Below are 144,179 nucleotides of genomic sequence, written 5' to 3' on the forward strand. Positions count from 1 at the left end.
ATTTAAATCAAATTGAATTACAAAACTGCAGATAATTCAGTCAGTCCCATATTAACTCATCCCTGTTTGGAATGTGCCAATTGGCAAGAACAGTCACCTCAAGGTGCTTTATACTTAAGGTTCCTTAAGATCCTACATTTTTTGAGAAAACCCCAACAATCCAATAACACACTATGAGCAAGCATATTTCAACAATCACAAGGACGAATTCCCTTTCAGCAGGAAAGCAGAACCAGCAGAACCAGCAGAACCAACAGAGCCAGTAGAACCAGCAGAGCCAGCTCAGGGAGGTGCAGCCATCTGCTGCAACCGATTGGCAAGAAAAACCACGAGTAACAATAGATGTTCATGTTTTTATAGATGCTTGCTTGACAGAAACATTAAAATTTTATGTGTTTAAAAAGCAAATGCTTCCATATTGTTTTCTAATTATAAAGAATGTTTATGTTCAATAAAGCTGCAGTTACAGTGCCCTTTTTAATAGGGGACTTGAACAGCATTAAGAGCTTAAAAAAGGAGGAATGTTTTAAGTTTGTTAAAATGTTTCACCTCTCATCCAAATGTTTCTTCAGTTCAGCTATGAACTGAATAGCGAAGCTTTCATAAAACCAATGCTATTATAGTAGAATGCATGTGCCCGTTCCGGGTTTTCTGGTTTAGCTTGCAGTTATTTATATTTTACATTTAAAATGAACCTTTGCTTTCTCGGTATTGTTTCAAACGCATTTTCTCTTGCTGTTGCTTCTCTTATAGCTTACATTATGGATTATAAGTATGTCATTTTCCAACTTTTACGAATGCTTGATTGAAAACGAGGACTGCTGTGAGTTATCAATAAGCAACGTCATTCTTAATTCCACGGTGTCATTGACTTCCGATTTTCTCCTGTTAAATTAAAAGCATAAAAAGCGCATTAACGTATGGAATTGTACTTTTAATTTGTTTTTATTCAAAATAAAGTAACCTAAAACATACCGCTGGCATATACACACCAGTTATTAATTCTTTAAACCTTTAGCGGTAACAGATTAATTATTATATACATTTATTGTGAGGGTAAAATATTTTAACATCCGGTATACGTCTTGTGACTTCCGCATAGCTTGACAGAGGTGGACGTCAGCGCCGTGCTGGTTGTTCCAGACCGTTCAGCTCAGTTGCTGTTTCTGCAAGCCAGGAAACTAGCATATAGCCCATCGTTGCTAGCAGCCGTTAAGTTTCTTTCGAAGAAGAAACTCCAAGTAGCAAACAAAATCTTCGAAGAAGCGTGTCCGCAATAAAATGAGGATGCGGATACATTTTAGTTTTGCGCTTGTTTGTTTGTTAGCCCTATATATCCGTTCATTCTCGGCCTTCTATCTTCCGGGTTTAGCCCCAGTGAGTTTTTGTGATGAAGAACCCAAAGCTGGTGAAGACTGCCAGGTATGGTTGATTCCTACGACTCAAATTGTTATGTAACGTAGTAAATGTGATGATGAATTGGTATTTAGCGTTTTCTGTATCGGTCTCCTAATCTTACCTACTCATGCTAGTTGGACAGCCCTCTCCTAGGCCTCGGCTATTGCCTGGAACAGGAGCGTAGGCAAATATTCTGGCGCATTGTTAATTGTTTTTATTGGCACTGACTGCTAGTGCCAACTAAATAAAATTCTTTCTGACTGGAATTACTGTTTTCACCAGTCTAGCATGAGACTTAGCACAATAGGGCTGGTTCAGTTGCTGAATGATAACCTGACGATGTCCAGTTGCGATGAAATAAAAGCCGTTATACACCTGAATTACAGGAAGTACCTGAACGTTTGACCCTCTTAGTCAGAGGGGGCTGGTGGCTCTGTTATGCATTTACAGGCATTTTACAAGCGCAATTTCGGGCAACTAGTGTGTTAGAAGGAAGGGTGAGTGTAAATCAGTACATACATGCACGGTTTGAACGCCTTCAACTTGTAGTTTTGTTGGAATAACAGTGCCACTATCCATAGGGATTACAGGGCTTCGGGTATTACTGAATGGAAAAACTTTATAGAAGATTGATGTCCTCCAGTAGAGTCCAGATTCTTTTACAATCAATAATAAGTGGCTTTTAACCTGTTCTGACACCCAGTATTGGTCCAACACATTACATTAAGATAGTTTTTTTTTCCACAAATGCTTTGTCATGTACCACAAATTGGTACATATTTATTAAAAACTATGCATGTATTAACTGCCTAACTATTCAGCACTCATAACAAGGACTTTGGTTGTTTTTTGCTCACAAATTGGCTTGTAAGGCAGCTTTGTTAAATTTAAATAAAGAAAAGGAATTAAAGATAAAGAAGGGTGGCTATGGATTCCCCAGCTCCTCTACTCTGCATATCAGAGTATCCTTGGTCTAGAAACTGGACTCTGAGTTCTCCCCGATGCATCAGTTGGTGTGTGTGGCATAGGCATAGATTAAGTGCGTATGGTGCATGTGTATGATTGGATGAATGAGACTTGTTATAGAAAGCGCTTTGAGTGCTCAAATTCAGTAGAAAGGTGCTATAGAATTACCAATCCACAAGTGTTTCTTTCTTTTTTTAACAGACAGATATTCAGCTGTTTGTCAATCGCCTAGACTCAGTGGAATCAGTTCTGCCTTATGAGTATGACGTGTAAGTAGCATTTAATGTTTTTTTCTCTTAATTGCATTTGACTGGCCTTTTTTGTCTCATTGTGATCCTTTCTATGTGTGTGACAATCTGAAACTTCGTTAAAGGTTTGACTTTTGCAAAGATGCCAAAGAATTAAGGCCTTCTGAGAACCTTGGACAGGTACTGTTTGGTGAACGAATTGAGTCTTCACCATACAAGGTGGGTGTTATCAGGAACAGTGTGAATTAACTCTTGTTTGTTTACTATATCTTGTTGATGTAACATGACTCTGATCTTCTTTATTTCTCCCCAGTTTAAATTTAAAAAAGATGTTCCATGCGAGCGGGTGTGCCTTCCAAAAACCTACAAGCAAGGAAACAAGGATGATATAGCTAAACTGGACTTTCTTAAAATGGGAATGCAGCTGAACTATCAGCACCACTGGTTAGTAGTAGTACCACGCTTTCTTTTTTGTGTATGCTTTGTGTTTTGCGGTACTTGTTTGTACAATGGATGAAAATGTTAATAAAATGTATGCATCAAGGTTGAAGTTAACCCCATTTTCTTTCTTTCTTTTTTTTTAACAGGATCATTGACAACATGCCAGTTACTTGGTGCTATGATGTGGAAGATGGTCAGAAGTACTGCAATCCAGGTTTCCCCATTGGCTGCCTTGTTGCAGGAGATGGCAGGGCTAAGGATGCATGTGTGATCAATGTGAGTTTCTGGCTTTAAATGATTGTGATGTGGATACAGAACATATCACTGGACAAAAAGAAGAAGGAATTTAAATTATGGTTATAATTCAGTAAAGGAATGTAAGCAAAGGTGTGACCGAGTGCTAAAAACGAACAATTATGATGTAACGCACACAACACCCAGTCTATCTTGCTTTCTGTCAATCAGCCACTTCATTAATTTGAGCTTCACTCAGACTTACTGGCAACATGAATGGGTGGTAAGGTGCTCATTTTGACAGCAAGTGTTGATTTAGTTTTAGTCACAGACTTTTGACTAAAAACTTATTTCGTTTTCATCATTCTTTTAGTTTGAGTCTAGTTTTAGTTGGTTAAATATCATAAGATTATAGTAGACTAAGTCAAATGAATCAATTTTAGATTAAATTATAAAGTTTAAAATTTTGTGTTTTTACTGGTGAGTTGCACCACATGGTTTACAAAATGTCTTGTTTTCCTTGACATTGAATGCAACATGTGTCCATATGTCTACTCTTCTCCTAAGTGTTGCCATTTTGTTGCATTTTCATGAGAAACATTGAGCAGTTGTAGCAGTTGAGCAGTTACTACTACTATTTTGTTTTTGTGTCAATACATTTCAACATAGTTTTTGTCCTTGTGCATTAGTTTTTATTTAGTTATTGTTTTTTTTAATCAGGAAACAAAAAAAAAAGCAGTTGACAAACTATGATAAAAAAAACAAAACAAGATTGGACAGTACATTGGGACTCAGTGGTGTGTAAAGATGCTGTTCTGGTTGACTGACTATTTGAGTAAGAAAATACTTTTTTTCACTCAGCACTTATCAGAGAAGTTGTCATGACCTTTATACACCTCCTTCCACAAAAGAAGACTAACCAGCTCTGTTTGATTAGCAGGACTTGTAACAGAGAGAAAGAATGACATCCTATGAGTATTAGGTCAGGTATTATTATTTGGCACCAGTTTACATGTCAAAGTATCCTTAGGCAAGATACTGAACCCTAAGTTGCTTGCGTCCATTGGAGTGTGTATGTGTGTAAATTAGTGCTGTCAGCGTTAATCTCGTTAAAATGACATTAATGCGGCAAATCTCCGTTAGCGAGTTACCGCGGATCACTCCGTGCGTTCTTCTTTGTAATTGTTAATTAAAAAAATTACATTTATATTTAACATTAATAAAAAAATAATAATTTTTGATTCATTTGCAGTTATGATCATAATCATATTTATAATCCTATTTATTTCAGTCTGAGTTCAACAAGAAGAACACATTTTACGTCTTCAATCATGTGGACATCAAGATCAAGTACCACAGCGGCGATCAAGAGGGATGGACAGGAGCTCGACTGGTTGCTGCAACTCTGGAGCCAAAGAGGTAATGCTGCGTTTGTAGTAGATGTGATAGCACGGAATTTTGAGCTAGTCTACCTTGATGTTGCAGCTGAATGACAACAAAACCAACCACACTGTCATGAATGCCATTCAGTATTAATCTGACATGACGCTATTTTGTGTTTTGTACACAACAGTATCAAACATGCAGATGCGGACCCCCTAAGTTGTGATGGAGGCAACCCAATGGAGGTCCCTGCAGACTTTAATGCTGATGTGTCAATTATTTACAGCTACTCTGTGAAATTTGAGGTAGGCCTTCTAACTTTAATACTGATTACATGTAACTAATATATACAGTTTTCTTTGCAACTATGAGTGAAAAAAAGAAAACTAAAATTGTTTGTGATTAAATTTTCCCCCAACAGCAAGACAATACTATCAAATGGGCATCTAGGTGGGACTACATCCTGGTCTCCATGCCTCACACCAACATCCAGTGGTTTAGGTCTGAAGATGTGTTTTACATTGTTTACCCAAAAATATTTCTCTCAAACTCTCCTGCTTGTGATGCCTGTTTGCTAACGTGGAGTATATCTTGTTGTTTTTCCAGCATCATGAACTCCTTGGTCATTGTGCTGTTCCTGTCTGGAATGGTTGCCATGATCATGCTGAGAACTCTGCACAAGGACATTGCCAGATACAACCAGGTGGACCAGGTAAAGACACTAAAGTCTCTGTTTTATTGGAGCAGCATATATGTGAGCTGCAGTTGTTAGTATTAACCTCAAAGAGACCAGATGTTATTTTAATAGGTAATTTAACTATAATCAGTTCTTGTTTTAAAGTAAAAAGTAAACTATATTAAGTGAGAATGAAACTGTAGCAATATCAATGAAAACTTTGTCTTTCTAAGGCAACATCCTGCTCTAAGGAGCAGCTTTGTTTCTGTCTTGCTGTCTGTGCGCTGTTGTGTATATTCTACTCCACTATTTTATTGGCATTTATAAGGTTACTTAATGGTTGTGGTTCTAGTGCCTTAGTTCATAATGAAATATTTACATTTTATCTGAAACATTTAAGTGACGAGCATTAGACTCTGAAATCTTATGGCTAGTAGTAACACGGTGCCTACAAATCATCTTCATCAAAGTTATATGGCTAATAATTAATTCTGAAATGTAAGATACCACTCAGTCTAATAAGATAAATCCAGAATTATAAATATTTTGTTACATTTCACAGGGAGACTTGATAAAGGTTCCATCGACCAAGGAAAAATCTACTCTATATGTAAGCTTGTCGAGATCCGTTTCAAACAAAACATTTAGGGTGCTGGGTGTGTGTAATTGCAGAAACATTCGACCAAAATATAAAATGTGGTGTGGGAACTGTACGTTAAAACTTCTATAAAATGCAGGTTTAAAGAAATAGGCAAATAATTTAGAATTTACTGCGTTTTTTTTTTCTACACCTCATTTTAAAGCTTTTGGTAAAAACCTTCTTAATCTTTACCTCTTTCACTTTTTTTTTAAAATTTTTTTTTTTTTAGTATTTAGTAGTTGGTAAACCTTAAGCTTTTTATCGTTTAAGTTTGTTTAAATGAAGTATCAAATACCTAATTAATTGTATATCTGCTTATTGACCTTCCCAGGAGGATGCACAGGAGGAATCTGGTTGGAAGCAGGTGCACGGGGATGTTTTCCGTCCCCCTAGGAAAGGGATGTTGCTGTCTGTTTTCCTTGGACAGGGAACGCAGATCTTCATCATGACTTTCATTACTCTCTGTAAGGACTATTTTACATTTCCCCCTAAATATCCTTAACAAAGACCCCATCAACATATATTTACCTTTAAGCATCCATCAATAATAATCATAACAAAGACTCTGTCAAGCCAAAGTTGGATTGTAGAGTCTAAAGTAATGGGGCAGCTGATAGAAGTGAAGTTTTCTGATACTTTTGCATTTCAATTACAATCGTGATGCTATGTCTGGATGACTCCACTGATGAATGTTTGTTTACTGTAGTCCTCGCCTGTCTGGGTTTCCTGTCACCGGCCAACAGAGGGGCTCTCATGACTTGTGCAGTGGTACTCTGGGTTCTCCTGGGTACACCTGCTGGTTATGTGTCAGCACGTCTTTACAAAAGTAAGAGTCTGGTGATGACTTTCAATCGTTAGAGTCCATATATACAGGATAAAAAAACTCTGTGATTCTTACCATGAAATTCTCATTCTTTTTTTTTTCTTTTTTTTCTTTTTTTTTTTTTTTTTCAGCTTTCGGAGGTGAAAAGTGGAAGACAAACGTATTGCTAACTGCACTCTTGTGCCCAGGGTATGTTTACTCTTATTTGTTTATCTGCTACTCATTAGTCTCAGTTGCACTTCAGCTCTGTCCTTGAGTGTTGCGGTTACTCTCCTTTTATTTACCTTGTGAACTGCTATTATTCCTCTCATGTGTATCTTTGTCCACCTCTCCTCCCTAGAATTGTATTTGCAGACTTCTTCTTGATGAATCTGATCCTATGGGGGGAGGGCTCCTCAGCTGCAATCCCCTTTGGTACTCTGGTTGCCATTTTGGCCCTGTGGTTTGGAATCTCTGTACCCCTCACCTTTGTTGGTGCCTACTTTGGATTCAAGAAACCAGTGAGTTAACCTGCTTAATTATTCTTTTGCCTCAGTTAAAACTGATTGTTAACTAAATGTGTCGATTTGCTTCTGTGCAGGCAATTGAGCAACCAGTGCGAACAAACCAAATCCCCCGTCAAATACCTGAGCAGTCCTTCTTCACCAAACCCATCCCTGGTATAGTGATGGGTGGCATTCTCCCCTTTGGCTGCATCTTCATTCAGCTTTTCTTCATTCTCAACAGCATTTGGTACAAAAACAGGAATTCTCTCTCCAGATTTTGCTTTTGTGCCACAATTTTCCATATATCCATTAATATGTTGTTTGTTTCAGGTCTCATCAGATGTACTACATGTTTGGATTCCTGTTCCTGGTTTTCATCATTCTGCTCATCACCTGCTCTGAGGCAACAATTCTGCTGTGCTACTTCCACCTTTGTGCTGAGGTTCCTGAATTTTGTGTATCCCCCAGGTTCTGATTTTAGTTGACGTGTCAATTACTGAATTCTAACAAGTCATTCTTTGTCCTATGTGTTAAGGACTACCACTGGTGGTGGCGATCCTTCCTGACCAGCGGCTTTACAGCAGTCTATCTGTTTATCTATGCTGTACACTACTTCTTCTCAAAGCTGCAAATAATTGGAATGGCCAGTACTATACTCTACTTTGGATACACGATGATTATGGTCCTGATCTTCTTCCTCTTCACAGGTGAGGTCTTTACTTTTTGAAAATGAGCTCTTTTAGGAGCTACTGTTAGTATCTAGTTACCTTGGCATATAAATGATTTTAAAATAAAGGGCTAGCATAATGCTCCAATACTGTGGCCACTGAAGGGGAAAACAGTTGTGTTTACAATGTTTAACTGAGACTTGAAAAATGAACACAATGTCTTTACTTGGTTCATTAGATTCCTCTATGTCAGTGGCTTATTTTGGGTGCCTAGTTAATTAAGGCACTTGCACCCTGTTAAAATGCTTTAGCTTAACTTGCAGAAATACAGACCTTTGTCATATTCAAATTGTAAGGAAAAACTACTACTGGCTGTAAAAGGCTGATAGGATATTGTTGTCATCTTCCCGGGTGGGACAGTGTGGACACATGAATTTGTGAAGAGGATAACTCAGCAAGACGACATGGGATTTTATAATTCTATGGGTGCATCGACAAAAAATCTTGGACGAATTTAAGTCTCAGTAACCTCAATACAAAATCTTATCACACTGCAGCTTGTAGTCAGGACTTAATTACAGAGAGTTTAGAGACTGCTGCACATATGTTAATTGCACTGAACATCCTTTTTCTTAAAAAAAAAAAAAAGCTTATCTGATCTTTATTTCTGACGAATAAAAAAAGCTCTGAGAGCTTATCGCACATCTTTGGTGAGAAGAGGTGTGTCGTTTATACATGCGAAGTTCAATGTTTGTTCTCTGGGTCGGAGATTACAGTTTGCTGTAAAAGGAGGATTCAACATCCTGTTCATATAATATTTATTACAGGCAGCTGTTCCCTCTACTGTGCAACTTTTGTTTACTTGTCATATATTGAGTGTCGGCTTCTTTCCTTATATCGTTACTGGCTGTAGAGAAGCACTGTGTCAAATCCTGTTAAATAACAGTTATTTGCAATGGCCCAATCAGAATAATTTTATTTTTAGTCTCTCTGAAGTGTAATGAAAATCAGAGACTTTAGGAGGAGTCCCTCTTGGTCAGATCTAGTTTTGCAGATTTATTTGGGTCAGTTTTTCTCTCTATGGTTTTCCAGTTTGACAAGATGGAGCCGACTTTTCTCAGGGAGTTTCTTTTATTTTTGTTCTTTTGTTATGCAGATCAAAACCACATTCATACATTGTCATGGATTGTGATACATTTGTCCACACTCACTGACCTTCTTTGTTAATATAGTTTTCTCTACTCTGGGCTTGTCTAGTTCTATTTAGGGTTTACACAGTTTATGTACCGAACCCATGATCACACCGCTATGATAAATAGAACATTTTTAAGACTTCACATAAAGATTGACGTATGTTGATATAGTAGTAACTCTCTTTGATGTCATCAAATTTTCTTGCGCTTTAACTGAAATCAAAGTAAGAGTGTGTGTAGAAAGAGGAACATATTAAATACTAGATAACCAGGAAATACACGCCTAGTCTATTGGCTGCCTAAAGATATCCGGCTCGCCACGTGTCGAGTGATGACATACTTTTCTGGTGTTATACTGTCAGTCGGTCAGATAAAAGTTAGACTGCAGCTTTGCTTGTCACTGCAACACTGTTTGACAATGTTTTAAGGCAGAGCTGTAAGTCCCAAGGGGATAAGATGTCAAGATTATCACCAAGAAGTAATCCAAGGATTCAAGGGGAAAAAAAGTTTCCCTCCTTGCTTCCAGTTTTGATCCAAATAATGCTAATCCCTACTATATCCCCTTTTAAAACTTTTTATTTTCTTGTCTGGCTTTCACCTCATCCCAACTTTGATCTCTGCTTAATTCGGGATTGGACTGCGTGGCCCTCATTGAGTAGTCAGATAGGACTTTTATACCCAGTTGATGTGGGATTTTTACCAGTCTGCCTTATCAGCATTTCAGAGCTCATGCAAATATGCTCTTTCGTTGACAAAATTAAGCACTGATGCTGGTTTTGCATTGGAAATTGCAGACCCAATACTGAAAATCTCTTATTTTCTACCTTTTAGTGGATGAAATTTGTTGGACAGTGACACCAACTGGCTGTCTTGTATGCATTTTTGCATCTGTGCTCTAAAATATTGTTGTCTTTCACTGACTTTGTGTTTTATTCATGATGAATGATGCAAGAATTGTAGTTATAGAGGCGGGTAACTATTTATTATTTATTATATTTAAGTTACTATTACAATTGCATCATTGTCTACAGATGACCTCTGTATAACACTTTGTTCATTCTAACCCATCTTTTATTCTCAGGTACAATTGGCTTCTTCGCCTGCTTCTGGTTTGTAAATAAGATCTACAGCGTGGTCAAAGTGGACTGACTGTATGGCTGAAGAACTCTGTGAAAGGACTAACTCCTAGATGCGACAGCACTGGCCTCCCTGATGCTGGTTTTGTGACAAAGGCCTGAGGTCTGATTTGACCTGAACTGAAAAACCATCACTTATCATAGAAAACCCCCCCGATGAGCAGAGCCCGTCCTCTTTTTGTGCTTTAAACCTCTGTTGCTATTTTCTTTTTAAAAATATATATAATTTCGCATTTACTGTTGACTTGTAATAATTTGAATGGCGCCTTGAAAATCAGCCTGGGTTCCAATGATCTAGCTGTCATAGTGAGCAATGTGTGTGTGGGAATGTTTTTACTTTAATTTTCTAAGGAAGGTAAAATGTTATGTATTTTGCTGTTCTATTCCCTTACGGCTAAAATTCTTTCTTTTTTTCTTTACCTGTACTTTAATGATTTAAAAAAATGTGTGTACATATACTGTATAGAGAGTGAGGGAGAGAATGCAACTTAAAGATTGTCACCATTATGGAACCTTCGTTGGGAGTTATATTTTTCTTTTCTTTCTTTTCTCTGGTTTGTTTTAAAAGTAAAAATATCAGCCTGTATTGTAGTTTAGAAATTATATAAAACACTCACAGTGCTATGATACATGTCCATTTTCTTGAAGTTTGAGTTTGTATAAATCAGAGGGTACTCTTGGTTACGACGCACATCTGTATCATAGAGCTATGTGCTGCAGTGTGTTGCATATTAGGCACCCGATTTGTTTCTCAACAGTAGACATGGTCACCTAGTTAATCATAAAGTAGTCCATGAATTTACTGGTCAGGTGCATTATGCACTTTCGAGATGTACCTCTTTAGATTTTAATAGGTGGTTTGCTGAACTGTTAACTATATAAAAACACTGCTGCTTTTTGCTTCAAGCAGTGTGGCACCATCACCCAAGGTGATAACATTTTACAAATAAACGCAGTGAATTCCAAACCAAGGTCACGCTTTTGTCTTTTAGCCTTTAGAACACATAAAACAATTCCTACCACAAACAGTGTTTCTTACTATTTGTGTATTGATATAAGTCTAGTAATATTTATTGTTCAGCTGATTAGTTTTTCTTGGCTGGAGCAAAATCAAAAGGCAAAATAATGTGCTTGGGGGAAACGCTGTAAAAGAGATAATTATTGATGCAGTGCAATGTGCTACTCTTAGCCCTGCCCTAGCTCCTCAGTCACAGATAGTGATTGAATATGTTATATATATATATATATTTAAAAAAATCAAATCATAAATTTCTTATTTTAAAACAAAATGTTGTGCAAAACATATAACCTCAAATTGTGAAGCAACATGTACTTAAGTAAGGGTTTAAAAATTGAACACTTCTAAAGTCCAACAAGGTTTGTAGATTTAGTCTTAAATTCTGTTATTAACCCACTCAAAAGTCAGCAGATTATAAAGAGATCCAGGAAGGAATGCAAATAGCTCAATATGCTTTTTAAGATCCTTCTCAAAGCTAAAGCCAGCCTGATACTCAAGCATTTTTTGGTATGCTTTATGTAAAGTCATGCTTTTGTACGCATTACATATAATGTACTTTTATTGAACAACAGACAATGTTTGATGTTAAATAATGAAAACCAAAATATTACAAAAGCACAATAGAAATCACAAAAATATGCACTTTTCAAAGGCTATTAAACATTTTATCTTATATTTTAGTATACTTAAACACACAGTCCTTTACAGAGCCTCTAACAAACTCGTTACCCAAGTTTGATTGTCAACTTTTAATACTGTAGTTTGAATTTCCTCAGTAACCTGTTAAATAGTTCAAGGTGAAGTACATTACAGATCTCAGAAACTACGACAGTCTAGTGATAAGAATACACCAGGAGCACATTGTGCCAAATCTTTTTTTTTTTTTCACTTTCTGAGAAGGTACCTAGAAACTTGGCACTAGACACTTAAATAAATGCACATAATATGGTGATGGACCGTAGCAAACTTCTAACTTAATGAATTACCTTTCTCTGAGAGGAGTCGTGGCAAGCATCCGTGGCTTTAGGCACACAGTTTCTTTTCGTTTAGAAATACTTTATCATGAGGTATCATCACAAGTCTACAAGTGCTCAAGAAATATGTTAAAGATCTTGCAACATGCATGTTTTTATCACACAAAAATACTCGCCCCCTTCCCCACGCCAACATTTGAAAGGCATCAAACACCGAGTCCAAATATAAAGTGGTATGAAATAAAAGGAAAATTTCCACATCAGTTACGCTGTAGATAAAAGAAACAAAGGACTAAGACAAACGTGAATGTGTGGCCATCCCATGAGAGAAAGGGAATCACCAACACTTGTAAGCTCTCACTGACAGGCACAATAAATCACTTTTCTAATTGTTTTTTCAAAAGGCGCTTTGAGACTAAGAGCAGTTACTGTGATAGGGACTTTAACACATGTTCTCCCACCCGAGGTTCAAGGTGGGATCTATTCCTTACTCCTTTTCCTACAAGCAATACCCTGAGTTGGAAAATTACAAGCAAAATTTGCTTGCAGACAAGGTCCGCCATCCTACACCTCCAGCAGGACACAAAAAGTTTAAAGGAGACAATTGTGCGGATACAGCAGATTTACATGCCATCAGAGACATCTGATAATTAGAGTGGTCCGAACATAAGAGCAACTTCCTATTTTACACGTGCAGATTGAGAATAATTTGAATTTAGACTGATTTAAATGCCCATTTTAAATAACAGTAGTGAGTTCACTCTCGCATGCATTATTATGTTTGCAAGAATGATGGATAGCACAAACTTTAACAGCTGCACACAGTCTTTATGTGGCACATGTGGTAACGCTTAAAAATGCATTTACATATGAAACACAATAACTCTTTCCTACAATTTGTTCTTTTACACGTTAACACAATAACTACTGTGCCTAGGTTTTTCCCAGTAGCAATAACTTAACAGAGATTTTAACAAAGTGGTAAAATATCATATGTTGGTGATAAATGTTTGTAATTCCAGTGACCTGCTGAGAACTATGAACATGCTGCATGACAGCGTCCTAAAGTAAGAGCAACTATGGTCTGTCTGATGCATGGCAGTTTATGTGCTTTGTTTGCTGTTGACTGTAAGTTCCTTCTCAGAGCTGATACTGGTAGAGGTGGTCTCCTTACGACTGTCTCTCGACTTCCTCTCAAAAGTGGGAGAGGACGATGTTGTGCACTCTTCCCATGTCCGCAGGGGGACGATTCGAGCAGCCAAGCTGGGCAGGTGAGGGTGAGCGGTGGAGCGTCCCTCAGTCGTAGTGAAGCAGCTTTCCACAGCAGAGCTCTGGTTGGGACGGCCCTGCTTGCAGAACAACCCACAGAGTAAAGCCAGAAATTCTTTTCTTACACTACGGTGCATGTAGCCATAAATATAAGGATGTAGGCAGCACTGTAAAAAGAAGAGTACAAGGGCAAGGGAGGATAACCATGAGGGTATAGCTGCTCTGGTGCACATAGATATAGTATTCAGAATGGTGTAAGGACCCATGCTGAAGATGTATGAAGCCATGATCACAAAAACCACACGGGCTGCCTTGCAGTGGTAGTGAAAACGCCTGTGTCTAACTCGAACTGGGTATCTTCTGGCTGAGTAAGGTCCCTCAGGTGAACTGGGCTGCTGGGGCTGGCATCGCTGCTGTGGGCTGCTAGGTGCCTGGAAGTCCTGCGGGCAGGGCTGAGAGTAGGACTGTGTCTGTATGGGGTGTACAAGAGCGTTCTGCCTCCGGGCTGCCCTGAAAACCATCCAGTAACATCCGAGCATGATGAGCACAGGAAGCCAGAAAGAAAAGGTAGACACCACAGCAGAGTAGGACAGACTAGAAGACCACACCACTGAGCAGATATTGTGATGTTGGTCAAAGTCTATGGTCCCCCAGCCATAGAGAGGAGGTGTGCTCTGCAGGAAACTGAGCACCCAGGTGCAGATGATCAGGTTGGTGCCCAAGTGAGGGGTCATGCGAGTGGGATAAGAAAGAGGGTGAATAATTGCCAGGTAGCGATCCACAGACACAACTATAATGGTGTTAACCCCTGCAAATGCAAATAAGTGCATGAGCACCACCAGGGCCTGGCACAGCCGAGCATCCAGAGGCCACACACTTGGCATGGTAGCTGCAATAGCAAAGGGCATGACTAATATAGTCTGAAGTAGGTCTGCCAGGAGGAGGTTGAGGACAAAGCGGTTGGCCACATGAAGGAGCTGAGGCTTCCTTTGGAACACCAGCAGAACAATCACATTCCCAAACAAAGACACGCAGACAATCAGAGATATGAGCACCATCTTCACCACACTGTTAACAATGGAGGACCAGACCGGGTCCTGATTGGAGCTGGTGAAACCAAGCTGCCCAGGAACATCAGTGACATTTGTGCCCACATTAGGCTGCTGAGAACTTGACATTGTTCATGTGACGCCCAGCAGAGTGTTAACATAAAGTCAGGTTAGTCCCATCCTAAACAGGAGAGAAAAGCAGCTGTGGGGTGCTTTGCTTTTTAGGGAGTGAGAACAATAAGCTGCTGTAGCTGGTAGTCTTAGTCAGTGATTTTCAGGTGCACACTGTCCTGAAATACATTTCATCTAACGTGACATATCATCCATAACATGTGAAAATAGTCCAGAAGACTCATCCACGAGTAGCTGGAAATGGTCAGCACTGATTTGCTTTTCATCATGATCAGTGATTAATCCCTCAACATTTCACCCATCGAACAGGCCATATTCCTCTTGCAGCGCACATCTGCAGAATGAAAAACAGAAGGGAAAAAAAGAGATAAATGCCACCGTTCAAACCCTTTGCATCGACGGCGAATTGTCCGGGTAGTGGCAAATATCGCGTTCTGCTAATCTGGAATTGATGTCTAATAACGTGAAATGATCAGTGATGCGATATTTTGCTCGAGGATGCTCACTCCCCTGCGATCGGTCTTCATCGCTTTGCTCCCATTTCAGCCTGAGCTCCAGTCAATGGCAGCGAGCTTTCACGGCTCAGCTAACATACGCTGCGTGTCTTCACCCAGCGGGGGTCTCTCATCCAGACGAGCATATCTTTCCGTTGCTGCTCTTTTCGGATTTCATGGCAGATCAAACATTTATTATGTTATCAGCTTTGATTCTTCCTCAACAGTCTTAGGCTACTTACGGTCGAGTCCTGTCTCCGAGGTGTCAGAAAATACAAGGACACCTGCACAGAAATCTCCCCCCCGCTGGAGCCTGTCACCGACCCCCTCCCATCCGTTTTCCCTCTTTTGTTATGAGGGTGCAAATGCGTTTCACCATTCCCGTGCAACAGTTTTTAATACATGGTAGAATCGCAAATATTATCCTCATTAAAACAAAACAAAACAAGTCTTCAGGATGTAAATGCACCCCCTCCGAAATGAAGAAAATCAAATAAAAATAAAAAACAAGAATAACTCGTGTATTTGTTGTTTTGTTCTGTTGCAAAAACTGGTTAATGAAAAATATGAATGGTGTAGTTACACGTTATCAAGGTCTCAGTCAGTCCTTCAGATCTCCTAGGTAACAAGTGATTCAATCAGATGGCTGCTTGTGTGAGCTTCACATGATAGGATAGCCTATCCGAGGAGATAACAAAATAGGACCTCCACTGCGGGCATTCCTCCAGAGCACCGGCCTTTGGATTTGGAATTATACTTTTCAAGGGTGTCCATATTTTAACACTCTAGCTTTGGCCTGTGGTGAAATACACACTGGGTAGGCTACACACTGTAATTCAGATTCATATTTTGTACCGTCTTTTGGTAATTACAGTGCTGAGTATGGTAAGCACTAGCTTACTTGTTATGCTTTTTGATTATATTACATTCTGCCCCATGACAGCTGTAATAGTCTCTAGCTTCCTGCAACCCTGAATTGGACAAGTGGAAGAAAATGGATGTCTGGCTGGCTGGATACATTGCAGTAAACTGAAGCATTGGCTGGCCAAGTCTGCATGGATAAGCAGACGTGAGACACATTAGTTTTAATTCAGAGCTCCTTTATTTCCTTTGTCTCATTTTAAATGCAGATCACTTGGAGGTTATTGTGGTCCTTTCATTCATATAATTCCATCTTCATCTTCAGATAGCTTGACTTTTATGCAGATTTCTCCCTGTACCAACTCAGATCAGCTCTCCCACCCATCTTACTTTATGGTTTATACAGTGTGAACTTTAAGACAGTTAAAAACAAAACAAAAACACATGTTTACTGGTTTATCTCATCTGCTGAAGCAGTTAAAAGAAGAAAAAAAGTCTAGAAATTAGTAAAATAGTCTGGTCTTCTAATGCCAAATTTCTATTCCAGATCTTTTTTCTATTAATATTTATACAATAAAAAATTAAACAATAAACATTTTAAAGATTACTTGGTATAATGTATTTGAAAGATAAAATATTAATAGAACTATGTTTATAACTCATTCATGTTTTGCTAATCAATCTCTGACCAGATGAAGCCGAACATGACATGACTAAGTAAAACTCAGCTCCACTGAAAAGACATGGGCTACTTAGCCTTAATGGAACTTCTGATGGTTCTTTTAACACAACAAAGCTTTCACATATGGTGTTAATAATTATGTGGGATAACCCAGTTCTGATCAAATTATCCACAACCTATGAGATGAAGTCTCTTTATATGACTGTTTGAATGATATGCACGTTTGTTTAAGCCGTCATTTTTATCTTTGGAAACACAAAAATTGCTTCTACATTTCAGCCTTTGTAAAGGGGTAAAAAAAAGACTTCATTAAGATGCACAGAAAACAAAAGCACTACTCCATTGTGCAATCCAATTAGTCTGTAGCTTACATGGCCCACTAATCAACACTCGTAATTAGCCATTTTATTTCAAGTCTTTGCTCTATCCTAGCTATCAAAAAGCCCTTTGATGTGACTCTCGAGCACCCTGTGTTTTAGATTTAGATTGCAAATGAAATGCTGGTGACCGCAAAGGGGTGGGGAGATGTTTCGGTGTTCTTCTGTTGAATGGACTATGGTTCAAAGGGAGACCCACAGGCCCTCTGCCTCGTGGGATTATTAGATGTGCAATACAGCCTGAATGCTCACACTGGCCTCAAGTAGTGATGTCTGCGTCTCTGTCATTCTGCTTCCCTCTCATTCACTGTCACTCACTAACACCTACAGTAAAACCCAACAAAACTGGAAAGAAAAAAAGAAAGAAAGCAAGACACAGAATAGGCAATACGAAGCAGCCTTAAAACCGCACTAAAACTTTGTTGGCATGGCAGAATATGTACATTTAATTAAATCACAAATTTATAAGCAGCATTGTATAAAGGATTGCAGAATCAAGTAATACATCACCTAATACACTAATACATGCATCAATTAACTGATAAATCAAGACACTAATTGCAGGCCTAACACAGTGGGTTATTAAAAAAAATCCAATATAACATTCTTTTTAAAATGCACCTTGCAAATTTTTTAATTAGCCTAATTTTATACTTGCCCAGTAGGAGGCAGAAAAAGAACAATACAAGCTGATAGACAGCCCTTAAAAAGGTGTTTTGTATTAAATGTGCAGTTTTTTTTTTATTGTATTGGTAAGAGTGTGCTGCAAGCTAGCTAAAGCTTTTTTATCTTGCATTACTGCTATTTAGCTACCTGCCCTGGATTGTTATCAGTACAGCTAACCAAGGAACCACTTGTTATCAGCAAGTATCAGCAAGTATCACGATACAGTGTAAGCAAGGATTGTCCAGTTGCCCAAAATTTGCTGCCGGAGAATCATGTTTTCCTCTGTAGCCTGGCAGATACTCTTTCTTTCGTTCTCCTTTTCTTAACTGTTCACTCACTGCATGCCTGGAAGCTGCTCAGCTTCACAAAACAGTGAAACAGTCAGGTATTTTTTTCTCTCAGAAATTGCCTAAAGAAAGAGTTAAAATTCCAAAACTGTCCAGAAACACAGGAAGCGCAGAATAATGCTTTATATATGAAAGTGTGGGTAATTGTTCTGGCAGTCTGAATATTTTCATTTTATTGTTTTGGTAGCATAAGACCTACAAAAGAGGGAATATTTGCACAGCCTTAGCATATTTTCTTATGAAGCTTTTATAGCTTTTTATAGCTCATGTGCTTACAGACTATATGCAAATATGTATAGGCTATATATACAAGAATACACTGAATTTGCTTTTCCCTGTAGACTATTTATTGAACGTTGTGATGCAATGAAAATGTGTCTGTTGTTGTATTTTAACCCAGCAGGGAATAAATGCTCAGTATGACAGTGCTACATTTTCATTTTTAATATCATAGTTTAGATTTTCTTTGATTAATTCTTACTTCATTTTCAACATATTTAATTTACAATAGTTTATAAAAAAAACCCTAACTAGTAGCACGATTGTAGAATACTCAGATAAATTACAAGTACCTCAAAGTGGTAATGCAGGACCAAGTAAAAGGACACTCCATGTCCACAAAAAGGAACGATATTTAAAAAAATGCAAGGTTTTACATATTTCTTTTCTGCTGGCAGCCATTTGCTTTTACTTCTGGTTAGAAAAGTTTAAAAGTCTAACTCATATCTTATTCTAGTAAAACTGAAAGCTTTGCTTGCCTTTCCCCTCAGGCCCCACACACGTGTGTCAAGCAGACAAGATGAGCTTATGGTGAAGCAGAGGTAAGTCGAAGGAGTGTTGCGAGAGTCTTGCGCTCTGGAATTTTCTTGTCTGTATTTATTATTAATCCGTGCACATAAAAAATGTATACAGTGTAAACTCAGTTTTGATATTTGATATTAAAGAGGTTACGAAGAAAACTGGTGTCAGAGCGCCTTTCTTGCTTTTTCGGATTCAAATAATTTCATTTTAGCATCTTAATCATAGTAATCTTGACATAATTCTGTCTAGTTTGTGAGAGCAACAACTAACAATTCATACTTGTAACTTATAAAGTCACAATTGATCAGTAAATTCTCACCTGAGAGGAAACCCTGAGGAAAATTATGGCTAAACATCATTACACCTAATAACTGTACTAAATAAGGATCCACAAAAAAGATGTTATCTCATTAGAAAGGCTCAGAAATAATTATAGCCTCTTATTAACAGCCTAAAGGATGAATACAGGTGTGGCTGAATGTAGGAGCTTAATTAAAATACTCTTTAGGAATGGAAGCTGTATTTGACTTGTCTGAAACTAAGAAACTTATATAAACTTATATAATGTAAAGTGTCTTGTGAGTATGCATGGAGAATGTGGCTATGGTGTTTGTCCAGCACATAAACTAAACCACATGAAGACAAATGCATATAGAATAAAAAGGACGGTTGCAGTGGGGAAACTGAAAAGAAAAATGTCTGTAAACAAATAGATGACAAACATATTGAGATCGACCATCACACCACTGCTCTCTAAAGGGACCTTTTCATTTTGTTGCACAATATCAGTTGTCTCTGAAGCCCAAACAGTTTAGAAGTAATTACTAGTGTTTTCCCCAGAAGGTGATTACTTTGCCACACTTGGCAGCCATTGTCACCGGCCACGCACCACACTCATCAACCCTACAAAGGGGAGAAGTGCTCGATTGATGATGAGCCCTCTGTGGCTAGGGGAGAATTTAAAAGTACTTGTATGAGGCTCTTTCAGGAGATTAACTTGCAATAAGGGCTACCTGCCATGGACACATTCCCTGTATTCATGGTGCTGGCACAAAGACTTTTTAAGAGGGGCACAGCTGCATGAAAGCAACTGGTGAATGGGGATAATAGTCACAAAAGACAACAAACCTCAAGTGTAAAGAAATAAAGTGTTTTTTAAGATTGGAGGCTTCTATTCAATGCGCCACCATTCCTTCTTTTGACCACTGAGGATCCGGCCACTCCATTACCCAAAGCCTCAATCTAATTATTTTAGGACAAGACATGTTATGGTGGAAAGTGGCAAAGAGAGAGCACTCCGGACCAAAGTGCACTTTAATTCAATCACTCTATTTGACAGATTCCTCCTTCAAATGGACGTCACACACCAGTTGACTGGCACAATTGGGAGGCTCCTGGCAATGTCCTGGGCCCTTTTTGGCTCTGGCCAATAACATAGAAATCTAACGCACTTGTGGACTAGTAAATGTAAAAGTAGATAGGTGTATATATCCTATTTACAAAAAGCAAACAAAACAGCAACAGCAAAAAACCCAAACCAAACAACTGTTCAGTGGTATGTAATTATTTATTTCTGTAAATTGTAGAAATCTTCAAAAGCAGATTAGACCGCAGCCACAGGGGCCCAGATCTGATTCCATTCATTAAGTGAGAGAGTGGAAGAGAGAGAGACTGCATGTGTCCTTGCTTACTTAAATGTGAAAATTGCTCATGCCATTATTTCAGATAAGAAAGTGGGAACTGAATAGATTTGCTTTAATATAACAGACATGGGATACCACATACAGAGAGACGGAGGGGGGGCCGGACTTCTTTGCTTTTGCTCACACAGTGGAAAGGCCCTGACAGGTGTGCTTTTGTATGCGCATGTCTATGTGAGGGTGAGGCAGATTGTGTGCGTGTGTGTTTGTGTGTGCGCACACGCACATGTGTCTGCACGTGCTTTGCCGATGTGAATAAACAGACATGAGGTGTGTGTGTGTGTGTGTCTGTGTTAAGCCTTTCCACGTTGCACTGCCACTCCCTGTTGAAGAGAGGGGCCTTCTCACTTCATCTTGGTCTGGTCTTACAGCAGGCCAGAATTCAGTGCTGACCTCCAAGGCTCAGAATAACTGCTCCTGCAGTGGAGAAAAAGAAGTAAAGAGTGAACATGTGTGCTGTGAAAACCCGCTGTAGCTGATGGCGAAAATAATATTATTAAAGGAAGCACATTGGCTAATTAGAACTATTACTTTGGCGATCGCTTGTCCGGATTTGTTCCAAATTGTGCAAGGAAAGTCATCAAACCTGGCTTGGTCCTCGGCTGTTTGGTAAGAAAAAATTTCCTTTTTACTTTCATGTTTGGGATCGCTTAGGATTTTATGTCATTGTTTTTTTTTTTTTTTTGACTGAGCAAACTGTAATAGAATTATAAGATAGATGTTTTTAAAATGTTGCGATGCCAGGTCTGGCAATTAAAAGCTTGCCCGCCACTCTGACCCTCGCCCATATGCCAGCTCTTGCCTCCTTAAAACTTAGGTGTGAAAAATGGTCAGCTCCTCAACTTTGAGGTCAGTGACATGGCCAGTGAGGTGAATGACACTTAAAGGTCAGAGGTCATCTCAGCTAATTTAGCGATCAAGGATCAGCGATCAGAGAGCATTCCCAAAGTCAAATCTGGATAGCACTTTTGTTGTAGGTAATTGTTGGGAATGTTGGGCAAAAGCAATGTTTATTTTTTGTAACATATTTTGATAATAAATTAAATTAAAGAAAAAAAGTTTCTGCCTAAATCTAGTTCTTACTGCTGTTGGAAATTGACAAAGTTTTATATTTGACCACTAGATGTCAGGATTTGACTAGTTACAGTGCACTTACCCCCCCAACTCCCCTCCACCGGCACCTGAGGGGGAAACTTGTGAGTAGCCTACACATGGTGTGACAGCTTCCCCAGGAAGCTCGGGTGACATTTGCCTCACTTAATGACACAAGCTAATTAATCATTAGCTGTCCCAGAGGTATTGCTGTTAGAGAGGCTTTGTCGTGCCTCTCCCCAGTAGGGGGTCCCAGCCTCAACATGTTATGTATGCATAACTGCCTCATCCCACGCTACAACATCTTAATTCTCACCCGTTTAGCTAGTTTGACTGAACTACACTCGTTCTTTTTCAGCCCTTCATCTCAGCTATAGTATAATCTGCTGAGAGCTAGAACACCTTCATTTCCCCGAGTCGGTTTAATGTAAGATTGGGTTATGGGGCCTCTTTCCCTATGTAGGTTAGGGCTTGGCTCGTGTTCTAATTGTCAGCAGTAGTGAAGAGGAGAGATTTTATTGATGGTTGATTGAGCAGACAAGGGGATGGGGGGGGGGGGTCTAGATTTGCTGCATCAGTGGTTTTAACCACATCTCTTGATCAAGACCCAATGAACACTTTCACGTGTTCACAAATGAAACCAAGATTAGTGCAAGTACTATTGCCCTCGTTTAAATGATTGTCCTCCGTTGTCCTTGTTTTTTCTAAGCAGGTGATGGTAAAATATTTGCTTTATTCTATGTTGCTGTCTGTAGTTAAAAATTAAATAGGGAAGCTCACTCTATACCTCAGTGCAAACTTAAAGCTCACAGAGCCATGTGGGTCATGAGTAATTATCTCTCACGGGGTGAAACTTTGTCTATATAGTCTGTGAGCCCAACAAGAATTTGAGAAAGGCTTTTGTGAAATATGGAGAAAACAAAATCTGCTCCCTGTACCTGTTAGTGCCCCCTTCATCATTACCACCCCCCCTACTGGGTCTCAGGCTGGTTTTGAGTAGTCCAAGCCTGTTCCGTCACGTAATGGGGGCTGCAGGTGATGCACTCAGGCTCCCCCTTCACCCACCAGAGAGGTAGTGCATATGTGCACAAGGCCATTGGGGGCACGCGCTGATGAGGGCCTGGGCTGCAGGAGGGCTTTGAAAAATGCTAGAGGTTTTGGGATGAGACTCAAGGTACCCTTGGGATACCATGATCTTTGACATCTCCTTGCTGACCCTTGTGCTTTGTTCTATGACCTGAGAATGGTGCCTACATGTGAAGAGATACAGGTTAGCTTCTAGCTAATCCAAAAGTTTGGACACGTATTTTAGTGATGAGTCACAAAAAGAGTGCTGCAAATTTTAGCATTTGCATGCAGCATTTGCCTTTGTTTGCCTGCAACTGCTTTATTTACTATACAGATTGTTGACACTTTTTAAAACTTGAAGACGATGCCCTGTATTTAATTTATGCTGGCTTTGAAAAATGTTTGTTCTTTTAGTCCAGCACTTTAACATTTTTTTTAAATACTAATGTCAGTTTATTGATATGCAAAGGAGTATCGCATAGGGTTTTAATGCCCTTGCTCTTCTAGGAGGCATTTAATATCACTTGGTTATTCATAAGATACCTTATTTCCACATTAATCATGGGCAAGATTTCTTTCTGTCGTGAACAGCCATTGTAATTGGGCTGGTATAGAACCTGCACTGGCCCTTTTTACGGTGCTAAAGATATAAAGTAAACTTGAGCTCTGATCCATAATGTGACAAAAGAAGGGTGTCAAAGACACTGATTCCTGAGCTAACTCATTTTACTAGTTAGGTTAGGTACATTTACATGCTATTATTGTCATCACACCATGTCACCTTGATGAGACACTACTTGATTTAATTGTAGCTGTTAAATTTAAAATTTGTTTGTGCATGACATCTAAGCCTTGACCTTGTGGATACACACACCATAGTTTCTACATTCCTAGCAGGAGGCCTTTAGACTTGCCACATGAAGAGATAACAAAAAGTTACTGTTCTCTGGCTATAGAAGTATTTGTGAAACCTTTAAGATGCAAAGATGGATCTGCTTCATGTTTGCCTTCGTCTCTGTCTTGGAAAACACCGGGGCGTGTCCCTCCTGTGGGAATGGCATCTCAAGCCTAAAGTGACTGCACCACCCTTTCCTCCACACCCATCACTGTTCACTGTCAGCATCACACATGCACATACCCACCTGCACTCTCATGCGTGAGTGCGCGTGCACACACACACACACACACACACACACACACACACACACACACACACACACACACACACACACACACACACACACACACACACACACGCGCGCGCGCACAAGGAGCAGCCTGTGCAAATGTACCTGACAGTGGCAGCATTTTTGCCCGGGAACATATTTAACAATGCACACTCGACACCAGTCCCATCTCAGCAGGAGGCCACAGGAAACAGATGAGGACTAGTCAGGTTGATCTGGAAAACTACAGTCTACCTATATTTGCCACGCACTGTGCTCACACTGGCAACCTCTGGGCTTATTAACAATGAATCAACATAATTTTCTGTAGAAAGGAGTCAGGCAGACTTGAAAGAGCCTATACTACGAAGATGAGGGCAGAGTGAAAAAGGGGAGGGAACTCGCTTGTCACTCAGTGTAGTTTTCACCCCTCCCTATTTATAATGGGCTCAGCCCATCTTCCTGCATCTGTAAAGCTTGATGTGCACTGTTACTGTTTTCAAGACAGCAAATTCATCCTGAAACCTATAAAATAACTGTTAATTATTTATTGTGCACCAAAGTGAAACAAACTTTTCTGTTTGTGCCTGTTTGCAGCTGAAGCTTCTTAGCCACAGCTCTTTCATAAGTATCAGGGGTGGGGCTAAGAATTGCATGTGATTCTTTATCTCTAGGAACCCCGCAATTACATCTGGCACAACTCTGCATGAAGTAACGCTTTATAAGCCTTTGTGCATCGCGGCTTTGAAGCGCTCCGGCCTTCTATAAGTTTGCTTTTTGTGCCCCCTCTGTTGTACACCCCACCCCACAATCTCCCCATCCCCCAGCTTGGGACAGAAGACAGAATGTGATGTGTCGTCTCCCTCTCCACACAAAGCAACAGTGCATTGGACACACCTTGGACAGCACAAAGGATGAAAAGCACGACGAGGCTTGGACACGCAAGACTACGCTGCCAAGCCCGATAAAGACGCTTCAAAAGTCGAGCAGCAAAGAGTGGCCTTCTTCTCTTCTGCTCTCTTCTTTTTTTCTTCCCAAGGCCTTGCAACGAGAGAAAAAAAAATAAGCGACCGAAAGCGAGGCTGTCTGAGTAAAAAGATATTTTGTCGGTGTTTTTACCTCCTTCTTACATGAGACCGAGGAATGTGATTTTGGGTAATGTTGTGTCTACAGCAAAGTAGACAGCCCAAATTTGCATGTAAACTCCTAGATTAACATTTGTATGTCTGCTTTTGGTATGAGCATGGGATTAACCAAAAACATTCCGGCTTTGAAGCAGGCGGCCCATAAATAAACTGTGGCCCTATCTCCAATCCCCTTGTCTCATCAGTCATCCGCTCATAGCCTCGTGAAAATGAGGCCTGCCATTCAGACTCAAAATGGACTGGTTACATTTGACCACTTTGCATTTTTTGCACAAAGTTTGGTCACATGTAAATATTTTCTTGTGCCCACCCATAATTTACATTATGGACTGAATTATATTTTTGTACAAAGTCATTTCTGTGTTCAATTTAAGACGAAACAACGGACAGTGCAGCTTTATATTTTTATTCTATATGTTTTTGTCCCCTTGTTAGTACACAAAATTATCGAGACATCACAAAACACGACTTTTCACCGGTAGCTCCCTCCTCCTTCGTCTTGCTTCAATCTCTCTCTCTCTCTCTTTCTCTCCTTCATTGCCTCATTGAAACAGATGGCGTTTTATGCTGGGCACAATCAAGACTATTCAGCGTCAGGCTGGGCAGCCCTCCCCACCTGCGTTCAGCCCAATCACAACCTAATGAACACACTGGGAGCAGTCTGTTCCAAATTACTCCCAGTTGGAGCCAAGGCCACAGGTAACCCCCCCGACAATCACACTTTTCCCCTTCCTTTCCACCTCACCTCCTTTGCAACAGTTACCTTGCCCACCCGCCCGAACTGATATTGGTTCCAGCATTTAGACCCCAACTCTTACCTTTTAATCAAATCAAGATTCATATCTGTGGGCTGTCAGCATTCCAACACAGCTCAGAGGCTACGTATGTCGCAACAAGCATATAAGTTACATGTGGGGAGATGTAGATTGACAGCTAACGTGTTTATATGTTGGGGATGAATTGGTTCTATTTGATATATCTCTGAGAGCTGTTTTTCCAGATGTGTATAGTGATCTTTGCATCTACCATTAGCCTTCTCTCCCACCTGGGCATACAAGTACACGCATACACACTCTGCATATACACATATAAAGAAGCATTCAAAGGCCTTTGTGAATGCTGTGGTGTTAACCACAATAGATCTAGATCAGCATATTTCTATCACTTCAAAGGGCCCAATTTATGCACTTTTTGGTTCAGATCACTTGGTCCATTATTTCAATTCAAGCAGTGTTTGCAGTATTCATAGACTATATATGCTAATGTTTTATTCATGTAATTGGGTTGAACAAAAACAGAGAAAGTTACCATTATTTTTAAAAGGCATCGTATTTTTGTATGAAACAGCTACCTGAATAACTTGTTAATACATGTCAGGGCAAGTGTGGGGCATTGGTAGGCAGCTGACACCAAAAGTGTGCTGAAGCCAAGATCCTCTGACATTCTGATACACATTCCAACATCCCAAGGGACAAAGCAATGAAACCAGGAAGCCTGCCTCGTCATGTCCCATCAGTTGCTATAGGACCTCAGAAACCCCAGGCCAACTACCAGCTGCCATGTGGGTGTCCATCACTGGGCTTGACAGGAGTGCTGCCCTGCTGGCTGCCCTTCTTTACTGTCCCTCTGGTCAATCTACACCTCAATTGGCCCTGCACTGGTGGGTGAAGCCTGCTCCTTCTGCTGCATGTCAAAAAGAGCCAGGATCCACAGAGGAAGTGCAAATATCCTCTAATGGCCTTGATCCAGATGGATGCATTCATGACAATAGGCCCCCGTGCCTGTGGTTTGGGTTTTTTGTCAGTGAGCAACACAGAGGCCACCACAATAACACAGCAAAATTATGCATGCAAGCCAAGTACCATTGACATGTTAAAGAGTACTGGCAGTTGCTATGATAATTAAGTTACCTCATTCCAAGGCAGAGAGCTCTTTTCTCTTAACATGTCTTTAAAGGCATTTTGGGGACATTAGGCAGGTTTTAAGACAATACATACAGAATGAGAAATAATGGATTCAGTAGCTCACCATTTCTCAGCTCATTTGCCTAACACAGGGCTATACATCTCGAAGTGAATGCTGCTTGATGGGATTGCCTACAGAGGTGTGCTTTGTAGGTTTTCCATTCTATCACTCAAGAGACTGACATATTCTATGAAGTCCATATGGACATCTTAAGGATAGGCAGAGTATGAAATATTAAGATGGCTGATCTATTTCATGACAGTGACAAACAACGAATTCTCTTTGTTGGGACCTGTAGACTTGAAGCATTGCTCACAAGTATGATATTACCGTCTGTAATGTCACACTTGCCATGAGTGAAGACTGACCCGTTTAAGCAAGCAATAACATCAATGGGAAACCCTCTGTTCACATTGCTTTTAACAGAGATGTTTGGTTACGTCAAGGGGTGTCTGATCTCCCTCTGCCTCCATAGGGTCTCACTGAGAGTGACCACTTTGTGTACAGCTGGGGTATGTTTGGCTAGTAAAGTAAAACCAGGAAGCCTTTGAAACTTAACCAAAGCCTCTTCAGGAAAAGGTTGGAAGTTCACTCTTATTTGGAGACTGCAAAGCTTTCTCCATGGACACACTGAGCTGGGTCAGGAACATCAGAAGCCAGGTTTCTTCCTACATCAACGCAGCTGCACACTGCAACTTAAAGTCAGTGAAAATATCTGTGCCTAGATGTTACTTGACTGACTTGGACATGTTTCCTTTATTATATTTTAGCCAACACATCAAGAACAGGTCGTCACAATTATTTTTAATGTCTAGTTCAATTAAAGCAGATGTCTCGTGTGTAGGGCTTGCATGTACTGCCACGTTCTTTCTGTTTTTGCTAAATAGTGAAAATTTGACATTGCAGACAGGCGCTGAGTGAAAAGATTTCAAAATGCGACTCTAGCACTTTCAAGGCAGGTCCTCTGTGTTAACAAGATGGTAGTTAATGGTTCTGCTTTTATGGTGGTGGTCGCATGTATAATTAAGCTGCTGTTGTATTTGTCATAAAAATCACCGGGGTGCAGGAAATGTTGCAGGAGCCATTTTTACTTTGAGCAGTGGAAAATTAAAACCGTCAAACCCCACAATGTTGTTTTGACATCATTCCAATGTTTATGGATTTTCCTGTGTGTGGTTGAGGTTTTCGTATTAAAAACACTTAAGTGCCTCACCTTGTGTTTGTTGGGGGAACAAAGGTTGCAATGTTTGCACAATGCAGATTGTCCCTTCTGGGAGGTCTTGCCTCTGGTGCTACTTGTTGAGAAACATGTGGCATGTCTGCCATTAATGAATGTCTCACTGTTACCTGCTTTGTTCCTGAATCATACAGTTCATGTAACAATATTTTTATCCATTATGATGGCATAACTATTTAATACTCCATTGTAGCGGAGGATTTGTGCCACTCACGTGCCATGGGTATAACACCAGGCCAGCTTTTCGAAACGAGAGGAAAATCCCATTGAAACAGGTGTTGCCAAGCCACACTGATGACCTCTTAGCCTACATGTCACCATATCCCCAGAGCAGTTTGGTGTTTGCATACACGTAGAAATGGCATGAACAGTGATCTCTAAGTATTTTTTTTTCTGTAGAAGAAGCAGTTTCTGGAAGCAAACATGCAGACTGTGCAATTTTCTCAAAACAAACACACAGAAAGGGCAAATTTTCTAAGCTGTGCTTCATTTCTTCATTTTGTTGACAAGCGAAACAGTATTAAGAATTAGTTACTTACAAGGATTACTGAAATTTAAGGTGGCAGCTCGTTGGCAGATTTTCATGCACTACAGACGCCTAGATAAGCCTTATGTTTGATTAACCTGCATGGCCCCAGTGATATCTATGGAGATGAGTTTGGGTGTCATGGCCCTGATGTCACCTCCACAGCAAAAGCTCCCTGCCATGCTTATGACTCTGTATCTATGCTAATATGGGGATCAGCAGGGTAGAAAGCTCATCTGACTCGTGCTTTTGCCTTATCTTATCATCCTCCTTGCCCTGCTCCTTTCTGCACTGCTTCGCTTCGTAAAAAAAGTTTAGCCTCTTCTTACTCATCTTTCTTCCTCGATCTCTCACGTTCACATCTTCTTGCCTTTTCCTCTATTTTACATGTCTATTTCTCATCTTTGCTTTGGCCGTGTCAACTTCTGTAATGCTTTATTGAATTATCAACCAGTCATACCTAATGTTATGCACTGGACATGACACTGAATTTCTGACTTACTCAGATCTATGTAGTTTATTTCAGATCAAACAGACTTTGTTAGCTCCTTGGCAAAAGCATAATTGGTATGAGTCATCGAATGAAACAGTCCAATTAAAAGAGCATCTAAAAAAGTTATCTCACGTAGGTTTGTGATCAAGAATGGGTCAGTCCAGACAACAAATCCTGTCTGACTGAACTAACACCCCCGCTTTGCCCCTCTTAGCCTCTTTGTCTCTATCACGCCCTGCCTCCCTGGCATGATTATTTCTTATCATGTATTTATTTGTTTAATCCACCCCTTCCCCCACAACACTTGGCGGCCCCATGCACGAGCTGCCTGTCTGGCAGCAAGGCCCCCACATCCCCCACCTCCTCCTACTTTTCCATATCCACTCCCCATGCCATCTCCACCCAGCCCCAGCCCCAGCCCAGCCACAATGGCTGGATGTTGCTTCCAGAGCCTCAGTGCTTCATTCAGGGGGAAGAGACCCCCACCTCCTCATTTCATCTTTACATCCCTCCCACTTGCATGTGGCCACCACTAGCCAGCCTCTATGCACACTATAAATAATGGATGCATTAACATGCATGAATATCTTTTTAGAAGGGGGGTGGGAGTGCCTTAATTCATTATTAATCCCCTTCAAGGCAAAATGGGCCGCAGCTCCAGTAGAACTAGGCCCCTGCTAAACCCTGCTTTTTGGGACTTCACTTGTCTATGCTGTATTCCTCTTTTTTTCCAGAATTGGTTACTAACTCCACCCACCCATGTCTACATAACCCCCTCTTTTTCAAAGCTCCTCCTTCTGTCCCCTCAATCTCTGCTAAAACACATCTGGATAGTGGGTAATCTTTAATGCTTTTGTGGATTTGGGGGGGGGGGGGTTAAATTGCGATCCTAGGCCGATCATCTCAAAACACAGCCTGGTTAAGTGTCACTTGGTTGACATGGGAAAAGTCAGACATCACTGCTATGCCAGATGGTCTATTTTTTTTTTTCATTTTCAAATATTCCATAGCAGGGAAAGGGGATGTAGGTAGTTCTGGCTTTGAAGTTACCACTCGTGCCATTTGGTTCAAGAGCAGATTTAGCAATGGGAGAACGGAAGTAAGAGCAGGGGGTGTAAGGTGGAGGGGATAGAAGGGAAGAATGGGCTGATTGAAAACACTGGTACAAACCTGGTTAGAGAGCGTTACGTTACATATGTGGGTGGTTGGTGGGGAATTATGTTATTTTAAAACTTGGAACACTACATTAGGTATTTAGGACATTAGATCAAATACATGGGTTAGAGTTTAAGAGCATGTGTTTCAAGGAGATAAATTACCATACAGTGAATTAACAAAGGCATGTTGGGTTGACTGTATGTGTTAGCACGCTCGTGTGGATTTATTAACAAGATAGAAAATGTGCATATTTTTTAGTGTATCGGTGTGATTCATAGTGCACACCCCTCTTCCACCACACACCCCTCTTCCACCACTAGGTCGCACTGCCTGCTTCGCTGCCTCTTTCCTGCCTGCCACAGTCCTCTGACTGATCCAACCAATCGCACACAGACAACAGAACCACATGAGCACGTCATCCTATCGCAAAATACTACACTAAACACATGCATTTATATTTGGGCACAGGCTCAGTGCATTCACACAGTCCTACACATACTGGATATGTGCCCACCTTACTCACCACATTGATACAATGTACATAATCCTGTTTGTTTGAATTGCCATGGCATATAAATATAACAAATCCAAACAACAAAGTCAAACACATCTTCATTATTCCAGTATTTGTAATACATCAATATGTATTTTTTCCAGAATATTGGTACAGTAGCCTATAGAAAAATGGATTAAAATTTAAAAGCACATTCAATTTTTTAGGATTTTATAAAGGAGTTGGAGTGTGCCAGGACTTTTTGTCCGGCCAAAGTTAGAAAAGAGATATGGAGTTAAACATTTTTGACAAGCTGTAGTTGTGACTGAGACAGTAAAACCTCATGCTTAACAAATACTTGCCTGAGGGTTCAGGTTCTGAGCTAGACACCGGTGTAAACATCCAGACAGACTACTTGTTGTTGAATAAAATAAATAATAATTTTGGTTTTGGAAAGTTTCACTCACAGGCTGTTGGATCTGCTGTCGTTTGCTCCTCTTTGCTCCCGTCTCTCAGTCTGGATAGTGGCAGCAGGGGCTGTTTTGTTGACACATACAGGACCTGGTCGCAAGAATTTTCTCAGCTGAATGTTTGGATCTCAGGTTCTCGGCACGAGGATGGGGACAGGTTGTGAGCTTTAGGCACCACGCTGTTACTCTGAACTTCGCTCAACCCCTTGAATTCCTTTTCCTGAGCAGGATATTGAAATACAGTGAAGTATTGGCACGTTGATGCCCGTCTATCACTGGGGCCTACAAGGGGATTGGGGTAAAAGGAGACCCTGTGTAGATCAGAAATGGGCTGCCGGGCCTAAGTTCAAAGGTAAAGAAAAGAGACCTGGGTGTGGAAAGAACGAAGACCAGCTTCTGCCACATCACATTGACTAATCACAGACCAGTATAGGTACTTATATTAAATTGTGCACCCTTATTGTTCTTCTTCCAAGCTGTCTTAAAGTATTGCTGGATTTAAATATTAAATATAGAAATGTGTAACAAAAGTCGTAGTCTGTCAGCTACCTCCTTTTAAGACAAACTAAAAAAGGCAAAACTGTATTTAGCTGTCTGAGCTTTGCTTTTTCAATTGGATGATATTATTTTATCAACAGGTGTCCCACAAATTGGTGCAATACTGTAGCTTTCGCAGTCCTGTATAGCCTGAAACATTTTCTTACCAGCTGCGTTGTATAGCATTTGTGAAAAAGTGATGATGCCGCCTTCATTGCATAATCGTGGCCGTAAATGCGCACAGCGTACCAGGAAATGAACCTTGCCGGCGCATCGCAGGGGGGTAGGATGATGTGGATGTGGCTGGTTATATAAAACTATAGGGCACAGTTGGAATGAGCCAGATGGGATGCTAGTTGTCATTTTAAAGAGTAACGAGCTTGTTGTCGGCTTTGGGACATGTCGCTACTGCATGACCTTGTGAACTTGTCTGCTGCGTGACCTCAAAAAATGGCTCCCCGAGCACCCCTTCACATCCCTGGGTTTATTTGCACAGGCAGTTGCTCAAGCAGGAAGTGACATCAACGGGTCCAAAGTAAAAATATGTCGCAGGACGGGCTGTCTAGGATGTCCAGGACCGGTGTTTGTAAGGGAGGATGCCTCGCACCGGCTCCACAGAGAGTGATGCTCACTGAGGGATGCAGGAGAGCGCCACACAGGCGAGACAGACACCGGAGGCTGAGTGAGTCGCCTGCTGACTGAGTGCTTTATGCCGTCACTTTCATTCATGCAAGTTCAGATATGGTGCCATACTTTGCCCCTGTCTAAAGCCGGTGACGCAGCGCATAACAGGCGATAAGTCTTCACTGTGTGTTGAATTAAGGGATTTTGTCGGTGTCGCTCCTTTGAGAGGAGGATTGAGATGTGTACCGCGATAGAAGAGGAAAAAAAACCTCTGTTATGAATTCAAGTGGAGGAGAGCAGTGAAATCCGTGCGAGGCTTTCGGTGCGCTTTTGCACATTTTGATACACTAAACTGTGCAGATTGTTAAAAAGACATGACTGACAGCGCTAAAAGTAATAAAAACAAACGGCACATATTAAGTTTAACAAGTTGGACGCGTAGCACATAGCTTTTTAAGCGGCTTCTCAACACATAAATGGCGTCTATTTTTATCCGTCCAGCGTGTGTGTATGTCGTCCTCACCAGGGAGGCTCTGACAGACCCTGCCGTGCGTCCAGACTGAAAGTACTGCAGTCACGTGGTGTCTGCTATTATCCAGCCTCGCGTCAGGTACAGCCTACCTACTGTTGTTTCGAAACCGTTTCCGGGATTATATCCCTCCAGTTGAAGATGGGGAAGATATGCTTGGAAGTCGAGAAAAGTAAATTGTAGGGAAAAATTAAAATAACTCATTATTTGTATATTCTCCCTTTCAGTTAGTAACAATTTAAAGCTTTAATATATTAACATTTAATATTCCCAGGGAAAATCCAAATCCATTCAAACAAACAGACTAACAAATAAAAAATGAACACCAGAAAGCTCACATTACTACGCTTCATAACTTAGTTTTGATAAAATTAAATAAAGCTCATAAAGTGCAAGCTTCTTGCGTCATACCTGTACAGATCTCAGCATCTCAGCCTGACAAGCGGTGTTGTGGTCATAGCTTATCTACATGTGCCGATTATTTATTATGTTATGCAGACACAAATTTAAATGTAATAAATGTATTATTATTACTTTTACTGCTCCTGCCAGGTAAAAGTTCATACTGCTAGATGTTATCTACATATTGTACATTTAAAAAAATGTACAATATGCATTATATATATCATTCATGCTTCAGCTGTATTAGTCTTATGATTAAGACACTAAATCAAAAATAGATCTTAACCACACTTGTGCATTTTAAAATAATTTATGAGCTGCACAGTGGTGCTGCTATTTCATACATTGGGCACTTGTGTGCAGTAGCATCTGAGATTACTGGTGTATATAACTCACACTGCTGTTGCCTGCCTGTCTGGAGTGATAGCTTCATTATTCATGGTTGCGTGTAGACAGCAGTGCTTAATCTCTGGCTTGAATGGGGCAGCCTGTTACTCTGGAAATAAATGCCTTTGCGTGGTCAGCCTTATCTGGAACACGTTGAGGAATAGAGAGGCACCAAATAACAGGGAGGACTGCTGTGCTGAGCCTCAGGGTGGCAACAGCAGCTAAAAACCCTACCCTACTGTGGCATTTGGGGGCGATTTGAGGCCAGTGGTAATTAGCCAGGCTGGACCCAGGAGCACGGCCATATATTCTCAGTGGTGAAAAGGTCTGGGCAGGGGGTCTATTGGCGTTCGACAGGTGCAGCGGGAGGAAGGCGTCAGGAGTTTAGGCAATCAAAACCAGAGATGAGGCCAAATGACAGCATCATTTGGCTTCTAGGGTCACAAGCTCTCATCAAGAGCCTCTTCCTTCCATGACACTGAATATTTGTAGATGTGTGTGCATTAGCGCATGCATCTTTGTATGTGTTCAGACTGCATGTGTGTGTGCATGAGATGGTTACTGGTGTGCGACACTGGGGTGGGGAGGTCAGTGGGTCATGTTTTGAGTTGCAGTAATCATCTGTCTCACTTTATCTGGCTCACACTTTCACAAAAAAGATCATTTCTTGTCTAATCACACTTGTGTCCACTAGTATTATACAGCAGTCCCTCAGAAGGTTGGATCGTTTGGCTCTTATAATAGTGGTTTAAAAAAAACAAACAGTTTATGGCTGTTTTGTTATGTTTTGATGCCAAGAGGGTGACTAAGTTGAGGAATAATCTGGAATCTATCTCTACTGTTAGTGGGACACACAACTCATTGTACTGGCTGTTAGAGGGAGGAAAAGCAGTGGTGCTGACCATGCTATGTTTTTTCTTGCTTCCTGGCTGTTCTGCTTGAACTCAATAATCCTGGTTACAGCCATTACAAATCCTGCTGTCTTGACTTGAGACCCCAGACAGGAGACAGGCTCTGCAACTTGGTTTCATTTAGCATTCCTCTGGGCTTTACGGGCAGGTGTTTGACATTACTGGCAGGATATTTATTGGAAACTTTAAAGGCAACTTTTTTGCTTACCTCTCAATTAGGCACAGACACACACGCACACACACACACACACACACACACACACACACACACACACACACACATGTCTGGTTTGCTATCCTCGTGGGGACATCCCATTGACATAATGCTTTCCCTAGCCCCTTACCCTAACCCTAACCATTAAAAATGAATGCCTAACCCTAACCCTTACCCTAAACCTAACCATAACCTAATTGTAACCCTGACAGTAAAACCGCATTTTGAGTGTGAAAATTGCTTTCAACCCCGAGGGGACCTGGATTTTGGTCCCCACGGTGCAGAAAGTCCCCACCAGGATAGTAAAAGTCAGATTTTGGTCCCCACCAGGATAGTACGAACCCGTACACACATACACACACACACACACACACACACACACACACACACACACACATACAATGTGTACTGTAGGTGCAAGCAAATAGACAAGGGCACTGACATGCTTTAACACATAAGGGGATGATCCATATGGAACATTCTGAGATTGACAGTATGGATGATTTGCAGAACGTGTTATCACTTCTTTCTCCAGCTCTGTCGAACACTTTTTGGCTTTTAAAGCACACATCAACACCATGCAATCCACCCATGACCCATGACCATCCCTATCTCTCTACATGCAGCCCCTCTCCCCTTCACCCATTATGTCAGGTCAGTCTATGGAGTGGGGTAGAAATAGAGTTGGTGGGAAGATGGCATGTGTGGCCAATAATTACCGAAGCTTAGCAAGGCCAGTGGCTGTGATGTGCAATTCTCAAATCAAGGTGCAGCCTGAAGTCTCAGCCGGTGCCGCTGCTGCCCTCTGCTACTTGATTGCTGGCAGCTGGTTGAGCCATGTCAAGTGGCAGGCAGGGAAATGTGAAATCCCAGATAAAGCACAGAGCCCTAAAAAGCCATGAAGCTCAAGTAATGAGGAAAGTGATGGGGTTTGGGGTTTGGGCATGCTTAGCAGGCAGGCAGGAGCCAATGCTAACGCTTTCAACCTCTCCCTCTTCTTGGTATGTCTGTATGTGAGAAAAAGAGGAGGGGTGAAGGTGTTTGTATATTTGACTTTCCTAATCCTGGATTTAGGAGGATCCACCAAACTTCAACAATGCAGAACTGGTGGGTAGGTCAGCACAGTTCTAGATATACCCAACCTAAATCCTTCCAGGTCATCCTCAGCCATAAATCATGTGCCTACAGTACATTCTGCCTATGCTTTCATTTTTCCCAGGGCCAGTTTCTTTAAAAATCAAGTTAAAAATCCCCGTAAAGTCCCCCTCTCAAGATCTGCAGAATCATTTCTAATATTAATGGCAACCTGATTTGGAACAATTGTACCAGTTAAACGCATTCCTAGTTTTGTGGAGGCCATTATTCCTGGTTTTTAATCACCCCTTCAGTTTTTATAACCTCTCCAAGCCTTGTGCGGGGCTGAGGGGACCATATGTGGGCACAGAACGGGGGCCTGTATGTATGAAACAGATACAAATCAAATTTCACTCTGAAGTGGAAGATAAAACTGAAATTCTAATTAAACCTACTTTTTTAATATTAAAAATGCTTTCAGTAAGGCTAAAGCACAGAAAACGCAAACAATCCTGCGAATGTGAATGCTGCTGCTTATAGGATCACATTAGCTAAAGCTGCAGAGTTTTAGTATGTATAATTATATGCTTGTAATCATTTGTTTTTCTAATTTTACACATATTTTCCTCTTTTGTCAGCATTGTAAACAAACAAGAGGAATAAATGTGGTATTTGAAAACCATTGAAACCATTCTCTAAGCAACTTCATTTTATGCACTTAAAAGTTTAACAATAAATCCTCATTGTTTCTTCAATGGACTTGATTTACCAAAAAACATTTTGGAGGCAAATTTGGTTTCCGCTTGATTTAATTTGTCAATATTTTCTTATGTGTGTGCACTAATATGTGTGTGCATGTGAGGGGGGAAATATTTATCCCTTTTAAAAGTGCCAACACTTGCATTTATTTGTCTTTTTTTAATTTATGCAGTGTTTCTGACACATTTTTATCTATTAAGATAATTACAGTTACAATTCTTAATAAAATATCGGCAAATTAAATAAATTAGAAACCAAGTGTGTGTCTTGTGTTCTCGAATAATACACAGTATTGAAGTAGTTGTTTTAGGCATATGTTATTTGGAACGTGACGTGCAACACTGCTGCCAGTGTTCACTACAATGAAGTAGCGTGAAACCCAATGCAGTGGCTCACTTTGGGCAATAATAGCTTCACAATGTTTGTTAGTATAGCAGAAATTTAATTTGGGGATTTAGGGTTGTTGACAAAACAAATAGCTGCAAGCGGCCATGGCATAATTGCTGGAATATAGTGAACTCGGTGAGGTCAAGTGCTCATTTTTTCACGTGCTTGTTCATAATGAGCACTTGACAACATACCACATGCATAAATTGTGGTAAAAAGTAAGACTTCCACCACCCGGGTGTATGAACTTTGGACCTTTGGATCCCCAGATGACTTCCTGACTGCCCCACTGGGGAAACATATTTTTTCCACCCACCACCTCAAAAGTTGGGATGTTCTATAAAACTGGGATGTTTTTGGCCATATAAATAAATAATCCAGTCATTTTGCTGATTAAATTAGGTAAAACTGTTGTGGAAAAGTTATTTAAAATATCGAACATCTAGTCACCAAAAATGTCTGTCAGTTTTAGCAGATTTGGATGAGGACTTGTGGCGCAGTGTGTTAACTGATTTCACATATTTCTTTAAAAAATAGAGTCAGATTTTTGAATAGACTGAAGATTGCAGTCTGTCAAACTCACAAATCAGATTTGCAGAATGTATGAGTGAGTTATTTGATTTTTAAAGTGACATTTAAGGTTTTGGATTTAGTTTAATATTGTACTAAGCTGTTTTAATCCATCACTGCCACATGTTATGCATCAGTGGAATTTAGCAAATTGAATTTTGTCAGTATCCATGGAGCCAGTTATGCAATACAAACTTTTAAAGACTGTGGTGCCCTCTTGTGAAGTACAATGCACTTTGGTTAGTAAGCTCAGTGATCCAGGGATTGTTAAATATGTGTTTTGAATTAGAAGTCCATATCTTAAAGCATTAATGATGTATTGTTAATTTTGGGAATTGATTTGTTTTTGACAAAAGAGGCAGAAGCTGAATGAAATGTTGAAATTTCCTAAATATATATAAAATCAAGGTAGAAAAAGAAAATATAAAATAGCTGCAACATTAATCACATTTAATGCAGAAGATGAAGACAAATTAATTAAGCCAATCAATTTTCAGCATCAGACTTTGGTTCAACTTAAACTGACACACACACAAATTATATATGAAAAATCTAATGAAGCCCCGATGCAACAGAGGGCCAGAGAGGGACAAGACCTGAACTGGAATGTGGGACAGAATAGAGCTCGCTGTCTTCCTACTTATATTCATCCCTTCTCCCACCAGTTTCTAGGTCTGCACAGCTGGTGTAATTTGTTACTGAGTTATTGTTCTTTATGATTTCTAAGTTTAGCTTAATCTTTAGTTAATTTAATGCAGCTAGTCTTTAGCCTCTAGGTTTCACAGTATTTGATAAAATGTGTGAAGTCTTGTCTTGCTGATGGTTTAGTTATAGTTCACCGAAACACCTGGCTGCTCAGACACCAAATAGACTCACTCCACTGCAGTAGGTGACACGCTGTCACGCCTGGCTTGATGGCATAATTTACCCAAGTCACAGTCATGCATGCTGTTTAGCCAGGAGGGCATGGAGTGGTTCATAGAGAGTCTTATTGCTTGTTTACCCTGCGCTTCATGGCCCCCCGCCAGCAGCTACAGCAATTATCACCTTGGAGGAATGTAGGACTCTCGTGTTAAATACTCTTTGACCCCCCTGTTGGAAGAGGGCAGGGGGTGGCTGCTCCTCCCAGTGGACATCAGGGGGTGTAGGCTGTTGGTGATATAGTCAGTGGGTGCAGGTTTGAGTACAGTGTGTGTATATGTATTTGTAGCGGTGCAGGAGACACAAGAGATCTCCTTCCTCAAACACATGTGCTTGCAACTCCCAATAGTGTAAACAAGATTTGGGTGGTGTGTTTACAGAGTAAATTAGTTTCTACAGATCTCTATTTCACTTAAAAAACATAGAAGGTGGTCTTGGAGCAGAGGGTTATCCAGGGGCAACTATTAGATTTCACCTTCAAGCTGAAGTCCATTATGTTAAAACAAATACTGCAACTTTTTGTCTCATGACTAGTAAATTAGCCCAACCACAATCACAATTTTACAAGCAACTGTAGTGCACTGTAAAAAGTGGCTTTTAATGCACATCTGTGTAAGAGAAAGTGCGAGGAAAAACTGGATCGCGGAGGGTGTCTAGACATGAGAGTTGTATAATATATGATGCTCTTTGCTCTAGAAGGGAATTCCATTTGAACATATGACATGTTTAGGCACAGGAATGTAGCCAGACACACATACCTTTCTTCCTCTTCCATCTTTCTGTGGCCCATATCAAATGTCTTTATGAGTGCGAAGAAAATACTCAGGAAATAGTATCGCATGTGCTGTAGGGAGTAAAGATACCATGGAAATCAATTGTGTATGGAATCACTATTTTCTGACCATGATTGATGCTTTGAGCTTATGCATTTTTATCTTCACTTTTACAGGCTCTGTATCATGGCTGTCTGCTTAAAGGGATGCTGTCTGCTATCCAGTTATGGCTGAGGTAAGAAAACAACATGTTGTGAGTATGCCTAGTGCTCTCTCTGCTTTAGATGACAGTGCTGACATAGTATCAGCATAGTTTCTTGTGTGATATATTGCTGAAGGTACAGTGTTGGTGTTGTAATTGCTTCAAAGTCAGCACAGTAAGTAAGCATCTTCTTGAAATGTCTCGCTAATTTTGACCTCAGTTACCCCGAGACCAGCAACTGTGCTCTGTCCTGACTAGTCTGCGTTAAGCTGTGCATTGATTAACCCCTCCTTGAAGGCAGCCACCCTTAAAAAGCGGGGGCCTTTACACGTTGTGACAAACCAAAGTATCCCCGCAGTGTCATCAGATCACTTCGCCACTTTCAATTAGCGATCATCTTTTGCCACATACTGGTAGGGCAGAAGTGCTCCGTTGAGCCAGATGAGCAGCTCAGTCCTGTCCCAAAGGTTCAAAGCTCTTATAATTTATTTATGCATGCATGCACAGGCAGACAAAACAAAACACACCCATCCTGTAGCAGGACAAACAGCTGCCAGCTAGAAGAGAGTGTAGCAGAGTTAGGGTGGGTTAAGGTGCAGAAAGCAGAGGCCATTGTAACTACACAAGGCACAATCAGCACATCATCTGCACTTACTTGTCAGGAGTTAAACTTCTTCGTGTTGTCATGGCAACATACTTTACTCTGCCACAGGGGATGTTCTTCTCTATTTCAAATTGGACTGTAACGTTGGAGTTGGTTAAAGGGAAGTACTTCACTGTACTCAGACATAGATTTCTTTGAAGATTAAGACTATGGTGTACTGAACTTGATGAAATGTTTTGATCTTGATTTGTATGGTAATGAATCTGGTGTTATATATGCATGCTTTTTGCTTTGTTTTGTTTTTTATGTGGAGCCTTTAACCTTCAGACATTATTGTGTTGTTTGTCTTAGCCTCATTTCAACAATAATTGCAGCAGTTGCAGGGTCTCTTTTTTTGTCTTATTTGTGCTGGGCCACCCTAACCAGTAGCGTGGTTGTAAGCAAGTTCCTCTCGCTTTGCAGACTTCTGCTTCCCTCAGCACGCTCACTGCTGCAGCACTCATCCACGAGCAACACACTCATTCACACGCGCTTTCGCATGACTACACTAATGCACAAACAGGACTTTGGCCTCGGTTGGCTCACGCACACTCAGTTACTCACTCAGGAATTATCGTCGTAGTAAAACCAGAGAAGAAGAGTGAGAGAGACATCAAGACAGAAAGCGGGACTGAGACCGGGGAAACGGAGGGAGGGAAAGGGACAGTGATTGCTCAAACAGAAGCATTTTATCCCCAAGCGGTTTTTAAATGCTGCCACGTCCGTGACCCCAGTCATGGCACACCATTGTTCCCTCCAGTAGATGTTGTGGCCACAAAATTTTTTTACATGTATTTTTCCACCAACAAGAGTAACATCTGAGAATTGTTATTTGTGCTGCAGGTGTTCATTGTCAGTGTTTTTGTCTTTAAGTGTCTGGTTAAAGGTTGTACTGCTCAGCAGCTTACTCATAGTGTGTTTTGAAGGATGTGACAGACGTGTTCTGGAGTGTGTTGTTCTGCTGTTCTCACATTTTTCTCTCTCTGTCAGTTCCTCACTTACTCTGGCTGTGTGTTTGTGTGTGTGTGTTCCTTCTCTGGTCCGCTGCTTTGGCACAAAAAGAAATACTGGGCCGCCCCATTCTTTGTTCTGCTTCCTGTAGGAAACTAGCAGCAAATTGTGGCTCAATGAGGCGTTGCTGTTTTGTGTGGTCTGATAAAGTGCAAACGAAACCGTCTGGGCTACACTGGCCTGCTGCAGTGCTTTCCATTGTAGATTGGACTATGAATGTAGGTCTGTGTGATGGTTGGTTAGTGTTGAACATTAGGTGATGTAGGGGAGGGGGGGTGCTGGGTCTAGGGCCCATTCACGCAGTTTTAAGATGTCACCCAGTGTTTGGAGCTGCTGTGTTTAATTGTGACGATGGGTCATTAGAACTCTGCTTAAGACTAGAAAGAGTCTGATGACTTCGTTGCTTTCAAGGGTTTCAAAATCCAAATATTGTAGAGTTCTCATATAAAGTCAGCATGACACACTTGTCAAAGTGATCAGAGCAGGGCATATGTGTGTGGGTGTGTTGATGTGAGTGTGGGAAGTATCCCAGTTTTTACTTCAATGCATTCATCCAACACCTGCAGTAAGTACTTAGCTTAGAAATGAAAGGGGTGACTCACAGAATATGAAATAATTTCATGAAGAGTTTGTAGTCCTAGATTTTGAGCAAAGTAAAGCTGGAAGCAAACAAACTACTTCAACATCATCTTAATAGTTTATTTGATCAACCATTTAAACATTTCCAAGGAGTGAAGTACAGAAATATTTTTAAATATAGTGTACCTTTCAAAGAAAGGTTTTGTACATTACAGAAGTGCGCAAGTCTACTTAATGTTTCTGTTATGATACTTATCACAGCAAAGGGTGAATTTCAGTCCACTGGAATAAAGTTAAGTGAAAATTTAATACATTTTTCCAGCAGTTTGAAAATCACACAGTTCATAGGGGTGCCAGATTTTACTTCTCAGGTTTGTTTCATGACTTCATTTAGCATACTTTATTCCAACACCACAAGGATGCTCATGGGACAAAATACGGTTAGGATCCACAGATCAAGTTCTTTGAATCAAGTAAAACAAACACATGTCTTGGGAGACAGACAAAGAAGGAGGGTCTTGGGTGTGCCATGGCCCTTGTCTAAAGTGGTTATGGGGCCCACATGGGCATTCTGCTCTCCAGAGGCTGTTGGGGTAATTATCTGCCAGGGTGCACGTGTGGGAGTGTGTGTCAGATTGAGTGTGTGTTCTGAGCTCATGTGTGCAATGTGCACATGCAGTTGTTTGCAAGCATCCTGGTCTTATGTTTTGGTGCGTCTCCCTTAAATAGGATGAAATGCATCGACCCTACATACCTTTAACGCTTGTGCAATCTATTCACATATAGACCCTTTATGCTCTGCTCATCTTTTCCTTACCCCCAAGAATTCAGAAAGAGGATCTGGAAGTCTCAGAGGACGAGTGTGGCTGGGGTAAGAGGGTGAGGAGCCATCTTTGACATGGGGCATGGGGCCCAACGGCACAAAGCCCCATTCCCTGCTCCTCCATGTGGAAAATGGCAGGAGAGCAAGAGGAGGAGGGGAAGGAGGCAAAAAAAAGTGGAGCAAAGAGGAGGAGGGAGGGACAATTAGTGAGATCTGTTAATCACCAGGGCAACACTCATTTAATTGACATGGGAAATTTGGATTCGTCTAACAAGTCGATGAGCAGTACAACAATGTACCGGTCGTCTGAGATCTGCTGGTGGAAGCCAGAGAGGGGAAGCAACAACTGAGACCTGAGGCCAAAGTCTTTGTTAGAAGTAGCAGTGTTGTTGGGTGGGAAGACTCTCCACAAGGAGATTATTACCCATTATGTGTTTGACCCTTTTAGATTTCTTCCCAGCTGCTCTTAGCTGGGACTAACACAGACCAGAGACACTGCAACACAGCAAAGGTTTTCTGTGTGTCTTTGTATGTTTTTGTCTTTAGCATAAATCTGAGTGTGTAAACAAAAACGTTTTTAATATCACAATAAACCAGGATCATTGTAATAACTTGGAACAGGGAAATCACAAAAGGAGGTGGGCAGAGGGAAAAAAATGAAGTCTTTACAGAGTTTATACAGAAATCAATAAGCTATTCAAGGTCATCAGAAAGAAGCACCACTGTCAAGCAGCTGCTACACTGAAAGCACACTAAGGGCCCTTTCTCAAACCACCCCCCAATCCCTCTCCCCACACACTTCTATTCTGTTTCTACGTGGAGTGTGACATCCCAAACCAATTAGTCTTAAGTAGGAGTGGATAATAAAATCAAATCAACAAATCAGCTTTGATGCTGAGTTGCCAATCATGTGCAGTGATTCATTTGTGTTTGCTATAGAAGCTCTGTAAGTTCTATGCACCTATTTGCAGATTTTGGGGGGTAAAATGTTCAAACAAAGATATCTAATTATGCACACTTCAAGTTTTCTTGTCTAGAAAAAAGTGAGTGTAGTCCTTTGATTTGCAGAGATCTTTGCAAAAATATTAGGCATGTTCTATCCAAGTTAAAAATTTGTTAAAAATGTACTCATATTTTCAAGTAAAACTAAAAAAGCCAGACCTACAGCCCTAGTTTATTTATGCAGTTTAGCCAGAAGCAGTACAAATATCACCGAGTATCAGTGGACCATTTTTCTCCAACCTGAAGCAATATGTACACATATTTTCTGCTGGATTTCTGTGAAATTTGGCAGTTGGGTCTTAATATTTAAAACTTTATTTACCTGCCAAACTTTTATTTAGTCAAAACTGTAATTTTACCATCGTATAATTTACAGTTGCACACCAACAGAAAGGTTTAAGTTTTAGTGTGAAGCTGGCCATTCCTTTTGGAGGTTTTGTACATCTTAAACTTTTTTCATAGTTCTGATAACTTTTGAAGGAAGTTCCACTTTCCCTTTTTTATGCGTCCACACTACAGGAACTGGAGAGTTTGGAAATCTTAGAACCTTGGTTTAGTTGTGTTTTTCTTTTTGGCTCCTGCTGTGGGGTGTGGTGTTCTCTCAGTACAGGAGGAACTTTGCAGTATACAATGGTTGGTTGAACACATCTCTGCAGCACCAGAAACTTCTCTAAGATGAAAAAAGGACTTCTTAAAATTGGGAAAAACAATAGGTTTGTATGCAGCAGCTCTTTAGGTTAGCTTTAAAAATGAAAAAACAAAAAACAAAAACACAAACAAAACTTTAACCAAACATGGTTGGAGTTTGTTGAGCTTATATGGGATGGGTTGAATATCATGTTCTTTTATCAAATCAAAGTAAACTAGAGATATTTTTAATAGCCCTTCTCAATTACTAGGCATCCAAAAGTGCAGAGTACAATACAGTGAAGAAATTGTAGTCGAATATAAAGAAAAAGACAGTAAAGAAAATAGTTTCCAACTGCAGACTGGCTTTTACATCACTTCAGAGTTCCTGTTGGCACTATGAATGACCTTTATGATGACCTGCTAAAGTAACAGGTCATCATAATGAATATGTAATTAATAAATAGCAGTTAATCAATTAATCAACAAAAGCAATTTATCATTTTTTTTATTGATCCATCCACCCACTTATCTTCCACTTATCCAATTTAAAGTCGCAGGGGGTGCTGCAGTGTATCCCAGCTGTCATAGGGCAAGAGGCAAGGCATGCCCCGGACATGTTGAAAATATGCCACAGGGCTAATACAGAGAGACAAATTTTTGCAAACTAAAAACGAAACTCCAGCTTTTTCTCATGAAGCATTTTAATGCCCCCTACAGCAGCTCTCACAAATGAGTTGGAAAGGACTTGGTCTGAGTTCACTCGTTCTACGATAGCGTGATTAAGTGTAGCATCAGGGTGAGGTGGGAAGTCTAAACTCACTAGTGGAAAATGTTAGCAAAAAGCTAAACACTGTTTACACACTTTGACAAAATACATGACATGAAAAGAGGCTGAAGTGAAGTTTATTCAGATTAGAGATTGGGTGTTGAACAGCCTGATTTCACCTGTTTTGTATTAGTTGCAGCCATAAGAAACTCAAGCTGCCACCAGATAGTTTAAAAAATACATAAAGCCAAAATTGAAATAAAATTTTTTTAAGTGTCTGTTGTAAATTCCTGTTGTTTTGTGCTTAAGTGTAATAGATACTGCCTCTCTCCAAAGTAGCTTTCCCAGTCTGGATAGAGCTGACTGACCTTTGCAGTCTGCATTAAACCACTGGTGCACTCATAACACTACACAAAACACAACATCTTAGAGGAATGATTCTCCTGACTTTCTTTTTCCTTCTTGTTTTTTAATTAATAGACCATTTTCAGATATTGTATTTGTTATATTGCTGACTTCAAATAACAACATTTTGTCATTTGGAGTTTATTTATTCAAGATTTTAAAGCAATTAGAAAGACATGTCCTAAATATACTTATTGGACAGGCACTTTATTAAAGTTTTATGAACTAACTGGACACTTACCTCCTTCAGCTAATCTGGGCGAAGTGTAGATAAGTAGCATTTGCTGTTAGTCTAATCAGTTGTGTCTCAATGTCAGAGATTAAAAATGAAATAGTGTCAGAAATGTATGCATCTCACTTACTTTAAAAATGCCCATGAATGCATTGTGCAGCTGGATGTTGTTAAAGGCATGTGATAAACTCCCAGGAAGGACTTACATGAATAGCTGGAAGCAACAAACACATGCCAGCTTCTGTTCAAGTTTTGTCAAAACACAGATTATAGCAGGGGTGGGCAATCTCAGTCGACAAGGGCCGGTGTCCCTGCAGGTTTTAGATCTCACCTTGGGTCAACACACCTGAATCACATGATTAGTTCGTTACCAGGCCTCTGGAGAACTTCAGGACATGTTGAGGAGCTAATTTAGCCATTTAAATCAGCTGTGTTGGTTCGAGGACACATCTAAAACCTGCAGGGACACCGGCCCTCGTGGACTGAGATTGCCCACCCCTGGATTATAGTCACAGATGCTTGGTGTAAACACTTTATCATAAATGTGTATTTTTTGTAAACATTTCAATTTATAATGGATAGGGAATGTTTGTGCAAAGTTAATGAGAAAACACTTGAAAGATGAAAGCTGTTTGGTAGTTTTGGGGAGGTCTGTGTGGACCTTTAGCAATGTGAGAAAAGCCTGATGTTCATACTTGACCTGTTCAGCAGTGAAATGCCTGTTTAACGCATATAAAACAGTTTTTATTAATAAAGACATGGCTCTGAGCCTCTTATAGCCATGGGAATAATTGGGTAGTGGGAGACCATGAGACAGATCCTGAAAGAGGGTGTCCCATGTGCTTGGCAGCACTGTTTTTTTCTCATGTTATTGCTGTTTCTCCAAAACAATTAGTGAACTGAACAACTCACAAAGACACACGAAAGATACGCTCAGTCATCTTGCAAGCGCTGATCCCTCAGTGTGATGGCATGCATTCAGACTTGTTCCATGCTGAAAGTGGGACAGATATGTGAGGAGTCGTGGCCGAGTAAGATTACCACTGTGACTTTTAGAGAAGAAATAATCAGGGTGCACATTCAGACAGAAGACTGACATGTTCAGGTACCGTCAGATTAATGGAAAGAAGTGCATGTCTAAAAGGGGCTTATGCAAGCAGATTCATTGTCCAGGGTGACTTTGTAGGAATGGCAGAGAGTCAAAAGAGACTCAGGATACTTCCAAGTCTTTCAGCCAGAGTGTAATCCTCTTCCTTTATCTCTCTGGCTGATCTGGGCCAAAGCGCTGTGTGTGAGAATGATTCAGTGACTGCCTGCTTTTCTGTAGCTCTGTCACGTTTCCTCTCACGCACTGTTCTCTAATTCTCACTCGTATGTCTGTTATTGTGTCACTCTCTTGCCCAGTGACCAGCACTTTTTCAGTGTTCACCTCATCTACGTTTTGTGTGTGCCACTGATGCTGCTCCCTTTTCATGTTAGAAGATTTTCTCTTACACACGTCAATGCCACCTTGCTCTGCGCACCAGACAGGCAACTTGGATAAATTCCAGGAATCACAGCTGGATGGGTGTGTGTCCATTGTAGATATGTTTGTGGGTTTCTGGGGTGGGGGTGGGGTGGGGGTGGGGGTGTCTGCATCTGGGACATCTGATTGGTGCACTGGCATGGGAGACAGGCCGATTGGCCAGATGTACAGAGACTAACGTGCAGGTTTTGGTGTGCTGTGTAGCTTTGCCACCCAGAGTACTGGCCAATAGCTCTACATATTGGATGAATTACAGATTAGAGCCACTGCACGTAGACATGTGTATGTATGTGTGTGTGTGTGTAAGTTTGTGTCTGCACTGTCTACACAGCTCATCTATGCAAGAGCACTTTTATCCTCTATGAACAAATCTGCACTGTCTCCGCTCACTGAAGTGATCATAAAAAGCATTTTCCTCCCTGAGACTAATCATTAATTATTAATGGCAGATTTGGCTCAGCATCCCCGATCAATGCATTAGCCATCCATTGTTGAGGCTGCTTTGGCATTTATATTTTTGTTTTTACGTTTTCAAACCATCAGAATTTGAGAGTTTATTGAGAATTGCTTATGATAATATAGTAGGCGGTTAGTATATACGTTGTTGTAGAGTTTTGTGGGATCATCATGCTCAAACTCAACTGGGAAAAAGAGGAACATAGTGCAATCAGGCGAGTAAAGATACTCTGAGGCCGTTTTTACTTTTAGTCAGCTTGGAATGTATGCAAGTTAATCTGGTCAGTCTGGCTTGAACCTATATTTTATGGTTGTGGTGGGCAGCAAGTTTGGGCTTTGAGGGAGGGGCCAAAGCCACAGCTGTAAGGCAAAGGTGCTGTGCTGGATTTATAACACAAGACAAAATGAGCACATCATTGCAAAACAGAATCATGCATAATAATCACTTTATCTTGATTAAAATAATATTTGATTAATTACTTTCACCAAATGAATTTTCATTTTATCTCCAGAGCCACCAAAGAAACTTAACATCAGTTTGAATTAGTACCTTTTCACCTGCTATGTGGATGACTACATTGCTGCATAAAGATTAGTGGGAAACAAGTTTGTCTTTAACCTTGACATTGGGACAAAGACTTTTTTGGGTACAAAGAATATGTGGGAACAGCTTTGACAAACTCATCATCACCTTTCATAACCTTAAGAAAAGAAGAAAAATGGAAAAGTAAGAATAGAACACATAGAGGGAGAAAGAAAGGAGATTTGAAGAGTGCTGAAAACAGTAGCTTACTTGTCTCTGTGACAGTCTTGCCTATTAGAGGTCCTAACTCTGTCATTACCCCTGTCAGCGTCACTGTAATTGATGCAAGTGCTGTGCTACAACACTAAGGCTTACCACACATGAGTTATCCGCACATGCATCAAAAAAAATAAACAAAATGCCACCATACACGCACACATACTGCCCATACGGACACGCAGAAACAGAATAACAGACACACATACATATTCACACACAAAAAAACAGTCGCACCATCAGCATGGCTGCACATGCCACGCAGTAGCTGCTTATTGAAAACATGGCAGCACTGTCAACCCCAGATGGCTCTCCTCTACCCACCTGTCAAAAAAATGACAGTAAAATTCACCTGGCTGGTATCTCAATCTTCTTCAGCTTAGCTTAAACCAGCCATCTGGCTCAGCAGCTCTGCTTACCTCCCTCTCTCTCTCTTCACTAACTCTCACTCTCTCTTGGTCTTTTTAAAGCATGTCAGCAGTTACCCAGCACAGCGGTCTTAGTAAGGCTGCTAACGTAGCTAAGTGTCCCTCTGCCTCTTATTCACTTGGTGCTCTGTGTATGTGTGTGTGTATGTGTGTGTGTATGCGTGTGTGTATGCGTGTGTGCTTCACAGATGGCAATGGGAGGGGAGGGAGAATTGGAGGGGGTGATGGAGAGAGCTGTCTGAGGCTCCGGCAGCTCTCAGGCAAGGCGGTCTGTCTGCGGGCATCTGCACTGGCAATCCCCCATGCCTCCCCCATTTTCCCATCCACCGTCACCACGGCCACCTCACCATCCAGTGCCACAATTTGGCACCAACCCACGGTGGAGAGCAGTTGTGAAGGATAATTCCCCTTGACCTCAGATGTGTTACTTCACCACAAAACTTCTCCGTTTGCCCCAGTGGACAATTATTTTGATAAATGATATGGCTGAATAATGCATTATGGTTACATTGGGGGAAGAACATACTGTGGGAAGAGAGAGGCTAAAAGTTGCTTAGGGAGAGAGTGTGTGTGTGCGTGTGTGTGTGTGCACATCTGCATACGTGTATGGATGCATAGATTCGTATGTGCTGTGCTGTATCTGTATTGTAGAGTTTAAATGCAGCAGTTGTAGCAGTGCATCACAATAAAGAATGGTTGACCTTTTCATCCAGAGGTCACATCTGCACACAAGGTAAAAACTCATATAATGCAGAGTGGAGTTGTTCATTTTCATTTTAGCTTTCGAAGAAAGCAACTTTTGGTTCTGACAGGATTTCTGAATACATTAAAATATACTGAAGCCCACTAGCAAACATGCAGCCACAGATACAATATTTCCTGCAGAGATAGCCTTTGAAGAATTCAGTTTTGACTGGCTTAGACACTGCGACAGCACAGAGTAGGGGCTGACACATCTGTTCCTGAGAAATTCATGGAGGTTTGGGCACTGTAGGTGTTGGTATGCACTGATTAGCACAAGGCTGTCTTTACCCAACCACCGGGTTTCCTACTGGGCTTCCATAAACTGTTTACTAAGGAGTCTGTTGCCATGGTTTTCAGCCATGTTCCAATCAGTCTTTTTTGACCACTCAGCTTTATTTATTCCTCTAAAAATCCATGCCTTCTGTATCAACCAACTGTTGTAGCCTTCAAACCAATTGTTCTAAATTATGTATATACCGAATTTCATTTATCTGCAGAATAACAGGCTTGGATGATGATTTGAGCCTGATTGAGCGAGCAATGGAGAGAGAGCCTTTACAAGCTGACACCATTGGCTCAGGGGTGGTTTTGAAACAGAGGCTTTGATGAAAGAAATAGATAACTATGATAATAACCTAACAACAGAATGTCCTTAATGCTTGTGTGTGCTGGATTTCTAGTTAGAAACACATGCTAGCCATATTTTTTGATCTCCCTTGAACAGGAATTTTCAGTCATCTTACTCTAATGGCCCCCCTGGGCAATATGTGATAAAAGTGAGATAATATACCATTTTTAAAAAAACAACTAAAGTAGTATTTTCCCTGGCCCCGGGTGTGCTTTCTCTTTCATTCTTTTAGCCACTCAATCCACCCCCTTTTTGTGACTTTCTTCCTCCTTTCCCTGATTTAATAAGCAACAATACCCAGTAGAAAAAACTCTTTTATAGATCTGTCAAAGCTAAAGTATCATAGCTATAAAGGAGCTCCTGTTACTCATGTCACACTCGAAAAGCTGAGAGATGCTTATTAAGATCAGAGGTTCGTCCTCCTATACGATATAGGCTGCATCTTCAGTGTTTAACATTCTTGTAATCTGTTTATTTAGACTCTTTGCACCTCTCGTGACAGGAAGCCACACCCCTTAATTGGATTACAGCTGATTAAATGTTACACACATGTAGGGTCAACAGACAATATAGCCTAGATGTCTTCCACAAGTAGCAAAGTTACAATTTGAGTTTATTTAAATTAAAACGTTTTAAACAAGCTATGATTATTCAAACCTTCACTCAACTTTTTGCTGTAATAGCCTCTGCCAACGAGGATAAATATGCATATCTCATGTTCTTTCTCCCTTATGAACATAATCATATGAAGTCTGGTGATCAGTTTAGTTTTCTTCTGGTGAACAACAGTCAGTGTGCAGGTTTATGTTATGTTAGACATCACTGTGTTACAGACTCATGTAATTTTGCTCAAAGAATCCAGCAATCACTGCAGCTGGTTTACTGCCATCAAGAAATACTTACAGTAAGAACTTGTTTATAATGCCATAATTTAGTGTTTTTATATTTCTCTTTACATATGGATTGAAAAAAACTCCCCATAAGCAACTCAGTAATTTGTGAGCTTTAGAGGTTGTTAGGCAAGTATGTAGCTCTATCTCCATAGTTGAAGTGCAGACATGAGTGTGACTTGGAATTTAATGGATTAAAAAAAAAAACAACCTTTACATGAATTCACATAATTTCAGTCTTCTTGATCTCCCCCCTGCCTCTCAGTTGCCAGTGTTGGGGTGACACAAGGTGACGTGTTACTGTTTGCAGAGTGTGAAGACAATCACTGGGCAATTAATTGACACCAAAAGGGAATCATTAGTGAAGTGCAAGCTTGAAATTCCGGCTTGGTGTTTGATGGCAGTTCAGAGGAGGAGAACTCAGAAGATAAACAAACTTGGAATTTAAATTGCATCATGTAAATGCAATGCATTAAGACATGATGTTCATTCGTCTCTGAGGAATGTTTATTTTGATGACTGTATTTATCTCCTGGATGAGAGCAGCTGTCAAAGGTTTCTTGTATATGCTGTGCCGCCAGCTGTTGGACTTCTTTGACCTACTGTTTGTGTTGCATTTGGGCCTTCAACATTTGTAAGTTTGAATGTGTGTATAATTAATCCTGTAATGCAGGTCATAATGAAACGCAATTTATGCTTACATTCAACGTTTTCTTTCTACGGATGCATCTGCTCTCACTTGCTCTCTGTTGCTTTCAAATAATGCACAAGTGTCAGTTTTCAGTCTGTCAATTAGTCAGCTAACTCATGTTTACTTCTTCTAATCTTACATCTTGTAGAAATAAAACTGAAAATTCACAGGAAAGATGTTTAACCTTGTAACAGACAGTTGCCACCTGTTAATTGCCAGCGGCATCAACGGATTGCTCTTTGTTCTCCAAAAGACCCATCTAGGGTGTACTCTCAAGGGAATGACAGCAAACCCACCCAGAGCTCAGAGCTGAGACTGAACAACACTAAAAGAGCATTGAAGAGACAGAGGTGTCACACAAAACCAATGCTGAGTGGGTAGTGGACCATAGAGCAGACTACAACAATCTCCCAGGACAAGAACCAGTCAACATCACAAAAAAAGACATTCAATTTCAGTCTCGTGAATGAAGAGCTGGACATGATCAGGAGCTGACTGATTCATGCCCACTGGCTGAAGAACCTAACAAAACTTCATGAGTACCTGGCACCACAAATACAGTGCCATGAAAGAATGTTTGCCCTTTTTTGATTTCTTAGGGTTTTTTTGCACATTTATCAGACTTATATATTTCATATCACCAAACAAATGTTACTATTCAATTTTAATATTAAATAAACATAAGATGATGATTTCATTTATTAAGGGGGAAAACAACTATCCAAACCTACCTGGCCCTGTCTCATTAAATTATGAATCAGCTGTGATTAACCACATTTTTTGGAAAGCTTCATTCAGTTTCACAAGCTACACCCAAGCATGATTATTTCCAGACATGTTGAACCAAGTAATCTCTTAAGAAGCTGTCTAACATCCTCTATTGTTGTTTTGATTGTGTCCCATACGAATGGCTTTGGGAATTTCTGCCATGTTGCTATAAATACCCCAAGCACATTGGTACTGAATTGTAATAGAAAACAATAGAGTTGAGTTGAATCAACTTGAGTTGGTACTAGTGGAAGAGACACTTTGGACATTCTAGCAACCAAGGTGAGTTGACACATGAGTCAATACATTAGCACTGCTCAAAAGAGCATTGGAAATAGCACCAGAGGGTCAAAATACCAGCTACTCTTTGATAGAGCTTTACACCCCAGTGTAACACTAACACTAGAAAGACCAACCTGACCACCACCTTGGTTGTTTACAAGAAAGCCAGTACCCCATACATGGATACTGGAGTGCTGAGCACTGTGGAAGAGTAATAGTGTGCTAATGACATTCATCAGGAAATCAGTGGGACTGTGGACACTGCACAATTGCACAAGTCACCATCATGTGCAGAATATACCAAGAGGATGCATTGTCCCTAGTGCTGCTCTGCATAGGCCTTAACCTCCTAAGCTAGACCACTGCAAAGTGTGGATAGGAATATAGATTCAGGAGTGGAGTAACAATTGGTCACCTCCTGTACATTGGTAACATAAAGCGAGAAGTAGATGCTGGTGGTATATTGACCACCACAATCCAACTCACCAGCATCTATATTGGGATGTAATTTGGACTGGATAAGTGTGACCAAATGGTCGCAAGGAAAGATAATGCAGAATAGCCTATAAAGCCTATAATGCAGTCAAACAAATCTATTCTATCCTGGCAAAGAGAAACTGCCAGTTGCAGTCAATCATGATCACTAACAAGAAGCTATTAGGCCTTGGCCTAATCAAATTAAAAGATACTGTGGAACCCTCAGCACTATTATTAAAAGACTTATTTGAGCGTATGTATACTTTTAATTCTATATGGATTAGAAAAAAATCCAAAATGATTTCAAACTTGTGCATCCAGTTTTTTAAAGTCATTAAAGATGACTGTACAATCATCCTGCCCTGAAAAAAATGATTTCAAAGAAATCATTAAACTGCCCAAAATTGCCATGGCCTTCATGCCCATGATGAGTGTCTGTAAACTTTTGAACACAGTTGTACATATCTGCTCATGTGATTTTCCAAATGTTTTAACACACATGTGTGTATATGTGTAAAAAGGTTTGCACACAAAGCCTTTGAAAGACTCAGGAGAGTTATTTTCTTTTATAAGTCTCTCGATCTTTTTATTCCACAGCTTTTTCTGTATATTGTTCCTGTGTGTAATGACGCGTGTGTGCACTGCCTTACCTATCAGAGCTGAGGATGAGACCCATCAAGGGAAATGTTATAATTAACAATGCTGAGACACCTATCTTTGGCAATATCTCCTCACCTTCCAGCATTTTCAACCCCAAAGAATTTACTCAACAGGGACAGCACATTACACACTTAGGGTTATGTCTGTTCACTGCTACAAGAAATATACTGAACAGTGATCTAGACAGGAGGCGTTTTGGTGCAAATAAGACAGCAGAGGGAGAGGAATGCAATAAGACAGGTTGCAACAAAGGGGAAATACTCAAAGATGGTTTTGACAGAAAAGAAGACATGCACCGTATGTACAAATTGCATTCATCAAAATTTAGCTTGACCAAAACTGTGTTTACATCTCACTGATGTAATGCTGTAATACAAGTGTATTAGTATCAGCTGATCGCGTATCACGAGCAACTGCTAAACTGTTATTGAATAATGCCAATCACATTTGCAATGGTGTGATCTAAAGTCAGTAAAACTGCTGATGATATATTTTGCTTCCAGAGCTTAGTTTCACTGACTAAATTTTGAAGTTGTATGTATATGAAAAAAATCTGACATTTAATGATCACAGTGTTTAAAAGATAATATTATTATAATATGTTCCTATTAATTTAAATATCTATGGGTTTGGTATCATTGGTCAGTCAGTTTGAAATGGCCCGTCTTTAAAATACATTTACCAGTGCTCTGTGAAACTGTAGTGGGACTTTTAAAAAATTGGAAACTGATTAAATAAATAAATAGCTCTCAGTTTTTCAAGAGTACAAATGTATGTAGAATGTTTTTCTTTTCAGCCCATCTTCTAAAAATGCATAGAGTACACCCTTACAATAGCAAACAGATTTAGAAGAAATGCTGCCTCATATTTTTTGTCTGTCGGTTTACAAAGTTTTGTGTGAATGTGTCTAAAAATTTTTAACAACATGAATATAACTGCCTGTATCAAGCAAAGTGCCATTAATAGCTTATATGGTTACCTTTAAGAATTTGAAGGTCGTTGTTAGGGTTTAGCAAAGATCATAGCCCTGGGTGATTCCTGAAGAAGTGAACAGTAAATTGAAATGTGAGACAGGGCTCATTAATGTCATTTTACTTTGTAAATGTGACAAATTTTTTCTGCCAAAATTTTACCCCATAATCAAAGCAGCAAGTACATTTACTTAGTAATCTGAAAATATAATGCAACGATATAGTAAATATAACTTCAAGACATAATTGTCCCACGGCACAATCTCTATAATAGCTGAGCAAATTTCAGTGGAATGAATTTTTTTTAAAAAGCTGCAGAGAAACTTTCCAGTTAAGGCATTTTCAAACACGCACTGCAGCTCTTAATTTTTTTGGACATTACAGAATTCACTCTCCCAATTTGGTGACCTATTTATGTCACTGCTGCTGCCCTGCTTCACACTCTGCAGTTTTATACCCTTCACCACCCTAACATCCACCTAGCTTGAGAGGCTGTTTAGTCAACAGATGCCAAACACTTACTTCATTATGCTGCTGTAATAAATCACATAACTTTCACACGCGTCCTGTTGTGCGCTGCATGTGTGGTAAGAGCAACTTCGGACGATATCCCTACCTGATTCTCCCGACATTGTTCAGAGTTCATGTGTGAAAATAGCTATTGTGAATATGCATTCTTTTAAAGATTCGTGCCAGTCGATCAATTGGCCATCTTGGTTTAAAGTTGCTGAATTGAGTCAAAAACAGCATTTTCTGTTCAGCCACAGTGATCGTGTTGAGCATGTCACATGTAGACATCTTTAGATTGTCTGACATGAACATAAACATATTGAATACTGACCTAAACAGCAGTGCTCAACAGCTTCAATTAGACCAAGGTTGGTGGCAGCAGTTGGGCCCCTGCTTGTAGTGGCTGATGTTCTGTCAGTGTTGGGGGATGCCGGGCTGAATCCTGCTGGGTCTTTTGTCACACCTGCTAACTGAGTGATCCTAGTGACCTTGTCCTTGCTGCCTGGTAACAAGTCAGCAGGAGCTGGTGTTGGTGGCCTCCACTTTAAGTCGTAACTTGGAGTCTGTCTCCATGATGGGTGGGGTATTGTGATGAAAATTATGATGAGATGAGTGGTGGATATATTGGGTATACCATAATTAGGATGCAAGTTCAATAGCAGTTTAGTGTCTTAGCACTGATGCGGTTAATGTTTTTGCATCATTTCCTTGTAAGGCTCAATGATTGAAATTAGTGCCTTTTATGAGTTACTCAATAAAAGCAACCATGTACTGGTGTGTGACTGTATGAAGATGTGGGTGGATATATGGAGAGAGATGGCAGGGAGAACTAAAAGGTTTAATGGACCTTCAGGATTTCTTTTCTTTACTTTTTGCTTTTTTTGGCTTCATATATAAGATGGAAGGACTGAGGGACAGTTAGACAGTTCTGAAATTAGTATGCTGCAAACATATGAGAATAACATTTGACAGATGCTCACAGAGTGACATCATGCCCCATCTTTTGATTTTTCATTAAGTATGCTATAACAGCTGCACTTGTACATTGCACTCATTGGCAACAGTCGAAGCATGCCAAGTCTTCAAAAAAAAAAAAAAATCATCACTCATATTTCAATGCTTGCCTTTGGAATCTTTCAGTGAACATGTGACACTTTTCAGATAAGTGTTTTTGTGTTAACAAAATGGAAATCTTAATTTTGCTAAGTTAATTATAGCCTGTAGCCCGTTGCTAAGCAACCTAATGATAGGAGACAGCAGGGATTCAAGAATCTAACCTTTGGCTGGATCGAGCCAAGAGGTGACATTTGGATTTCCTTCATATCACCTTCCATTGATGCTCTGTGTTCTGACTGTGACTGAAATGCACTTTACCGTTTAAATGTTTTAAAGTGAGTGAAATTTGTTAATATAGTAAAATGGGAAAGTGTTTAAACTTCTCTGAGCAAATTTGAAGCATTCAATCAATGTCAGTCAGTCAGCTTTAACAGCGCTTATGAAAATGACAGTCCCTGTATATGGAAGGTTATGAGTCATTTTGCACTATAATAATGTGCTTTGGCTTTATTATATCTCCTCACACTTTGTTCTTGTGAAATATGTCATGGTTATTCCCATGATGTAGAAATGAAAAGGACTAGTGTGTTTAGTTTTAGAGCCTGAGAGATGTCTGTTATTCTATTATGGCATGCTATTAAATGAAATTCACATGCTGTTCCATATGTTGTAGTAGCCACTGTGGGACATGATTTGCATAGATTGTGTGTTAGATTAAAAACAACAACAACACCCATTTAAAAATCCTTTCTTAATAAGAACTGTATCTACAATGCACAGAATGAGCAAATAGGGATGTTTATTGTAGCTTCATACATATCACATTTAATCAGATTATGTCAGATTAAATAGTATATTGATGATGTGTGATGTAAGCGCATGCACATTTTATAAGACCTGGATGCTGTAGAAATGTCTTTGTGGGTGTCTGATTTTTGTCGAGGGGGAGAATTGTTGGGGTGTTGGAGAAGGTGGGTGTGTGTGGGGGGGATCCATGGCTCAGCGCCAAAATAGTTTTGAAGTATCTGTGAAAAGACTCCTCTTAATCCGTTTTATTTGCTCTGCTACCTCCAAACCATTTGTCCACGCAGAGCTCCAAACCTTCCACTCCACCCAGCCATCTCAGGGATTTAGTGTGGTAGAGCAGAGGTGCAAGAGCCCACAGACAGTTAAAAAAAAAAAAAAAGCCATCTGGCTGGGGGGATGTTGCGATGTGGGGGTGCTGGGAGGTTTGGGGTAGAGGAGTCATGCTGGGCAATCAAAATGACGGACAGCAGTGAGAAGTGTTTTGCGGGCTCCCACATACATGCAAAGTAGCCCGACTTGTGAGCATTCACAGCTCCCTCTGGTCTTCAGGTAAACATTGACCAGCCGAGGTATGCATGGTCTTTCCACACCTCGGTGTGTGTGATTTTGTTTGTGTATGGTAATAATGTGTTTGTTGGCTTCCTTGTGAGAGGAAAGAGTGGACTCTCTTGTGTTTACATCCATGTCATCGGTTTGTGTATTTGTATGTTCTACAAAAACGACTGCTAGATTTATTTCTGTAGTTTTCCTTCTTTTTGGCCAGTAATAGTCTTTGCCAGTAGAAGGTGTCTGACCGCAGAAGGCAGGGTTGGCAGGTGAAATAAACAGCATCCATATTTCATGAAGCATCAAAAACCTCAGATTCGACACAGGCTCCGTTCTAAGGACACTGTGAAAGAGGCGCACAATTGTTCCTCTTCGCTCTGAGCAAATATTATAATCCTATTCTCTTATGCTTTCCATCTTGCCCTCTCTCTCTAATGTTCACCCCAATCGCGGCCCCTTTCCGTGAGTGAAAACCCCTTCGAATGTGTGGAGGCTTCATTTTTCACTCTCCCTTTGGGGCTCTGTTGTCAGAGAGCAGCCCTTAGGAAGTCTTTATTTCTGCCAGGCAGGGCCTCTTGCGTTCCTCCACCCTCTCCCTCCGTTCTCATGGCTGTCCCCCCCACCTGCTGGGATCCTGATCCCAGCCGGGGCAGGGCTTCAGCGGGGGACAATTACTGCTGCTCCCCAGCTTTGATCATCTGACCACATGGAAGCATAACAGCTGACCACATGTTTCAACAGACAAGAAGAAGAAGTAAAGGAAGAAAAGAGGAAGAGTTAGAATAGAGTGAGAAGAAGAAAAGAAACCCCCTTTTCATTTAGGTTGAGACCCAAAGTTCTATTCCACTTTGGAAGCTTCACGGAGACTTAGCCAGAATGGTCAAATCTGTGTTTTAGACGGCTTCCTTTGATGGTGATTATTTATTTGGATCAGGGCAGCCATACTTATTACGGACTATGTCTGGCTACAGCCTCAAATAAAGTTCAGTTTCAATTTGCCACTCACTCTTTTGTGAGTGCCGCTGAGAGAGAAAGAGAGAAGCAATTTGAGGCAGCCCTTGTAAAAAGTGAGTGCTAAGTCTGCTGGTATTGTCAGCCAGATTGTCAGGAGGCCAACTGGGCTGTGCTGTCGTGTTCTGGGCACTGTCTGGCTTTTTCTCAACCTAGGCCTCTGTTTCATTCAAACAGCTTCTCCAGTCAGAAGTTTTTCATGTGGGCCAACAGGGGTTACCGTGGTAAACTGGCCCAATCACAAAGTCACCTCCATATCCAGAACATAATAACACCGGGGAAATATCTGCTCAGATGGTAATGGGAGGTATAAAGGTTAGAGAAATATGTTGTCAGTAAGCCAAAAATGAATTCATCTGCATTCAAAATAACAGTTAATGCAGGCTGTTCTACCAGAAGGTATATAAGTGATGCATGGTAATAGATGCATACATAAATGGGGTAATGTTAGATAGTAGTATGTGCACATAAATAAAAGCAGCTTTGTAACATTTATGGTAATAAGATGATTATTAGTTTTTGCTCTATGTGCATCTACATCCCTCATGTTGTGGGATGTTTTCTTATAACATCCATGCCAAATTGGTTAGATGCAAAGTGACAAGGCTGAGTGAAAGGGGAGGGAGTTTGCTTTGCTCTGGTTGTCAGGGATGGCCTCTTGGAGTGTCCCAATTGTGGAGGAGATCACTTTACCACATTAAGGGTGCCTCAAAAGAACCTCTTCAGCAGCACTTTGGCCCTGCCTGAAAGAACAAGACTTGTTTTGACTAGTCTGCCACCTATCATTGTCACTGCTCTGCAGACCAACAGCTTGCTGCTGCTCTAGCTATGCTGGCGCTGTGGCTCTCTGAGATACGCCCGCACTACTGTTCGTGCGTACACGAGTTCACAAATATAAACGTGGAATATAAATGTGCACACATAAACATATATACATATTTCAACCACCACTTGTGGGAAGCAGCCACGAAAATCCAAGGGAACACTGGAGGGACTGGAAATAGTGTAATTGGCTTTGATCATAGCATTAGTCAAATAAAGCATACAAGTATTAAAAATGCACTGGAGGGTGTGAGAGAGACGGAGAAGAAGCTGCGCTTCTGGGACTCATCTGGAAGTTCATATATTATCATATATGTATATAACCCTCAGGGCTGAGCTGATGTGTCAGCAAAATTACATTTTCAATATAATGTGGCCCAACACTTTCATATAAATGAGTACGAGCAATTTTAATGACTTGAAAATGATCAGAGTTGTGAAAGCTGCTATTTCAAACCGTCTATGAATTCTGCACTTATGCAAGAAAAAAAATCAATAACAGGAAAACCGGGCAACACACACACACACACACACACACACACACAAACACACACACTGATATATCTCTGAAAGTCTTTGTTTATGGCTGCATGAGCGAATCACTTAATTAAAAGCTCGTTCATTAAATTGAAAAGACAACCGGGATTAATGACTTCCTTTAATTAATATAGCATGTCAGAAAAATACAGCTTGTGTGAACTTAATGTATTGCATGTGGTATCATAATTTAATATGCTCTTTTGAATTTTATGAGGGACCAATTTCTTATTTATGCAATTTTATTTTCATTTTATATTCCGATAATAACAAACAGACTCGGAAATCAGTGGTGCCTTTTTGACTGCAAAACACATTTGCTTTACTTCATCTAATTAAAGAGCAAATCGTGGCTAATTATTCATTGTTTGTGTTCAGTGTTATTTAATTGTTTTTAGATAGCTTAAGATGAATTTTATAAGTGGACACAATGGTCTGTTTTTCTGCTTGGTGCATGCTCACATTTCCCCTCTAAAACTAAGGTTAGTGTTTCTCCAGAGACAGGGAGCCGCTTTATGATGTGGCCTTAGCCATTTGTGTATCCTGCCTTACTTCATAATCATTTTTATCCGGCAGTTAAAAATAATTAACAAGTCATGCTCTTTTGTCGTCCACCATTTTAGGTCCTCGCTTTAGCAATGAAAGGCCTTTCTATCAACATGGTCACGTAATAGTGTCAGGATACATTTTAAAGTGCAGTAATTCAGTGGTTTACACGGCCTCATAAAATACAGACATGCCCTGATAATGAGAAGCATGAATGGAAACTTGGAGTTCCCTGTGGCCCCTGTGTGTACTTGAGTGAGTGGGGAGACGTAGCTCAAAGGAAGACAGGAAGCGAGCAAGAAAGAAAGAACAAGCAGGAAAAAAGAGAAAAGACACCAAGAAAAGGTATTTTCAGGCTGCATAGCTGCTTAAATGGATTCCTTCTTCGTAGAGCTAAAAAAAAAACCCAGGATGACTAAACAAATATACTCTTTGGGTAGATGCATGTGTTCCTAAAATGCAGATAATCTGAGAGCAGTATGCAGCTTCAGAGTAGCAGGATTGAGACTGAAGCTTTCCATGGTTCCCTCCCTGCTGAGTGATATCATATGGACAGAGCAGCAAAGGTCACAGACTGCTCAGGCACATAACTCATCTTAACTTCATCTTTCAGCCTGCTCTGACACTCTTTATGGTGTCTTGACCTACTGACAGAAAGACTGTGTGTGCGCCGGTATGTGCGTATATGCACTGTACAAAGCTGAAATGTAACCAAATCTGAGGATGTAAAAACGGAGCAGGAAAACTTGTCTAAGTGTTTGCTTTACACATGTCTACATGTTTTCCTCCTGCATCTTGCTGAATGCATCTTAATCTTACAGTCTCAACATCTTGTTGTTGTGGAATAAATCATGATGTAGCGTGGAGGTGGTGGCAGGGAGCGTTGAGTCAGAGAAGCAGTCTGCTTGACTTCACACTCGCTGGGGATCTGGTAACTCAGCAGGTAGTCTGAGTACAGATTGAAACTAACTCTGCCTTTCTGTGCTCGAGACACCCTGAGAGCTCTATTCAAGAGCATGACTGTTCCTTTCTTGTAGAATAAAGTGCAGGAGTGCTCTCTCTTTTTTTTTTTAACTTTGTACAGATGGGATGGGCTCAGTTTGCTCATCTTACAAGGTACACATTCTGGTAGAGATTTGATGTAAGTAAGATTGTACTGTTTTAATAACCTATTATTTTTAATAACCTGCAAGACTGCAGCGTTATGCTTAATTAATGTGTGCGTTCGAGTGATACTTGTTTGAAGAAATCAAGATGGAGAGCTGAGGTCATAGCTGGTCCAGTGATTTGTTAGTTTCAGATGGCCACTGAGCATTAGTAAGTTAAATCCTGGAATCAGTCTGTGACCTTTCAGTAAGGTTACCACCACAAGGACTGTTTTTCATCTCCCTGGTGTTTTTGTTAGCACTAACAAGATTGACTTATAGCAGATTTGCACTACCGTGCATGTTGTAACCACTGCCTAACTAGCAGTTATTCATCTGCCCAGCAGCATAGTACTGGCATGAATGGGAATGTCTGATTTGTATTAACAGCTCAGCAGTCACATCTGTGTTTTTCAGGCAACAGCTTTGAACATGACTCAGCCAATCAAAACTGTCTGTTTTCTAACATCTTCTATTACCGAGGTAGTGAGTAAATCAGTATTTCTGTATAGCAGGCAGTTGCTGGGTGCAGTGCCAATGCGTGTGTGAATTACACCCATGCATAAAGCTGTCCTTGTGTCCTGCTGGCCAAGAGCTGCAGGGAAACTGGAAATGATCGTAAATTAAGCAGCACTTGGCTGAAGAAATCATACAAAATCTGGGATTGAAAGGAACATTTGGAATTATTACTAGAGACCATAAAAGGAGTTCCCATGAAGCGAAGAAGGCCAACAAAAGCGGGGTACAGGATATACAGTAGAGCAGTGCTAGACTACATAACAGACTGGTGGAAGAGACAGAGGAAAGGTCAGATTTGCGATATGTCTCTTCTAGTAACAGTAGTGGTCATAAACTGTTGTTCCAGCTGATGCCTGCCACTAGAGATGAATTATTCACTCACTTGTCAAATCAATAACGACCGGGTCTTTAGTGGCCTACTCTCCCCATGCCCTACTTATCGGTTTTGGGGGGAGAGGACACATCATTTGGAAAAAAAAGCTTGTGTAGAAAAGATTTTTTTAGTGGTTGGAATTCATTGAAGTGGACATATGGCCCCTCACCGAGGGAAATTGGCTGTCAATTGTTGCCATTTTAAGGATTGTTTCTGGAAAATTGCGACTTTGAATGAAGAAGCACGAGTTACTAAAAAGTAAAGAAAAAAAAATCACCAAAGCTGGATTGAAATGAGCACACACGATTAATATGGCAGTTTTGTTGAAATGGAATGTAGCAAATGGAGGTGGAGAGAAGGAGAGGAGGGGGGTTGCAGGATATGAAGTGAGTGGGTGGGTGGGGGGTTCTGGCAGGATCAGGGGATGTTGCCATGGCTTTAAGGGCATGGGCATGTTTGGATGGCACAGCCCACCCCCTGCACCTCTGCCTCTGTTCATGTGTCACTCACTGTCTTCCAGGCTGTAATTTTCCATCTACTGTAACAGTCTGGGCACATCGCCACCCAGGGAACTTTTAAAATAAATAAAGAATTCATTAAATAATTAGTATCCCCACAACAATCTCTTTTGTTCTGTCAATCTGAGTGCTCAAAAGTCACCCTGAGAGATGTAGAGAGAAAGAGGGTGAGCCAGCGAGAAAGAGAGGGGGAGCAAGAAATTAGTGGAAAAATCAATTTAAAAAAATTAAAAGCATTGAATTTTTTGAAATGCTTTTTACTTATCCGCCATTGATTACATCTAATTGGACCTCATTTCCTGAAAAACTAGTGTGTGTGCTTGCACGCAGATGCGCGTACTTGCATGTACGTGTGTGCATGTGTGTGTTTGTGACACTTCCTAATGGTTGGGTGCACAGATGATAACCACTTGGCTTAGAGACAGACAGATATGAAAGGCTGTCACTCTGAGCAGAGACAGCTATAATGGCCCCATGAATGTCTGTGTGTGCATCTGCATATAAGTGAATGTGCATGTGTGTGTGATCATGAAAGGGTGATGATAGGGGCCCACACTTGGGGCCCAGCCATGCTTCCCAATCAAAAACTATCTGCTTGCTGGGTGCGCGTGCATTTGTGTGCTTGCTGTGTAGTGATTGCATAGGGTGAGACGGAGCAGAACTACCTCTTTGTCCCCTCCAAGATTTGACATTGTTGTCCCCCTTCCTTAGCCCAGCCCCTCCTGCCTCCTTGTTGTATGTGAGGTTAGCCGCCTGGAACATCATTGTATTTATGAACAGCTTGCAAAAGGACAAGACAAAATGTGAACCAGTTATTGACAAAAGACATAAACTCTTGAAGTAACTTAATCACAAAGACCCCTTCAAGGTGAGTCATAACGGATAGATTTTTATTTATTTCATGAACATAATGTCGACTGCAAATAAAGTCTGGCTACTAGCGAGATTTCAAACCAATAAAAGATAACTTAAAAACTTATGAAGGATGGTTTGGAGACAAACGGAGAAGTCAGTATTTGAAGCCTATAAAACGACCTACAAACGGCATTGAAAACTGAGTTTAGAGCTGATTTCAAACACTAACAAGAATTTCAGTAGCTTTTACTTTCAGTAAATGACAAATGAGGTATCTTTAAAATTACTGTGTTGCAACATTACAGAGATGCATTCTATTTCACAGCACAAAATAGAATGTACACACCTCTGCCTTACTGTGTGTTTTTAAGTGCCTTTTTCTGAAAAATTGATTTAAATTTGAAGGTTGTTTCATTAAAATGAAATAAGAAGTCTCCTAAAACACTAAAAGAACTTTTATAAAGTACGGCAGGCAAATTGTGCTCTGTGCGCATTGATATGACTTTTACAGACTGTAGTTTTAAGTGCTGGTTACACTGAAGGGATTGTTAAACATCACATTAAACTGTTTTTTCCCCTATTTATGTAAAGTTTTGGAATGTCACCTTTCTTCACTTCTTGGGCAACCAGAGGCACTTGTCGCTTCTGTCACTCCCATCTTTTTCTTTTCTCTAAGGGACTACATCGAGTCGACATTTCGTTTTTTCTGAAATTAATGGGGAATTAATGATTCCGTTATTCCCCCGCTGTGCGAGGAAGGGGGGGCTGGGATTCTTTTTTTAATCGCCCAACCTCTAGAAACTGATTGGAGCAGAAAAAATACGCCCAGTCCCCTTCTGCCAGGCCTCACAATGGAGGCGCTGATTTTTTTTGATAGGGTTCTGTGCTGTCAGGGGGCCAGCTGGAATTAGAAGTGGATTAATAATTTTAAACAAGGCTAAACCGCTTGGACTGTCTGCTCTTTCCAATGCTTAGCCAATGGTCCGTCTGCTCCCTGACCACATCAAAACAATCTAAAAACACTATATCTTCCTAATGAAGAGGGGTGGGTTTAGTTTATGGGCTTGAGAGAACATGAAAACATGCTTATTTAGACAGATTTCATGAGGTTCTAAGTCTTAGAACAAGCTGGGATTATTGTGAACGCTCTGACATCACCAGAACAACATCCTTAAAAGAGAAGCATTGCTCTAACATTATGAGTAAAGTCAGAATTCAGTAGCCTTAACTCTTCTGTTAACCAGTTTATCTGCTGCTTTTCTTCTTTTTGATTAAGCAAATAAGTTTTCTTTGTATTGAGAGTTTATAATAAATGTGTGATGAAACTACTTAAACTCTGCAAGTTATCTCCTAATACCATATGAAAAAAAAGTTGCTGCTAGGAGTTGAGATCCAGTGGCCAGAAAGCTTAGACCACCAGAATGGTGACCTCGGTCCGAGGAAAGATTAGGTTTAGCACCTGTGGGAGTTTTAAATGGTGAGACGCAAGGATTTGGGGGGTATTTGGAATGATCTCAAAGCAGACGTATTACCAGCTGATTTTGGGTATAGCAAAGCCTGACAAATCAGACCCTGCTGGTGACATCTCTGAACCATGTCTCAGTAATCCCCATGTAATTTATGTGTGTGCTCGAGTATAAGTTTGTGTGTCTGTGCATCTGTTTGAGGGACCAACAGGAAAGGTTTGGCTTTGGTCATGTATGTGGGACTGGGTTTATCTTCTGGTGGCATGATTGGGCAGAAAGGGCACTCAGTAATGATATTTTTCCTCCAACTGGTACTCCCCTCTCAAAGGAAGCTGAGAAAAAGGTATTCTAAGAGGCCCAGACAGGAGAAGCCAGACTGTGGTGCACTGCACAAGTCGATTCCTTTTTACGGTTTTGGATCTAAATTAATTTACACTGCTTAATTTGAATAGGACAAATGCGCCTACGGAAAGATAAAGCACAGAGCAAAACAGGAATAAACTGGGCAAACTGAATATAGCATAAATCCATACTTTTTTCTTTTTAATTCAGTCATTATAAAAATGTTCTGTGAATGTAGCAGGAACATTAGCCCCCTTCTGAGCTATTATCTTGGCTGTCTGGTGTTGCAATTTTACACTCCACTGATTCTGACAAGCAGTACAGAGTCTGCTTGCCCCAGATTTCACCTTATTTAGGTAATACAGGAAAAAAATCGTTCCCAAGACAAGGTAAATTAAACTGGGTATTGGACTGGCACACTGTTGCCAGTTTCAATTTTTAAAAAAAATCTAAACAAAACACCATATAAAGTTTACTGTATATGCTTGAAACAAAATTAACCTTAACGCAGATTTTACTCTATTTCATCAAACTGCACATTTTGCATCAAACTCTTACCTAAAAATGCCACTTATATATTCATACGTCAGCTTTCCTAAAAAAAAATGTTTGAAGTTGAAAAAAAAAAGAAGTTTGCTCTCTAATTTGTTCAGATTCTTTTCTGTTAAGATTTTATTTTTTTAAACCTCTTTTCAAGGTGTGAACTTGGTCGTTGAAGTCTGAGTTAGTTCGCAGTGTCACGTCTTATAATATCATCTTTTACAACAGCTTCCATCAGCCTTATTTCCAGTGTATGCACGGCTGCGCTGTAAGTGTAACTGACAGACAGGAGAGGTTCTTACATTATTTATGCTTCGGAAGAATGAAAACAAAACGCCTGCGTAGTAAGGTTTGGCAGTATTAAACTTCTTGCCGACCTGCGGCGCAGCTTGAGTTACAGCCCCACACCCTTTTGTTTTATTCAGAGGAGAAATCTATCTAAATTACGTTAACTTTATTTTATTTATTTAAAAAAAACCCAAAAGAAATAATCGCGTAAACAATGAATTACCGACGAAAAACACCACAAAGTACACTAATGGATTTAAAAAGTCTCGATTCGATTCTTGAAATGTTGTTGTTGTTGTTTCTTCTTTTTAAATCGCGCCATTTTAACCCTTTAACGACGAAATTTGTCTATTATTTAAGTTTCAGTAGCGATTAATTAAAATGGAAAGAATTTTCTTGAAGTGTTCCCCTCTTCTGACATTGACCCCGTTTTAAATGAACTCGGTTTCCCTGACTTCATCGCTCCCAAATCTCTCAAGAACAAGACAAGTGGGTCGTTAATAATTTGACGTGCGTACATTTTCTTTTTCTGTTATTTGGAGTTGCTCAATGGGGGAAGAGGAAGGTCACTGCAGCTGGAAAACACGGGCCTTGTAGTTTCTTTTGTTTTAAATGCGCTCAGTCCGACCGTTTAAGTAAGCAGAGAAACATATGATTTAAAATTATAATCAACTCATAATAATATTGATCATATTATTATTGTTGTTATTATTATTAATAGTGATATTGATAATAATAACAGTAGTAGTAATCGGATAATGGACAAATTGCTGTTGTTTATGCTGTTGTTTGTATCATTAATAGAAATGAATCTAATAATATTATATTAATCCTGGCACAGTTGGCTTATTACTCTAATTAAAATATGTTGCATTGTAAGGCCTGTTAAATATATTTAGCTTCATGCATATTTATATACCTATGTTTTTGCAAGTTGGGCAGATGATAAAAATAACAAAATTGGGAAGAAATTGTTTATTTAGTAAAACAAAGAAAGGAACAACTTAAAAAAGTACTGTTATTGTTGGAGCAACAAGTCAAAATTTCCACTTGTTTAGGGCCTGTGCAGAAGAACTGTGGAGAAAAGTTTGAAATTTCACTAAGCCTGCTAAGCCTCACTCTCTCCATTAGGAGACAAATGTCACAGAGATGGAGAGTTCATTTCAAAGATACTAATAAAATAGGTATTTACCGTTGTTATATTTGAGTATCTTGCAAGCTCTCAAGGTTTTATAGCAGATAATGCAAAATATAGTTGACCTGTCACTCACATGACCACAGATCTCTCTGGGTCTGGAATGTTTTATGATTTTTTTTAAAGCTGAAACTCAAAACCACTACCATACTGGTTTACATAATACACAAGGATAAATTGGCCTGTTTAGAACTATAAGGTACCTACAAATGGCTCCAAGTGCAGTGCAGCACGCACTTTTGCAATGCTTGTGGAAAACAAAGTCCCCTCTCTTTTGTTACTGGTCTTCAGACAACAATTGAAACAGGAAAAGCAATTATTGAAGAGATTGTCCCACAGACTCTGAAAAGCTATCAGCATGAGGGTTGGGATTGGCTTGGGGGACACCTATGGCCCCATGCATTATCCTGGCATGAGGTCGCTTTGGCAATCGCCTGCCAATTTCCACCAGCACCTGGCTTTCCCATCCCTCCCCCCTTCATCATGCCCTCCTACCTGGTTCCTTTTTCTCCTCCTACACCTCCTCCTCCTCTCTCAAAAAAACAAAAAAAAACCCTGTGTGCCTGTTATTGTCCCAGGATGGGGACCATTAATAGAACAACAAAAAGAAGAAAAAAAATCTGTACTGTTCGCTGAGTATGCCACAAAGTTGAAGGCGTGTAATCACACTGCATTGTTTCCCATCATGATGGAATTGATTGTTGATACTTCTGGGGGAGAAAATCTCTTTGACTCAGCTTTGATAGAGTAGTTAAACACAGAAATGTGAAAATACCTGCAAACCAAAAAACTGCAGAGTGTATATCTAATGTTGCGAAAATATGAGCCAGTGGTGTACTGTTTGGCCAAAAGGCACAGTTGGAAAGCAGAGCCTAGATTAGTGGAAAAGTGGGAAGAAAATAACTGGTGCTATGTCTAACACTTTTTATTATGGCTGTTGAAAACCTGTATAACACAGCTGTTGAATATAACTCTCTTTTAGCACCAGAACCCCCGCCACCCACACAAAAACCTGGTCTTTCCCTGTTAGCCAAACACATCTTATTACAATAAGATCACCTCTGATCATGGGCTTACAAGAGCTAACAAGGGCCAGGACATTACATATGAAAATCCAGATTGCATTGTTGTTGTAATAGATTCAGCCTTATGCTTGCCATTGTGTGTCATGCTTCCTCTCTTTACTTATATTCATCATTACAGCAGTCTCTGCTGCTGGCATAGCACAGATGTTAGCGCATACTAAAACACTGGTTCCTATCCTTAACCCTCTTGAATGACTGCTGCAAATGCAAGAAATGACACCTATTGTTTCCTTCAAAATTCAATATTTTTCATATTTTTTATGTTTTTCTTTCCTTGACTCTCACAGAACCTCAAATATATTTCGTGTATATATTTATGCTATATATATACCTTGGTCCCTTTTCATTGTTATTCTCTTTGCAGGAATGTGACTGCAATTGTGTGTGCACATTTGGAAACCTGCTTTAAAAGATGCATGCATGGAGGGTGAAGATTATTTTTGTTTCACAGAAGGCACATTATAGCACCATGGTAGTCATAACCACAACAGGTCTGTTCATCTCACGCAGTTAGGCCTAGTCTTTAAGGAAATAGACTCCAGTCAGTGTTCTTGGTTACTAGTAACTGGCAATGTTGACTCTCAGTCCTGATCATATTTGAAGCATATAACAAATATAAAAGAAAAAGTAAAGCAAAGTCAAGTTGGGTTAAAAAAATCACGTAAAATAATCCTAATTTAAACCCTTTTACAAAAAGCAGAATTCCCCCCTGAACAACATATTGCCTACATTCTTCTTCAAATGCAATCTATTTGTCATCATGGTGACACTAGTTATCATGTTATGTTTCCTGAATTTAAATCACAAAGATTGTTTTCAGTCTTTAAAGATGAATATACTCTATTTCTAAAAATAAAAAAGCAGGTCAACCCCCACCGCCTGCCTGAATGGGAAATTGCGGGAAAAAAGTAGTTATCTTTCATTGTTTCTTCCTTTGTTTTTCTGATGCCAGAAATCATGTAAACACGTGCTGAGGCTGTGGCGGGATGTTGTTCATGGTGCTATCCCTGCCTCATGCATATCCATAACGGATTAAAGATTGCGCAGACATTATGCAACTAGATCTCCCCCTTTTATGCCTTGATTGGCATTTCTGGGACACAATTGGTATTGTTGTTTGTTTTTATTTACTCCTATCTATCTATCTATCTATCTATCTATCTATCTATCTATCTATCTATCTATCTATCTATCTATCTATCTATCTATCTATCTTTGCGCAGCACCAACCTTCAACATGTGGATGTTCACACTAAACCCATGTGCGCCCTCTGATTGCTCTGATGTTCCAGCAAACTTAAGAGCGTGCAGCCGCTCAGGGCATTGCGCACGCGCGAACAAAATCGCCGTGAGAGGCGATGAACGAGCTCTTTAAATAATGGAAAGACGCTCTCCAATTCTAATTCATTGTCTTAAGAAGGGGGCTAAATTAACGACATTGTCATTTTTATTTGAAGAGAGCAATGAATATGTGAGCGCAGCTGTCCGTCCCCTCGGGGGAGAACCCGTCCTGTGAGCTTGAGTCTGTCTTGTGCTCTCAAGTTTAAAAACAAAAAAAGTTTGTTGGAGATGCTGAATTACGCGTTTAATGCGATCTGAACTAATTGTAACTTTTTGTTGACTCTGCAGGTGATGTAAAGGCCAAATATAATGGCCGCTTTGGCTTTAATTAACGATTTAATTGCAGGTGGTGAGAGTTAAGGGCACACACTGTTTAACGGTTTAAGTGAACGTCAGCATTACACCTTTTTTCAATAATATGCATCTCAGCGATTCATAAAACTGCTCTCGCTTCCTCAAGGGACAGCAGTTAGGGAGAGGCTTGTTATTGCTCCTGTTTGGGAGGAAGCATCACAACCGCAGCGTTCAGGGCAGAGCAACGGGCCATTAAATGGATGTCAATTGCTCATTTACCCATTTGCCACCTCTCAAAAGTGTTGAAAATATATCTGTCAAAAGACAAACGCAAGGCACAATTGCCGAACATCTGCTTTTCTGAATGAACGTTTGCCAGAGACCTTACTCCAGGGACCTATTAGCTTTGATTCCTGCGCCCGCTCTGATAAGGAATTCATCAAGTTTCTGACACCCTGCCAGATGTTGGGGAATTGCCGCTGTCTCCTGTTGGACATCCTGCTAATGGATTGTCTTTCAGCTCACAGCATAATAGAAATGTTATTTGAAAGAATGCTTTGTTTATCTTGGAGGGAGGTGGCTAAGAAGCCTCGAAGTAAATTTCATTTCGAATTATAATCCCCAGGTGCATTTTTAGTCAATTTGTTGCTGCTGTCAAAGTGTGAGACGCTTTAGAAACTGAACTTGGTGAGTAACTTATTTTATTTTGCGGGTTTTGTTTTTCTTTTGTGGAAATGACAGGCCAACAACTTTCACTCATCACCTCGTGCGACACAGTGTTAGGGGCAAATAAATCGTCACGAAATGTGCATTAGGTGAGCGTCCAACCTAGCCTAGTGTGAGTGAGTTGAAGGATAATTGAAGGCAAACACAATGCCATTGTGTTCAACAGTTTCCATCACAAAAGCCTCAAAACACCTTAAGATATAAAGAAACACGTGGACTAAGGCACCTTGCGGATGCATATTCAGCACCCTGCCGAAGGTGAAACAACCTTCGATTATTGGCAAACACATTAACTTCAGCACAAAAGGAGGCTCTCAATTATCAGATGTATGCAACTGATTGTTTATGAAGCTATATGCAGCCGTGTGCTGTTACAAATCCGTTTCATTTCAATCTCTAATTGTCACGCTGAGTTTAGAGGCACTATTCTGGTTAACCGTGCAGTTTTAATGCCTTCATTAAAAAAATATAAATATCAGCAGTGTCAGATTTTTCGTTTCTGTATGCGGAGATGGAAACCCTCTGATTTCACTCACATTCATATCCTCACACAGAGAAACAGTACACACTCCCATGCTCGGTGCAGTTATTCCATGATGCTTCAGTTTTGGCAGCATCCCATTAATTAAGGAGTGATGGGATACAACCTGAACATGTATCAGCAAAGCGGTCATGTGCAGATGTGCAGGCGCTGTCTCCGATACAGAGTAAACCAACTGCCGTGCTGCTGTGCCTTTGAGCAAAATAGAATACACCCTAAGTTATTAAACAGCCTTGTGCCAGATAACCCCTTGCTTAAAGTGTCGAATAAAAGCTAATAATAGCCTTGCATCTTCGGCTCTATCTTTTAACCTACTAACCGAGTTACTTGTGAATTGATCGAAATTCATCTTTGCACTTTGTGCCCAATAATGACTTAATTTTCAGTTAGCGATAAATTAGCTGCTGTTTTTTTTTCTTCTTTTTCTTTTAAAGATCACAGCCTCCGTTGCGTGACAAAAGGCGTTTGGGACCTGCTTGTGTCAGTTTATCCTCTTAGAGCGAGCTCTCCCGCTTAGCCAGCAAATACTCTGCTACTGAGAAGACCGAGGAAGGTAAAGGGGTTGGGGTTGACCAATCAATCCGATATAAAACTTCAGCGGCATGCGCAAGCGAGACGTACGTCTCAGTCCATTTTTTCCCCTGCAAAATGCACCCCCCCCCCTCTCGCCGCACCCAGCCCCCCCGCTCCCCTCCGCCTCCGATCCCTTCCTCCCCCACCACCACAAGAAGACTATATAAGCGGAGAGATTATAGGCTGCTGCACGCTGCCAACAGTCAGCTGCCATCCTCCGAGTGCACACACTGGAGCCCAGTACGGCAATCCATAAGATAACCCAAGATGAATGAGCAGGCTAATTGAGAGCCAGTTGTTGTCTGCTACAGTGGGACATTGTTGTTATACAGCCGGTAGTCTTTACACAACTGCATCCACGTGACCATCACTGCTTTCTAATCCATTGAGAACCCACTAGAAAAGAGCCTTTCATGTTTTTTCCTCCGTCTGGGTTGAATCGTCGGTACCGAGTTCTCATATAGTGTGGAAATGATGGCTTGTTTTAGGAAACAGCTTGAATGCACCTTATTGGCAAGCTGCATTTTAATTGCAGAGTTAAACTCACCCCTACATTAATGACCCAAATTCACATGAATGTGCTTTTTAATGGCACGTAAACTGAGGTGTGATTAACGCTTAAATGTAGGTATATTAGAGTTGTGTTTATTTCCTCGTGGTATGCTTTCTTTACCCTTATCACGGTCACCTGCTGCGGGTCAGAGCGCAGCCACGTCTGTGTTTAGGACATCTCAAATCCGCGCGTAAAAATGCAACCTTCGTGCGAGCCGCCGTGCTTCGGAGAAAGCCGGGTCTCGGTTATTTGACGTCACGGTGTCTGAGAGGAGCAACTTGAAATGTGCGACTAGACTAGCTGGGAAGGGAGGGAGGAAAGAGTAGGAGGGGGAGGCAAGGAGGGAAGGGGTGAAAAGAAATGAAATCAAACCAAATGCGAAGGGTGCGCTTGCGCAAAAGTAGAACAAAACAGAATTAGAATCATTTTTTCTCAATAACTGTTTATAGCTGAAGAATACTGTGTGGTGGGGGTTTAAAGTACCCCTCTGTGTCAGACTTACCGGGAAGTAAAGTCGTCAGATTACACCAGTCTTCCAGACAGAGCAATAGGAAATGTGCATTTGTTGTTGTTTCTTTTATTTTAAAGCACTGAATAAATTCCTATTTATTACACGGGGCTTTCCCGATGTGTGCATGTGCACTTGTTGTAATTCAGACAGATTTTTTCGCCGTTTAAATGCTTATTATGGCGCCTATTGATGTGTGTTAACTCCTTTGGTTGTTTTTTATGTAGCTGTGCCTTGTTCGGGTAGTGGGAGACGCTGAGGCACTGCCACTTTTGGCAACGGTTCCTGCTCCACTTTCACGGTCACACAGTGTCCTCAGTTGCCCGTCTTCCACTCTGCATGCTAGGATTATTATATATATATATATGTATATATATTTCAATCACTGTAAGCAGTCATTGAAGAAGAAAATAAACTTTACATTTGCAGCTTTCATAGTCATAAACAGATGCCTTACCGGCCTTTCTAAAGTCCCTACAAACTGCCAAGAAGTGGTCCTTCAACTTCCCCCCCCCCCTAGGATTTCCATTGAACACACACACACACACACACACACACACACACACACACACACACACACACACACACACACACACACACACACACACAAGGCCAAGATACTAAGATGGCGCCTTAATCAGTGTCAAGTTCAAGTGACTCCTACTAAATAGCATGGCAAGCAGTGTCGGTTATATGCGTTAACATGCAGGGTGCAGAACAACATGCTGATAATAATCAACGGCGCAGTCTGAAAGTCGCTTTTCATAATGTTTTGTTTAATTTCAGTCAAAATTTCCGTTCACATTTCTTCATAAATAGTTGGTAAAATAAATCAACCAACATACAGTAGCCTAAAAAGTACAAGGAACGTTTGACTCTGGTAGCTATAGGCTAACGCATAGGCCTGCTGTTGTAACATGGTTTGCCTCGATGTGGCACAGTGACACAGTTCATCAGTAAAACATTTTTGCTCTTCAGGAATAACTTGGAGTGTGACCCATTTCTCCCAGAAAGTGTTACAACATCACATTCTAGCTGTGTTTATACATCAGATATTATTCTCTGACCTCTGGACATGGGGCAGAAAGGTGGTGGGAATAAGAAAAAGTACTTCTTTTAAATTAAGGTATAGAAAATAGCATATAAAACATATATTCCTTAAATTATTTAAATAAACTTATTTCATATATCACTGTCAAGAGGTACCGTTTTTACATTTTATTTTAAAAGTAGTGCTGGTGGTCTGAAATTGTTCTCATATGAGTACAATATACTTTGTGTATGCATAATATTTAATTCTTGAGAATAGGTTACAATGCAATGCTGTAACTCTTTTTGCCACTGAACGTGTTCTCCCCAACCCACATAGATCTAGAATTCCTTCCACTAAATTTTGTTAAACACAAAAATGTCATCTTGACAAGTTATTCACACAAAACAAGCAAATGTGTAATCAAACTGCTCTATATGCAACACCACAACAAATAACACGCTTAGTTTCACAGAATTACATTTAAAACAATGCAAGCTGACAGACAAAAAAACCTTTTTTATTTTTGAAGATACTGTGTTGTGACAGTTCCATTGTTGCCGATGCACACATTTAAACATACTTGCACAAAGACACTGCTGGAACTAGAAAGGTTGCCATACTGGCGCATATAGTTCGGGTCTTGACCCCAATTTGAAATACTCAAAATGCTGTCACCTTGATTTGGAAATCATGACTTCGCACACTCTAAGACCTGTAGTATAGGAGTGCAATAGGCTGATGGGTTCATTCTTTTCTCTCTTTTTTTTCTTCCCCCAATACTGAGTTTATGCTAAGATTGACATCTAGTTCTGATTCTATAAAAGTAAAATACACAAAAAGTTTAAATTTAACCAAAAATAAAGATATCAACAGAACCGTTTTATAGCTTCTCAGCTCAACTGAACTCAGCTCTACAAAGTCAATGATTTTACATGTCAATGGTCTCATAAACAAAATAAAAGTGACGGAAATATCTGCATTATATATAGACAAATCCATAATATTCATATAAATGATTTAATTAATCCAAATAAGACACATGTAGGCCTATTGGTTAAAAAGGAAAAAATAAAACAACAACAAAAAACAGAAGGATACAATCGCGATGTTGGAGCTTTAGAGTTTATCATTTGTTCCATGTTAAGCTGGTTATGACCAAAACTGTACAGTTCTTGTTAGAAAACATTTCCATAAATATCATTTAAGTTTCAGAACTTATACCCATAATTAAATTACAAATTGATAAATATGGCATCATGGATATGTATTTACAACGGTATTAACAAAAGGCAACGTTATATTCAACGGTAACAATCGTAACCTAATACCACATTTCTCCACCTGAAAACGGACGTTGACAACAGATTCGACCCCATCAAACAAGGAAATACATTCACGAGATAATATTTAGTTATGATTTTTTTTTTCTGTGTTCAAGTTCATGACAAAGACTTTGGCACGTTTCTTAAGACTGTTTGAAGTTTCAACAATCAATTGAAGAGGCGACAATAGAGCGTCACCGTTATATAAAACAGCGTGAAATAATCTTCCTTTTTTATTCTTTTTTTTTAAATAAAAATTTGAGAAAATACATAAAATGAAAAATAAAACATTTTTTTCTGAAAACTGTAAACTAAAAGATAAAAAAACATTTATTTATATTGAGAAAGTATAGCGTTTATTTATTCGTGATTTATTTGATTTCCTCAAAACTGCGGAATAAAAGTCAAATTTCGTGATCCTGAGAACGGACGTGGCCTGCTTGGTGCTGGCTTTTGCTCTCATCTCCTGCTGTTGTTCTTGTTCCAATCCCATTCGCGTGTGTTTGCGTGTGTATCTGATGATTATGTGTGTGTGTGTGTGTGTGTGTGTGTGTGTGTGTGTGTGTGTGTGTGTGTGTGTGTGTGTGTGGAGTGAAAATGAATAGTTTTTTTAAATGTTTTTTTTCTCCTCATCCTCTTGGTCCACATTGAGAGGGAATTTGTTCTTCTTACTTCAAACGTACCATTCATTAAAGTTGGGTGCCAGTCCTTCGCTGTGACCAGACGTGTTTTGTACGGCTGACGGCGGCGTTTTTGTCGGGTCCTCAGTGCTGGCTGAGACCAGGACTGGCGGTGTGGACGACTCGTATCCGGAGCTTGCTGCTGGAGACGATTCAGATCCTTGAGACTCATGAACCTGCAAAACATGGGGACACGAGCACTGAGTTACTGAGGCAGTCATTGTAAACGGTGACCTTTAAGTGTCTTTATGGAAGGAGGCTGAACTTAAATGCGGATTAGCTCTGAGTTTTATGGGGCAACTGTAATGGTAAACAGGCAGCAAACGTGAAACTGGCGAGCTTCTGGACTGCATAAAAATATCCGCATCAACATACTGTTAAAGTTTATGTAAAAATAGGTTTTCTCAAAGTACTAGATGGCTAAAATATATTAAAAAAAATTGGTTATTGCTAGCGGATATTTATAGAAGACGGCTATTTTAAAGAAAAACACAAATCAAAATCCATCATCAGAGAACAACAACAAAGGGGGAGTTTTTTTAAACTATTAATCGTTTAATCTTTTAGCTATTTAAAATGAAGAGTCGCTAACACACTAATTGTGATTGCACACCATTTTTTGTACCTTTTTTTGCAGTGTGACTGGGCTAGCCTATAACATCTTAAAGAAAAGCCTGAAGTTGTGATGGTCTCTGTCTGTGGTAAAGGAGGAGGAGTGGCGTGTGTGTGAGTGTGTTAATGTGTTTAAGGAGTAATGAAGACGTTAATTACCTTCATGTGTTTCCTGAGAGAGCTAGGGTGTGTGTATGACTTGTCGCACACTTTGCAGATGTATGGCTTGTCTGATGTGTGCACATGCATGTGCTTTTTCCTGTCGCTGCTGTTGGCGAAGCGTCTGTCACAGCCATCAAATTCACACTTAAACGGCTTCTCACCTGGAGGATTAAATACACATCGTGAATTACCCCTCAATGGCCCGCACAAACAAACCCCCATTGTAACACCGACTGTAAATCCGAAGACACAAGATGTAAATTGTCTGCAGTCTATTATATAACAGAGTAACCTACATTTTCGGGGCGACATGGATACTGCTCCACTACTACACACTGCTCTGTCAGGCTTTATTTATTCAAGAGGCCTGCTCCTTCATGCTACTACTGGCCTCCTCAGTGCGTGTGCTCTTGTATAGTAAATACTGAATCAACAGGGCATTCTGTACCGTGCACTGGCTGAACTAGAGCGACAATTATGAACGCAGCCAGAAATTGCTTACTTGTAATGATGTGCTCAAAAAGCACACGAGCCCCGTGTCTGCCCGAAGCACCAATACAGCAAATGCAACGAAAGTTTGGCGTAAAGTAAATGAAGTATCTTGTGGACTGGCACAAAACTTCTCAGGACAAAAGCTGCAAGAATTAACGAGGCTGAACACTACAGCAAAGTTGCAGAGCAATGTGGTTTATACTCTACTGTGGAAACATTATCCAATGTATATTTTCAAATAATTTCGAAAAAAGGAAACTGGGCGCTTATCGCCATTAGAAAAGTTGGTCCAATTTCTGAAAAGGACCTCGTAAACAATAACACAACAGCATGCACGTTTATATCTGGAACACTGAAGCACGGGGTCTATTTAAAAATAGACTCACTTTCTATATTTTTTACATGATGTTAAGATACTGTTGGTGCCTACCTGTATGTGTTCTTTTGTGTATTTTCAGGTTTTCCGATCTGGCGAATATTTTCCCGCATCCGGGGAACGGGCATGGGAACGGTTTCTCGCCCGTGTGCACACGGATGTGATTGACGAGTTTGTACTTGGCCTTAAAAGATTTCCCTTCTCTCGGGCAGTCCTCCCAGTAGCAGACGTGGTTGCTCTGCTCGGGGCCGCCGACGTGCTCCATGGACACATGAGTGACCATCTCGTGCATGGTGCTGAAAGTCCTGTCGCAAGTCTTTTTGGGTCTGTTCATCTGGTTCTCGTCTATCCATTTGCATGATAATTCTTGCTTGATCGGTTGCCTCATGTATCTAAAGAAGGCTCCCGGACCGTGGTGTGTCGGCACATTCATCCCCATATTCATGTTGATGGGGTGGTTGTAGTTGTGGAGCTGAGCCCCGTAGGGGTCCGTCCGAGGGCTTGCTACAGGACGATACGGATCAGGTCTGCCGAAAATGTCCCCGCGCAAGCCAAGATGCATTTGGCTGTTAACAACATGTCCACTGGATGAAGTGTGGCTCACTCCCTGGTCATGAAGTCCTGGAAACAACAAATGTCCGGGGTTATCGGTGATCCCGGGCGGCCCGTGGAGGCTCCCCGCCGAAGCTGCAAAGATCCCATGCTGGGTGCTCGGAGCTGTGGACTCTCCAACGCTCCGGTTCCGGAAGAGAAAGTCTCGTGTTGAATTGAAAGCTCCCCCGCCGTACGAGCCCACCTGCCCGCCGTGAGAGTGTCCCAGGGCAGCTGCATATCCACTGGCTTGCGGTGTGAAAGCTGATGTCTGGCTGGAAGCGATATCGTGAGCCACGGGGCTGATTTTAAAAGCAGCGGAGTGGGAGGAATCACTGAAGGGATTCAGTCCCAGACTAGGGTCTCTGTTCCCGATTTCGTGGTGCCGCGGCGTCCCGAAGCCCCCCACTCCTAACGATGCAAACTGCGGACCGCTATCAAGAAGCATAGTCATGAGCTTGAAGCAAACTCAGGAGCTGGGAAGAAAAAAACTGAAAATAAAATTAAAATCCAGTTTAGCGGAGCGCGCAAGCTGCACACTGCGTCGAGATGTACCACGTTGCGCGGAAAAATCCAAAAACAACAAAAACAAACCAAGCCAAAATGGGGAAAAATCCTATGCAAAGAGTTGGGAGAAAAAACTCCCGTTGACTGCAATCCGTGAGAAAGAGGATCAAACTTCCCCCCCTTACCAGGCGGATGATGTCCTTGGACTGATAAAGTCAATCACTCACTCCCAGAACATAAATGAACTCGGGAGGCAGTGCTACGACGGCCAATCGGCGTTCTGCTACCCCTGTAACACGTGACTGCGACGAAGGGTGGTAATTGGCTTGATTTCTGGTGATTGGCACAGTTTGGTATTGAAGATGGCAGTTCGTCTCAATTGCTTTCATTTGATTGGTTGTTGCAGGCATTATTTTGCAGGTATAACAACGCTCTAGCGCAGATCCTGCATGTGTTATGTGGAGCGCATGTCAAATGCAGCCGTACACGAGTCGTACTCCTGATGAAACTCCCAAACAGTTTTAAAGATTCAGAGAAATATATAATCTACAATCTGTAGAGGATATACTAGAAAGTTAACTTTTTGAGCAACCACTTATGGCACTTTTGAACTGAAATTTGTAGTATTAATGAACTTAGAAAAACTAAAATGTGTTGTAGGTTTTATAGAGTATCTATCTATCTATCTATCTATCTATCTATCTATCTATCTATCTATCTATCTATCTATCTATCTATCTATCTATCTATCTATCTATCTATCTATCTATCTATCTATCATTGAATTATCCTTTATTTTTTCTCTTTCATGTGACCAGTTTGGCTCTTATTAACTGAAAACTTGAATGTACTTGGCGCAGTTCCAAAATGTGGCTTTCTTGAAGCCGCTTGAAAGGGGAGGGGGGTATTTTTTTTTTTTTTTTTTTTGCAAAAGCTCTATAGGGTGTAAGACGGAGGAATAAAAGACAGAAAGAAAGATGGCAGTAATTGTAATATCCTGAGATTTTTTCGCTCAGCCAAAAAATTCGTGCCATTGAGCAAGTTTCACAGGGCTGCCGCTGACTCGCTGCAGGACACATAAAATCTGATCAAGTTCAGAGACGCGCTGAGTGCTTCAAGCGGCGCTTTTTAACTCCAAGCCTTTCACATCCTTTCCCCCTCAATCTGTCCCAGGAAGGAGCTCACATTCTTTATTTTAGGGGATCTGGGCTAAAAAAAAAAAAAAAAGAGAGAGAAAAAAGAGAGAAAAAAATCAAATCAGTCCTTCATTCTGTTCTCGCCCTCATCCTACCGCATTCACTCCCAGAACATTTCATCGAGAAAGAGTTATAGATTGAAAAGGTGAGTTTTCCTACTTATCCGTCGTTTTTCTGTGCTAGAGAGAGAAGAAGAGGCCTGTGTGAACTGCATGCTGTGGAAGTGCTAAAATCTACACTTTATTTAGCCCGTGGAGGTTACACGGGATTTAGTTTTGTTGAAGTGAACCTCGGCTGCTTAGTGTTTAGGCCTGTTACTCATATGTTAATTCAGTTGTTGCAAGAAGCCGCAAACCTCTGTTTTTTCTTTTTCTTTTTCTAACCAGCTCGCATACTAATGCAACAATTGCGCTTTTTGTACATAACTACTCGACAACATAACTCAATAACTTATTTTGAAGGGGGGGAGAGAGAAAAAATGAGATTCACTTCATCTTTTTGCTCCATAAGCCGCTCTCTCTCCCTTTCCCTCTCCCTCTCTCTCGCTCAGCCTCTCTCCCTCCCTCTCTCTACTTTTCTTCATCTCTCTTCCTCTCTCTCTCTCTCTCTCACGACGAAGGGATAGCCTCTCACAGTTTACTCCCCCCTTCATTCTCACACACTCGTCTTCTCATACTGCAACACAGTAAGCGCGTACACGAACACACACACACACACACACACACACACACACACACACACACACACACACACACACACACACACACACACACAGTGTAAGGCGAACACATACACACAGAGAAAAAAAAACTCATCGAGATTTATTGCGACCTTTGTGAACTTTCGCAAGCGACAAGCAGCCTGTTAAGTTTTCCTAAACTCCCTCCATATTTTATTGGCTCGTTGAAACGTGAATGCTCCATACACCACTTAAGGTTATGTGCCGTGTATTCGCAAGCCATATTACCGCTATGAAATAATTAAGTGACATGGTTAAGATGAGTCACAAATGTTTGTGAGCCACAGAGCAGCAGCGTAGGCACCGAGCTCTTGCTGAGAAAAAGGGGGGGAGCTGTCATCAGCCAGGCCTAATGTAAAGCAACTGTTGCTTGAGAGTTAAATTTAAAACTACCGCTGATCTCTTCTTGTATCCTGGCATTTGTTGAATATTTTTTATTTAATTCATTGCACGAATGTGGAATTTGACAACTGGGGACATCAAACACTCATTTACTAATTATTCATGCTCTCATCAAAAGAAACATAAAGAGAGTCAGGATTACAAGAGTATTAGGTAGCATCTTTATTTATTTTTTTATTTTAAAATTTCTATTTTGTTCTGTATTTTATCCACGTCTTCTTGCCAGGAAGAGGAACATTGCCCGGGAACGTTAACATTATTATTATTATTATTATTTTTTAATTATTATTGAACAATAGAAAATGTGGGAACTTTCAAATAGTGGGGAAAGAAACTTTCCAAAACTAATGTGACTGCGGTTTTGCGTATCGTTTGTCTCATGCACACCAGCTTTTTTTTTACCCCAAAATATGTAACATCGAGCTCTGCGCTGAGTGGCGTTTTCCTCTCACGTTTGGACGTATCTATTTAATTTAATGTAGGTAAAGCTGCAAATCCATTTTACAATCATACTGATTTGTATATTTAATTTAATATTTTTATATGTTCTTTTTAATTGCCAATTGCATTAAATTCTTAGAGGAATATGCATATATATCATTACTTTGTATTTGGGTGTATGTGTTCTTATTTATTCTATAGCTAGACACATGTCATCTTGCCCCCTTTTTTAAGTATCCGTAATGAAACGTGCCAATTTATTGAAGGCTCTTCTGCAGGACTGCGGTATTTATAATTTGCTTATTTAGTTATCTTTCCTGGGATTACCTCACTGGGCGTTGGAATAGCCTATTGGTTATAACATAATCTTCTTCCAACTGAGCATGCGCGTTACCTTAAAAATATCAGAATATTTTAGTGTGCATACCTCTGTGACAGTAGGCCCACTGCTGCTGGAAAAGAGCAGAACATAATCATCACCCTAAATGGTAAACATCTCACATTTATATGTTTATTCTAACTAGATGTGTTAGAGTCAGTAATTATAAAGGATTTTTCCATTGTGTAATTTTGTAAATGACCTAGATGCATGGTAATTCTATTCTTATATAAACCAGTTGACATATCACAGCCCAGTCTTTTTTCTCTCTCTCTGTGTATGTGCGTGTAGCAAAGTTGAGCGATTTTTTTTAGTCCATGATGTCTGGCCTGTGGCCCACACTATGTTTGGCCGGCTTAGGCCGCTAGTGCTATAGACAAGTTTGTGGACTTGAAATTAACTCAGTAGTGACCAGACAGAAGTATAACCTTAATCTCTCCTAAAATGGAAAAGCTGCAACCGAATGTCACTGTATGTGATCCTGTTTTCAGTATTTACATTTTAAAATGTAAAGTAAAGTGATCAGTGTATCCCAGAGGCACAATTACATGGATGATTCTGTGATTCACTGTTTTGGATAAATAGACAATGTGAAGATTGAACTTCCACATTTTGCTGTGGTTTAAATGTGGCATGTCTGTTGCATGATTTATTAAGAAAATGAATTGTGGTGCTTTGTGTGTTGAATAGGGTGCATTCTCTGTCACTTTTCCCACTTCTCTTATATTCGACGGAGCTTAAAACACTCAGGTTCGCATTCACACGAACATCCAGTAAATTTAATAGAGTCTGAGAATAATAGAGGTTCTTTTATTTGTTCCAGTTCTGCTATTTGTCTTCATAACATGTGCATCCACTTATTTTCAGAATGCGTAGTGCTTTCACAAAGCAAAAATTTACATTATGCTTTGTGTTTTCAAAACACATGGAGCCTGCAACAAATGCTGTTTTAGTTTTTCCTGCACATGTAGCAGCTGATAATGAGAAGGATTTTCTCATCATATTGCTTTGCAATACAAACGGTAATTTAACTGTCTTGTAATATAGAATTTCACAGTGCCTGTATTACATTGATACTAGGCATGTTTTTGTGCTATGCATGTGTTTAGTTTTTTTCAATTCTCATGTTTTTCAGTGGCGAAATGTTTCCGCAGTTCCATATTTTCGTCATTTATTTCATTACAGGCTCATAACTGTATGTAATACAATAATAACTGTGCAGATCGTTGTATGTGTTTCATAGATTATATGGTCAGTTGGGCCTTGACTGACTACAGCACATGGAGTTTGCCTTCATATGGCTGATGGAGAGGGCTAAATGACTTCTTGCTGTGATTTGCTCGAGCATCTGTCTCCAAATGGACTCATCCCAAACCTGTTAATTCATCTAAATTTCATAAAGTCATGGCAAGACTGTGCACTGCCATCCCTCATCAATTATAATATTTCAGCGCACTCCACACTAATGCATGCAGTTGTTTAAACAGCCACACAAACCCACATACACACGTTCTTGTTACTACAAGAAAACACAAACACAGCTCACACAGGCACAAATGAATATGGATACTTGAAATCATTTTGTTCTTGGTTTCCATTTCAAGTTTTATTTTTATTATTATTTTTTTTTTATATTTTGTGTTACATTACAGCATTCACCATGTGTAACGCTAGTGATTTGTATACGGATAGTGACTAGATTATTATAGAAAAGCAGCCATATTATTATAATATAGGCTACAACAGGCTACATTTCTTTTTAATATATGTGTGTGTGTGTGTGTGTGTGTGGTTGTGCTTGTTTTTCCCTTTTGTGCAAATAGTTTTCCCCAAAAAGGGCCTTATTTAATAAAAAAAAAAATAGACTTCTTCTTATCACCATCCAAGGTTGAATTAACTGAACTTGCTGAATTTTCAGTCCAGTCTATAACATTGCTTCGTATTCAGTAAGCCTGGAATTTAAACTGGCATTTGACTTGTCTTCCATTTTTTCTCTGCATTGCGCCTTTATAATATATTTGATTCATATTGACTAAGAGCGACTTGGAGCGACATGGACCTTGTGGCTGTAAAAACTATGCCCTGACATGAATGTTTTGATTGTTCCAAGTGATATTTTACATGCAGCAGTCACCAGAATTTCATCTGCCTTGTCAAACAGCCAACATAAACCAGACTTATAAGGCTGCAGGGCTGGAGGAGATTTCAGATGTCAAAATGCTTACATTTCTTACAAAGTAGATATTTGAACTGAAGTTTTGTACATTGACGTGCAATTTCCAAATTAGTTGTTTGTCATAATAATATTGCAAAGCGGGTAAAGCAACATTGCAAACCCCTAACTAAATAAACACTGTTTACTGTCGTTGCCATTGCTTCTAATTTTATGATTTATTGTTTGAAGGTAACCTCTCGCAATATTTATCTCATGAAATTAAAAATTTGTTAAATTTATGTCATATTTAAAGCAGGTACACTCACTAACTGAAGAGCTCACATTTGCTTGCTATAGCACAAAAGTGGGGCAAATATTAAAAAGGCCTATTAATTGTTAGATATGTGTAAGCCTTTGTCTCAAACTTAACTTGCTGAAAAGGTATACCCGAACAGCCTCAAAATCAGCATATGAATTTAAGTCCTTAAAGTGCAGCTACTCTAAACAGTTTTCCTTTTTTTCTGTAAATGAAGAACAGGGGTTATTTGAGGTCTCTCAGGCTTTTATGCCATCTGAATATCAGATTGGAAACTTTCGGTTTATTGGCCTTTAAACCTCGATTTTTTTCGGAAATGCATCAGGTTAAAGGTTGATAAACATGAGCGTCCATTACAATCCTCACGGAATTAGGCCAGTTCTGGGTATGTCTACTATTTTCCAGCACTTAATGTCAAGTGGGCCCCTTGCTTTGTCTCTGCATAGGACCCACTGCAGGTGACGTCAGAAAGTGTTTTTTTTTTTTTTTTTTTTTTTTGCACGTTGATTATACCACCAGCTCAAGTCTTTGGAAATAAGAGGGGTTTTCACCTTAAACCTGTAAGCTGCAGTTCGGATCTTACGCCGAGTTGTGTAGATTGAAATAAAAGTAACAGATAAAAGAATCAGGCTAAAGTAGTTAGGGTGAAAAAACCAAAAAGCTGCGTGTTTATCGAGCCAGAGCCACGTCAAAGCTCGAAAACGTGCAGAAATATGTGCTGCAGTTGAGCAGCGTGGAGAGCTTGAAGCTTGCTGTCCTCACAGCACCCCAAAGTAAGAAAGTTTATCTGAGTTTCCTAGGAACAGTGGAGCCTATCCACTGCTGTTCGTCACGTTTCATAATCTGCATTTTACGTAACCATTTTCACATTTGTGCCAGCCTGCACGACGGTGCGTGATGAACTTTTGAAGATTATTAATTTATTTAGGCTTAATAAGAACAGCGTTATATACAGACGTGATTTACAATAAGCACATGGATAAAATAGTACATCTTGTTCTGCTGTACTCCCCAGTGACACTACTAGAAATGTATGTTTGAAATAACTTTTATTTCCAACAAGATGATTATCGTGCCTCGTAGGACTACTTGTTGCTTTATCAAAGTTGTATTTTTCATACTACACGAGCCCAATAGATTACTGCGTCCGTACGGAAATGTACTCTAAAATAAAAATGTACCACAATGATCTTACCCCGGAGAGAGAACAGTAGCCTTCTATTACTATTAGAAAAAATGTGGATCTAAACGTGGTGCTCATATAGGTTAATGAAGTGCCGAAGCAATTATGTTTTTGTTTGTTTGAATCAAACAACTGGTGCATTTGTGAGGGATAATATTCTGTAACTCTGACTATTTTCAAACGAGGTGCTCTACTCAAAATGAAAGTCTTGACAATAATTGGCCTGGACACGCAAGGACCAGTCTCTCTATTATACTTGCCAGGCAGGAGCAGGACATTTGCTGAAATAAAAGGCATGAAGGCTGGGGACTGATTGTGTTGTGTTTTTGCTCACGTCGGTTTTTAATCACTTGATTTCTACTAGAAGATTAGTATTATGCATTAACCTGTGCGTTTTTCCTACGCAGAGATTTAGAGAAGGGGCATTATAAGAAGTCGCCTGAAGTTAAAGAGGCTGCAATATTTGGGAGTATCGCGGCACATTTCAAAGCATTTTCTCTGCGATATTTGAAAACGGAGTCGTGCAGTGAACGCCTGCGTGTCCCTTTTAAAACAAACCCAGCGCCTGTCAATCACAGCGCATTCCAACCAATCCCAAAGCTCCCTTTTTAAAAGCAGGTTGGCCTGCTGTGCTTTTATATTGCACCATGGCCTGTTTCGAAGCATTTTTACTACCACGGTTATTGCCACAAATCAAGAGGGCAAAGTGAACGGCATGGGACTCACACCAACTTTAACGAAATTGAGTCTGGTTCCTACTTCTGCGAAGTTCACGGCCAAGAATTTCACATGCAGATGATATACAACAAGGAAAATGGAAACAGAATTTCTAGGTGTATCCTGAGTGCTGAATTGGTTGATTTTGCAAACTCATAGCCAAACTCACAACAAAACATGACAAGCCTTTCGAGGTTTAGTGGCTGCCCTCTCTCTTGCGTCAACCCCGGGGAGAGCAATACTGAACCCAGCGTGGTGCTGCCACCTTTGGCAGGAGAGCACATGGGACACCCCACTGGCAGTTCCTTAAAACTCTGCCCCTCGCACAATTTGCGAGACTACCCAGAGACGAGGTCCAGTGCATATGTTGACCATTCGGTTCCCAATTTTTCAGACTCTGGATACCCCAGTCACCGGTTAGAGCACAGCCCTAGGGGCATTATCATTGGAGCCAATCTTTCTGGAGCCGGCATGCCACCCGTCACTGATCAACTGGCATCAAGACCTAACCAACATGGAGGGATTGGACGCTATCGTGACTTTCATGGCTGCAGAGACAACAGAAGCCATACTTTTTTCACAAGTTATCAGGAGCAGGCCCATGCGTCCTCCGACGCATCTCGAGATCTCGGCAGTCAGATGATGCTGGGTCTGCCTGGCGACCTCCTCACCCGGACTCACCCTTACGGCCAAACTATCAGCCCCAAGGGAAACAGCCAGCAACTTGTCACTCAGTTCCTGGGTCTGTACAAACCCCTGAACATGGCAATTCAGCGTGGAGGAGGAGACGCTTTCCTCAGGTGCTCAAAACAAACAGTAAAGCATGAGCTGGTGTGCAAGTGGAGTGACGGCCAAGAGGGGGCTGGAAAGCTGCCTTGCTCCAGAGCCTTCGGGACCATGTATGAACTTGTCACCCATGTGACAGTGGAGCATGTCGGAGGACCTGAGCACTCTGAATATGTGTGTCACTGGGAGAATTGTGTGAGAGACAGGAAGCCTTTCAAAGCCAAATACAAGCTGGTGAACCACGTCAGAGTCCACACAGGGGAAAAGCCATTTCCCTGCCCATTTCACGGCTGTGAGAAAGTTTTTGCAAGATCAGAAAATCTAAAGATCCACAAGAGGACTCACACAGGTCAGTTAATGAGAAGACAACAACACACATAGTGATAATGATAATAATATTAATAACTGTCAGTTTTATCAACTTTAGAAGCTCAATCATTAATATTTAGTAGTTTTCATTTTTTACCAATGTGAATATATTTTTTATGTTTTCAATATTCAGTTGTTTTTTCTTAAAAAAATTTATTATTATTATTATTATTATTATTATTATTATTATTATTATATCTGCACAGCACAATGTAAAGTGTTATTGAAATGTTACGGAAAGCTTTTTGTGACACTTGTCGCCTTCTCCGTTACTGCCTGACAGAGAAGTAGTAAGACAGTTGCAAACTATGTGTAGTATAGGCAGCAGGCCTAGTGGTTTGGGTGCCTCTCCCACTTCATTCAGTGAAATTATTAAATAAATCCCGGGACACCGGAGAGTCGTGACGTAGCCGTTACGCTGCATCTGCCTCCCAGGGACTCATCTCCTGTACTCAGGAACACTAACAGAGCACATCACACTGTGATGTAGCAGTAGTTGGTAAGTACAGAGATGACCTCATTCAGTGTAAACAAAATGAGTTATATTTGAATTATTTCCTTATGCCCTGTTGACTCTAATAGACATGTTACTTGAGGCAGTGTGAACCTTTTATAAAAAGAAAAATCACGTCACTCTACTTTTGCCCTTTTTTCTGCACAACTAACATAAGCACAGAATCAAATATATATAAAAAATATTTCTGCTTGTGTTGTATATAAAATATTTCAAAATTTGCGGAACAAGATTTAATTACAATGAAATACAGCCAAATTGTACTGAATAGCCTCTTTAGAAATAAGAGAAGCTGGACCGAAAGGCGTTTATTAAGCAGCCCTTTTTCTTATGCTGTAAATTATTTTACTAATGAAAGCAAAGAGACAGAGGCAGAACAGAGAGGCTTAATGGCATTTAAGCTATTACACAACTGCACATGCACACTCTGTTCAGCTTATCAATTTATGTAAAAATATATATTGAGATATTAGCTTTTTCTTTTTAATTCTGTTTTTAAATTCAGATAAATATGCACACGCAAGGATTACGATTCAGACCTTTTTTTTTCTTTTTTTTCCTTCAGTCCGGCGTTTACACATTTCCCCACGTATGTGCAGGAGGACGAGGGCTAGCAGCTATAGGCAGCTTTGTGCTAGAAGAACAATTAGTATCCTGATGGCCATAATTCACTCTAAGCATGGTAACTGAATTTAAACAAATCAACTGCGGTCGCAGGTTAATCTAATGCATGTTTAACTAGGCCCTGGAGCCTTTTTGATTTAGTCTGCAGATACACTGCCTCATTTGTTGCAATTAGGACCGCACCAAAGTTTCAGCAACTATTATTTGTAGATTGTTAGCAATTTACCTTTTAAGTGTCACATTCTTAAAGAATTCTAACCGATGCCTATGGGCGGCTCTGTGTTTTGCTGAGCGAGTGATTTAAAGTAATTTCATAGTGTTGGGCGAAACATAGCTGTACACTTTAAAAAAAAAACAAACTTTTAGATTCCCATTTCATATGACATGGCCGACCCACTGACCCAGGCCACATCAACATTAGTTTACATGGTCAGGCAGAACATGCGGAGACCTGCAAACCTTTTCGTAACTCGCCATCACTTTTCTCTTTGCACATTTAGGTGAAAAACCTTTTAAATGTGAGTTCGAGGGCTGCAACCGGAGGTTTGCAAACAGCAGCGACAGAAAGAAGCATTCACATGTGCACTCCAGTGATAAACCCTACATGTGCAAGGTCAGGGGCTGCGACAAGTGTTACACCCACCCAAGCTCCCTGCGAAAGCATATGAAACTCCACTGCAACAAGACCCAAGTCGCCAAAGACGGCGACGCGCGTCCTGGTGGTGGGGGTCACATTGCGGAGGGCAGGTCAAGCCGAGTCTCGGATGGAACCCAGATCAGCCCCCCTCATCCACCCACCTCATCTCAAGATGTCCCCCTGTCCCCAGAGAGTCGAGACGAGCCGACCCCGAGGTCACGTTTCCATCACACATTTGACAGCAGTTTGGACTACTCAACACACAGGTCACAGCCCCTCTTGGACCCTTTGTTGTTACAGAGAGGCAGCTACAGGCCTCAGTCCTCCCAGTACCCCTGCAGCCAGACAGGTCACGCTTTTGCCCAGAGCTCAAGGACTTTCTCCCCTGCTTCTTCCTTTCAGAAAAGTATTGTTAATGGATGGTACACATGCCACAGCGGCGTGGACTCTTTCCCACCAAAGCAATGCAATAACATCCCGTCTCTCTGAGGTGTTGTTGGGACACACACAGGCGGCTTAGAATGTTGGGCCTATTTTTTCATGTGGTAGCTCAAACTTACAGCTGTTGTTCTCTGTACTTTCGTAAATGTTGTATTACATATTTTGCGTGACGTCCTCAGTTATCCTATTGAGTATTCAATGGAAATGTGGCAAGCTTTATTTGTTGTCGTGAGGTCTGTTCGGTTGGGTTTGGTTTAAAGCCCATACATCTCCCAAAAGTGGATTATAGGAACCGTTATGTGTATTTCTAGTTTTCGTTGTGTTGCATAAGTATTGAAGATATCTATCTTTAAGTGGGGAAAAAATGACTAAGGATTTAATGGAAATCTGCGTGTTGATTAGTCTATTCTGAACTTTGAATCTTTTAAGTAAAAGGAAGTGTCTTGCTGAATGTAGCCCTGACTGTAGGGGTCTTTCTTGAATGTAAACTAGTCTAATGTATGTCTGGATGAATAGAAATATTATTCATGACTTATGTACGTCGCAAGATAAAATAAATATCTAATTTTTTTCGCCCCCCTCAAGTTAAATGTTGAGGTTTAACAACCCTGCGTGACGGGCCTGGAGCATGAGTTGTAATTAAAATACCGCAAGGCTCAGTAGTTTTTTTTCCTGCCCTTGATTATGTTTCACTTTTTGCCCCATTTTTTTATTATTTTTTTATTACACACTGTGTATTATATGTATATTTCACATTTCTGTGCAGAGTAAGAGTGTGAGTATAAACCAGTGGTCGTGTTACTATTCAAACGTTTAATTAGCATACAGTTCAACTGTACATAAGCTCACTGTATAATTAATTATCCTATATTTTATTAAAGTGTCTATATTCTCTTTGATCAGGAGTGTGTGGTTAAACCCAATCAATGCATGATGCCAAACCTTGTTCTTCCCCTTAAAACACATCCAGTCCTATTCGCCATATTTGCAAGTTTGCATTTTTGTGCAAGCCAGACCTACCGATGAGTCTGCATAATCTATATGTATATACATGCAGAGTCTATATTCTATATGTGGAAGTGATTTGATTGAGGTAAAATCAAAGGTAACTGTAACGTGGTAAGATAAAATCTTCTCAATACAAAAAGGAAATTGCAGTCTCCAAAACGAATTTAATTTTCTTAACTGCGCAATGATTTTTTATTTTTTTTTATTTTTTTTGGAGAGGATGGAGATGTGTTTTTATTGCGGGGTTTCGCGCGTGTTTTCATTTAGTGATATCAAATCTGATTTTTCTTCATGTTTAAATCAGTTTATAAATTTTATCTCCTTATATTATTTCTGTGTCTTATTTAGACGCACATATACACCATGGAGCGTTTTATTTTGAAGGTGAACAAGCTGTAAAGAAAAAAAAGAAAAGACCCAAATTTAAAGTTAAACATACTTTAAAGATATTTACATTCTAAGAATTTTAATTGAGTCTGAATTTTTAAGACTTTCAGAATGTTTTGCTAGACATATGTGCTGTTCTGTTTGATTTGGGTATTGGTGTATGTTAGAAAGTTTTTTTGTTTGTTTGGTTTTTGTGGGGAAAAAAAGCTCAAAATGATTCACTTGATTGCTCTTTATGGATGCACACATTATTAATAGTTAAATGTTTTACTTCGCCTATAGCACATTTTGGGAGACACATATGATCACATTTATTTGTTTTTTGTTCCTTCAAATACAACCCTTCAATTAAAACTCTCTTTAAAATAAGAAAAGTGGTATTGGGATTTCAGTTTGAAGCCTGTATTTGTCTGTACAGAGCTTTTACTCCGTTTTGCTACTAATCCTGGTGCAGACAATAGCTCATTTTTAGTGAACTATTGTTGCTATCCAGTCTATTCTGAGATCACACTTCCTGTTTCCTGTCCAAGAAGCAACACCCCTCTCTAACAATACCAAAAGAAAAAGTAACTGGAAATTAAGTGATCAGGTTTAGGTATGTTCTGTAGCTAAAGACTATGTACACAAGTATGTATGGTATAGCAAATAAGTATACTGTATGTCCTTGTCCTGCTCAGGAAAGTATAGTGCTTGGTCATTGTGAAGGTGGCAATAATCACAAATAAAGTAAAAGAAAAAGAAATTCCACTCTACTACTATTAGAAAATGTTATTCATTGCACCTGTATGGATGTCAGCATATTCTACCATTAAACACGTTAATGACTAGTGCCATCTAACTTCATATACCAGTTTGTGTAATCAGGTCTCATGTGCACCAATTTTATGTTTCCTTGGAATATTTTATTATGTTGATCTGACAGGCTTTGATATATATTTCTTCTTTATTGCAGTGAAATAATTTTACTTATAGGTGAGTTTGCTCTGATCATAGAATATATGGGAAAAATAGGCTAAAACTACATCTGATTATGCACCCCTTACACATGTTACTTTATACACATTCTGTGACGTTACATAAGAGTTTGCAGTTTTAGTTACATTTGCTTTTTTGACGTTATTTGTAAAACAATTTCAAGCGACATAAGTTTACTTCTACGCTTATAAAACTGTGGAAAAACATCTTCTTTAATCTTCTCATCTTTATTGCCTAAAACACACGTTCTTCATGTATTTCCACAATGTAATTGTTATCGAGATGGTGATACTTGCAATCTGTGATGCACTTGTTTATGCATTCTGGTTCTAGTGTATGTTGCTCATGATACTCATGGGAATAGATCTTTTGGGAGAGTCAGATATTTTTGATGATGCACTTTACAAATCCCCCTTGAATCTGATCGCAGCTAATTTTTGTTTTTAACTTTTCAGTGTGAGACTTTGTGAGAAGCGTCAACATGTTTTATTTCTGTTTCAATAAGAGAAAAAACAGTTTTAACCTGTGTTAATGATTTCATTGTTGACTTTAGCGAATTGGTGCCGCTGCATCAGTACTGTTTAGGTTGATAACAATAACATTCATAGGGTTGAAGTTCTTTGTGGTAAGTACTGTGATATGGCCTAACATGAAGATTTCAAGTGGCTGATATTGTAAAATATTTATATTGTGAAGCGTTTCCTTTTTGAGCAAATTTAAGCCAACCTAGTGTGCTTTGATCAGTATGCTTTAATGATGAGATGACTGAAATTATGAGGCCACTTTGTCCTGAAATGCAACAATATCAATACCTTTCATCAAATGCTTTATGTACTACAGTTATCTTTAAAAAAAATCTTGAGCTATTCTGTATCTCATTCTTCTTCTACTGAACCCCAAACTGTCGCATTCTGCCCTTTTCTGCTCTGTTTCTAAAAATAATACATCTCTCCACAGAAAGCATAATAGAGGTGATCAAAAATAATTTTGAGCTCAAAGAAGCCTCTGTGTTTGTATAAGCAAAATAGTTCTACTGTAGTGTTAGGAGTCAAAAGGTAACAAGCTAAACACTGATATTCTCAGCCTCCAGCATGTAACCCTTTCTTCATATATTCTGACCATGCCATGGGTTTTTTTTCCCATAAACACTGAACCTTGCCACACCCTTCCCCCAAGTAATCACAACTGATTAGACCTCCACTTCTCAGTTTGCCACTTGTCTGCCGCCATCTTTACTTTTGTACTCTCTGCCTAGCAACAAGCATAGGCGCCATTTTGGACTAGGTATACAGGGTATACATCATTTTAATGTAAATAAATCTATTTCACCCTGGGATCTGGTAAATTACTATCTTGCCCCCCTGGGCTGCTGTTGTGCCATACTTAGGTTGAGCGCCAACTGTGTAACAGGGGGTGGTCTTTGGTTTTATGCATTATCATAACCACATATGGCATCTAGCACAACTTACACTGTGTAGCTGGCGTACTTTTCTGGGTGCGGCTTAGGGACTGAGCTTGGTCTGAAGAGGCAGGAGAATCTGTGTCAATGTTCATTCTGACTGACCAAATGTGTTTTTAATTGGATCTCTCCCCCCCATCCTTCCTAGGTCAAGCCAGTGGTTCTTTTGCTTCCCACCTTGGTTTCTTTTCATCCACCCCTCTGTGCCCCCTCCCATTTTTTATTTTTTTCCCCAGATCCTCTTGTTCCTCTGCCTCATCTATATCTATCCCTGCAGCTCCTGCCCATCTTCACCTTCCATGACTTCTTCGTGATGGCACCCTAATCTCTGCCAGAGTGGTCTGATGGTAAGTAGGTATCCTCTGCTAGATTCCCCCCCTGACATGCATGGAACTTGACTCACATATCTGCTTTTTCTTTACACTGCCACTCCATGGAAAATTGCAACACCACATGGAAAACTGAATGCAGCTGCACTGACTGCTGCTTTATTTTCTTTTGCTTGCCCTTTCCAGCTAAAGAATGGTCGCCACAGAGGGGTGATGTCAATACTGTATAATAAGGGCAGTTAAAAAAATGAACAAATTTTAACTCTGAAGTAAATTACTGGACAATATACTGTACAACTATTAAATAAGACCGAATAGAAGAGTGAAATTTATGGGTCACTTGTTTCTATCTGAGAACATTTGTATCTGTTTCATGTCTAAGCATGTGCAGGTTGACAATTAAAAAGCTCATAAAACACTCAGAAGCTGTGCTCTTATGGACGATATTGCAATCATCGCACTTACATGCACATGTTTTGTGTGGTTACGAGCCATGAAATGGTGAATAGCAATGCTGAATCCCAGTTCTATGCTCTTATGATTTAACCAAACTGATCCTTTAGTTTTCCCTCTCATCTTCATCTGCACTGTAGTTTTCTGATTTCAGTGGTGCCAACCCCCTGTGTAGTCCAGCTTGTACCAGGTCTTATTAAACTAGGCTCCTGTCACTCTTCCCTATGGCTGCTGTACTGTCAGCTTAATCCCAAGTCCCTGAAATACTCAGCTTTCTGACTGTTGTTAGAGAATTTACGAATAATTGGTGTCACTAAATAGAGCATCACTTAATAGCCAATATATAGCAGTATAGAGAGAAAGGTCCCGTCTATCCTTATATTTGCTGCATATTTGTCTTTTGATGCATTGCAATTTACCCCTGTGGTTGGTTCTTAAAAGATGCCTTTTTTTTCCTTTTTCATTTATTATCTATGCCTTACATAACTGAAATTTTGACAGTTTTTGATGAGCCAGTTTTTGAGATTTCATGGTCTCTGGGTAAGCTGGTAAGCTCAGGAGGTAATCATATGACTGACAATGATCATTTCACATGGAGAATAAACAACAACCTAAAAGCAAAAGTTTTTTTTTCAGATGTGGCCTGCAGCACTTGTTGTGGCCTGTTGCAATGCAAAAGGAAAATAAATAATATTTTAGAAGTCCACATCTCTCAAAATTCATGCTTTCAAGGTTTTTATTTTTTTTTTAATTTTTTTTTATTTTTTGGGGAGTTAGAGTAGGTTGTGTGGGGTGAGCCGACCTTTGAAGATCTTTCAACTCCTGCAAGCTCCAGGCCTATGAGATGCACTGCCATCCTTTTAAGGGAATGACCATAACTTTGGTCCCCTTGCTTCTAATCCCTCCTCCAGACCCTTGTCATCACAGATCAACCAGTCTGAGCCTTAATGTCCTCCACTTGCTGGCAAGGGCAGCTGGTAGCTTTCATGTATGCGAAGAGTCACATGAATATGCTTCAATCTGCACTTGGACCAGAAATTGATGCCTTTATCTTCATCTGTCTTTCTGAACAGTATATGATCTTTGACATACATCTTAGAGCTTCTGCATAATGATTCACGTTTTACAGAATGCATTTGAAGCATTATTAGAAAATCGCTTTGATTTGGACTCCTAAAGAGCACATTGCCTTAGATTTTACAAAAACAATGCAAAGAGATCCTAAATGGCTGTTGTCTTTGCTGTCTCTCAAAACTGTCACCTTTCATTAGAAACAGTTCAGTTCTGTTGCGAGATACAGACTTTTTGTACGATTTCTCAAATCTCTGCTGTTTGAGGTTGAACTTAAAAAAGAAATTACATTGATCACGGTCCAGGGTGTTTCAAAGTGGTGAGTAATCGTCAGTGTTTAATTTTATCTGTTGCAGTATGCATTGCAAGGCGGCTGCATGATCAAGCCTGTGAACTCTACATCTGAAGGAAGGATTCTGTTTCTGATCATATCCCTATTGAAGTCCATCCATTTGCCGAACATGGAGGTGTTGACACACTCGCGCTTGCACTCACTGGTATGTGGTGGTTACATTTCTATGTACTGGACGTGACTGTGTGCCGATATTTAGTGTTTGTAGCAGTAGTGGGAGCACATTTTAGAACGCTGTAAGAGAGGATGCATGGCAATCTCGCTGTTAACCTTCAGCCTTACGAGTTCACCCCAGGGCCTAAATCTACAATGATGGATGTAAGGTGACGGGGAATAGGGGGTCTTCACAAAACCTAGGAATTTCCCCTGTGGTTTTTTTTAATTACAGTTAGACCAAGATTTGCACTGCGATGATATTTTATATTAAGGGTGTATCATTAATGGAGGGGACAAATGTGATTTGTTGACCCTAAAGTGGATGGCACAGACAAAAACAGAATAATGGTATTGAGGCAACAGGAGGGAATGCAAGGTAACCGGTTGATGATATATTTATTTACACTCATCAACAATATAATGTCCCCAGGGGACCAAGGTTTCATTTATGTCCCTTTGAATTTAAAGCCCTAATAATGGAAATCATTAGCCACTTGCTAAAGAGAGCACAGGGGCATGCGAGAGAGTAATTAGTGACCAGTGAAGCTTTGAGGAGATGAAGTAATGTATTTAAAGGCAAAAATAATCATCAGTAAGGAAACCTGGCCTTCTATTAGATGCAGTCTGTGATATGGTAATTTGATATGCATTGAGTGAGGATTCATGCGTACAGTATCACATTAAATATCAAAAACAGCTGCATTAATTTTTGTTTCACGATCAGTGGCATACCACCTTCACTGCTGACTCAGACCTGTGACGTGTTCACCTTTTCATGGATGACTTTCAAAAAGAACAAGGAAGAACTGATGGTATTTATTTCAGTCCGCAGGGAATAATCCTAGTTTTAAGATATCTGAAAGAGAAGAGGGATCAAAACTCCATCTCCTATGTAACAGGAGAGTGTGTCACATTGTTTCTTTAGGTCCTGTATTAAAGTAGGATATGGCAGAGGTAATTAGCAATTTTCCTCAGCTCAACTCCAGTACCTTATGTTATCTGTTTGGTTGCTGTTGTGAATGCCATAGCATTCCTTTCAGTTATGTAAGTGACGGAATTATGCAATCTCTATAAGTATGTTTCAGAAAAAATAATCTTCAACAAAAAGGAAAATATTCTTATGGAAATGCTATGCCTACAGTATAACAAATACAAAATCCCCACCGTTTTGACATGCATCAGGTCAGTAATACCCAAACAAAAGCTGAGCGTGCAACAGAAGAGAGAAGAGAGGGAGTTTGTTTACTGTAGAAACAATGATATTTGTTTTTAAAAGTGTGCACTTCTTGACTTTCAAGACCAAAGAAACAGCTACAAATGAATCAGTAAAGCTATGTGTGTAATATATTTGACTCGTAATATCACTTCCTGTTTGAAAACATCATTAACTTTGCTATATGCATTAATTTAATTCAAAATATCCCACAAAAGGGACCATGAATAATTCCAAGGAACCAATGGAAGAGAGAGAAAAAAAGATACAGCCATCACTCATATCACGCAGCTGCAGTATAAGTACCCTTTTTCAGCCTGTGTTTTAAAATGGTGTAAATGTCCTTGTATTCATCAACACATTACGGTAATGTGCCAAACAGGTACAGTGTAAACAGCTTAGAAGTCAGCATGCACTGTTGATAATATAAATTGTAACATGTGAACAAGAGATCATTGCAAAATGGCTGACTTGACTGCCTACACATATTTTTTTTACTGATCTCTAATATAAAACAGCTTTTACTGTTGTTGCATGTTGCATGTAAATCCATACAATATCATAACAATATCAATTTATGTTTTTTCCATTTTAGTTTAATTTGGGGATCCCAAGTAAGAAGATATTTTCTTTTCTTTTTTTACTGTCTGCTAAGAAAGGCAGATTGTGAGACTGGAAGGTGGTGTGTGTGTGTCTGCGTATGTAAATATGTGTGTGCGCATATGTGCATTATGTGTGTGTTAAACGGGACCTAGGCCACAGCAGCGTGGAGGACTGAAGTCCCCGTGTATTCTAGCTCAGAGATCACAGAACTTATGAAAGACTGCTCTTTGATCATTTCCATTTCTAAAATAATTTGCTTTGAACATTTCAAGTCACTTGTGCTTTTATTTATGGAGCCTGTAGACAATCAAGGAGTTGAAAATAATTAGGCTCACGCGCACACGAGTGTGGACACGTATTCCCTTTCAATCAGTTAAAACCAGCTCTGTTAATTAAAGTTCTAAGCTGTGACTCTGCCCAAATAATTTTCTTGTAAGCTACTGCATTCCTCAGATCTGTTGTCAGTAGTGCATATTTTCTTTTGGTTGTTCCTTTCTATTTTTTTTCTTACAGAAATCCCACTGACCCATATAGTTGATCTCATTCTTGAAGCATATAATATAGATTCCAAGTTAAGAGAATAGGGGCTCTATTATTAGTCCCATTTGAGGTGCGCAGTCTCCATCTAGGTACTGCTGTGTATTTCTGAATTCCCTGAGTGAAGGCATTACCATCTCATTTGGGTGAGGGTGAGATTACCTCATGCAACCGAGCTGTTTTATCACAGAATATCTAGGGGAGCTGAGCTGTAGCTGCTGACTGTTTATTCAGGCAGCTGAAGGAAGAGACATTCCAGACACATTTCACGAATATCACACATGACAACTTGTGATGCCACCTTACTGATGTTTCCCATGAAAGGTCTCTCACTAACAACAACATCCTATTGATCTTCAGCACCATTTTAACAACCTCCTCTCACCCTCTCACACATACACACCTGAGTGGGTATGGATTGAAAATGTTAGCGGTTAGCGGCTAACTTTGCCAACACATCCTTTGGTATGTCTGTCAATTAAGCCCAGTCATTGTAGGAGTGGCTCAAGAGCAGTCCTGGGCAGAGAGAGAGTGATGACAATCAAAGGTGTAAATAACGGCTCATTTCGTGGTGCAGAATTAATATGCAGCACTTACATTTTTGTCCTTATTAAAAGGATGAGAACTCAAAACAAGAAATAAACTTCTTGGATTAAAATTCTGTGTTTAATTGGATAGATGAAAGGAGCAATTAGTTGCAGTTGAGTTAAGTTCTTTTTTTCCAAGTCAGCTCATCTTAATTTATTTAAAAAAAAAGAGAAAATAGTAATAATGCATTCATTCACTTCTTTCATATTTATTTCACATTTTTATAGAATGCCACTGCAATTCATTCAACAGTTCGGCTATCGAATATCTTTAATTTTTCTATTACGTTTGAGATCATAGTTCAAAGTTGTTTTTTTTACCAAACTATATTTTCTTACTATGTTTTCCTTTTTTTCTATTAACACCTGTCTGGCCTTGTCAACAAAACAATAGCTAACATATTTACCACAAACTTTATAACAGTTTTTACTGAGTTGCTTTACATTTTAGTTATATTTCATAAACTGCATGCATTTCAGTTTTTTTTACATGAAGGTAATTTTTCTTGTTGTTACTGTAGTCCATATAATCATACTGCAGAGGTCGGACGTACAGGTAGGATTACTTTTTTACATTTTAGTTTTTACCAACCCAGATTCCAGGTCATTAGGTACATCTGAGAAAAATCTGACCATAAGTTTGACCATTTCATGACCATTACATATCCTACTGTATATTACTGTATATTACTATACACTACTATTCTTATTGTATATATTGTATATCTTATATCTTATTCATCTGTTCCTCTGTCTCTCCTGCTGCTTTGAGCATGTACATGACAAAAGAATTTCCCTCGGGATAAATAAAGTTATTCTTATTCTTATTATTCTTATTTGACTGTGTTCAAAATTATAACAGTATAGTAATATTTTTGCAAACATTTCAGCAGGTATGAGAACATTTTTAATTAACATATATTGCATTCAGTGATTAGTTCTCTCATGAGAGCCAGTAGGAGGAGTTTAAGTTACAAGCAAATTCACTGCACTCTGCCACTCAGAGTTGATTTCATATTTATGCTTGTGACGGCTAAATAGAGGGATGTCAAGAATCAGAATTGGAACTGTAACTGTATTTATTGTCATGGTAAGAACATACAGTGAAATTAATGTTGCTCTTTGGTGCCGGCATAAAACACAAGACGTTAACTAAAACATATTGCAACGGAACGTGGAATTAATAATAATGTAAAAATTGTTAACACCGTAACTTCACGGTCAACGTGGATGCTCTGATTTATGGTGCTACTGTTGCTTTATACTGAGCGTTTTTTCAAATTTTTTTTCTATTGAAATGTGATGAGCAAAATACACTTTTCAGTGTAATGCAGTACAGCTCAAATGCACATAAGACTACAGCCTGCTACGCTGCCATTAATACTCATGCTGTTTAAAAAAAAAATTAAAATAACATTAGCATCAAAACACTGAATTATATCCTTGCTGCCAGTAGATTTAAATTCAAGGCCATTGTATTAGACTACAATATAGTTAGGTAGTTAATAGTATAGTATTTTATCCCAGTGTAAACAATAAACTCCTAAATAAGTAGGCCAATATTGTTTGAGTTTATTTTGCTTCTCTGAAATATTACAACACCCCCCCCCCCCCCCCCCCCCCCCCCCCCCCAACTACAGGTTAATGAGAAGTTCTAATTTCCCAAAGATCATAGGAGAGATAAACGCCCACCACTTTTTAGTTCCTCTCTGTTTATTTCTTCTTCGCTGGCTCTACATTTGTAGGCATGAGATGCTCTTTTTGTAGATATACAATTTCAACCGAGTGATGCTGGTGCTGTTGTAACGTTAAAGGATATGTTTCTTGTTGTGGAAAATGGGTGAGATGACTGGTAGTGTCGTTCCGTTATTGCACCGACCTTACTCATCAATCAGAAATCAAAGCTTTGACAGTTGCCAACATTAAAGGGCTGCTTCTGGCACGTCTTGTGCCAAGAGGCTTCTTTATGCTGAGCATATTAATATACTGTAGGTCATGAGCAGGCTCATCTGCTGATCATGTATGAGAAGATGGATACTCTCGAGCCACACCAGGCACAGATCCAGCCAATATTCTTGCTGGAATATAAACTCATCCACTACAAGTGCACTAGCTGGCTACTGAAATGACTGAAGTATTATGACACAGTTTTTTAATCAACCAGGAATTTAAAGTAGAGCTCATGAAAAGTAAAAAGCAAACCTGAGTTTAACTGAAAGAACCATTGCTGCAAAAAAATAAATACAATTCCTTCATCCTGGTGTCACATCTGTTTGTAGAAAAAAAAGTGATTCAACAGTACAAGCTGTTCTTATTGTTAGTTGCATGTTGTGTACAGGCCATAAGCTCATATTGTTATTACAGGCTACTTTTGGGTTTTGATTTCAGACATTAAAAAATAATAATTAAAATGCAAACGCTTCGAGTTTCAGACCTTGTCGTAAATAACCTTTCATTTTTAGTCCATGTATCCACATTTAGGTATTTTGTCGCTATGTTTTTTCTCCACGCGGTTTGGAATTTTGACTTGGGCAAGCTATCTGTTTATCTGCACACGCAACAGAACTTGAACCGACTCTTTTTAGCATTAAAATAGTGTCTTAAAATCTCAAGGAAGTCAGAGTTAGCAGCGAAGCTAACAGCTGTAACTCTTTGATTTGCCGCTTCAGCCACACATTTATGATCATTAAGGCAAATGTAACTTGTGTCCACCTTTGCTTAATTATTACCTGTAATTAATTCTTGCTGACTCTCAAGTAACTACTCATCATTTTTAATTTTAGTCCAGTTTGGAGTAAGTTTAGACATTAGATGTAAAAATGTTGAATTCTTAGATTTTAGCAAATAATTTGGCCTGTTTTGAGATTTAAAGTGTATATTATTAGAATTTATATTGACACATTATTATTCTACAATGAGCCTGTCTGTCTAGGCAAACAGAAAAAGCAAAGCCCATTCATCCTTCTGAAACCGCGTGCACAACTTCTACCGCTGACTGCTGCTTCACAAAATCACCAGCGACGAGTGCTGTTTTGCAAGGGGCGGTGTCTCTCAAAATTGAGATGGATGGTTTACAAAAAATATGTGAAACATAACATGCATGTTTCATGATGTCAGTGACAAGACATGGCACCATGTCTCCTGCAATGTAGTTTGTGCCTTTACCAGAGTATCTTAATTCCTGTGCAGAGACTGTGATTTAGTCTTTTTTGTGTGTACCGGGACATGTTTATGGGCTAATAGGCCTTTGTTAGTAGTACTCTATTTATTTAATACAATTGTAGTGTGAACAGAAGGAATAATAAACAGGCTGACTAAACATACGATTCTTCTTTTGGGCTGAGAAAACCCTGTGTAAGGACACAAAAGGGGGACGTTTCCACAGCGGAAAGTAAATTCTTTTGAAGTGGAACTAATCATCTGAGGGATGGTTTTCGTTGTCCTAACAACGCAGCTGAATTGGAATGAGCCTTCTTTTTTGTGGAAGATATGTTTTCTTTTTTTCATTCAGAACTGATGATGATAGCAGTTTCACGCCCTGTCCACCCACATTGTCCGTCCAAACTTCTCTGCAGATAAGTCTTTACTCGGAGACGCCGAACACACGGCGGGTGACTCTTGGACTGTGACGTCAGCCTCACTCTTGTGTCTCCCAGTCTTTCTCTTTTTTAAATACCATTAGAATGAAAGGGGAATCTCACAGCAAATCCTTGCCAATAACAATTCTTTCATAGTGCGAATGGATCAAGACTCAAAACTACCCCATATCATAATATATCTTCTTTTATATTATGATATGGATAATATTATGCATTCCTCTTTAGGTTAAGGTTATTTAAGTCAGGTTTTATCAAAATAAACATTTATATTTTATAGAAATTTAAAAATATGAAGGTTAAAAAGTTACATTTCCTTCTTATTTTTTTTTCTTGTTTTGCAGTATTGAAGGCTCTTTTCAAGATGAGAAAAAATACTTCAGGCATCTTGTTGAAGTTTTGTGTGTGAACATCTTGAATGCTGTCATAAAAGCTTCAATTAAAGATCTTTACTCAGACGTTTTGTCTTTATTTACATTTCTGTAGTGACAACAAAGTTTGAAACAGTGGATTGCACATGAAATAATAGTTGAAATAAAGATTTTGATTATTTATTGTTGTTGTTTATTTTATGAACTAAACTTGGCTTAAAGTAAAATAAAAAACATTTCCTATATCACTATGATGAAAAAACAAGAAAGGAGAGCAGAGAAACTTAAATCATCGACCTGGTAACATTTGCATGCTTTGAAAGTCAGTCAAATGATACAGGTCTTAATTAAATCTGTACAGAGATAATTAAATGTCTCTTTACAAAGACTTTGCTAGACAATTATGATAAATACTGTGAACTGTTATTCCTGTAATTGTCCATACTACTCATTCTATTAGGTAGTAAAAGGTTGGATTAAAGTGGACTGTTCTTTCTAAAGATAGCACATGTCCTTTACAAACTAAGTAAGCAATTATTGACTGGAAAGATGAGATCTGGCAATGATTCACTGTGATATAATCTTTTGTCTAAAGCTGGAGGGGTGTAGCTGTGTGTTTCAGCTTGTGTCCAGTGTCTCCTCATTTGCGATCCAGGAACTGAAAAGGGTAACTTTGGCCTTGTGACCTCAGCCTGAGAACTGTAAATCTTTCTTCCTCACACAAGCTGTATTGCTTTGCCTCTCCTGAGTTGTAAACTACTGGCCTTTCTGCTAGTCCTATAGCCATCCAGCCGTTTTATTGTCTCAGTAGGGCTAGTGAGTTCAGGCAGTAGTCATCGACCAAAACAGAGGTGAACTGTTTGGGGAAGCCTCTCGGTGCTTTGCTAACTTATCAGTCAGACCTGTCGAGTTTGAGGGGAACAAAGCAAATGCAGATTTGTAGATTTTAGTCTATATTAGGCAAAGCAATAAACAAAAGCTCCCGTTATGTTTGTTGCATATTAAAAAATAGTGAATTTTATGTGAAATGTGCACGATTAAAGATTTTGACTGAATTAAAACATCAATTATCTGTAAAATGTGAATGGACCACAAATTAAGATTTAACAGTCATCAGATGTCTTTGCTGGGCTCCAAAACTTATGAGTCTTATTTTTAACATTTAGACTTTTTCAAACCTTCCCTACTGTGTTTTCATGTTGATTTCAAACCATCCCTACTGTGTTTTTTTCATGTTGATTATATGCAAACTTTTGATGGTGATTTAAATCTACATTATTTAAAACTTTCCCCATGGATGATTTATTGATTGCAGTGTTGCACTTTACAAAGAGGAACATCCAAAGAACAACTGGAGCCCGATTTAAATCACAGTATGTTGTAAAATTGTTAAAAATGTAATAAATCAAACTGCTTTTCATTACTCCAAAAAAGCAGCCTGTTGGCGGTAAAGCCATGAATGTAGCCACAGATTTGGCAAACAAATTAAACCCAGTGTGAGTGTGTGTTGATAACTGCAGTGAAGTATTTGTATTAGTGAGAAGCAGGTGGCAGCCAAATGAGCAAAGTTGTTCTCAGTCAAAAACTATTTCAAGCTCAGCACAGATTTGTACTGAGAAATCATAAATCTACATGATGTTCAGTTAATGCCAGCTAGTCACACACCAATTAATGCGAATTTAGGTGGCTTTTACAAGATTTGGCATCGATGTGATGTCACACAGGGGTGGATCCCTGGTTGCAGTGACAAGAGAAGACAACTCTTTCTTCCATAGGAACACAGAAACAGCAGGATGAGTCGTGATTCTTTTTTGTAAGCGGTGAAACAAATTTTCAGAAGATGAATCATTTTTGTCTCCTCACTGTTTGCCTGCTGTATGCTGCATATTCTCTGCTAAAGCCTCACCAGCACACACTAGTACTGACTGGAGCAGGTTAAGGCAGGACACAGTAGATAAGCACGTGACACACTTGAATGTAGGCCATTTTTAGTTCTTGTTGGGTAGAAGAGAAATTCAGCTCTTTAGAGGATACAAACTTAGAATCCTCAAGGAGCCTCATTTCTTCTCCTTCCAGCTCGAAATTGGCTCTTTTTAATGCAACTGAAAGCTCGCTGTTTTACAGGCACGAATAAAGAAACTGATGTCCTAGAAATTCAAATGTTGTTTGCGATGGCTGTGTCCAGGAATACATTTTCTTGTCAGAGTGATTGATCAGTTATATTATAGTATCTTCGCATCCTCCAACTGTCCATTGACTTGCTGGTATTTTTGTCATTTTTACATGCCATGCGGTAACTGGTTGCCATTGTCATCACGGCAGACTGGGAGCCGGGGAGAGGACGCCAGTGCTGTGCCAGTTGGCGCAAGTAGTGAAAACACAAGGCAGACACAGCACAATTCTAATTTTCATCGTTCCAGACACGAAGGTCACTGCTTTGGCGGCTGCAGTTTTTACATGTCTTGTTAGTCAATGACTGAGTCCATGTACTTTGGATGTATGTGTAAATTGAACTGATTTATTCCTGTATAAATTATGAAAGTGTTGATTTCCTTCTCAATCAAAAAAAAAAAGAGGTCAGGTTATCCATGCACAGTTATGTAACACAGGGTGATTTAGGGCCACTCTAGTGATCAACTACAATAGTACAAGTCTAATCATAGGACACAATAGTAAATAGATAATTACAAATCTTGTGATATACATTTATTTTTCTGAATTATATAACACCATGTGTAAAGAAAGAAAAATTGTTTGTTCACAAGAGGCTCATCATGATTGTTATTTAATGAGTTAGCTCTCATGCCCCAGTTCTGTTAAAGAAAAAAAAAATCAAAGAAATGCAGCTTTCTTCTTTGCTATGCTGCACACACAACACAGGAAAATGTGTGTACCTTAGGTTATTGTATGGCTTTATCAGTTTTCATGTAGCTCTTAAGCCTGTAGATATATTCTCCTGGTGGTGCTTTGCTTAGCACACAATAGTTCTGCAAATATCAGGGGCCAAGTCATTATCTTCTGCTCAGCAGGTCACATTATTGGAGTGTTGAACTAATGATATGTAATGAGCTCTCTGTGACACATGTCTAGCCTCCCTTACTATCGTGGGGCCCATTAATAGATAACAGCATCATAATTAGCTTCGTTGGGAAGCCAAACCTAAGCTTATAAATATATCAAACAACAGTTAAGTTGCGTAACTGCAATGTATGCAGTTCTTATATTTTGTTTTCTTGTGTGTATGGTATTTTGATAAAAGTATTGTGTTCATCGGCACAGCTAAAAATTGCTAAGTACGATGACAGGCGCTGATACCGTGTACTGTATAGTATACACAATACCGACAAGAGCGTTTTCAAAGTGTGGACATGTATAATTGTCTACAACTACTTTTCCTTTTTAAACAAACAATAATCTATGGCTAACAGAGCGTCGAATCATTATTGTCAGTGTTTTCACTGTGCTCAGTAAATTGAAAGCCCGGGACACAAATACATGGCTGTCTTAAAAATTTATATTGGAAATGGTTTTGATGTTGTACCCCACTGCAAACACTTTCAGCCTTCTGCAGGTCTCCTAGCAACAGCAAACAAAGGCAGGACCCATCTCAAGTTTCCCGTGGAGCGGCCAGTCCGGCGTGCCTTTGATCTTGACTGGGAAAATAGCTGAGTGGGCACTACTCGCATTTGTCTTTCATTTACTCCAGCACCCCCACCCCCTCCCAAAATGTTCACTCAAACAGCCAAATCTTTATCTGTCCGCAGCAACCAATACCCCTCTTGGATAATCAACCATAGCAAGACAAGTCATTGATGCACTGTTTAGTCAAAATTGGACGTTTTTGTTTTGGAGCACAGCTGCTGCAGCTATCATTTGTGGTTCCATTGCAAGAAAACAAAAGTGTAAACCCAGATGGTTTAATCCAAGATGGTTTAACCCTTGTTTCCATTGTGTCAAAAGTGTCAAAAAAGACTTACCTCAAAATTTATGAACCTATGCCCTTGTACTTTTCAATGAAGCCGTTTATCTTCCATTGCAAGAAAATACAAGTGAAACCCAAGATTGCTTAAACCAAGATAGTTTAGCTGTTTTTGCAGCGTGTAAAAAAGGACTCACCTCAGAATTTATCTGTCCATGTCCTTGGACTTTGGGACAAGGAACACATGAAGCATCTAAAACATTTTGCAAATATTTTCAACTTTATAAACTCAAAACATTTGTTTTTCATAAAAGTCCCAATGCCAATGGGATACTAAGCGACCAATGTGGATTTTGCAAGTCTCTGGGCTGACACAGTGCAGGAGAGTGCTCCCATTTAAATTCAACATTAAAAGTCTAGGCTGCACATGGGAAAAAAATATTTAGGAAGTTTAATAATGCTTTCGAAGTAAGTCTTTGGAATCAAAAATACATAACTCCCTCATGCTATGCATAAACATGACCAAGTAAATGCAACACATCTTAAGGCTATTTAATGTTATCTTACTCTGCTCTGCTTTCATCCAAAACAGCTCAGACAGCTCGAGAGATTAAACAAATTGAAGTGTTACACACTGTTTTGGTGTAATTTACTGTAATTGATGTTTCTATCTAGTGCTGAGGCCTTCTGAAGCAATTGCTTGTGTTTGTAGGAAGGCATACAACCCAGTGGGGTGTATTGACTGAGGCTGTTGACTAATACTGCTATATTGGCATGTTTTAATGCTCTCCCATTGTTTGACTAACAGACTCCGCTGTAAAGTTAAAGCACACCTTGCACACTGCAGAAAAAAAAGGATATCAGAGTGTGTTTTATCACTTTTTTCTATCAGAGATGACATGGAAACAAAAAAAACTTCTTTTGGTATCTTAATAGGTTAGCATCTAGCTATAATATATGCTATAATAACCTAGCTATAATATATGTTTGGGGTGTATCTTAGAGTCAGAATACTAACATTTTTTGTTAGAAAAGTGCTGAAAGAGGTTTTGTTAAAAAAAACCAAAAACAATATTTGCTCACATACCTTTTGTGATTTCATCCTTCTGTGGTGCTCCCATTGCCATATTTGCCGTATTTTCGAGTGTTATCTTCAGGTATAGTTACACTAACATTGTCAGTACGAACAAAAAGGCTTCTGGTCTTATTGTTTGATATAGTTTTCTTCCTCTGGAGCAATTTCCACAACCAAACTTCTGTTTCCTGTTTGAACATCCACACGTCTTCACACAATACGGACAGAGATCACTTCTGAAACTGTGGTAACACTGTCTTTGTATGGACAGAAATTGTTTCAGTATTAAAACACAGTTTTAAAATGAAAGCATATTACTGTGAATATAGCCTTCCAGTGCTTAGAAAGTTTTTTACGTTTAACCCACAAACTCCTCTGTTCTTGATTATGTGATTGTTGCTTATCAGAATCAGAATACTTTACTAATCCCTAAGAAAATTATGCATGTTTTCCTTGAAATGCAATAATGTGCAAGAACAATGTGTCCACATCTCCAGTTACACCACATTGTGTTGCAAACTAACACCCAACAACAAGCAAGTGATCAAAATTGGGACTTGATGAAGAACACAGTAGAGATCACGAATGAAGCTATACAGCTATAAGAAGAGCGTTCCTTTTTCTTATACATTATCTTACTGTTACAGGACTGTAACTCCACATAATAGTTTTCCCCAGGACTGCTGAGTTTGGTAAATAACCACGTGTTTACTGACATATTAGCTAATGTCAGTGATATGCTTTGAAAAAAGTAAAAATGAATACATTTGCAATTTAAATTCATACATTTAATACAATTGTAACAAGACGTGCAACATAACTTGCTTAATGTACCGAAAGTAAAAGTGCAGAAATGGTTATATATGATGTTAACTGATCATATAGTGATGTATTAATCGCTACAACAGCTTGAATGTTGTAGATTTTTGGATATGATTTGGATCAGATAGATGATTAGTTCAAGAACATCATATGTTTTATTTGTAAAACTTAATTTGTTAAGTAACAACAAACCATAGATTAAAAAAAATGCAGTGTAATAAAAATACTATTTTAAATTGAAACGTGATGGAGTAAATATCAATAAAGAGAAATAAAAGCACCTGAAAATTGTCTAAGGAGAAACAAATTAAATATAGAGTCATGCAATATAAGGCTTATCTTGAGAAATGGTGATTTCATTATGTGGTGAAATAGGGAAATAGTTTTGATTCACAGTGCAGATGACTTTGTAATTTCAAGACTAAAAGCAAACATGAGAACTTTGATTGTATATTCGATAAGTATATTTTGTATATTATATTATATACAAAATATTTTGTATATCACACTCAAAAGTCTAAACAAACACTGCAGGTCTTTTGGATTTATTGTTTCTTTTAGACATCATCACAAGAATGTCAGCTGAAATTTTGTAGATATAGTTCTTCTCATAGTGCAAAGCTACACTATTTCCAATTAACCTAAAAATGGAAAATAAATATTTTATCCAGTAGTGTTTTGTTAGTTGTATTATCTCTCATTCCTGTTGGGGAGTTTTTCAGTGTCTTTAGCAACTGAAAAAAACTCCATTTCATCTGTTATAGATGGTTGTTTTCAGGGAATACTTGTCCTAGCTGGTTCCTATTTTGGGTCGTCAAAGCAGAATTCTGTAGGAGTGCAGTTTTTTTTTTCATTCCTTCAAGATCCTTTTATAGAAGCATGGAAGATTTTTTTTTATATGTTGGAATTGTAGGAAAAAAAATGCCCCACCCTTGCCTTCAGCTGTCTGTATTCTCCTCTACAAACATGTTACACACTGAGAAAGAAGTCACAATATTTAATATATAGTCACATTTTTTTCCAGGTTGAATAACAAAACAACAACAACAACAAAAGAGGTTGTGATCTAATACAGAAAATTTGAAGTGCTCAGACAAGGAGACCTTTACCTTTCAAGCTACCTTCTGACCTGGAAAAGCCAGAGTAACGTTTCGTTTTGCATCTCACCTTCAAGAACTCTTTACTAGCTAAAATAGTTCTTCTGGGAAGAAAAGGAAAACATTTGAAGTAGATCTCTCTTCTCCCTCTTTCTCTTCCCCAAAAACCCATTTGAACCCCTTTTAGCATTTATATATAGTATATTTCTGATTCAGAATCCTGTGCAAAAAGACTGTTATGGCATCAAGTATCATCACATTACCACTGACAAAAAATAAAGCATGTCTTCATGCTTGTCTGCACCAAACCCCACTTGGAGTACCCTTCTGATGACTGCTTGTGCCAACTGACAACAATGTTGGGGTGGAAAGAATGTATTAATATCCTCTTGAGCCCTAAGCATGAACATTTACTGTCACCGTTATTTATCCGCTTATATGCTTACCAAATATAGGTGTCCTAAGAAGTAGTTTAGTTACTGGAAGCATTTCAGTATTTTTGCCTTAATGTAGCAACGAGGTGGGACTCTCTGTAAAAAAGAATCATTTCTGTTTTCATTTAATAAAATTATCAGTTGAATTGCTTTTTTATTAACAGCAGCTTAGGGTGCAAGTTCATTGTGCTGGAGGACATTATTGTATGAAAATAAGTTGTGATGTGTTTAAATGTAAAAACACACACTCGTATACACACACCATCCTCAAAATTGCTTTTTTAGAAGCTGCAACTCACTTTTTGTGCACTTAACTTTTCAGATTTGAATCCAGATAAATTCTTAAACTAGTTTTTGGTGCTTTTTATTATTTTCTTTTTATATTACAGTTTTAAGCATTTCTTGAGGGCACGTGTTAATTGTTAACCTGCTTTAGATGACAGTGTTGGTTGTCTAGCTGGATTTCTGTTATCTACTTTACTACAACAAAAGGTAGATATGTTTTCCACCACACTGTTAAAATTGTCAACTTCAATTGTACGTCTGTCAGTGGAAACAGGATGGTGTTTTGTTATGGTTCATCAGCTGATTGGGTCTTGGGTCTTTCTGCCTTAAAGGATAGTATTTCTCCTATCCTTTTCAGGATTTTGAGTGCCATGTCTTTCTTAAATAGTCAGAGTTATTGCTCCCACTCTGCCAGTCATGAATACTCTACTTGCCTGCTACCTAATAGCCTACTCCACCACCCTGTGCCCAGGAGATTTCATATGTTTTGTGGTTTCACACAATCTAACAAGTGCCCCATCTTGCCTGATCCTTGTTAATATAACACATGGCAGAATACAGTGAAATTCGCATGTGAAGAAAATTAATGAATCTTCTCAACAAACCAGTTTTGATCTTTCAAACCCAACTAGAGCCAAAACAGAAGCCCTCTTACTCTCAGAGGTCCAACGTGATGCTTTCAGTCCCTGTGGAATTTAAAGAGGGAATGGAAGCTGGCAAAGAAATTTCTCAGAAAAGTTGTCTTCTTCTCTCTCCTAAATTTGCCAGTTTTCAAGAGCTCATCAGTGTGGGCAACAGGCTTGGGAAATAGAACCCTTAGATACAGATTAATTTCATCCTATAGTTCTCCCACAACCTGTCTCCTTACGAAATATGATGATGGACAGACCTAGAGAAGGTCTTTGCAGCCAGCCACCTTACTTGATGTATTCTCCATGGCAGGGAGGCAATCTATAAACAACCAAAAAAAAAAAAGGACAAAGGGATGAATGGTCTAATGATAAGTGCAGAAAAAGGCATGTAAAACCTTTCTCAACATACCGCTCTACTGGCTGCAACAGTGGAAGCCTCCAGTTTGGTTAACAAATACTGACTCAGCTTAGTATGCAAAACAAAACCTTGAGAGTTTTGTTCAAATGATTGATCACTGACTTCAGTCAAATAGAGGTATTTAACAAGTTCAAAATTGAAATATTTGAAATATTTCTAATATCTCTACTTCATCTCATTGCCCATAGAGAGTGATGTGTGTTACTTTATATAAAAGTGCAGGAACACAACAATATGCTTTCTGACCTGTTTTGGCTTACAGCCTTCAATCCCTGGCTTCTCCAGTCTACATCTCACATATCCTTGGGCAAGATACTAACCCCCATCAGAGTACGGATGTGTGTCATGTTAGATAGAAAGCTCTTATGTAGAAAAAGAAGAGAAAAAAGTGCTTGTGTGAATGGGTAAATAAGGCAAGTTGTATAAAGTGCTTTGAGTGCTCAGGTAGAGTAGAAAACCACTATATAAGAACCAGTCCATTTACCATAACTATCTTTCCAACCTCCATATTTTCTGTAAATAGCAGAAAGGCATCTATAAAATATGATTGTTATGATCTTGGCTCACAGGTCTTTGTCTCGTGAAGGAAAAAAAGAGCAAAAAAAAAAAGAAAAACCCCAAAGAAAAACATAAGTGAGCAAATATGGAACATAGAGATCGAGACCTGGAATCATTAGTGGTAAGCATGATATTGCTTTTCTGGCCCAATTAGTAATCTTAAGACATTAGCTCATGAACACCTAATTTATAATTATCTGGAAAGTAAATGCCTTTTCAAATATTTCCTTTTAGAAGGGACAGCTATTCAAGATTCTCAGTGTCAAGAGCAGGGACAAAGCACCTGTCAGGGCACAAGGGTAGAGTGTAGAGAAGGGAAGGTTAAGGGCTGGGTGTATTTCTTTCAAGCCCTTTGTTTGAACCCACGCTTTAATTTCAATCAGCAGTAGATTCTAAAAACTTCATATATGAAATCATGAATGAAATCTGCCAAAAAAGCTCAAATTTTGCTGACTTTCTCCATAACCTTTTCAAAAGTTTTTTTTTCTCTTCCCCCTAGAAGTTGTACTTCTACCACCATCTTTGCTCTTGGGGAATTTTTCTACATACTCCAACTTAGGTTTCTTTCAGTGTCATGTCTGTGCCTTAAGATTTCTTTGGTTGGTATACTTGTACCTTGTCTGGAAGCAGATCACGCACTGTGTTGCCGCCACTTTGCATACTTACTCATGAAATAAAGCGGGAGCCTTAAAGAAGAGTGCAAAGTTTAAGTTAAGAGAACAAAATCATTTTTACACTTAATTTACTTTTGTTTTCTTTAGATAGGATCCAGATTAACACTCAAAAGACCCTCATAAGATTAGTGGATGTATTAATCTTGTAAGTTGAAGTTATGTACTTTTAATGTATTACTACTGTTTACATGGTAATAGTTGTCGTTAGTATATAAATTATTAAATGGTTCTTGGATACTTCAGATATACATGTTGATAAATGTTATAGATACATAAATGATTAAATGGATTCTTGTTTTTCAGCGTACACACTACCTCGAGATGCTATGGTCCAGGCATCCTTAAACTTACCTATAATAAGCCCCTAATGGTCTAATTTACTTTAAATATCAAGTTCAGAGCAAACAGTATTTTTACATGATATTAAATGTTTTATTTTGTGTTATATGGTATAAATATGCAATATTTCCTTTCTTTAAACAACTTACTGGAGGTGAGTGGCCAACCACAGATGGTCAGATTCCCACTCAATCATTGTACCTGCATAATGTACTACTGTTGAGAGCTAAGAGTGTTGGAGTGGGAAAGGGTGATTCAAACCATTGTAAAGCAAGAGTGGGTTGGTGTCAATCATTTGAAAACTAAAGAAATTTAATAAATGTAATCAATACAAGTGCATTTATTAATTTTTTCTTATTAATATTTCTAAAATAACACAGTGGCTATAAGGGACATTTTATACCTAATTTAAATGTAAGTACACCAATAGAAGCAAGGTGTTGCAAACAGGAAAATCTGGCAAAAATGTAAGGGTTGGACATTTCTAAATATATGTTTATTGAAAATATTATTGAATAAGTGGATCGGTGTACATAGACCCTCTAAGGTAAATACTTTGTTACCATACCACATCACTCTAAAATGTCAAACTTGCTTTTGACCTCAAAAAAACAAGTTTTACTAAGGCACTTTAAGGTATTTTGACTATGTGTGGCAGAAGGTTATTAGAAAAAATAAAAAGTATTTAAAAATCTTACTACTGAAAATTCTTGGGCCCTCTTTTGAAATAGATTGACTGGACTAAAAGGCCCCCCTACTAGGTTTATAAAGAATGCTTAAAGCTTTCGTGCCTATTTAGAGTAATGCGCAGACATTTTACACCATCTCAATCTGTCATCCTATATGTTGTGTACACATGGAAGAAATCAGTTTCTGTTTGTGCCATATAGAATCTTTAATATATGACATTTCTAGAGAGGGAAAAAAAAACCCAACAACAACAATCATGGCACAGACGGAGTGGGGGTGGGGTGGCTCTCATTGGGGTTCAAAAGTAGAATGTAAGATGTCTGTCTTTGTCTAATCCAACACATTTTATTTTTATAACTGAGAAATCTGTTCAGGGACCCCAACATTTTTTTCCAACTGTCAGGGTGTCATTTGTCAGAAAAAAACAAAAAAACAAAAAAAAAAACGTGAAACTGTATTCCCACCCCCATTCCTTCTGTATGTTATGAGGTTTTAGCTCTTTCAAAAATGCAAGGTGGGTGTTTGTATCAGATGGACACGTAGACACAGCGACCTTCCACGTCAAATACACACAGTGCTGCGTGGAGAGTACGGACGATCTCCCGACTTCCTCTTTTTTTGACGGTGTTATGCCCTTTAGCTTCATCCTCAGTCAGTAAAATATGACTTTAAGATGACGAAGCATTTGGACTATAGTGAGCATTGTCACTCATGATTGAGATGTTAACCTTCAGGGCAACCATTGCTCTTCAGTATCTCATTTTTTCCTTCCCTCTTTTCTCTGTTCTCCTCCTCCTGCGTCTTCTTCGTTCCCCTTTACCCTGGTTTCTCTTCTCTAGCAGCCTGCACAGTGATGCTCTAAAGCCATTAGTGAGTCCTAGCACCGATAATGAAGCCACAGAGGTGGTCTGAGCCAGTATGGCATTGGCGCTGGAACACGGGAGGAGGGTAGATTAGGATAATTACCTAGCCATGGTGGAGCAATGAAAAAAAAAAACTCTGACTTCCTGCAGGCCTTGAACAGCAAAGGAACACAGTTCAATCAGGTGCGACACCAATTGCTCAAAAAAGAAAGAATAAAGCAAATTGAAAAATTAGTTCCAAGTATTTTTAGTGAACATCGTGTGTATATTAGAGTTTTTAAAATTTTCATTTTCTGTTTTTGCAGGTGTTCTCCTCATCCCGCTCTTATGTATATATGTGTTTATTTGTTGTTTGCAAGGCTGTGATTTAGGTCTCTCACACATACTGTAAGGACATCCTAAATATCCACGCTCACAGAGACTTTGAAGAGCCTATGAGGTCAGGTTTTAAATTATGGTCTGAACCCACACCAAGCTTTCTCCCTCCACTCCTGTAAATCCATTTTCCACACAATGCATTTCAAATCAAAGCGGCGTCACCATAACATGCCTTAGGAAACATTAAGCCATAGTGCGTTACTTTCATGTATGATAGCATAGCCCCTGTATGCTTTGATGTGCTCACGTTTTTTTTTTTTAATGCTTTATTAATAATAACACATTGGCTCCTTCTCACACCACCATCAGCTTCTGATGCACCTCTCTCTCCTCCTGAACAACATCCCTCACTCTTTCCATGCCTCAGCTGCGTCATCCCTCCCTAGCCCCTGAGCCGTGTCTCAGGATTGGCCCGTTTGTGTTTGGGAAGGAGATTAGAAGGAATGACATGGGCCTTGAGATGAAGAGAGTTACAAAGACCTATCAGAGGGCAGAGAGTACAGAGAGCAGAAACACCATTGGCTACTGAGGAAATCAGACATGTCTTCATTTCTCCCAGCCATCCTCGCTGAGTGTCATTTCCTCACCCGAGGAGGGAAGCATAGGGGGGTGGGTGAGGATCAGGATTTGAGTTTCTGTTTGTGAGTGTAAGTGTGCGTGGAAATGTGTGTTTGCTTGTGTGTTGTGTGCAGTAAACATAGAAATACAGAGGGATGAGCATGTAGACACTGATAGCACTCACCTCCTCCAAAGCTGGCCAAAATACAAAGCAGCCTGCGCATTCCTAGTGTTGTCCTAGCTGAACACTATGAATGGGATGCCTGATTCATAGACATGCAAGCTTATCTCTTTATAAACTGCTGCAGCTTCATCACTGGATGTTTTACATCTGTGTTTTAATGGCAAAAGTATCCCAAATCACACAACTGCTGTTTAGTATTTGCTGATATTTTCCTTCTGGCAAATTCAATATAATGCCTGCAATTTACTGGATCACTTAGCAGTTTGTCACAATAACATGTGTACTCCTGCACACAAACATCTGCTGATTTAATTTTCTTCTTTTGTGATATTGTTGTGTTTGTATACCTCTTTGATCATTCTTCAATCTTCCTGTTATGTAGTATGATTGAATCTTGTGTATTTCATTTTCTGATTTTGATTGATCCTTTCTTCTCTACACTTTCTAGAGTACATTTTTTCCCCAAGTCATTCATCTCTGTTTATATTCAGTGAAAAATAAATAAATATGTATTAACATGCTGAAATAACTCGTTTCTGTCTTTATTGCTTTCAACATGTACTCTGTCATTTCCAAAAGCTTTTTGCTGATCTACATTTATTCCATTTATCAGGTGTGCACACGTGCCAATTATGCAGCGTTTTACATACTGATTTGACAGAATTTCACAGTGGAAAATCTTCCTAAAACACACAGTTTTGATGATGATACAAGACGTTACTCAGTATGTTTCTGCTTGTTAGGATGCAGTTACTTGACTCTGGCTGTCTTCACAGTGATATGACTGGGAGCAATGGGGCTGAGCCCCAGCCTAATCTCTCCGCCTCGGCCATAATAGATCTGTGTGGTCTAAAGGCCCTCTGGGGGCACCTGGCTCCCCTCCCTGCCATCTCTGGCTGAATCGAGTGTTGAGGCCATCCCAGCGCAGAGACCAAGGGTCAGCTTCAAAGGCCTCCTGCCCCCTTCCTGCCACCTGGTGTTCCATTTCGGTCGAAGGGTGCATTTCCTTTCCAGTCCCTCCACCCTCCGTTGCCCTTCTCAGAACAGGTTAAGGACATCGAGCTGGTACAGCTCCTCCCTGTGATCTCCTTCAGCCTCCTCCCTAGCCGCCCACATGCGGAGACAGGGTGAGAGATCAGTCCCACCCAAACATCACAGAGTCACACCATCATTTGAAATATAAGTCTGCTTTTGATTTAATCAAAGCCCAACAATATATGTGTCTATACATTGAAGTAATTTGGTAGTATATAGTGAAGGTTCTGCTACATTTTTATGAACTTGAAGGTGTGTAAGGAACTTCAAATCTGTAATCCACAGTTTGATTGTGTAAAGTGCATCATTAAAAAGTCCTGAGTTTAGTCATAGAGAAAATAATTACGTCAACACAAAGATTTAATATTTATAGCATACCTTTTAATCATATTATAACACAATATGTGTACATTGTTCCAACTGTTTTTTCAAAGGTAAGAGCTTGTTTATAAAAGAGCATTAAACAAGTAAACTTTTTGGCGGTCACTTGAAACACATTTTATTATTAACTGAGCACCATATCATCTATGGTATGAATAACTCTCTCTCTTTCCCTGTTGGTCAAGTAACAAATGGCAGGACTATAAAACACACATTTTTATCTTCGTCGGGGCTGCTGGACAATAAGCTCCAAGAATACATATTAATCAATTGAGATTTTGAATCTTTTTATAAAGCTGGACCATTTTTTCCCTCCAATACATTAGCAGATCTCAGTATGTCCGCTACTCTTGTGAACAGGGATGAGAAGGAGAAAGAGGGAGAGGAAATAAAGGTCTGATGAGTTTGGCAAAGAGAAGATGGAGGCTGAGACAGATGGCATGAAGTCTGCAGCACTCTGGCGTGGCTCGCCTGGTGCTAAAATCCTCCTCTCTCACATTCCAACAAATCCTACCAGGAGGCTGGGGAGTCTGTCACACCACTCCAAGTATCCACACAGCTCACTTCACCCTCCTCCCCCACCCACTGTTGCCCCCCTCGTGCAGCCGAGCCTCTGGCCACTCTGTATCACATTTCTACTATTTTATTCTCACGTACGTATAGATTCACATATTTGCATATTTGCGGTAGGTCATTTGGACCTTTACAGACCTGGTAAGATAAGCAGCTCCAGGGGTGCAGATAAGAAGAGAGGCCAAGTGCATAATGAAGAGATGCGGCCTTGCTGTCACTGCAGTATAAAAACCTTATTCTGTAAACATTGGTGCAAATCATAAGGGAAAGACTGTACCATCCATTTATATCAGAGGAGACTTAAGAAGCTTTTTGATTAGTTTCACCGCAGTCAGCATCAGCCAATGGTCTTGAAGAACAGCTGTGTTACCCAATCTCAGTCCGAACATGCTGCCCAGACCCTTATTTTAAGGCTTCCCTTGGGTCTTACAATCCAAAATGGACAGTAGTTTGACTGATTACACATAGCACAAACTAACAACTGGATCACGGGCTCCACACGACATCTTCATCTCCAAATACTGTACTATTGGATTTCCTTTGAATTTCTGAAGCATGCTTTCTTTCACCATCTCAAAGTGGTTCATCTAATAAGAACAGTCTAATTTATTTTACACTATGCTCGCTCCCCATGTCTCTTCCTCGCTGTCTTTCTGCCTGCCTTCTGTTTGTTCTAATGAATGACTTCTGAAATGAGGTGCTGCTGTGAGGAGGTCACAGAGGGCTTCAAAATCACATTACTGTTAATGATAATAAAAAGAACAATCTGTGTTAAACCTCTTGGATGTTTTCTTTTCTCTCTCCATATGGAGAGAATGTTTCATCTGCTACTATTTTGAACATCGTCATGTTTGGAAATCTCTGCAATTAAAATGCGCACTAAATATTTTCATTTTTGGTTTTTTTTTTGTGTTTTTATGCAAATGTTGTCTCTTTGCAGAAGAGTGTGTTCTGATAAAAAGGTATGCAGTGGTGCGCCATCTGGATTACAAAGCACAAAAACATGGTGCAGCATAAGAAAATATATTCCCCACTACAGCACTTTAAGGTTTACCAACAACACCTAAATTTCAAATGCGACTGTACCATTTTATAAACAAATGCAATAAAAGTAAAGTAAAGGTGACTTTACTTCTTTGTGTGTACAGACGTTACACTGCAGATCTAACAACCACGACTGATTTGCATCTTATCATATGTATAGTTGTAATTTGTATAATAGCAGTCAAATAATAACAATAATAACAATTTGAACAGCTTCTGAATAAGTTTTAAGACAAAACTCACAACTTCAGGCAAATTCAAACAAGTTTCATCTTTCATGCAGGTTTTCAACACTAATGCATCATATGAGAATCTGACACCAACGTGTTTGCTGGGGTTGTTTACGTGGATGTCATCTTCACAAACAGATCACCATCACCACAGAGACAGAGTTTCTGGCTGTCCTTCCTACGTGGCAGGGCAGCATGGCGTCCCCAGGCTCATTGGCACTGCAGCTGTCACCCACAGGATGGGAAAGTGGCAGGGTCGATGACTGCACGACGTGGCTTCTGGCAGCATCCCTCCCTTCCTGGCCCGGTGAAAGGGCAAGGATAGGGAGCCCAGTCTCTCAGTGCATTGATCGAGGGCCAGCCCTCCATTAGCCACCGTTAGAGCTAAAGGTCAGCTAAGGCCAACGGATGGGTCCTGCATCCGCATCCTATGGAGTGACTCATTCTCACATCCAGGGATTGAGTCCTTGTCACTTTGGTCTGCGTTACCCCCTACTTCTGGTGGCCACATGAGGATTGCCATTCCTCTCAGAATAGCCCCCTCCCCGATGAGCTGATGCACCCTACTCAGTGACACTTTTTTTTTGGTTTGGTGTCAAGCACATTCTGCATTATTTTTGCTTTTACAGATATTACTATCTCCTGCCAAATTAAAACAGCCTTCCATCTCATTTTCTCCAGCAGAAATTGCTTAATAAATGAGCAGGGCCTGATTTGCACTGATGATCACAGAGCAACACAATTGCATCAAATTGCTCACCCAGAGATGGTGCACCACATCGTGCTGATCACTGAGTGGCAAATACTGCCTGGTGTGGTTTACATTAATGCAGCCAGGCTGTGAAAGGGGATAATTGTGGTGCTAAATGCTGTAGAGGCTGACAGGATCCATTTCTTGACTTGTCAAGGGCAACAGCAAAAGAGTGGGTCATGCCGGGGTCTATCCACACAGAGGAAGACGAACTTGTTCGCACAAACATGCATGCACACATGTGAGCACATGAACACACACATAGCCAGACAAAATCAGCCGCACTCCACATAGAGATGATTGTCTCTTTCTCCTGTCAGGTTGGGCTTTTTTCCTAGCCATAGAGACCTCATCCTGGGAAATTGAGCAATTTCTGATTGAAAATAGTGCCGGTAATTAGAGCACTCACTATTTGTAACCACTTGGCAATACATTAGTATGCAAAGCTGGCAGCCAGCTTATCTTGGGGAAAACGTTTGTTTCCTTAATTGCCCTCTTAGGACAAAAGTGAACGGGGTGGGTGGGGAGGGAAGAGAGTAAAATGTTAACGTGCTGCAAGCCCACAGTAAGAATGGAGCCTGTGTGTTGAGGGGATGTGACTCCCTGAACACAGGGGTTAAACTCCACTAATAGGCTGCATACAGCACACATGGGTGCACACACACAGATACAGAGTAGTAGAGCATGCATACACTCACATATGGGCACACACTGACACTGGCACACAGGCACATGGAGGCACAGACAACAAGACAACTATGATGAGCCCATACATTCCAGGACACACACAATTAGGCACAATTAGCTCCACAGACATACTGTATTGTGTAAAATTAGACACGTGAATACAAGTGTTCAGCACGCCAGTGAATTAAATGGCTCTGTCTTTAAATCCATTAAGATGTGAAACACAGAATGGCTTTAGTTCCCTCATTTAGTTTGATAACTCTTTCTCAAACACTCACTTCTCAGCCCGGAACACTCATCTTTATCAGGAGACCTGATATCAAATTGTGCTCATACTTGTCATCTAAAAAGTGTCAAGGTTTGACTGCAATCTATGTGATATATTACAGTTAAACATATGGAATTTCTTAATAGTTAAGCCCTATAATGCCGCAGTTATTATTTGCACCACACTTCTTTAAGGACTCTTTTACATTGGAAGCAGAGGTGAGTCTAACATGTGAAATTCTCCATTATTTTTCTTGCCATTTTAGGCACAGTAAGCTGGACCCTAATATCTATATATTTGCACACAGAAAAAAAGTTTCGTTTTTAATTAGAAAATGTGATGCAAATTAATTCTTTCTTTGCTTAGTGACTCCAGAGGCATTTTACTTTGAAGTAGTTGCTAAATTACTGTGATTTCCCCTGATTGTTGGACAAGAGTATCTATAACTTAGAGGACCAGACACATTCCGCATTTTCTAAAAACACAGACCAAATAAAACTTACCTCATGGAAAAACAAGGTAGAATTATTAAATAACCCTTTGCTCATAGATTAAATTGGTTTCCAGGATACATGAGAAAGCTGTATGACTGAAGGCCTACGTTTAACTAATAAATATCCAGGCGTAGATATTGATATCCAGAAAACGTGATTTTAAAAGTAATGGATCTTGTTCCTACATATAAACAGGCTAACCTCAATCATAAAACTTTATTCCTTCTGATAAACTAATGGCGCAGTCAGACCTCAGATGTGGTTTGTATATGTGTATCCTGAAAACTATTAGCCCTTAACTCAGTTCAAATCTTGTAAGCTGGCGCTTGATATTTTTTGGGCCCTTTAAAAAAACATGAATGAAGTTAATGAAATATAAGAAACTGCGATGACCCGCTGTACTGTTCTCCTCTTTGAAGAGGTTATCACCACATGTTGAAACTCATCTTTCCAAGTCTAATCCGCTTACTCACAAGCAAGCACAAAGACGCAAAATCATTTCATATTAAGCACAATCAAAGTCAGTCAGCGCGGGCTTCTAAATTGCAATAGAAAACGAACTTTTTTCAAACAGGCAGATTTGAGTGATGAAAAATCAAAACCGCTGCAAGCGCCAATAATGGAAAATGTTTGTTTTTTATGACAAATAGACTATGGGTCGAATATCAGTAGCTTACTCCGTAATACGCTCTGCTGTAAAAAAAAAAAAAGAAAAAGAAAAGAAAAGAAAAGAAAAGAAAAGAAAAGAAAAGAAAGAAAAAGAAAAAGAAAAAAGACGATTTTCTATAAATTAAAATACAACAAACATAGCTTTGGTTAAGTTTAGATTCAATTTACATTAACTTTTTTTTCGTCGGTTTTATCGGTCCTCAGCCAAACTAAAAAGCACAGTAATGCATAAAATTAAATATTTAAGAAGCTGGGTGTCAAAATTAGTACTCTGAAAGCACTTTTTTTGTCCTCGTTTTAAAGTTTTTAATCTATTCTCGAACAGCTCGGCTTTAATGACTTTCACCAAATACTAGCAGCAATATAAAAAAACAACAAACTCAAATGATGGGAGTAGAGTAGTTTGCGAAAACAATCCGCATTATTAATTTCAAAATCAACAGAAGCCTTGAAGCTACAGGTGGATGAATACTGATGAAAACGCCACGCAGAGTGGGGGCCTATACGGGCCTTCTGATGTACTCTTATTACAAAATCCGCATTAAAACTGTTTTCCAATTAGTTTTTCTTTGGCCACTAAAATCATGAATCGTAAAGAGGCCATGGCGTTGCATATCGACCAGTTTGACTTTTATCGGTATCCCATTAAATTTCCCTCTTTTGTCTCCGACATCTGTTGCATTTCATATTTTTAGTGAGGACACATGAAACGAAGTGGACTAAGCAAAAGTTTATGGGAGCAGAACAGATCGGAAAAAAACAAACTATGTTTCTATTCAAACGGCAAAGATTACGAAAAAATAAAAGCACAGACTCTAAAATATCATCTAAGTCACATCTGTTGGATCGCACCTAACAGACGTGAGGGACGAAACCCGCTCGCAACGATTTTGAAAATATTTGGAAGAAATCGTGGTAGGACAGCTGATATAAAGACAAATTGGTTCTGGGGGATGTTTTAATTGGGCGGCGTTAATAAACCAGTCCTTAAATTGTTTGTCTTAATTGTTCAAAAACTGGAAATATGAAGAAATACGTGCAAATGTTTATTTACACCTCAAAATCACGTGCACGCGCGGCGGGTGGTCGATGAGACTGTATGGGTGGGTGTTCCACATGCTCCAATTTCATGTCACCAATAATATCAGTCAATCAAAACTAATAATTATAGATTCGATAGGTCTAATTAAAGGTATTTATCTCTGCCTGTGTTCACTGGGTTATTACTCGAATTCGGGGCTTCGTTTGACGAGTTTAAGACACCAACAGGATGTTTTCCATTCGTCTTTGTAGGCTAAACTATAATGGAGGCTCCGACTGAATTCAATGTTTTTGCATTTTGCCAAACAAAACCTGAACCAACACAATAATGAATGCCGTGTTGCTTCAAAAGGAATCCCCCATTTAGACCATCTCCTAAGAATGTAAGGCTTCCTTAAAGTTGTGAGGGCCAAAATGGCTTTTGGAGAGCTGAATCAGTGTCCGTGTGTACACACCATGTCCAACAAAAGCAGGGGCTAATCCACCTAATTCACACAATGCACAGGGCCCTGTTTACATGGGATATACTCACACAGGGGCCCTCTGTCTCGTCTTCTCTGTAGAATAGACCGAACAAGGTATCCTACAGATGTTTTCCTCGCTCTCATGTGATGAAAGGCAATATGAAAGATCACCGACAGAATCTGCGTCAAATCCAAATCAGAGAACGTGACGCTAAGCGGAGAGCATAAATATGACTCCGTCCCCATCTTTCATCTTATTTTTCAGCCGTCTGCATTCCTTTCATACTTTCCTAGGAACCATTCTACTTTATTTAAGCATTTATTTTGCTGTGAAGGAAAATATTACTCAACAAAATGTGTAAAGTTATCATATATCAAAGAGCTAAACGTATTTATATTTGAACATGAAGGCCTTTTGTTTTTATATTTGGTCATAACTGGTCAGTGAAATAAATCATAACAACAGACAACACCTAATTGTATTCAGGCCTTTTTTCTTTCTTTCTTTCATTTTTTAACTAAAGCAAATCAGCTGGCGCAGTTCTCCATACAGCACCTAAACACATCACACAGATGAATAAAAGCTTTAATCTGAAGAAGGTTGCACCTAGGGACTCCACTAATTACATTTGAGCGCAACAAACTTAAGTCAACATGTTATGAGTCGAAAAAGAATAAATTACAAAAAACATCACATTCCGTCTATTTTGTAGCAGGACGGTAAATGTACAAATAATTAAACTGTACCCTAATATTTAGCTTACAGCAACAACCTCACTTTAATGTATTGTAATATGAAAATTATGATTTCAAATTCGGCCTTTAAGTTTAAAAATGTCTTTTATAGGATATAACAAATAGGCCTATATAATAATAATAGCACATATGTGAATATATATTAAAGTTTAACATCTATATTTTCCTTTGCGATTTTCTTACACGCATACACTGAAACTACACCAGGTTTCCCACAATTATAATTTTCTATCCAATATGAATATTTCCTTTTATACTCAGTGAAATTTCCAAATGATATCTCGCCTCTATATCTATTTAACCTCATAATGTTAAAAAAAATTCTAAACAAAATAATATTAATAATATTAATAATAATAATAAAATAGCTTTTCCGTTTTAAGGAGTCTTCGACAGACTATGCTCCCAGTCCAGACTGAAAAATGATGTTATAATAATGTTCCAGAACATAAAGGGTTAACACAATAGGCTACCTAACGAACAGGACTAACACCGAATGGCACATTGTTTTATTTTACACTATTAACTATTTATTATATAATGAAGAGATCTGGCAACCGCGACGGGTTTTTTAATTACTTTCATTAACGTCCTAGATTTCCTCTTTATTCGACTTAGAGCCATTCACGTCGTTCCCGTCTGTAGGTGTGTTTCACTGTTTCTATAATTGCATTTTTTCCAGAAGGGGTAGGTAATTACTTTGGCACAGCCAGGTAAATTCCGGCGCTAAATTGAAATATTCTGCTTTAATCCTCACTAAATCCCCATTCTCAGGACACGGTGATGTGAGCAGCAGAGGAGTCATGTGGTGCTCCGGTTGCTTCTTCAGGTGAGCGTCGCGTCGCAGGGGGGCGGAGGATCTTCTCTCGCCGCCATAAGCATAAAACAAGATTACTAGATCTTTATCGTCGTTTCAGCGTTTCTACCCCCCCTCGCAGAACTGCTACTTCACAGTCTCAGGTTCAGACGGGGGAATGTTGCATAATGAGCAGGAAATGAATTGTAAGTTGTTTGGGAGAGGGGTATTTTAAACTTAAATTAATAAGTCATAAATAAACTTCCCTGCGTGTTTTCCAGGGGGTTTATAAGCAGGTGAGCTTGTTTATGTAAATTAATCTGGAGATGCATTACAAAAACAGCGCTTGATAGCTTTGCTTTTCTTGCCATTTGAAGCAGGAGAAGCTCTTCACGATCACTAGACATTAAAAATAACATTTTTGTCGTCTTATAAACAAAACGGGGGAAAAAAAACATCTACGACTGAGCCAGACTATATTCCAGGTTTTTAGGTATAGTGTCTCTCGCAGGAGTAAATACTGGCAGAAGTTTGTACCTTCTGCTTGTCATGGTGCTGCCTGAATTTACCTTCCCCATATCTTTAATTTGTAGTCACCAGGAATAAAAGGCTGAATCTCAGCTCTGGCAGCTCCCACGTCAGTCTTTGCAGGAGTGGGTGACAGAGAACAGCAGAGGCAGATAGCATGCTAAAATCGCATCACTAGAGACCCCACATCAAAGTAGACCAAACCTCATATTGAGTGAACTTTTAAGCCAGAAAGACTGTGTGACATCAGAGCACCTAAAATGTGACTGTCATGTTTTTCAAACTTCGCTGAACACAAGCTCAAAGACTTGAGAAGTATTCAATGGCAAGCGCCGTTCAAACGCTCACACTAAGATTAGCAGTCTTTGTCTTACAGGAACCTCAAAGACCAATTAGATTGAGAGATGTGTGTGACGAATTTGTCAAAAATAAGATGATAGATACCACTTTGGCAGTGAGCAAACATGGCTGGGGATTTCAGTCAAGCTCAGTCATTGACAAGACACTGTCAGACGGTGTGTCAACTTCAGGAGACCTGCCAGTTGAGAAAGATACAGCTTGGGATTGAGACTGATCAATTCCCAAACTGCCAACAAGACGTGGCTATGATAGCTGCACTTTATTTTGTGAAGTAAAAAAGTAAGGATTGCTTGGATATATTGTCAAGTTTTTATGCATCTAAAGCCTTCACCATCCCAAGATACAGAAGACAGAAAAAAAGCCTAGTGCATAATATTTATCTGCAGTTTCAAAACTTTAACACCAGAGTTTTAACCTTTCCGTATTTCTTTTTGGACACACGGAAGTGGCATATAGTGTACGTGGTTTTGTTGTTTAATGTACACCAATTCAACACGTCTAGTAGCTGAGCTTGTCTTTGGCCACTATTTCTGAAGTGAAATCCAATACTCAAAGCATTTTCCTCTTCAAAGTAGTCTCCTGTTGTGCTTTGTGACCACAATAGTGTCAATCTCATACTTTCAAAGCCTCATCTTTGTGTCAGCTTTGAGTAGCTGTCTATACATGCCTCCGAATAGAGTTGAGGCTTTGATGGCTGGTTTGAAAACAGTTTGCAACAAATTCTAAATTGGAAAAAATAAATAAATCATTGATTTGGCTGTGCATTTAATTTGATCCATAATTTGTAAAATTGATTTCATAAGCACAAACTATATTTCTACCACAACTTTGTAATAAATGTTAGCAAGCTTAGAAATAGCCAGCCGCAGAAAGAAACATCCCAGTCAGCTGTAAATTGCAATCCAGCACTAGAACTCCAGCAGTAGTATGTGGTGATGATTAAAAAATCTATCAGCATAAGACAGGAAGAGAAAAATCAGTTTCAAAATGGACATGACCCCTTTTAGACCAGTGTGTTCATAATAAATGTACCAATTTGTCTGACTTACTGCTAAAATTGATTAGTCTAGTAATAGAAAGAAAACATCAAATTTTAATCAAATGTTTATTTGAAAAATGTGCAACATTTTCTCATACACCTGCATTGTGTCTTTTTGGTGTGTTCATAGTTGTAAAACTAAATACCTTTTGGTTTTTGACTATTAGACATAGAAAGCAAATTGAAGGTGTCACCGTGGCTTATACATACTTTTTACTGTTTTCAGTCATCAGAACCATAATCAGAATACTTTATTAATCCAAGAGGAAATTATGTGAGAATTTCCATTCATTTTATCACATAAGATGAATGTTAGTCAATAGTTCCAGCCCTAGCGTTACATTTGTACAAGCTCAAATTATCTTGTTTTTACTGGTTTAGTAGTTAACAATGTAAGGTTGGTGGGCATGAAAACTTATCCCAAACAATTGTCGTTTGAAAGGCTGCATTTAAAGGCATGCTAAGTGATTGGGATGATCAAATGACAATCAGAAGAAAAGAGAGGCAATCTCAATAAACTTTGTCATTCATCCATTCAAGGTTCAATCATATCACAGGCGTTTTGCATAACTATGAGACACTGGTTCTAATCCTCAAAGGGTTTTGGGGCTACTTGGCTTTGCACTGTAGTCATTCAAGGTCGCAACCCGGTAGGAAATATGGGCTGCCATAGCAACACAAAGATGGCCTCTAAAGGCTTAGCATAATTCTTCCCTAATAGAAAAATAACAGCGGCAAATCCCATCCTTAGTGAACTACCTCATTTGACAGAGGCAGACTCCCACCTGTGAAGCACATAGTCACCACACCAATGCTCTAAGACTACGATAAGATGAAAAAAAGCCCATCTCTGGATGGGGATGGGCGCCCTAAGCTCAAGCTAAATTCTTTCTCTTCTCTGAAGCTGAAAACAGCCCACAGTGTGTCTTTGGCTAGCTTTAGGTTTTTGAAGCTGGACAATACAAGCTGCCAAATGAATCGTGCTCTCTATATAGTAGCCTACATAACTTTGAAGTGCTTAAGCCAGACTCTGAGAAAAACTTCTGGCATCAGAAGATGGCTTATATGTGCTCAAATCTGGGAACTGTTCTTTACCTTTGCTCTTGAAAATATTTAAACTCAGTCAGACCTGTTGAACGAGTGATCACATCTATGATAAATCAGATCAGTTTTACTCTTCACAAGGTGTTCTAGTGGGAGTTTTATGACACTGGGACGTTTTAAACCTTCCTAGTAACTGTCCTCACGCTTCTGATTGTGATCACAAAATATGTGATCCCCCTCCTTTGTCCCCCTCCCTCCGGTTTGTTGCCAGGTACCACGAGATGGATTCTTGTCACTGTGTGAGTTGCATCAGGATGATGAGCACTGGGGAGAGAATAAATTACCGCCACACTTTAGAGTAGGAGGCATGTAAGTATCAGCAGCTACAACAGTGCATTACTCTCTGCTTATGGAATCGCTAATGAGGTGTGGTATCCAGCAATGTTGCAGCCATTGTGATTGAGCTAAAATCAAAGGCTTTATGAAATCATTACTGTCAAAGCTAGCTATGAAAATCAAATGATTGCCCAACATGGTTTCCTGTAAGAGGTATATGGTGCTGTTTTGTTACATGCAAAAGGGAGAGGGAGAGATATGGAGAATTATAGAGGGCAGATGTGATGCTATCTCTACTGTGTGCCTGAGTCAGCCATTTTTAGTTCAACTGGATTTCTGTTTATTCACTATGCGCAACAGCTAGAGGCTCATTGTCTGGCTCATGCATTGCATCTTCTCTGTCAGTGTACTTCTATAGATGCTTGCCTTATTCAGCTGGGTTTAAAATATATTTTTTCCCCAGCCCATCTGGATGAGTCCTGCTACCTCACACCGGACTGTGTAATCACATCATTGTCAGTGATGTTTCTGTTCATGGCATTAAATAGTGTGCAGCCAAGATGACAGAGCAGAAACGAGAGGAAGATTATCATTTTATCAAAATATCCTTACAGCTGAGCAAAAAGCTACATGGTTTGGGCCTTACTAGAACACCAATATTGAAATAATTGAATCATAAATGATTCTCCAGCCTAATATCTTAATTTCACTGAGGTAGATTTGCTCTATCTTAACATCTGGTACTTGTGGTTCCAACAGTCGCGAGGGTACTCTAAAGGGACTTTTTTATCATGCAAATTAGAGTTCAACAGCTTTCTTGTCTTATCAATTCATCTTTTTGCTGTCAGGCAAATATGCAAAATTCATATATTAATATTCTATTTCTCCCATTATTTTAAGGCATTCACTGTGACACGGCATTGTCTTTAAAACAATATACTTTTCTTTGCTGTTCTTATCTTTATTTAAACTCCTTTGGCTTGCCTAGATTATGGAGCGATTGATAGTGGTGTCTTCACATTAAATGGGCAGTGACATTCGTAATGGCCATTTGCTGGACGGAATTTTATTCCTGTGCCTCAAGTGCTTGGATGGATAGCAGAATAGAGTAATTAAATCAACGCTCCACGAGTGTCCAACGAGAGCCCAGATTCTCCTCCCTGAAGGGGAATCCCACTGAATACCGGCCTGTAAGCCTCCTGTTTCAGAGTCTTACACGGAGCACCTTTCTACATCAAAGCTTTCTCAGCACCATGTCTCAAAGATTCACATCTCCAGGAAAGAATGGCTTCTGCTGAGATATGGACACCTCTGGTCTCATTTAATGTGCAAGGTCCCCTCCCCCTCTCCAGGCCTGAATCCGAGGATAGAGTGGCTATCTGACGAGATCACACAGAGAGGTGCGGGAACTTAAAGGCAAAGAGTTACTGAGCATCCTACCAGGACTCTCAAAAGGGTTCTATTAAAGCATGTTCAATATGCCGGTCAGGGCTTTCAAAGTGCTGCACACCCTCTAGCCCCGGCAAACTCAAAGGGCATCAGTGCACATTCAGTAAGAGGAATCTGGCCCCCATTAATTTAATGAGTCCAGGGTATTAGTATGCCATAGCCAGCTATGAAGTCTTCTTTTTTCATCTCTAGTGGAGTTTTAAGGGAAGATCCACCAACTTGGGAGTGACAAAGAAGAGCAGGGAACAAGGTGCACTCATCTAATCTGAGATAAATTTTTAGCTGTCAGTCCTCAGAGGGCAATTTCCAGTGGTTAAGATGTCTTTGTGCAAGCTGGAAATCCACATAAAGAATGCAGAGTGGCACTTTTACTGTCACCAGGAGAACTTCGCTATCTCTTTGTCATGATTGCATCCTCGGAAACCAGACACGAAACTTGTAAAAAATAATGGGCAGGAATTGGCACTTGGAGACGTATTTGCATAACATATTTGGAAACATGCTGTGGTCATTACAGCAGCGCGAGCACTTTTTTTTTCTTTTTTACTACTCTTGTCTACTGTCACTTCATGGTTAATTAGCTCAGTAAGCAGTGATGCTGCTTACTAAAGTTGTAACACCTGACTTAAAGGAGAACACACATCCCAGCAACTATACAACATCTGACATGTAACTGACAGTCACCTGTAAGAGATTACAGAGACAGTGGAGTTTGCCAGGGCCTGTCAACCAGGAAGTAGCAGCTGCTGGAGCTAATTAAAGGCATAGTAACATGGTAACACATCCCAGCTAAGGGACACATCAAACACTCCTCTTCATGCAAGTGTGGAGTCTCATCTCTGGGATGTTGAGGGCTTCTGTGACCTGTGCTGGGAACCTGCTGGGCCCAAGGCTTGACCTGAGAGCTGCGGGGTGAACCAGAGTGGGTCAGGATCACTGTGGGGTGCACCTGGACCAGACTTACCTGTGTCTGTGTATCTGCATACCAAAACGTGGCCATGTGGCTGTGTTGGCGCGAGTGCATGGACTCTGACCTGAACAACAAAGAAAAGGAGAGAGCTTGGGTGAGAGGTCACAGAGGCAGAGGAGGATTAGGAAAAACACACATAAGACACACTGACTAGATATGATCAGACAGACACATATGGCTAAAAAGAGGTAGAACCAGACACCCTCAGATGTGGTGATGAAATCCAAACCTATTGTAAACAAGTCCTTTTACGATGGATTGCGCTAAATTATACATAAATACAGCATAAACATCGATTTAAAATCAATATCACTGTGTACATTTAGTTATGTCCAGATTTAAAAGAAAATACATTTGCCCTGTAGCAAATTGAGAAGCTGTTTCAGATTTCTGTCTTTCAAAATAACACTGAGCTCAGTCATAATGAGCACTCGCGCTGAACAATAGTACCTGAAGCCCACTGAGGAAAGGTTGTTCCAGCCAATATTTATAGACATTTGATAAAAGAAAAAAGATAAAAGAACACATTGACTCTCTGTCCGGTCCGTCTGTGCTTTTCTCTCTGAATCTGTATGTCAGTTGTAGAGCCTGTGTGTAACTAACCAGAGAAATCAATCCAAACAAATCTCTCATGAAACTTTTTCTCAGATGCAGTTACACTGATAACATGCTTAATATAACCGTGGAAATATTTGCCTCTTACTTAGTGCGCAACTTAATTAATTCTGAGTTCAATGTGAATGTTTATGCATAAATAAGAAATGCATTTAGATTTTCATCAATTTCTGAACCAAATGTTTTCCTGTTTGCTTACATCAAAGTCACCCTGACAATACGTTACTGCATGACAGGTCTGATGAGCAAATCACATAGGTTGTAGCTCCCGGTGATTCAATATTGACTCTAAAAGGAGCATAACAGAAGGATGTAGACGTCACTTGTGTGGAGTGATTTGGCCCTGTTGGGTGAAAGGCTGTGAATGCTGTGATATAGATCTCAAGCCGGTCTTGCTGCCATATGTAGGAAGACATCTGCAGTACGTCACCATGGCACTTCTCTCTGGGGAGCCATGCTGTGGCACATGGACCACCTGAAGCAGGTCTATGTCTCCACCTGCCACATTGAGCGCTGACATGTGCTCATGCAGGGATGCATGTTGGTGGACCTGTCTACAGGCATGTAACTGTCAGCGCAGACAGACACCAATTTGCCACCATCTTGGGAAGGCGAACATGGCACATGTGATGCATGCAGAGAGCAAGTTCAAGAGAGGACTGTAAAATAGAGATTTTTTGACATTTTTATTTTTTGACATTTTTTTTTTTTTTTACTAATACTCCACAACAGCAGTGGAAAAACTCAGTCTAGCCTGTGCTGGGTATTTTCTGTGCCTGCCAAGTAGCAGACCTAAACAAAATGAGAAAGCCCTTGACTCAATTTTGGCGGCCTAATATTATTCTGCCACCCTGGGAAGCCAAGGTTCTCTTGTTGTGTAAAATAGAGGGAAGGCAACTTTCCCCCTCACATCTTTATGGCTTCATGCTCGGAGTTACTGGCTGTGAGGGCCTGAATGCTGTGTGCTTTCAGCAGTTGTCGTGTGGTCTCAATCTCTTTACACTTTTCTCTGCCAGTCTCCTCTCTACCAGGCCTCCTCAAACTGTGTAATCAGCAGATGTCTTTACAGAACAGCCGTTTGCCACGTGCACACCCTGCATTCTTTTCCAGTTTCATTTTGGAAATATATAATTTCTTCATTTAGATTATTATTATTCTTTCAAGCCCAGGAGCCATGTTGATTTGGTTCTTAATGTGGCCAGAGGCTGCAAATACCGCTTCACTCAGCAGTTCAGATTCAAATGCTTCAATGATATATCTTAAGTCTACTTACGTTAGTCCATTCTATTATACTGCAGACCTGCTGAGTTAAACAAACCTGCACAGAGTAATTCATCAGAACCCTTTGGCCTTCAAAAAGACAGAGTCACACTACTTGACACCAGAAAAGAGACCAAGAACTCTATTCTCACGCTAACATTTCAGGGACAAAATTCCCAAATGATCTTTAGAAAAAAAATGCATCATAAACAGCGAACTCTGTCACATTTTTTAGAATAAACACCGGAAGCTATATATGTTTTGAAAATGACTAATACACGCTTCACGTATCTTATATTAGTCTTCGGAGCCTCGTTGCATCACACTACCTCAAAACTATGAAAGACACTTGCAATAATCTGACGTTTTATAATAAAGAAATGTGTGGCATTGCCCTGAAATATATAAATGCGTATATTAAATTGACAGATCTAAGCCGATTTCGACTGGAATACCCGGTTGTGATGCTTACTTTCACTGACATGAAATAGACATCATGATCGCACACAAACATGTTATGAAATATAAGTTGCAATATCATTACAGTAATTACGTCAATAACTCAACTTGCGTATTTCCATGTCATATTACTATACTTCAGCCATGCATTTCAAATGGAAACATTTTGTGGCACGTGGCTGCTTACAGTGTAAGTATTTTACACATCTCACCCAGAAGGATTAAATTACCCAAGAGTAATGTTACGAGTATTTAAAGAAGAAAAAGAAAGAAGAAAGAAGTTAAAATTAGCTCTGTATAACATTAAATGCTGTTTAAGTGTTACTAGTAATAATGAGTTGATAGGATAGTAGGTATAGCAATGCAAGCAAGCAAAATGTACACATGTATTCTTACTTTTCCTGCTATTACTATTAGTACTTTCACTTAAAAAATAAGTAATGCCCATATGAAAGTCAAGAACTGTTGATAAAACTAACTTTTTATGGATTAAAGCCAGCAGACGTCCACCCATTATGGGCATGTGGCAACAAGCTTTCAGAGCACCACTTGGGCACCATCAGGGCACCACCATGCCAGTGTTTCTTGTCTGTCACCAACTTCAATATTGCTGCAGAAGGTGGCAGACTCGTGAAGGGCTGGGTATCCGTGAATTGAGCTGTCAAAATTAGCAAAAGGCAAAGTGGGTCACGCACTGAGGCAACAACTAAGACCCTAGGGGGATGCCATAATATCCCTCGCTAAAAAGTGATTCATTACTGTAAGTTATCACATCAACAAAATATTTTCAAATGTTTCCTCATTACCATCTAAAATAACCCAACAGTTACAGGGGCTAATTATTTCACATAATTGTGTCATAATAAGTCACATAATAGTGTTGATACTTCTGTCACTTACTCCTTAATGCCTAACCTGACCTTCGATAGCGATTGTGTTAATGATAACTCCACGAATTCACTTTTTTCTATTAATTGCCGATTTTGCTTGTATAATGACATGAAGATAGGGAGGTGTATAAGTGTGTGTGCTTGTGTGTGTGTGTGGGAGTGTGTGTCTCATAAGTGGTAATGTTAGACTTGTGCATTTGGCAAGCATTTTTTTCGCTCCATTTGGTGACAGATTGGGTTTAAATAACATTATATCTTCACAGTTGTGACTCACAAGCCTCAGTGTTACAAAGTCAGGGTGAGGTTTAGCACTTCAGATGAGGATGAAGGAGGATCGGGTCGCCTCACTTCGTCTTTTAGTTTGTCACTTTATGCTGGGCCTAATCAGGGACTTTATGAATAACCTTTTACTGTTTTACTGACACAATCAATCCACTTTTCCCCCAACTAAACCCATGGTTTTTCCTTCGTAGCTAGCATTCCCAGTGGTAAAATGGGCAGAAACACGTACTAAGAAGGACTGAAACTGCTTGTAAACCTCTGCTTGAGACATTTTACAAAAATGTTCTAAATTCGTTCAACAGATAAATGTAATCAACTGGCCTATATTTCATTGGAAAAAAAGCATTTGGAAAAGTTGTGACATAAATTCAATAACACCAGTGTCCAGTAGTTTAAAGAAAAAGATGCAACTTTACATTGATTATGACACGTTGCATGGCGGGATGCTAAGCATTGCTGAATACTTCCTAGTCAACACAGCACTACATTTTTGGACATGACTTTGAATATTTAAGCAGAGGTCATAGCAGGGTGCGTCTCCTCTCGCCTCTCTGAGCCCCAGGTAGGAGGGCATGAAGAGGGGTCTTAATATTGATGCTCCGGGCCCAGAGTGCTCTACAAACGTTAATGTTGCATTGACTCTCTGAACCAGTATACATTACTGTCGGCCCTGACCCCCTCATCAGCCATGTTTGTTTTTGGTGGTGTTATGATATCAAAGACTAACTGCTTTACAGCACCTCCTGGTGCTCCCCAGGAGGAAACTTCTCCTTTTGGAATGAAGAATTCACTCTACAGATTTAAAGGTAGTAACATCGCCTGTTTCGCCATGTGTGAATTTTATATTATTTTGGTCTTTCATAATTTAACAAAATCTTGTAAACTTGTAGTGACTTTATTGAAGGGAGTCGGTATCCATGTTATTATGAAGACTTTAAGCCAACACATGCGGATTTGGGCTGATGGATTCTTTATTGTGCAGTTTGTTCAGAGATTGACTTCACACACTCCACAGGTAACTTTCTGTTTTAACTTTTTTAACTTTCTTTTAAAGTGAATCCTGGCTGTGTGGCAGATGAAGCATAAACTGTGATGTCTTTTTCAAGAAGTGAGTGTGGTTTATTTGTTGTCTCTGAAAGATACACAGGAGTGTGGCCTCATGCTTTAGAGCTTTGCTTACGTGCTGCTTTGGCCCGCTTGTTCTGTCCTGAGCCGCCTGTCCCTCAAATCCAAGGCTTAGTATGAGGTGGAGCACAGAGGAGGGATAAGGGCTGTCCCTGCTGCTACTAGGGAGTGCACGCCAGCAGTGCATAGAAACTAATAAAGATGCACACTGGCAGAACCCATTGACCAAGCAATGAGATGTCACCATAAACAAGCGGCAGGACGTTGGCAGTTAAATGGCTGGTTTCATAACACTGGATGAATTTTAATTTTTAATTAAAAGACATGCCTCTTATTTAAGATCTCAGAATATACATAATACTAATATGATTAATATCAGTTTGTTTGAAAGTGTTATTTTGCAATTTTTCCATTCACTTTTGACTAGACGTGGCTATAGCTGTTTTTAAAAACTAGCTATATGTTAGTAAATCGCCTCAGTTCAAACTTGCACATCAGAGTCCTTAAAATGGGCATCAGCTCTGGCAGTAACATCTGCACAGGACACATCTAATGTATGTCATTTTTGCAAATACAAAATAACATCCTTGAATCAAAAGTGATGTCTGGCAGTGCTCAGATGACTCTTCAGATTTATCATGTAGTCATGAAACTTGTAAGACCATAATAATACATTTGTTATAGGGCCTTAGAAGGTGCAGAAAACCCAAGGCCCAACTCCCAATTCCCTCATCTCCAAGTAAAAATGTTGATTATATTTCTGATTATTAGTCTTAAATGATTTATTAACAGTTAATTATGTATTTGCCTTAACAAAACAAGCACGCCACTTTGATTAATATATCAGATTTCCTAAATTATATCTTTGGAAAAGAAAAAGCCCAAAGTCCAGAGAGCAGGAATAGCACTTGTGGGCCTAAAATATGAGTGCTTTAATTTGATTGTGTTAAATTGAAGCTTCTTTGAAGAACACCCACAACTCTCTTTAGCTATTTATTTCTCATCAGTGGTTTGACTCTGACATGTCTCTTTTGTACACCTGAATTATGGTAGGGCTAATTTAAAGTACATAATGCATTTAAAGAAATATTTGACCACAACCTTCAGGCGAATCAATTTAACCCGAAGAAATGAAAATGAGGCTGATGTGGCATGAGCAGGCCACCTACCTGAATGCATTCTCTTCAGAGATAATGATGGGGTGTTTACTTTATTTTTGGTCACATTGTCGTTATTATTGTGATTATCATTTTTGTTTCAAACGATACACAGCATACTCATATCACAAGATAATAAAAAAATACAAATAAAGATGCTGTATTTAGAAAACCTATTAGCGGTACACTCTAACTGTTGATTAATCTAATTCCAAGACTGTTTTCTCTTGACGGAAATGTTCCTTTTGCTAAAGTAAGAGTGATTTGAATTTTTCTGTCCCCGTGAAATTTTCAAATTCCTGGCATTTCACTAGTGCCGAAAACACTAAAATAATAACAATAAAAAGAAAAACTTCAAAAAATTAGCACATTATACAGCATTGGTAAAATGTTGTTCAATGTTAATATTCAATCGCTGATTTTCGCTGAGTGAAATTAAATTAGTACAAATACATTTTATTTGAAATTACTGTTGCGATTTAAAGTTAAGGGTGGAGAGCATGCCTTTTTAAAAAATAAAAAAAATGTATAATAAAAAAATGAAATAAATCAAAATAATAATGCGCAAAAATGTATTCACAGAGACATTAAGAACAAAAACACATTAAGAATAAGCGACTATTTTAAGGTTAATCGAAAAAAAGTATTTTCGGTGTTTTGTTCTGATTTAAAAAAAATAAATGTGTAAAATCTACATAAAGCAAAAGAAGGCAATGCACATATTTGAAAAGGTAATTGAAACAAAAATAACTTTTTTTCATTACATATATAAGAGCTTTGTTTTGTCCTTTCATAAACATCCGAGTACTCTCTGTAAAAAGAAAAAGCTTTAACGAACACTATGGGTTTCATTGTAATTTCAGCAGATGGAGATATCAAAGTTTGCAAGAATTAATAAAAAAGTTTTCCAGCTAATGTCAGACAAAGAACAATCAGAAAGTAATTATGCATACATTTTGTTAGTTTAGCTGCTTGTTGAAAAAGCCATCTGTTTATAAGATTCTTTGTAATTCTTTTCCATTGTTTTTTACATCTGCAAAACTTCTTGTGCAGCATCAAAAGACAATGAAATTCATTAACTCTCCGTGTCTAATTGGCAAGATTCTCTTATTTCAAGTCTTTTTATTTCTTCAAGGGACATTGTCTTGAATGGGAGGCTCTCATCTCAATCAAATAATATGCAATGATAAACAAGAACTAGAGTTTTTGATCAAAAAGTGCAACTCAAATCAGATGCTTCTGCTGGACTGAAATGTGAAACTTCTCCCAGTTTGTAAAAGGAAAGACACCATCTGTTTTTTTATGATTGTCTGTAAAGAGGACATTAAACTGTCAGTGGTGTTCCTTGTACTTTTGCAGACAGTGACATACTCCCACAAATCATCAGTTCTTTACCAATCTTACTACATTGTATTTAAACCAGCAGGTCAATTGTAGTTAAAGCACGGACAATAACTATTTGCTTTTCATAGCAGTTCTTTTATTTAGGTTAGTGTAATGGCATTGTAAAATCAATTAATTTAGATAACGCCTGATTAATTTGATAGATTACCATGATTTTAACAGATAAAATTCCCAGTTTAATTTTTCATTATAGTTTCAAAGACTTTGTTCTTTCTTTCTTTTTTCTGTTTGTCTGTCTAAGAAACATTGAAAACGATGGCAAAAACTGTAAACCCCAATTTTTCTCCTCCACATTCTAAACTTGAAAAACCGTGATCAGTGTGAAACTATAGTTGAGGAAAAACTTAGCAGTCTTATCCTTTAGATTTCAAGAAAACTATCTCTCCCATGATTCCTCAAAGTTATAAATGCATAGGGAGAAAAAAGGGGGAAAAAACTGAAGGCTTTCATTGTGTCATACAATGAAGGCTTTCAACTGAAATGCCTCAAACAGACTTTCATATGAAACAGTCATTTTACTCACAATCCTAGCTACAATGTTTATGCGCTCACTCAATCCAACATTGAAGTTTGTTAAAAAAGAATAGTTATTTTGTTTACTAAATTTTTGTCGAAGTCTTATTAATTGTAAGTAATCCAACGCCAAGCAAACTAAATTGCACGTGTGTTCAGTCAGTGTGAAGCTGTGGTGTAACGAAACCTTTGGCAGAGTGATTCGCTTGTGTAATGCAAAGCATACTGTATATTTGAAATAAAAGGTATTACAGCGATATCTAGCTTATAAAACAAACTTGACCAATGTAGCATGTTACACTCCGGAGTCCTTGTAATGTCGCTATTTGCAGAAGTCAACCATTTAGTTGCTGCTTTCATGTAGAAGCATAAGCATCAGCTCCATCTTCTTCCTCCCCAGTTAGCTTAGCAGCAGCGGCCATTTTGTCTGATTTTGCATTGGTCTAAATGTGTATTGAAGGTCATGAGAAATTTCTGGCAATTTCTGCTCAGGAGATGGTAACACCAGCTTCTTGAAAAAATTTTACAGAACAGGTTCTCTTACTTTGAGCCATCCACCAAGATGGCCAGCAGAAAATGCGAATTATATCAGGCATGCGCTGAGCATGTTCCAAGAAATAATGCTTTCATTTCCTGTTCACTGTTCATTATTAACCACATGGCTGTCAAATGTACATGCATACAAGACATTCATGTGCAGGCACATCAAGTACTAGTGCGCGCGCACACTCACACCAACACACACACACACGCATAAAATAAGATGAGCTGATCCCATTCTTAGAGACTGCGTCAACCACCCGCTGATTCCACTGCCACACCATGTAGACAACCAACCACAGGATGTATACACCCAGCTGTCCAGAGGTCACCTTGGCTTGTTTACTTGACTGGAGTGGATGCACAGTGGCAGAGTGGACCACCGCTATCCACAACAGCTCATCTAACAACATGTGTTCATGCTCTCACCTCTTTTACGAACCTGCGTCATCTTCGGGGTAAGTAGCACAATCTGTACTTTACCCAAGTCCGCTGCACCAAGGAGGAAAAACTGTGATGGACAGACCTACTTTACGACTGCTCTTTCTTTATGTGTTTAACTCTTTGAAAGTCTGTCATTTACACTCACGTCATCAATTAGTTATTATTCTACCAATTACTATCTTCCTTTTTAACTTTGACAGAATTTTTTACTTGAAATTAATACATTTTTAATCTAGTTTTTCAAAGCAGCAGTGGGTTTGGGCTACTGGGAGATTATTGTAAAACACTTTCCTCTAAGACTTTTCTGAGCCTGAAGTATTAGTGATCATACTGTATATCATTGCGATGGAAAATTACACTGCACCATTATGACACAGGAGCAGCAGCCATGCAATTGCACAAAGATCAATAAATGCATTTTTACAACAACAACAAAAAAATCATGGTTAAGTGTAATCTGTCTGTGCGTTTCAGCGTTGGCCCATTGTCACTTCACAGGCCAAATTACCAAATCTTAGCACTATGATACATTTGTAAATAGTAGGTACTAAATACACAAACACTCACCTCTGCACTGCTTAAACACCCCACTTTGGAAACACTGGAGCTCCAAAATCTCTGTGTTATTGGCACAGAGGGGTAAAACGACTGTGTGGGAGTGAGGCCCGGAGACTGGGCTTTCTGTGTTTCCAGAGAGCTGCCCTGACCACCCTGGTAAATATAGGAGAGCAAATCCTTTTCAGGTTGAGAGTATGACACGGGACTGCCACATAAATCAGTGTAGGCCCAGCCCGGCACAGGCTGGGAACGCCATGGGAGTGGTAGGCGGCTCTACGGTGAGGTTTTTGGGGAAGGATTATGGATTGAGACGTACAGCTGGGAGGCTAAAGTTACACTTTTCATTACCACTTCGAGGGGGTCTTGGCTGCCTGGAAGCCAGTCAGATTTGTGAAGACCTCTTTCTCCCCCTGGAATGGTTGTAATTCTGCAGGCACATTCTTCACCTGAGGATAATTGTTTTTGATATGGCAAGAACAATTTGGCCAAATGCGATGGGAAGTGCTGTTTTTCTTTTCTTTTCTTTTTTCCTTTTTTTTTTGCCAGTGGAAGAAATAAAAAAAGAAAAAGGAGAGGGTATTGTGAAATGTCCTCATTCACCAAAAGACCAGAGTAAAGAGAGAGCAGTATGCCCCCTTCTGGCTCTTTTCTTCTCTCCCTCTTTTCTTCTTCTTTTTTCCCTGGCGTCTGGAGATGTGAAGAAATGTCTTTTGATCAGCTCTGACAGAGCCTGGGCCATGTGAAGAGGGTGGCTAGCAGGACTCTGCCAATCCATGCAAGGCAAAAATGTTCCTAATAAGAGAGTAATAAGCTAACGAGTGCTGGGTGTCTGTCTGATCCACATTCTGGTTACCATTTGTGCCAGCACACCCAGTGGCTTCTGACGTGTACCCGACTCTCATCAGTCTTTGGACTATTTGCCAGGTCACTGCGTTTCACCTGCCCAGTCCCATATGCTCTCAGCAATGGTGCAATAGTCTGAAATTTAGGGACCTTGTGGGCACAACAAAATTGAAATTGGGAGCATTCTATTTCAAAATTTTACACACAGCGTTTGGAATTGACAACATGTGTTACATTTGCTGTGCTGGAAATATACAGGGGCAGAAAAATAAAGTACAGGGTTGATTCTGAGCAAAGAAAATTTGTCTCACCTTGCCCACACAACATCAACTTAGGCTATTTCCACAACTGACTGCTTCCATTGTATTTGTGGGTTTGAAGTGGTCACATATCAAAGGGCTCTGTCTCTGCAGGGTGGATTCTCTGGTACTCTGTACAGCACAACAAGGAGATAGTTACCTCTCACAGCTTCTCACTGCAGCCCAAATAAACACATCACCTCCACTGCAGGGGGAGGAGGACAACAGCACAGCTGCCAACTCTCCCTCTCCCTCTCTCTTTATCCTACCCTAGCAGCAGCACCAGCCAAGTCCACAGTGCTGCGGGGCATCTCAGGCATGAACAGGTGCACTGTTGGTGGACTTGGGCCTCTCTTAGGCCTGTCTCTGGGCTGGTGCTAAGTGCTGGATGTGTGAGGACTGGTGAGGACAGGCTGGCCAGACTTTAATGGTGTGGTGGTGAGTCCTGGGCTCAGCGCTGGTAATTATGGTGGGGAGAAGGTGATTAAGGAGCGTTGAGCAGCCCAGCGAGGGGGACGGGCCCACGCCCAGCAGGGAGGGGAGTTCTGCCACAGGAGGGACCAATCAAGTGTGAAGCAGAGCACAGACCTTGGGCCTTGGTTCAGTGGGAAAAGGCTTGGCCACTGGTTCAGAGCGCCGCAACTTTCACGGATTAGTAGAGACACTATTCTGAAGACTGAAAAGGGGAACACAGCACGGAGGCAGCATCAATGCAAGTGTGCGTGCACACAAACACACAGTCTCTCTCTTTCTTTTACCCTCTCACACACAAAACCCACCAACAGCTGGGAGGAGGGCTACAGCCATCGCCATATTACCATAGCAACGGCATATCTCACATTTGAGCCCAAATGAAGACACTTTGGATTGAAACCGGGATATTTATTCTTCCAGTTAATGGAAGTATTTTAATAGTTTCTCTCAGAGCTTGCAGAATGTTTCCCCCTGACTGAGTTAATGAGTTGCAATTGAAGGTGCTTAGTGCATCAGACAAGCATTTTGTCATTTTGCAAATTACAGGAGATCAACACTGCAAAATTTAACTTCTGTATTTATGTGGCAATGGGTCTTCCATATCTACTGTGAAGACTTTCAAATTTTTGTTAATCACCGCTAGGTCCTTTGGTCCACTGTGGAATTCCATGCAAACAAATGGATCACATTTCGAAGAAGCGGCTCTTTTAAGTAAAGTGATTGCAGTTTGCCAAAATTGAACAATTTTCACTGTTCAATGCCTTTGGCAGGTCCAGCTTTGAAGAATAATCTTTTACTATGCTGCGCATGCATCAGACCCTTTTATTCATTTGGTTTTAAATGTAATTCTTGAAAAGCAGATAAGAAAATGAAAAACTATTAAATAGTGGGGTTTGGTTCTCTGTAGGAAAATGGTCTGAGTCATGATTAAAATGACTAAAAATGACAAATTACTTAAAGAGGTTTTATTAAATCTTTTTGGTCATGAAAAGTTTTAAAATGGTGCAAGCTGAAGCACATACACCACTTTGAAATACAGTGTCAGAATACCTTAGCTCCTTCTGTTTATATTGTCTATACAAAACTGACATAAAGCAGACATTTTAAATCACAGGGCTAGCAGAATGATCTAAAGTTACACTGTTATATACATGCTGGAGCCTGTCCTCCCTAAAACATGACTCCATTTGTGGCATGTGAAAGGAGCTCACTATGAACAAGCAGCAAACTCCAGGGCTAAAATAACAGGCAGTGGGAAAACTGCAGTGCCTAGAATGGCCACTTAAGGCTGGCACCAAAAGTGAGTCAGTCCCCACCGAAGTTATTACAGTTCTGCATTTTTTAAAATGTATTCATTTCATTTTGACTGTTTCTCTTCATTTTAGCTTAGTTTCAGCTACAACCGGACAGTTTCTAGGTTAGATTTGCTGGTTTCAGCTGGTTTTTATTGTTTGGTAATGTTGAGTTTTTATTAGTTTCAGTGTTAGTTTAAATGTGGTAGCTATTTGTCAGGAGCACATTTAAGAAGTTTAAAAGGGGCCTGCAATTTGTGGAGAGTGTTAACTCACAGACTGAAAAACACCAGAGCCCATGCTGCTATTGTTGACAAATCTGACCACACAGAAATGAGCCATACCTCATTTCAGTTAGTTTTTTGTTATTGTTCTTTTTTTTTTTTTAAAAAGTATAGTTTATATTTTTGTTTCAGTTAACCCAAATCTTTATTACATATAGTTTTGTTTTTAACTACAATTCCTTGGTTTTGACAGCCTCCCATGCAAAATGCTCATCTTTGCAGCAGAAATAAACACATTAAAAGCCAAAAAGTGTCTC

At 39.6% G+C, this 144,179-nt stretch overlaps 4 protein-coding genes and 2 long non-coding RNA genes across 8 annotated transcripts; 3 read left to right on the forward strand and 3 right to left on the reverse strand.

The window, feature by feature from the left end:
- The first annotated feature begins 1,107 nt into the window (after positions 1-1,107).
- On the forward strand, positions 1,108-11,258 carry tm9sf5 (transmembrane 9 superfamily protein member 5). Its single transcript, XM_063494991.1, has 17 exons — positions 1,108-1,422; positions 2,566-2,633; positions 2,738-2,831; positions 2,926-3,056; positions 3,200-3,329; positions 4,579-4,706; positions 4,861-4,975; positions 5,092-5,171; positions 5,277-5,382; positions 6,318-6,450; positions 6,693-6,812; positions 6,941-6,998; positions 7,150-7,309; positions 7,390-7,541; positions 7,625-7,736; positions 7,830-8,001; positions 10,237-11,258. Exons 1-17 carry the CDS (start codon positions 1,282-1,284, stop codon positions 10,302-10,304), a joined length of 1,968 nt encoding a protein of 655 aa, XP_063351061.1. The 5' UTR covers positions 1,108-1,281; the 3' UTR covers positions 10,305-11,258.
- A 708-nt stretch (positions 11,259-11,966) lies between these two features.
- Positions 11,967-15,513, reverse strand: gpr101 (G protein-coupled receptor 101). The gene has a single exon (XM_063486074.1). The coding sequence runs from the start codon at positions 14,728-14,730 to the stop codon at positions 13,387-13,389; it is 1,344 nt and encodes a 447-aa protein (XP_063342144.1). The 5' UTR covers positions 14,731-15,513; the 3' UTR covers positions 11,967-13,386.
- A 5,016-nt stretch (positions 15,514-20,529) lies between these two features.
- Positions 20,530-32,255, reverse strand: LOC134642941 (uncharacterized). The gene is made up of 3 exons (XR_010096337.1): positions 32,179-32,255; positions 31,472-31,694; positions 20,530-21,078 (listed from the first exon to the last, which is right to left on the reverse strand). It is a non-coding gene; the product is annotated as an uncharacterized LOC134642941 (long non-coding RNA).
- Positions 32,256-32,294: 39 nt separating this feature from the next.
- Positions 32,295-117,057, forward strand: LOC134642930 (uncharacterized). Of its 3 annotated transcripts, XR_010096335.1 has the most exons (6): positions 32,305-32,693; positions 39,739-39,797; positions 94,611-94,721; positions 96,584-96,724; positions 115,425-115,631; positions 115,754-117,057. It is a non-coding gene; the product is annotated as an uncharacterized LOC134642930 (long non-coding RNA). The 3 variants fall into 3 exon arrangements; XR_010096336.1 differs by having other exon boundaries at positions 32,295-32,693; positions 94,652-94,721; positions 115,425-117,057; XR_010096334.1 differs by having other exon boundaries at positions 32,297-32,693; positions 115,425-117,057.
- Positions 74,627-79,859, reverse strand: zic3 (zic family member 3 heterotaxy 1 (odd-paired homolog, Drosophila)). Its single transcript, XM_063495002.1, has 3 exons — positions 78,603-79,859; positions 77,678-77,841; positions 74,627-77,082 (listed from the first exon to the last, which is right to left on the reverse strand). The coding sequence occupies exons 1-3, from the start codon at positions 79,591-79,593 to the stop codon at positions 76,900-76,902; spliced, it is 1,338 nt and encodes a 445-aa protein (XP_063351072.1). The 5' UTR covers positions 79,594-79,859; the 3' UTR covers positions 74,627-76,899.
- On the forward strand, positions 87,057-92,643 carry zic6 (zic family member 6). The gene is made up of 2 exons (XM_063495016.1): positions 87,057-88,309; positions 89,968-92,643. The coding sequence occupies exons 1-2, from the start codon at positions 87,352-87,354 to the stop codon at positions 90,591-90,593; spliced, it is 1,584 nt and encodes a 527-aa protein (XP_063351086.1). The 5' UTR covers positions 87,057-87,351; the 3' UTR covers positions 90,594-92,643.
- Positions 117,058-144,179: the final 27,122 nt, after the last annotated feature.

Source organism: Pelmatolapia mariae, linkage group LG2, assembly GCF_036321145.2.
Source record: "Pelmatolapia mariae isolate MD_Pm_ZW linkage group LG2, Pm_UMD_F_2, whole genome shotgun sequence".
NCBI classification, from domain to species: Eukaryota; Metazoa; Chordata; class Actinopteri; order Cichliformes; family Cichlidae; genus Pelmatolapia; species Pelmatolapia mariae.

What these genes read in the sequence shown, in the direction of transcription:
- tm9sf5 (XM_063494991.1), top strand. Translation starts at nt 1,282, where the DNA reads ATGAGGATGCGGATACATTTTAGTTTTGCGCTTGTTTGTTTGTTAGCC. An exon ending in CTGAACTATCAGCACCACTG is followed by an intron (nt 3,057 to 3,199) that starts GTTAGTAGTAGT and finishes TTTTTTTAACAG; the next exon opens with GATCATTGACAACATGCCAG. An exon ending in GATACAACCAGGTGGACCAG is followed by an intron (nt 5,383 to 6,317) that starts GTAAAGACACTA and finishes TGACCTTCCCAG; the next exon opens with GAGGATGCACAGGAGGAATC.
- gpr101 (XM_063486074.1), bottom strand. Translation starts at nt 14,730, where the DNA reads ATGTCAAGTTCTCAGCAGCCTAATGTGGGCACAAATGTCACTGATGTT.
- zic3 (XM_063495002.1), bottom strand. Translation starts at nt 79,593, where the DNA reads ATGACTATGCTTCTTGATAGCGGTCCGCAGTTTGCATCGTTAGGAGTG. An exon ending in ACACAAAAGAACACATACAG is followed by an intron (nt 77,842 to 78,602) that starts GTAGGCACCAAC and finishes TTAATCCTCCAG; the next exon opens with GTGAGAAGCCGTTTAAGTGT. An exon ending in CTCTCAGGAAACACATGAAG is followed by an intron (nt 77,083 to 77,677) that starts GTAATTAACGTC and finishes CATGTTTTGCAG; the next exon opens with GTTCATGAGTCTCAAGGATC.
- zic6 (XM_063495016.1), top strand. Translation starts at nt 87,352, where the DNA reads ATGACAAGCCTTTCGAGGTTTAGTGGCTGCCCTCTCTCTTGCGTCAAC. An exon ending in CCACAAGAGGACTCACACAG is followed by an intron (nt 88,310 to 89,967) that starts GTCAGTTAATGA and finishes TTGCACATTTAG; the next exon opens with GTGAAAAACCTTTTAAATGT.